We start from the raw sequence: 144,179 nt of genomic DNA, 5'->3' as shown, positions 1-144,179 counted from the left end.
AAATGGTGGTCTCCATTCCTTTGAGCTCAAGGCAAGAACAAAGACATCTGGTTTATCTATTTCCATTGTCCTTCACCCATTCAGGTTCAAAGTGTCCTTCCATATTTTGTGTGTATTCCTTCAAAATTCCAGATTACTTTATGAAAGGATAGCTATGCAAATAATTGTTGTTCATGTCAAACATTTCATTTTTCAAAAAATGTATAATTCAAAAGAAGATAGAAAACAAATACTGAAAAGAATAGAAGGAATTTAAACCACTTGTTACTGTAGAACAGGGGTGTCAAACTCATTTTAGGTCACGGGCTGGATTGAGCAAAATGCAGCTTCATGCGGGCCGGATCAGTCAGACGCGTGTGAACGCAGCTTTCGTTGTCTCCGTTTTTTCAGCCTGCTCTCATGTGTCTCAGTCTCTGCTATAACTACAAAGTGTTTCACTTTACAAATTCTGTTTCTTATGAAGAAAACTGCCGAGTAAGACTGCCGGATAAACACTAAAAACCCTGAAAACCTGGTACCTGAATAAACTCAGCATTAGCCATATCATACGCCATAGGCGCTTCGATTACTGGGGCCCGCTTTAAAAGTAATTAGATATTATCTCATGGGCCAAAGATAATTCCACCGCGGGCCTTGAGTTTGACATATATGCTGTAGAACAAAGGCTGGTTAGTACCTCGCATGAGGCCAGACTGTGGTAACATTGAACCAAGCAAGTACTCAGCAGTTTAAATAATGAGAGCATTCAAAACTAATGAGGTATTTTGTTTAGAATGACATGTGAAAAGAAGTTTTGTCTGTCATGGTGTCTGTCAAGTATCTGGGAGTACAGTTAGACGAGAAGCTAGACTGGACTGCCAACACAGATGCCTTGTGCAGGAAGGCACAGAGTCGAATGTACCTCCTAAGAAGGTTGGCGTCATTCAATGTCTGTAGTGAGATGCTGAAGATGTTCTATAGGTCAGTTGTGGAGAGCGCCCTCTTCTTTGTGGTGGCGTGTTGGGGAGGAAGCATTAAGAAGAGGGACGCCTCACGTCTTAATAAGCTGGTAAGGAAGGCGGGCTCTGTCGTGGGCAAAGTACTGGAGAGTTTAACATCGGTAGCTGAGCGAAGGGCGCTGAGTAGGCTACGGTCAATTATGGATAACTCTGAACATCCTCTACATAGCACCATCCAGAGACAGAGAAGCAGTTTCAACGACAGGTTACTATCGATGCAATGCTCCTCAGACAGGATGAAGAGGTCAATACTCCCCAATGCCATTAGGCTTTACAATTCTACCGCCAGGACTTAAGAACTTTTTTAAAGCTATTATTAATGCTTTTTGAGATGGTGATTTAGATGCATATCATATTTTTTTTTACTGAGTTAAGTAATGTATGTAATTAGTTCTGCTACAACAAGTGTATGGGACATTGGAAAAAAAGTTGAATTTCCCCATGGGGATGAATAAAGTATCTATCTATCTATCTATCTATCAGAATTTTGCTTGCAGAAGATCTCATTTCCTGCAGGTGTGCATGCTGTATACATCAATAATCTTGGCAAAACATCAGCGTGTATCTATACCAATGATACAATTCCTCATTATATTCACCCCTTTTTAAAATTGACCAAAGAATACTTGGCATACTTAGTGTGGGGTACAGTATAGCCTCTCCATCCATTACTGGGGAAACTAACTGCAACGTGCAGTCCACAACACTCAATTTGCTGAACTGAAGAATGCACGATGCAAGCCCACGAAATCTACCAGCCAGAAGGCCGAGAATAGCAAGAATGTTATCATCTACTCATTCCCCTCTTGGCTGCGTACAACCTGACTTGGTATCTGAGGAGACAATACGTCTAAAATGTTAAGACCCTGAGACACAGGAGAAAGAATAGGCCATTTGGCCCACCCCATTTGATCATGACGGATTTATTATCCTTCTCAACCCCGTTCAAAGTAAGTACGTACATCTAGGTACATTTATGTCACCATATGCTACCCTGAGATTCATTTTCTTGCGGGCATTCACAGTAAATACGGAGACACAGTAGAAGCAATGGATAACCGCACTCAAACGCAGACAAACAACCGATGTGCAAAAGATAACAAATTGTGCCAGCACAAAAATAAAAAGCAAAGTGATAATATTAAATATTAAATATTGAGAACGTGAGTTGTAGAGTCCTTTTAAGTCAGTTCATAGGTTGCAGAATCAGTTCAGATTTGAGGGTTAAATGTACACTGGTATGTTAGGAACATAGAAACATAGGAGGAGGAGGAGGAACAGGCTCATATATTTATATAGTGTGTGCGTGTGTGTACTTATAACAATATATTTATATATATGTATATACGAGGGGTGATTGATAAGTTCGTGGCCTAAGGTAGAAGGAGTCAATTTTAGAAAACCGAGCACATTTATTTTTCAACATAGTCCCCTCCTACATTTACACACTTAGTCCAGCGGTCGTGGAGCATACGGATCTTGGACCTCCAGAAAGTGTCCACAGTGGGGGGTGGGGGGGGGATTGATAAGTTCGTGGCCTAAGGTAGAAGCAGATGAGTTATACAGCTCTCGTTACATGCACATGCAGGTCAACTCTTTGAGTGATTATGCAGAAAGTTTGAAGTTAATAACTCATCTCCTTCTACCTTAGGCCATGAACTTATCAATCACCCCGATGAGTTATTAATTTTATTCCTTTCTGATTGTTGATGGCAACATCACTTGCAATGTTTTAATGCTCTCTTTCTCGAGACACTTTTTAAAAGAGCTTGAATGTTGTTCTTATGATTTATTTTTAATTTTATTGATGTAGATAGATAGATAGATAGATAGATACTTTATTCATCCCCATGGGGAAATTCAACTTTTTTCCAATGTCCCATACACTTGTTGTAGCAAAACTAATAACATACAATACTTAACTCAGTAAAAAATATGATATGCATCTAAATCACTATCTCAAAAAGCATTAATAATAGCTTTTAAAAAGTTCTTAAGTCCTGGCGGTTGAATTGTAAAGCCTAATGGCATTGGGGAGTATTGACCTCTTCATCCTGTCTGAGGAGCATTGCATCGATAGTAACCTGTCGCTGAAACTGCTTCTCTGTCTCTGGATGGTGCTATGTAGAGGATGTTCAGAGTTTTCCATAATTGACCGTAGCCTACTCAGCGCCCTTCGCTCAGCTACCGATGTTAAACTCTCCAGTACTTTGCCCACGACAGAGCCCGCCTTCCTTACCAGCTTATTAAGACGTGAGGCGTCCCTCTTCTTAATGCTTCCTCCCCAACACGCCACCACAAAGAAGAGGGCGCTCTCCACAACTGACCTATAGAACATCTTCAGCATCTCACTACAGACATTGAATGACGCCAACCTTCTAAGGAAGTACAGTCGACTCTGTGCCTTCCTGCACAAGGCATCTGTGTTGGCAGTCCAGTCTAGCTTCTCGTCTAACTGTACTCCCAGATACTTGTAGGTCTTAACCTGCTCCACACATTCTCCATTAATGATCACTGGCTCCATATGAGGCCTAGATCTCCTAAAGTCCACCACCATCTCCTTGGTCTTGGTGATATTGAGACGCAGGTAGTTTGAGTTGCACCATATCACAAAGTCCTGTATCAGTTTCCTATACTCCTCCTCCTGTCCATTCCTGACACACCCCACTATGGCCGTGTCATCAGCGAACTTCTGCACATGGCAGGACTCCGAGTTATATTGGAAGTCTGATGTGTACAGGGTGAACAGGACCGGAGAGAGTACGGTTCCTTGCGGCGCTCCTGTGCTGCTGACCACCGTGTCAGACCTACAGTCTCCCAACCACACATACTGAGGTCTATTTGTCAAGTAGTCCACTATCCAATCCACCATGTGAGAGTCTACTCCCATCTCCGTTAGTTTGTGCCTTAAGATCTTGGGCTGGATGGTGTTAAAGGCACTAGAGAAGTCAAGGAATGTAATCCTCACAGCACAACTGGCCCCATCTAGGTGAGAGAGTGATTTGTGCAGCAAATACATGATAGCATCCTCCACTCCCACCTTCTCCTTATACGCAAACTGAAGAGGATCCTGGGCGTGCCTGGTTTGTGGCCTCAGATTCTGTATTATCAGCCTATTACTATTCTGTACTATTAAACCTTCAAATACTGTTCTTTTGATGACATACCTGATATCTAAATCCTTGGTGAAATATTTGCCCTACTTCAGAAATTTCTCCTGATCAAAGGAAATGTTTGTTCACAGTTTAGATTTCCATCCCTTAATATCTTCGATCAAAGACCTGGCTACTCGACTTGCCAATTATATTGGGAGCTACTGACTGGCAGATAAGCGAAACAAACTGTGATTGACATCCAATTCAATGATGCTTTAAAAACTGAAAAGGAGACGAAGATCCCTCGTCCTATCACATGACATAAAGCCTTGGCTGAATAAAAAGCATGAAGTAGTGAAGATCATAAAAACACAAAATGCTGGCAGAACTCAGCAGGCCAGACAGCATCTATGGGAGGAGGTAGTGACGACGTTTCGGGCCCAAACCCTTCATCAGGAATACGATCAGTAGTGAAGATCGTATTGATTGGTTCATGAACTCTGCACAATCTGCGATCAGACATGGAGCATGCAGTGGCGATCAGTTGTCGCCACACCATGAGTTGCTACTGAGTGGGAAACAGCCTGGCAGGATGCTTAATTAATACACAAATTTCAAAGTAAGCAAGAGCCTTACAGCATCGTCAATCAAAAGATACAAAAGCCTGTGGAATTTAGAAACCTGCTGCTTAAAGGAAGTCTTCTGTCAAGGGGTCTGTCCTGATCTTCTTGGAGAAATTACTTCCACTTTCCTTGAATGCTGCCTCACCTACTAATTATCTCCTGCAGTTTGCTTATTAATTGATTCAATGGATTAGCATTTTATTTTCCGCCTCTCCCTCACTTTCTTTTTGTGTGCCCTACTCTGCCAGAGCCTCGGCGACCACTATTTTTGCGAGTGGTTGTCTTGGAGGAAAGATTCTGCGAGTGGTCCCCAAAGTCCTTCTCACAGCGCAGTGTTTTTTTTTTACGAGGCTGAGTTGCGAGCCCGACACTCAACCCGGCACGGATGGAAAGCGTGTCCGGGAGCGGCCCGACTGGATTCAAACTCGGGAACCTTCACTCCGGAGTCAGGCACTGATGTCACTGCGTAATATGTTCGGTAAGAACAGACATAGGAGGAGGAGATGCAGGCTATATATATGTGTGTGTGTGTGTGTATATATATATATTTAAAAAAGGGCTTGTGTGTGTGTGTCCTGAATCTGGACCAGCTATAAAAAATGGGCTGAACAATGGCGGATGGAATTTAATGCAGACAAGTGCAAGGTGTTGCACTTTGGTACGACCAACCAGGGTAGGTCTTACAGAGAACGGTACGAGTGCGGTAGACCAAAGGGATCTGGGAATACCGGTCCATCATTTATTGAAAGTGGCGTCACAGGTAGATAGGATCGTAAAGAAAGCTTTTAGCACATTGGCCTTCATAAATCAAAGTACTGGGTACAGATGGGATGTTATGTTGAAATTGTGTAAGACATTGCTGAGGCCTAAGTTGGAGTATGGTGTGCAGTTTTGGTCACCTACCGACAGGAAAGGTGTAAATAAGGTTGAAAGAGTACCAAGAGCACTTGCAAGGATGCTACCGGGACTGGAGGATCTGAGTTACAAGGAAAGATTGAATAGGTTAGGACATTATTCCTTGGAACGTAGAAGATTGAGAAGAGATTTGATGGAGGTGTGCGAAACTATGAGGGGTATAGGTAAGGTACATGCAAACAGGCTTTTTCCACTGAAGTTGGCTGGGATTACAATCAGCGGTCATGGGACAGGTGAAAAGTTTAAGGAGAACATGAGGGGAAACTTCTTCACTCAGAGGGTCATGAGTGTGTTGAACAAGCTGCCAAGCACAAGTGGGGCATGCAATTTCTATTTCAACATTAAGAGAAGTTTTAAATCAGTGGATGGTAAGGGTATGGAGGGCTATGGACTGTGTGCAGATGATGGGACTGGGCCTCTTAAATGGTTTGGCATGGACTAGATGGGCTGGAAGGCCTGCTTCCAGTGCTTTACTTTTCTATGACTCTGTGACTCTTAACTCTTGACTCCACTGGAATCTATTCTGCCCACTATTAAGGATCCAATTGGATCAAATTGGCCCACTATTGGAGAAGGAAGTCTAAATCTTGTCGAGCATTTTAAGGAAAGATTTTTCTTTGAAAAAATGAATACTACTTGAAATGTCAGTGAAATGGTTTCCTTGGGTTTAAACAGCATATGGCCTTTCTCCTGTGCCACGTGGGAACGTGAACAAACAGTACACCCAGCCTAGGCCAAATACGTTTCACATTCACTAACAATGTCAGGTTCTGCCTCAGAATGTTAGGAACAATATGACATTGTACAAACCTAATTAAAGCAGATTTCATGACCTCTTCCCAGAGCAGGAAGATTAACAACATTGCCTTGTGAACACAGTTTCACTGCCAATCTATCTTACAGTAGCCCCATTGTGTAAGCTGCAAGTTCAGATTTAATTCAGTTTCTTCTTTATTTCTGATTCTTACTGTCATTCACCCTGGTAAAACATCTTTTAACAATAAGTAAAGTATTTGATCAGTAATTGTGTTTCTCTGCCATTATTTTTTCTGAAATTCAATCTGAATATTATCTCACATTTCCTTCTGCTTTTTGGCAACATCCTGAGACAAACAAAGCTGCCTTTTGTTGGCAGCTCACACACTCACACACACACAATGCCGGAGGAACTCAGCAGGCCGGGCAGCGCCTATGGAAAAGAGTAAACAGTTGACGTTTTGAGCCGAGGCCCTTCATCGGGACTGAAAGGAAAGAGGAAAAATCGGAGTAAGAAGGTGGAGGGGGTGGAGGGGAGGAAATAAGTACAAGGTGGTAGGTGATAGGTGAAACCGGGAAAAGGGGATTAAAGAGCTGGGAAGTTGTTGAAAGAGATAAAGGGCAGGAGAAGGGGGAATTTGATAGATGAGGACAGAAGACCATGAAAGACAGGGAAGGAAGAGGAGCCACCAGGGGGAGGTGATGGGCAGGTAAGGAGGTAAGGTGAGAGAGGGAAATGGGAATGGGGAATGGTGAAGGAGAGGAGGGGGGAGGGGGGCAATTACCGGAGGTTTGAGAAATCGATGTTCATGACATCAGGTTGGAGGCTACCCGGATGGAATATAAGGTGTTGCTCCTCCTCTGTGGCCTCATCATTGCAGTAGAGGAGGCCATGGATTGACATGTCGGGATGGGAATGGGAAGTCGAATTGAAATGGGTGGGGAAGAGCTGGCAAGATTCTGCGCCTTTGGCGTCCCATGCTTTTCAATGCTAAACTAAACAGTTGTGGGGTATTTCTTTCCAACTAGATATTATCCATTTTCCTGCATTAGCTGTAAAACTTCCACTGTTCTTCTTCGCTTCTGTGCTACGGTGTAAAACTTCAGCAATTAGCAAAAAAAAAACCTGAATTGAACACCAGATTCTGTTGAAATCAGTTTCAAAGTAGCTTTCTGCGAGAACATCCCTGACTTAAGAACACATCAGACCAAGATGAGGGTGCCTGGGCAGGAGGGAGCAATGCAGTGCACAGGATCTACCCCTGATGTGTTGGAGGAGGAGCCCGGCTTGGCGTCACCCCATAGCGCCCAGATTCAGAGCGCCAGCAACTCCCACTCCAAGCAGAGTAGCAGAACACCAGTGGGTTAAGTAGTCTCCAGCAGGTCATCGAATGGAGTGGCTGCAGTTTGTGGGGGGCGTGGTCCAGATCTTTGAGGAGCCTATGGAGGTGGGGTGTAGAAGTCTTGCTGGCTGCTCGCTGTGCGAGAACCTACTCCCTGCTTGGTGTTAAGGGGGACTGCAAAGAAAAGAGCCATCGAGACGGTCACAGAAGATTACAGAAGGCTATGGCTCAAGAGTTTTGACCCAGGGACCAATGCTGCTAGGATACAAGTCAGGGCCTGGTCAACCCTGGGTGAGGGAGTCTGATGTCGAGTGACCCGGAATACCCAATGATTATTATAACACTATGTGTCCCAGCATACCCTAGTATTTCAGCATCATTCCCCTTTCTGAAGGTTCCTTTTATAATTCATTTGCAAAGTTTAGGGATTTAAACTGATTACTAGAAGGAACTGGGCCTTCAGGAGAGCTCATTATTCTGTTTTTTTTATTTTGACTGCTTTGTTTCCCCCAGGAGCTGTGTTTATTTTCTAGCTGGTCCCTTGCCTTCCTGAGCTGGGCTGTTGGGGACCCGTTAGACACAAGTCCAGCGGCCTGTGCATCTTGCTGGAAGCACTGGGTGCCTCGGGCCAGTCCGCTATCGCAATCACTTCAGTCGGCAGAGCTCACAATGCTGGCTTCGGCCCACGACGAGTGGCTTCTTTGTTGGCGGATCGTCGCGGCAACCGGTCACTGTAAACCAACTGACAGATAATAATCTGGGGGGCGGGGGTTTGGAAAAAGCACCGTTGGTTCAGTGGCCCTGCGGCCGATGACTCAGTTGGTAAATAACAAGCTGTTGGCTTCTGGTATCAAACGGAAACCTTTTTGGGGAAGGAGAACAAGCACACTGGCCTCAGCTGTGACAATGATCAGATTCTGGTTAAGTGGGAGCTAGGCGAGTACAAAACCCGGATGCTGGTGCAGAATTAAAGCTGCCATTTAAACCCAAATAGCTGATTTTCCACCTGAAGAGGCCCAAGATGGTTGCCCTGAAACTATTAGTTTGGCTTACTCATGCAGGGACGATAGAAAGCTCCCTAAACACGAGGAAATCTGCAGATGCTGGAAATTCAAGCAACACACACAAAATGCTGGTGGAACACAGCAGGCCAGGCAGCATCTATAGGAAGAAGTACAGTCGACGTTTTGGGCCGAGATCCTTCGTCAGGACTATTCTGTTGCTATCTGACTCGATCGTTGGTTTTCCTTTGTGACGAGCGTAACATGGATATAAAAACGTCCTTTTGCAATTTTAACTTTGCCACGATCAGACACCGTATTAAAATTCTTTTGAAGCAATACCCAGTCGTCCCTGGGTACTGCAAGTCTAGAACTTGACTCCCCAGTGCCATTTGCTTTGGTCACAATATTCGAAAGCAGCTGAGAACTGTCGGGTCAGTGGAAAAGGTCATCAGCTGCAGTCCGCCATCACCGCAGGACTTTTATATGTCCAGGACAGGGAAGCTGGCAGGAGAAGTGATTGCGAATGCTACCCACCATTGTTTTTTAAAAAAAGCACTTTTCTGGAATGTGCTATCGGGCTTTTAAAACAAAAACTTAACGCCATCTTGAAAAGTTCCTCCCCCCCCACCCCCCCAGCAGTAAGTCAGTTAATTAATTTATTTTGCGAAGCAGCTGGAGTGGGCCTTCGAGCCACGCCATCCCGGCGACCTCAGGGGTGCCGTGGGAACATAACGATCAGCATGACACTACCACAGTTCGGGGCGTTCCCGAGTTCAATTCCCGCGCGGTTCTGTGAGGAGTCTCTGTACATCTTCCCTATGGAAAGTGCGCGATTTTTTTTAACGAAGGTCCTCCAGTATCCTCCCACAGTCCGGAAACATGCCGGGTAGATTGTAAATTGTCCTGTGATTAGGTTAGAGTTAAATCGGGTTTGTTGGGGGTTGCCAGATGGCCCCAGTCTGCATTGAGTCGCTAAAGAGATAAATAACAACCCTGTCTCCCCCCTCCCCCCCCAAATTTATCCATAACCTACTCACGGGATAATTTACAATGACCAGTTCACCCACCCGGTACGCCCTCGGACTGTGGGAGCACGTGGGGGCAACACACACACTCCACAGGGAGAATGGGCAGACTCCTTGAAGAGCGGCACAGGAATTGAACTCTGAACTCTGGAATGACCCCCCCCCCCCCCCCCCGAAAGCTGTGATTGCGTTGCACTGACTGCTACGTTACCGTGGCGCCCAATCTGGTCAACCATTCTAGTTAGTCCCTTCACCCCCCACTCCTATTTATTGCCCCTGTCACTGTAGCCACTCTAAATGATTTTTTTATAATGCTATTTACATTGTAAATGCATGCTGATATTTATGTATTTGTGCGCATTTTATTCCATCTCCGTCCTTTAAGCTCTCATTTCATTTTTATGTAATTCTTCTATAATTGAATGTCATTCTATTTTGTTGCAAGTCATTTCCTGACCAGCACACCACAGCAAATTCCTAATCCATGGAAACATATCAGGCGAACCAATCTGATCCTCGCTCCAGTCTCGAAACCGGGACTCGTGACCCTCTTCTTTACAGGGGGGGGAGTTGTGGGGGTGGGGGGTTATTGAGTAACTGGAATAAGTACTTGAGGCAGGTACAATTATTTGAGTCTCGTTAAAAGATGAACGTTGAAGAAGGTGGATGGAAGGGAGGGGCTCGGAGGGTTACTGGCCAATCGAGGGCAACGGGGGGTAGCAGGGGAGATGCTGTGCAGTTGGGCCGAAAGGTCTGTTTCTGTGCCATATGACTCTGACTGATGCAAAATATTTCCCGTGATAACTGAGACAGTACGTTTCCTTTCAAAGTTAAAGCAACTGAATAGTTTAATCAGTGGAAACTGGGAGTGGGGCTATGGTCACCCCAACACTGTAGTAAAGTGGTTAGCGTAACGCTATAATGGTACCATCGACCCGGGTTCGATTCCCGTTAAGGAGTTACTGTGTTCTCCCTGTGACTGCGTGGGATTCTTTTGGGGGCTCCAGTTTCTTCCACGTTCCAAAGACGCATGGGTTAGTAGGTCAATTGGTCCCATGGGTGTAACTGGGCTGGTTGGGCAGGATTGGCCCTGATACCGTGAGGTACCTCCAAATAAAAGGGCGCCACAGTGGCATAGTGGTTGGCGTGATGTTACCGTGGCCCGAGGTGTCAGAGCTCAATCCCAGAATCCTCTGTGAGCAGCACAAGGAAATCTGCAGATGCCGGAAAGCCCGAGCAAAAGCGGGAGGAGTTCAGCAGGCCGGGCAGCGTCTACGGAAAAGAGTAAACAGTCGACGTTTCAGGCCAAGACCCTTCGTCGGGATCCTCTGTACATCCGGCCTATGGAATGCCTGGGTTTTCTCCGGCTCCTCCCACACGTTCCAAAGACATGCCAGTAAGTTAATTGGTCATTGTAAGTTGGCCCGTGGTTGGGTTAGGGTTAAATTGGGGCTGTCAGGTGTTGCTGGGCTGTGCATCTCGAAGCCCCAGGAGGGCCTACTCTGCGTTGTATCTCCACATAAATAAAATTTAATTAAAGCAAACAAACAAAATGCTTCATCTGTAATGTACTGGAGTGTCCCCTGTGCCGGGGAGTGCGGGTGAAATAAAAATAAATACTGATAAAAGTTTCAGCTGACGGGTAAAATAAAGCCTCTGTTTGAGAGCATTAGGAGACCTTGAATGAAATGAAGAAACTCAGAATTAGCAGGAAGTTTAGCTCGGCGCTTTACAGTGCCGGCGACCCGGGTTCAATTCCTGCCGCTGCCTGCAAGGAGTTTGAACGTTCCTCCCACAGTCCAAAGACTTACCAGTTGGTAGGTTAATTCGTCATTGGAAACTGTCCTGTGAATAGGCTTGGATTAAATCCGATGTTGCTGGGCCAGAAGGGCCTATTCCACACGGTATCTCAATAAATAAATAATTGATTTAATATTGCTGTGCGTACTGAGTGAAAGACTTGGCTTTGCAAGCCATGTATATGTATCACTTCAAATCGTAAACACTTTAGGGTCGTGACAAAGAAACAACAAAATCTAGTATGCAGTGTTACGCTTAAGGCTGATTTATACTTGTGTGTCGCATCCACACCGTAAGTATCGTGTACTTTACGCCGTACCTATGCTGCACCCTACGCCGTAGGGTGACGTGCACCTCTCTGGAAAAGTTACTCACGCGTCGCGGTGACGCAGACCGCAACAACTGTGATTGGTCCGCTTGGTGGCATTGCATTTCCCCCTACGCATTTCCGGTCGCTTCTTCTCCACCACGCCTGTACACCGTATACGAAATAGATGAACCAGATCGTCAAATCTACCTGCCGACATGCGAAAATGTTTGAATTGCATTTCCTCGCCCATGTCTCTCACGAAGAAACTCAACGCGGTGGCATAGAAACGCCACCGCCAACTAGCGTTTTGGCGCACACCAACGCATGCTCGCTACGGCGTAGAGTGACGCAGAAGTGAAAATCAGAGTTACGGCGTAGCTCGTACGCACAAGTATAAATCAGCCCTTCGAGATTAGAGTTTAGAGAGCCCTTAGTGCAGTACAGGTAGACAATAAGGTGCAAAAGCCATCACAAGTTAGATTGTACGGTCAAGACTTCAACTTTAATATTCAGATGTCTAGTATAACATTTAAGAGAAGTTTCGATAGGTACTGGATGGAAGGGTAGAGAGGGTTATGGTCCAAGTGCAGTCGATGAGACTAGGCGAGAATCACAATTCAGCAATAATAAGATGGGCCGAAGGAGCTCTTTCAGAGGTTGCAAAGTCTTACAACATCAGGTAGAAGCTGTCCTCGAGCCAAGTGGTATCTGTTTTCAGGTTTTTGTATCTTCTGCCTGATATAAGAGGGTTGGGGAGGTAGGTGAGGGGAATGTCTTGAGTGAGAGGGGTCTTTGATTTTGCCTGCGTTTCTGAGGCAGTGCCGGCCACAGACAGAGTCCATGGAAGGTGCCAATGATGGCGTATTTCCCAGACCATCGATATGTTTACACAGATGTCATTAGCCGAACTCCACCGTGTGGTAATTCCTGCATTGCTCATGCCTTTGTGATTTATTGTGCGTTTGGAATGTGCACTGAGAAATGGCTGTCGCGAGGCTGTTTGTGGTTGCTCCCAGTTTCAGATCTTAACTTCTCCGTCAAACATGACGAAGTTCCCTTGCATCATTTCCCAAATTACATCCACACGCTCGTTGTTTGGTTTTATTAAATGCTTTCATTCATTTACGGGATGTGGGCGTCACCAGCTCAGCCAGCATTTATTGCCCATCCCTAGTTGCCCTTGAGAAGGTGGTGATGAGCTGCCTTCTTGAACCGCTGCAGGCCCTGAGGTGTAGGTACCCACGGTGCTGTTAGGGAGGCAATTCCATGACTCTGACCCAGCGACAATGAAGGAACGGCGATATGTTTCCAAGTCAGGACGGTGAGTGACTTGGAGGGGGATTTCCAAGTGGTGGTGTCCCTGGGATCTGCCTTTCTCATCCTAGATGGTAGTGGTTGTGGGTCTGGAAGGCGCTGCCTTAGGAACTTTGGTGTGTTGTTGCAGTGCATCTTGTAGATAGTACACACTGGTGCAACAGTTCGTCGACGGTGGAGGGATTGGATGCTTGTGGAAGGGGTACCAGTCAAGCAGGCTGCCTTGTACTGATGGTGTCAAGCTTCCTGAGTGTTGACGAAGCTGCACTAGTGTCCAAAGAAACACGAGAGTACTAGGAAGAGCTGCACTTGTTTCAATGGTAGAGTACTATTGCTATTGTACCCCAAATACACAGTTCTCTGTCAGAACTGCTGTGGACTCTATCAGCTCTGTACTCTTTTCTTCAACAGGCCGAACTACTGAGGCATCGGCATTGGTTTATTATTGTCACATGTTCGGAAACACCGTGTATGAGTAGGACAAGACCTCTGCAGAAATTCCTAGTTTAGGAAGGTGAATATAGAAGGTGACCCATTCAGCAGAAGGACAGGCCATTCGGCCCACAATGCTGTGCTGGACCAGCTAATCAAAAACACCCAAACACTAATCCCTCCTACCTACACCGTGCCCATATCCCTCCATCCTCCTCACATCCATGTGCTCATCCAAACGTCTCTTAAAAGCCTCCGATGTATTTGCCTCTACCACCAGACCAGGCCACACATTCCAGGCATCCACCACTCTCTGACTAAAAATACTGACCCTTTGGACCTGCCCCCTCTCAGCTTCACTGCATGCCCTCTGCTGTTAGACATTTCAACCCTGCGAAACGGATACTCTATGCCTTTCATAATCTTGTAAACTCCCATTAGATCTCCCCTCAGCCTCCAGCGCTCCAAAGGAAACAACTCAAGTTTCTCCAGCCTCTCCGGATAGCACATGCCCTCGAAACCAGGCAGCGTCTTGGTAAACCTCTTCTGCACCCTCTCCAAAACCTCAACATCCTTCCTAGAGTGGGGCGACCAGAATTTGTACCTTCAGACTGGGGAATCACCATGTTGAATTTGCACCATATGTCAGCGATCTCCAAAAATACCTGCTGTGCCAAATTCTTTCAGCTGGAACAGAATTGCCAAAATCTATGCCATCAATATCGCATGTTTAGCTAGATCAGTCATGTTCGCACTGTAGTGAGAAAAGGCTGGTATTTGATGGGTGTGATGTAGAAACTGGGTAAATATTGAAAGTGCAAACACGAGGAAATCTGCAGATGCTGGAAATTCAAACATGCTGGTGGAACACAGCAGGACAGGCATCGCTTCTCCCTGTAGATGCTGCCTGGCCTGCTGAAATATTGAAAGTACTGGGTATACATTGAAAGTATGAGCCAGAGGGCAAAGGTACAGATGGAAGGACAGAGATTTAATAATAATAATGTATCGCTGAACAAGGTGAAAATGAAGAAAACAATAAACGGTTAAAGTTCTAAGCATTAAATCTGAATGTGAAAACAATCACGGTCTAATGGGTGACTAATGACATATAGATTTCAGCTAATAGCTATTAGAAATATTTGCTTGCATTATGGTCAAAGTTACATTTAAATACAATTGACTGACTTCCATGTTGCAATTTCTTCTGATATGGGAAGAAGCTGAGTGTATGGAGCCAATGATGGAGTATTTCCCAGACCATCGATATGTTTACACAGATGTCATTAGCCGAACTCCACCGTGTGGTAATTCCTGCATTGCTCATGCCTTTGTGATTTATTGTGCGTTTGGACTGTGCACTGAGAAATGGCTGTCGCGAGGCTGTTTGTGGTTGCTCCCAGTTTCAGATCTTAACTTCTCCGTCAAACATGACGAAGTTCCCTTGCATCATTTCCCAAGTTAAGTCCACACGCTCGTCGTTTGGTTTTTTTTTAATGCTTTCATTCATTTACGGGATATGGGCGTCACCAGCTCAGCCAGCATTTATTGCCCATCCCTAGTTGCCCTTGAGAAGGTGGTGATGAGCTGCCTTCTTGAACCGCTGCAGGCCCTGAGGTGTAGGTACCCATGGTGCTGTTAGGGAGGCAATTCCATGACTCTGACCCAGCGACAATGAAGGAACGGCGATATGTTTCCAAGTCAGGACGGTGAGTGACTTGGAGGGGGATTTCCAAGTGGTGGTGTCCCTGGTATCTGCCTTTCTCATCCTAGATGGTAGTGGTCGTGGGTCTGGAAGGTGCTGCCCCGGGAACTTTGGTGTGTTGTTGCAGTGCATCTTGTAGATAGTACACACTGGTGCAACGGTTCGTCGACGGTGGAGGGATTGGATGCTTGTGGAAGGGGTACCAGTCAAGCAGGCTGCCTTGTACTGATGGTGTCAAGCTTCCTGAGTGTTGACGAAGCTGCACTAGTGTCCAAAGAAACACGAGAGTACTAGGAAGAGCTGCACACGTTTCAATGGTAGAGTACTATTGCTTTTGTACCCCAAATACACAGTTCTCTGTCAGAACTGCTGTGGACTCTATCAGCTCTGTACTCTTTTCTTCAACAGGCCGAACTACTGAGGCATCGGCATTGGTTTATTATTGTCACATGTTCCGAAACACCGTGTATGAGTAGGACAAGATCTCTGCAGAAATTCCTAGTTTAGGAAGGTGAATATAGAATGTGACCCATTCAGCAGAAGGACAGGCCATTCGGCCCACAATGCTGTGCTGGACCAGCTAATCAAAAACACCCAAACACTAATCCCTCCTACCTACACCGTGCCCATATCCCTCCATCCTCCTCACATCCATGTGCTCATCCAAACGTCTCTTAAAAGCCTCCGATGTATTTGCCTCTACCACCAGACCAGGCGACACATTCCAGGCATCCACCACTCTCTGACTAAAAATACTGACCCTTTGGACCTGCCCCTCTCAGCTTCACTGCATGCCCTCTGCTGTTAGACATTTCAACCCTGGGAAATGGATACTCTCTGTCCACTCTGTCTATGCCTCTCATAATCTTGTAAACTCCCATTAGATCTCCCCTCAGCCTCCAGCGCTCCAAAGGAAACAACTCAAGTTTCTCCAGCCTCTCCGGATAGCACATGCCCTCGAAACCAGGCAGCGTCTTGGTAAACCTCTTCTGCACCCTCTCCAAAACCTCAACATCCTTCCTAGAGTGGGGCGACCAGAATTTGTACCTTCAGACTGGGGAATCACCATGTTGAATTTGCACCATATGTCAGCGATCTCCAAAAATACCTGCTGTGCCAAATTCTTTCAGCTGGAACAGAATTGCCAAAATCTATGCCATCAATATCGCATGTTAAGCTAGATCAGTCATGTTCGCACTGTAGATAGATAGATAGATAGATACTTTATTCATCCCCATGGGGAAATTCAACATTTTTTCCAATGTCCCATACACTTGTTGTAGCAAAACTAATTACATACAATGCTTAACTCAGTAAAAATATGATATGCATCTAAATCACTCTCTCAAAAAGCATTAATAATAGCTTTTAAAAAGTTCTTAAGTAGTTTACTTAAATACATTTAAATACAGTGAGAAAAGGCTGGTATTTTATGGGTGTGGTGTAGAAACTGGGTAAATATTGTAAGTGCAAACACGAGGAAATCTGCAGATGCTGGAAATTCAAACGTGCTGGTGGAACACAGCAGGACAGGCATCGCTTCTCCCTGTAGATGCTGCCTGGCCTGCTGAAATATTGAAAGTACTGAGTATACATTGAAAGTATGAGCCAGAGGGCAAAGGTACAAATGGAAGGACAGAGATTTATTAATAATAATGTATCACTGAACAAGGTCAAAATAAAGAAAACAATAAACGGTTAAAGTTCTAAGCATTAAATCTGAATGTGAAAACAATCACGGTCTAATGGGTGACTAATGACATATAGATTTCAGCTAATAGCTATTAGAAATATTTGCTTGCATTACGGTCAAAGTTACATTTAAATACAATTGACTGACTTCCATGTTGCAATTTCTTCTGATATGGGAAGAAGCTGAGTGTATGGAGCCAATGATGGAGTACTTCCCAGACCATCGATATGTTTTATTGTCATTAGCCGAACTCCACCGTGTGGTAATTCCTGCATTGCTCATGCCTTTGTGATTTATTGTGCGTTTGGACTGTGCACTGAGAAATGGCTGTCGCGAGGCTGTTTGTGGTTGCTCCCAGTTTCAGATCTTAACTTCTCCGTCAAACGTGACGAAGTTCCCTTGCATCATTTCCCAAGTTACGTCCACATGCTCGTCGTTTGGTTTTATTAAATACTTTCATTCATTTACGGGATATGGGCGTCACCAGCTCAGCCAGCATTTATTGCCCATCCCTAGTTGCCCTTGAGAAGGTAGTGATGAGCTGCCTTCTGGAACCACTGCAGACCCTAAGGTGTAGGTACCCACGGTGCTGTTAGGGAGGCAATTCCATGACTCTGACCCAGCGACAATGAAGGAACGGCGATATGTTTCCAAGTCAGGACGGTGAGTGACTTGGAGGGGGATTTCCAAGTGGTGGTGTCCCTGGTATCTGCCTTTCTCATCCTAGATGGTAGTGGTTGTGGGTCTGGAAGGCGCTGCCTTAGGAACTTTGGTGTGTTGTTGCAGTGCATCTTGTAGATAGTACACACTGGTGCAACGGTTCGTCGACGGTGGAGGGATTGGATGCTTGTGGAAGGGGTACCAGTCAAGCAGGCTGCCTTGTACTGATGGTGTCAAGCTTCCTGAGTGTTGACGAAGCTGCACTAGTGTCCAAAGAAACACGAGAGTACTAGGAAGAGCTGCACTTGTTTCAATGGTAGAGTACTATTGCTATTGTACCCCAAATACACAGTTCTCTGTCAGAACTGCTGTGGACTCTATCAGCTCTGTACTCTTTTCTTCAACAGGCCGAACTACTGAGGCATCGGCATTGGTTTATTATTGTCACATGTTCCGAAACACCGTGTATGAGTAGGACAAGATCTCTGCAGAACTTCCTAGTTTAGGAAGGTGAATATAGAAGGTGACCCATTCAGCAGAAGGACAGGCCATTCGGCCCACAATGCTGTGCTGGACCAGCTAATCAAAAACACCCAAACACTAATCCCTCCTACCTACACCGTGCCCATATCCCTCCATCCTCCTCACATCCATGTGCTCATCCAAACGTCTCTTAAAAGCCTCCGATGTATTTGCCTCTACCACCAGACCAGGCCACACATTCCAGGCATCCACCACTCTCTGACTAAAAATACTGACCCTTTGGACCTGCCCCCTCTCAGCTTCACTGCATGCCCTCTGCTGTTAGACATTTCAACCCTGCGAAACGGATACTCTATGCCTTTCATAATCTTGTAAACTCCCATTAGATCTCCCCTCAGCCTCCGGCGCTCCAAAGGAAACAACTCAAGTTTCTCCAGCCTCTCCGGATAGCACATGCCCTCAAAACCAGGCAGCGTCTTGGTAAACCTCTTCTGCACCCTCTCCAAAACCTCAACATCCTTCCTAGAGTGGGGCGACCAGAATTTGTACCTTCAGACTGGGGAATCACCATGTTGAATTTGCACCATATGTCAGCGATCTCCAAAAATACCTGCTGTGCCAAATTCTTTCAGCTGGAACAGAATTGCCAAAATCTATGCCATCAATATCGCATGTTTAGCTAGATCAGTCATGTTTGCACTGTAGATAGATAGATAGATACTTTATTCATCCCCATGGGGAAATTCAACATTTTTTCCAATGTCCCATACACTTGTTGTAGCAAAACTAATTACATACAATGCTTAACTCAGTAAAAATATGATATGCATCTAAATCACTCTCTCAAAAAGCATTAATAATAGCTTTTAAAAAGTTCTTAAGTAGTTTACTTAAATACATTTAAATACAGTGAGAAAAGGCTGGTATTTTATGGGTGTGGTGTAGAAACTGGGTAAATATTGAAAGTGCAAACACGAGGAAATCTGCAGATGCTGGAAATTCAAACATGCTGGTGGAACACAGCAGGACAGGCATCGCTTCTCCCTGTAGATGCTGCCTGGCCTGCTGAAATATTGAAAGAATGAACCAGAGGGCAAAGGTACAAATGGAAGGACAGTGATTTATTAATAATAATGTATCACTGAACAAGGTCAAAATAAAGAAAACAATAAACGGTTAAAGTTCTAAGCATTAAATCTGAATGTGAAAACAATCACAGTCTAATGGGTGACTAATGACATATAGATTTCAGCTAATAGCTATTAGAAATATTTGCTTGCATTACGGTCAAAGTTACATTTAAATACAATTGACTGACTTCCATGTTGCAATTTCTTCTGATATGGGAAGAAGCTGAGTGTACGGAGCCAATGATGGAGTATTTCCCAGACCATCGATATGTTTACACAGATGTCATTAGCCGAACTCCACCGTGTGGTAATTCCTGCATTGCTCATGCCTTTGTGATTTATTGTGCGTTTGGACTGTGCACTGAGAAATGGCTGTCGCGAGGCTGTTTGTGGTTGCTCCCAGTTTCAGATCTTAACTTCTCCGTCAAACATGACGAAGTTCCCTTGCATCATTTCCCAAGTTACGTCCACATGCTCGTCGTTTGGTTTTATTAAATGCTTTCATTCATTTACGGGATATGGGCGTCACCAGCTCAGCCAGCATTTATTGCCCATCCCTAGTTGCCCTTGAGAAGGTGGTGATGAGCTGCCTTCTTGAACCGCTGCAGGCCCTGAGGTGTAGGTACCCACGGTGCTGTTAGGGAGGCAATTCCATGACTCTGACCCAGCGACAATGAAGGAACGGCGATATGTTTCCAAGTCAGGACGGTGAGTGACTTGGAGGGGGATTTCCAAGTGGTGGTGTCCCTGGGATCTGCCTTTCTCATCCTAGATGGTAGTGGTTGTGGGTCTGGAAGGCGCTGCCTTAGGAACTTTGGTGTGTTGTTGCAGTGCATCTTGTAGATAGTACACACTGGTGCAACAGTTCGTCGACGGTGGAGGGATTGGATGCTTGTGGAAGGGGTACCAGTCAAGCAGGCTGCCTTGTACTGATGGTGTCAAGCTTCCTGAGTGTTGACGAAGCTGCACTAGTGTCCAAAGAAACACGAGAGTACTAGGAAGAGCTGCACTTGTTTCAATGGTAGAGTACTATTGCTATTGTACCCCAAATACACAGTTCTCTGTCAGAACTGCTGTGGACTCTATCAGCTCTGTACTCTTTTCTTCAACAGGCCGAACTACTGAGGCATCGGCATTGGTTTATTATTGTCACATGTTCGGAAACACCGTGTATGAGTAGGACAAGACCTCTGCAGAAATTCCTAGTTTAGGAAGGTGAATATAGAAGGTGACCCATTCAGCAGAAGGACAGGCCATTCGGCCCACAATGCTGTGCTGGACCAGCTAATCAAAAACACCCAAACACTAATCCCTCCTACCTACACCGTGCCCATATCCCTCCATCCTCCTCACATCCATGTGCTCATCCAAACGTCTCTTAAAAGCCTCCTATGGTGGCTCCACCCTTTGAACCTGCCCCCTCTCAGCTTCAATGCATGCCCTCTGCTGTTAAACATTTCAACCCTGGGAAATGGATACTCTCTGTCCACTCTGTCTATGCCTCTCATAATCTTGTAAACTCCCATTAGATCTCCCCTCAGCCTCCAACGCTCCAGAAAAAACAACTCAAGTTTCTCCAGCCTCTCCGGATAGCACATGCCCTCGAAACCAGGCAGCATCTTGGTAAACCTCTTCTGCACCCTCTCCAAAATCTCAACATCCTTCCTAGAGTGGGGCGACCAGAATTTGTACCTTCAGACTGGGGAATCACCATGTTGAATTTGCACCATATGTCAGCGATCTCCAAAAATACCTGCAGTGCCAAATTCTTTCAGCTGGAACAGAATTGCCAAAATCTATGCCATCAATATCGCAAGTTTAGCTAGATCAGTCATGTTCGCATTGTAGTGAGAAAAGGCTGGTATTTGATGGGTGTGATGTAGAAACTGGGTAAATATTGAAAGTGCAAACACGAGGAAATCTGCAGATGCTGGAAATTCAAACCTGCTGGTGGAACACAGCAGGACAGGCATCGCTTCTCCCTGTAGATGCTGCCTGGCCTGCTGAAATATTGAAAGTACTGGGTATACATTGAAAGTATGAGCCAGAGGGCAAAGGTACAGATGGAAGGACAGAGATTTAATAATAATAATGTATCGCTGAACAAGGTCAAAATAAAGAAAACAATAAATGGTTAAAGTTCTAAGCACTAAATCTGAATGTGAAAACAATCACAGTCTAATGGGTGACTAATGACACATAGATTTCAGCTAATAGTTATTAGAAATACTTGCTCAAAGTTACTTTTAAATACAATTGACTAATTTCCATGTTGCATTTTCTTCTCATATGGGAAGAGGCTGAGTGTATTCAGGGTCTCAGAGTAATCTCAGTCCCCAACTTATTGCCCTGTCAGATGGATCTATTAATAGCCCCACCAGCACAATCTTTATCAATGCAACTACAGTCGGCCCTCCTTATCTGCGGGGGATTGGTTCCGAGACCCCTGCGGATACCAAGCAACGCAGATGCTCAAGTCCCTTATTTAACCTGTCTCAGTGTGGTGGATATTAAGACCCAGTGGTGCAGCTCTGAATCCACAGTGTTTCTGTTCACGAAAATAATCATGATCACAATTGAAAATAAGGTGGAAGTAATAAAGCGATCGGAAAGAGGTGAAATGCCATCGGTCATTGGAAAAGCGTTAGGCTACAGTCGGTCAACGATCGGAACAATTTTAATGGAGCATGTGAAAGGCCCTGCCCCGATGAAAGCTACAATTATTACTAAGCAACACAATGGTTTAATTATTGAAATATGTTTGTTTCTTAAGTGTTTGATATGCATAGAAAGGTAAAATATTAACTATATACTAAATAAATGTTTGACTAACTGACACTAAATAATACCAGATGTACCTGTTCCGACTTCAAATCCGACTTAAAGATGGACTCAGGAACGGAACTCATTCATAACCCGGGGAATGCCTGTACTTTTATGTCATTTCTAGATTACTTATAATACCTAATACAATGTAAATACTATGTAAATAGTTGTTACACTGTATTGTTCAGGGAATAATGACAAGAAAAAAATAGTCTGTACATGCTCAAACAACAAGTGCTGGAGAGAGAACTTCTGGGTTTTCCCGATCCGCAGTTGGTTGAATCCGCGCATGCGGAACCCGCGGATAAGGAGGGCCGACTGTATTACTTCTACCTTCATCTATAGCAGGGGCAATTTATCAATGAAGTTTCTTTCTCCCAGCGGCCCAATTGTATCGAGCGAGGAGACCACACACAGGTCAGGACGAGATACTTAAAAAAGGAACGCTCGTGGGTTTTCTGCTTTTTCTGGTGGTCCAGTCGAATCGCGATCCATTAGTGGCAAATAGCAATAAGGTGGGGACAAGCGGAGTGGTCATTGTGTGACCAGACCAGTGTTAGAGTGGTGAGGCTTTGGCTCAACAGGCTTGGGTGAGCTAAGTTTCTGTTAGTGCACTGAGAATGGCTCCGGGGGCTGCATTGCGTCCTTTGTGTGAGATGTAGGAGTTCTTGGACCCCTCCGGCCTCCCGGATAACCATATCTCCTCGGAGAATGTGTTAAGGAACTCGAGCTGCAGCTCAATGACCTTTGGCTCCTGTGGGAAACTAATGAGGTAGTCACCCCTATGTTGCATTGCAGGAGGCAGCTGACTGTCAGGGGGAGGCCAGCCACTGCAGAGTACCCCTGCGGCTGCTCCCCTCAAATGGGTACTACTGGGAGAAGGGGATCTACCCGGGGGAGAGCGATCAGGTTTCTGGCACTGAGTCTGGTGCTGTGGCTCAGAAGGAAAGTGTGGAAGAAGAGGACTACAGTAGTGAAAGGGGAATCCATGGAGGAGTAGACTTGAGATACTGTGAACATGAGAGAGAGACACCCGGATGGTATGTAGCCTCCCAGGTGCTAGGGTCAGGGACTTCTTGAATCGGCCATAGTGGGGTGTGTCAGGAATGGACAGGAGGAGGAGTATAGGAAACTGGTACAGGACTTTGTGATATGGTGCAACTCAAACTACCTGCGTCTCAATATCACCAAGACCAAGGAGATGGTGGTGGACTTTAGGAGATCTAGGCCTCATATGGAGCCAGTGATCATTAATGGAGAATGTGTGGAGCAGGTTAAGACCTACAAGTATCTGGGAGTACAGTTAGACGAGAAGCTAGACTGGACTGCCAACACAGATGCCTTGTGCAGGAAGGCACAGAGTCGACTGTACTTCCTTAGAAGGTTGGCGTCATTCAATGTCTGTAGTGAGATGCTGAAGATGTTCTATAGGTCAGTTGTGGAGAGCGCCCTCTTCTTTGTGGTGGCGTGTTGGGGAGGAAGCATTAAGAAGAGGGACGCCTCACGTCTTAATAAGCTGGTAAGGAAGGCGGGCTCTGTCGTGGGCAAAGTACTGGAGAGTTTAACATCGGTAGCTGAGCGAAGGGCGCTGAGTAGGCTACGGTCAATTATGGATAACTCTGAACATCCTCTACATAGCACCATCCAGAGACAGAGAAGCAGTTTCAGCGACAGGTTACTATCGATGCAATGCTCCTCAGACAGGATGAAGAGGTCAATACTCCCCAATGCCATTAGGCTTTACAATTCTACCGCCAGGACTTAAGAGCTTTTTAAAAGCTATTATTAATGCTTTTTGAGATAGTGATTTAGATGCATATCATATTTTTTTACTGAGTTATGTATTGTATGTAATTAGTTTTGCTACAACAAGTGATTGGGACATTGGAAAAAAAGTTGAATTTCCCCATGGGAATGAATAAAGTATCTATCTATCTATCTATCTATCTATCTATCTATCTATCTATCTAGATACAAGGCAGAGGTGAGCAGTTGGAAACTGTGGGACATATTGGCACTAATAGCACACTGTAGGTATGAAACGCGAGGAGGGCCTGAAGAGGGAATTTAGGGAGTTAGGTAGAAAGCTGAAAAATAGGACCTCTGGGGTAGAAATCTCTGGATTGTCGCCTGTGTCACAAGCCAGTGAGGATGATTTGGCAGATGAATGCATGGCTGAGGAACTGGTGCAGGGGACAGGGCTTCAAATTTCTAGATCATTGGGATCTCTTCCGGGGAAGGTATCAGCTATACAAAAGTGTCGGGTTGCACTTGAGCCTGAGATTGACCAATATTCTTGCAAATGGGTTTGCAGGGCTGCTGGGGAGGCTCTAAACTAATGTGGCAGAGGGATGGGAACCAGAGTGATCGGGCAGAGGATGGGGAAGTTGCGATGCATAGACACAGTGTGTGGTGAGACTGTGAGGAAGAACTGGCTGATGACAGAGCAAAATTGCAGTCAGTGGAATGAGCTAAAGTGTAACATGGGGGGCAAAATAGGAAAGGGTGACAAATACAGGACCGAAGGTGTTATATTAGAATGCACACATTATACGGTAAAAGATAGATGATCTTGTAGCACAGTTAGAGATTGGCAGCTATGATGTTGTGGGCATCATTGAGCTGTGGCTGAAAGGAGATTATAGTTTGGAGCCTGACATCCAAGGATACACAATGTATCAAGAAGACAGGCAGGTAGGCAGAGGGGGTGGCATAACTCTATTGGTAAAACATCAAATCAAATCCTTTAGAATGAGGCGACATAGGATTGGAAGATGTAGAAACCTTTTGGGTAGAATTAAGAAAGTGCAAGGGTATACAGACCCTGATGAGAGTTATACACAGGCCTCCAAACAGTAGCCAGGATGTGGTCTACAAATTACAACGGGAGATAGAAAACGCATGGCAAAAGGGCAATGTTATGATAGCCATGCAATGCACACAAAATGCTGGTGGAACGCAGCAGGCCAGGCAGCATCTATAGGAAGAAGCACAGTCGACGTTTCAGGCCAAGACCCTTCGTCGGTGCTTCTTCCTATAGATGATGCCTGGCCTGCTGAGTTCCACCAGCATTTTGTGTGTGTTGCTTGAATTTCCAGTACCTGCAGATTTCCTCGTGTTTGCTTATGATAGCCGTGTCAGGATTTCAATTGGTGCTGGATCCCAAGGGAGAGAATTTGTAGAATGCCTTTGATGTTTTTTAGAGCAGCTTGTGGTTGAGCCCACTAGGGAAAAGGCAATTCTGGATTGGGTGTTGGGTAATGAACCAGATATGATTAGGGAGCTTAAGGTACAGAAACCATGAGGAGGCAGTGATGGTAATATGATAGACTGCACTCTGCAATTTGAGAGAGAGAAACTGAAGTCAGATGTATTAATATTACAGTGGAGCAAAGGGAATTAGAGACATGAGGGAGAAGCTAGCCAAAGTTGATTGGAAGGGGACACTAGCAGGGATGATGGCAGAACACTAAAGGCTGGAGTTTCTGAGTGAAATTCAGAGGGCACAGGATAGATACATCCCACTAAAGAAGAAGTATTCTAAAGACAGGATGAGACAAATCTGGCTGACAAAGGAAGCCTGAAACAACACCAAAGCAAAAGAGAGGGCATACAATATAGCAAAACAGTGGAAAGTTAGAGTATTGGGAAGCTTTTAAAAACCAACAGAAGGGAACTAAAAATCCATAAGCAGGGAAAAGATGAAAATATGAAGGTAAGCTAGCCAATAATATCGAAGAGGAGACCAAAATATTTTTCAGACTTATAAAGAGTAAAAGAGAGGGAAGGGTAGCTATCAGTGCTGGAAAATGATGATGGAGAGGTAGTAATGGGAGACAAGCAAATGGCAGAGGAACTCAATAAGTATTTTGCACCCATCTTCACTGTGGATACACTAACAGGACGCTGGAAGTCCAAAACTGTAAGGGGGCAGAAGTGAGGGCAAATGCCATTACGAGGGAGATGGTGCTTGGGAAGCTGGAAAGTCTGAAGGTACATATGTCAACTGGACCAGGGTTCTGAAAGAGGTGGCTGAAGAGATTGTGGAGACATTAGTAATGATCTTTCAAGAATCTTTAGATCCTGTAATGGTTTTGGAGGACTGAAAAATTGCAAATGTCACTCCGCTCTCCAAGGAGGGCAGGAGACGATAAAGTTTTAGGACACTTGCCTGACCTCAAGCCATTGGGAAGATATTGGAGTCCATTGATATGGGTGTGGTTTCAAGGTACTTGGGGGTCAAATGATAAAATAGGGCAAAGTCAGCACGGTTTCTTGCCTGACAAATCTGTTGGAATTCTTTGAAGAAATAACAAACAGAGGAGCAAAGGAGAATCGGCGGATGTTGTGTATATTGCTTTTCAGAAGGCCTCTATCTGACAAGGAGTTGCACATGAGGCTGACAGGTACTAGCATAGATAGAGCATTGGCTGATTGGCAGGAGGCAAGGAGTGGAATAAAGGGAGCCCTTTCTGATTGGCTGCCAGTGACTAATGGTGTTCTGCAAAGGTCGGTGTTGGGACCGCTTCTTTTTACGATTATATGCCAATGACTTGGATGACGGAATTGATGGCTTTGTGGACAGAGTTGCAGACGATACGAAGATAGGTGGAGAGACATGCATGTGTTGAGGAAACTGGGAGTCTGCAGAAGGACTTGGACAGATGAGGAGAATGGGCAAAGATGTGGAAGATGGACTACAGTGTTGGGAAGTCATGCACTTTGGTCGAAGAAAAAAAAATGCAGTCTAAGTGGGCAGAAACTTCAAAAATCTGAGGTGCAAAGGGACTTGGGAATCCTCGTGCAGGATTCCTGAAAGGCTAATTTGCAGGTTGAGTCGGTGGTGAGGAAGGCAAATGCAATGTTAGCATTCATTTCAAGGGGACTAGAATATGAAGCAAGAATGTAATGCTATGGTTTTATAAGGCACTGGTGAGATTTCAATTGGAGTGTTGCCACTCAGGATAGAGGGATGTCCACTTGGAATGAAGACGAAGAGGATTTTCTTTAGACGGGGTGGTGAATCTGTAAAATTCGTTGCCACAGACAGCTGTGGATACCAGGTCATTGGTTTTATTTAAAGTGAATGTTGATTAGGTAGAGCGTGAAAGGTTATGGGGAGACGACTCGGCACGTAAAGAATGACTGAGTGTTCTGTGAGTCGGTGGAGTTTTGTGTCTCAAACCAAAGAAAACTTGGGTTCCAGGAGGAAATAGACTGTGATAAGCTGATTAGATTGCCGGTGAATAAACAACAGTGAACATTGAAAGAAATCTTAATTTTCTGTGAGGTAAAAGTCCTTTAGATAAGCAATCGCATTATAGTTAACTATAGGAATTAAGACAAACAGGAAACTTAAAATCTGGCCACTGTAAACGATAAATTGGGGACTGGAAGATTTATTTCAAAGAACAAAAAAAAACCCAGAAAATGACAATAACCAACAGGCACAAAATATAAAAACAATTTTAAGTATTTCTGCAGTTGTGGGAAAGTACCCAAGAGAATGATCCCTTAGACGCAGAGATGGTGAAAATATAATGGGCAAAAGAAAATGAATACATTTTTCCATTAAACAACATTGCGCATCTTTCTTCACTGTCAAGGACACAAATTGGTGCAGAATAATTGATGTTGTGGCAAATGAGAAACATCTAAATAACGTTAATGAACTGAAAGTACTGGAGAAAGAAGGGCGACTAAAAGTTGATAAATCTCTTGGGTCCCTAAAGTCATAAAGGGGATGGCCGTTGATATATAATGAGTGCATTTGCGACAATTTTTCACATTTCCTGAGGATTGACTGCAGTGGCTGAAGCAGGACAGGAGTAAAATTGCACCAGCAAGCCTGATTACAATTATCAAGAGACTGGCAATAGATCAGTCACGTGGAAGGTTGTGGAGCACATTTGACAGTTTTAGCACCCCAGAGCTGTTAGCATGTCCAGGACCTGAGCATTTGTCACTGATAGTGCTGAAGTCGCTAATACGCCAAACAGTTCAGAAAGGAAACCATCAGCTGAAGACAGAAGTATCTGAATTTGCTGATGATACAAAAGGTGGGGAGGTAAACTATGAAGAGCACATGGCCTCTGTCCAGGAATATCAACTTTTCAGCAAGTGGTTAAGATGGCATGTAAGGTCTTGCATTGGCCAATAAGATTTTTTTACTTTGTTGGGAAGCATAGATTTGGGCGAAGGGAGGGGTCTTCAGGGTTTTGATGTTTAGAACATAAAAATCTACAGCACTTTACAGGCCCTTCGGCCCATAACGTGTTTCTATCGTTCATTCTGTTTCTTGCTGCGTGGATGTCTGTGAAGAGTACGAATTTCAGGTTCTATGCTTTATACATTCTGAGATATTAAATGAACCTTTGATCATTTCTTTGGTACAAACCCGCTGCTGCTTATAAAGAGTTAGTATGCTCCCTGCCCCATGATCGTGTGGGTTTCCTCCATGTGCTTTGGTTTCATTCCACAGGCCAAAGGTGTACTGGCTGGTAGGTTGATCGGCATTGTTAAACTGTCCCGTGATTAGGCTAGGGTTAAATCAGGAGTTGCCAGAAGGTCCTCTTTCACGCTGTATGGCAATAAATAAAAATAAATAATAAAAAGTGTTTTATGATAAGATCTTGATTTCCTAGTTCACGAGTTGCTGCTGATTAAAATCCAGTTCAACAAGGAAGCCTTGCAGCAGAATCTTAATGACATTGCAGTATTTTGTGCAAAATAAAAGCACGAACTGCTGGATGAAAGTGGGTCAGGCAGCGTCAGTGGAGGGACGTGACATTTTGGGTCATGATCCTTCACCTGGATTGAAGTGCATCCCCACCCTACCTTTCCGATCTAGATGTATTTTGTGTACCTCTGATGTCCTTGGCAAACAATTGATTGGATCAATTCCTAAAGAGGTGATACCAAATGGACAGAATGAGTAATTCTGCATATGGGAGGGTGAGTGACAGGTAGGTGCTGAAAGAGGATACCCTCTGCTTCAGCACCCTAGAACTGCACTTTTACAGTTTAAACATGGGGAGAGAAATTTCCTTCCTTTATAGATGATAACTAGGTGGAATTCTCTACCCTAGAAGGCTATGTGTGTATGCCTAGTCATAAAGTATAGTCAAGATCAAAATCAAATAAGGGAAAATCTGCAGATGCTGGAAATCTGAGGAACACACACAAAATTTTGGAGGAGCCCAGCAGGCATTTTGACCCAAAACATTGACTGTACCCTTTTCCATAGATGCCTGGCCGGCTGAGTTCCTCCAGCGTTGTGTGTGCGTGTACGCTGCTCAAGATCAATAGATTTTTCAGTAAATTTATGTTTGGGTAACCTTCAACCTAATGGCGCGAAAGTCAATTTCTTGAACTTCCCGTAATGGCTGCCCACCCACATCTCCTTCACCATTCCCTATTCCTGTTTCTCACTCTCACAAACTTCCAGCTTATTGCGTCACAATAACAACACACAATTCTTTTTAAACCAAGCATTGAAACTGCCAAAGATCACTACTAATCGCTATACCTGCACCAGCCAATCATGTGGCAGCAGGTCAATGCACAAAAGCATGCAGACATGGTCAAGAGGTTCAGTTGTTGTTCAGACCAAACATCAGAATGGGGAAGAAGCGTGATCTAATTAACTTTGACTATGGAATGATTGGTTGTGCCAGACAGGGTGGTTTGAGTACCTCAGAAACTGCTGATCTCTTGGAATTTTCATGCACAGAGCAAGGGTTCCCGACCTTTTTGATGCCATTGACCTGTACCATTATCCATAGACACCAGCTTGGAAACCCCTGCTCTAGAGTTTACGGAAAGTGGTCTGAAAAACAAAAAGAAACTTCCAGTGAGCAGCAGTTCTTTGGACGAAAATGCCTTGTTAATGAGAGAGTTCAGAGGAGAATGGCCAGAGTGGTTCCAGCTGACAGAAAGCTGCCAATATCTCAAATAATCGTGAATTACAAGAGTAGTGTGCAGAAGAGCACACAAGACATTGAACATTGATAATGTAGGATGCCGCTGGCACGTTTCCCTTGTTCGATGGCATGACAGACGGAGGAGTAAGCTGCGTGCCTACTGCTGAAGTCCAGGAGAGGAGACGCCAGAAGTGGTGCAGTGTGGTCGGTTGAGAGCTGGCCTCTCCCATCAGTGCTGCCCTCCAGTGTTCGATTAGTGGAATGACAGGCTGGATTGCATGAGTATGCCTTACGAGCCTGTGATTGAATAGTTTGAGGATGTGACTGAACACATTGATGAAGGTAGAGCAGTAGATGTAGTCCATATGGATTTCATAGTACTAATGGTAAGACTCTTGGCAGTGTGGAAGACCAGAGGGATCTTGGGGTCTGAGTCCATAGGACTGAAAGCTGCTGTGCATGTTGACTCTGTGGTTAAGAAGGCGTACAGTGCATTGGACTTCATCAATCATGGGACTGAGTTTAAGAGCCGAGAGGTAATATTGCAGCTATATAGGGACCCTGGTCAGACCCCACTTGGAGTACTGTGCTCAGTTCTGGTCACCTCACTACAGGAAGGATGTGAAAACCATAGAAAGGGTGCAGAGGAGATTTACAAGGATGTTGTCTGGACTGGGGGGCATGTCTTATGAGAACAGGTTGAGTGAACTCGGCCTTTTTTCCTCGGAGCAACGGAGGATGAGAGGTGACCTGAGAGAGGTGTACAAGATGATGAGAGTCATTGATCGTGTGGATAGACAGAGGCTTTTTCCCAGGGCTGAAATGGCTAGCACAAGAGGGCACAGGTTTAAGGTGCTTGGAAGTAGGTACAGAGATGTCAGGGGTAAGTTTTTTACGCAAAGACTGGTGAGTGCATGGAATGGGCTGCTGGCAACGGCCGTGGAGGCGGATACGATAGGGTCTTTTAAGAGGCTTTTGGATAGGTACATGGAGCTTAGAAAAATAGAGGGCTATGGGTAACCCTCAGTAATTTCTAAGGTAGGGGCATGTTCGGCACAGCTTTGTGGGCCGAAGGGCCTGTATTGTGCTGTAGGTTTTCTATGTTTCTAACTACACCGTCAGTTTGCAGGACATGCTACTCAGGGATGTGGACTAAGTTTTTTTGCATGACTGTGTGTGTTCGCTATTTTGAATGTGCTGCGTATGCTTTGCACCTTGGGCCCAGAGGAACGCCGCCTTTGGCCGGCTGTATTCATGTCTGGGTGAATGATAATTAAACTTGAATTTGACTTGATTTTGATTTGAATTAGATGGACTACGGCAGCAGAAGACCACGAGAAAAGTGGCCACTTTATTAGTACAGGAAGTATCTAATAAAGTGGCCACAAGTTGTAGCTCTGATTTGAGCTTTTAGATGGAAAACAGTGGAAATGGGCCAAAATGCTCTTAGCTGTATTACAGAATGAGATGTAATAGATATTGTAAATCTGTTACTCCTGTTTAGTGTAAATCTTCAACATCAATGAGTAACTTCACACTAAAGTATAATTAATTCCATTCAGATGTTTAAATCAACAATGGTACGGCAGAAATGGACCCATGTATTAAACAGATTGCTAACTGAAGATATCCTCACTGATTTGCGTCTTCTGCAGTTCGCTGTCCAGGACATTCTTACTTACTGACACTCTGCCTCAATTGCAAGTCGTATATTTAAAGAAAAAATGTTTTTTTTTTCATGAACTTGCGTTAGAGGAAAGATATCAGTGCTGCTTCATGTGAAGTAAGTTTTGGGGAGAGGAATTACGAAAGGTGCAATTTAAATGCAGCTTCATGGGCGCAAATCGCTGAAAAGGCAGTTTAAATGCTGGCCCAGATCGGAGGCGAGAGAAGATTCTGCTCTCTCTCTGTGCGATGGTCGCTCCTCTCTCTGGGTGTGCCGGTCTTTCGCTGTTTTGTTGTTTGGTCAACTTAAAACACCAGCCCAGATAGACTGAAAAGTTGGGATCCGGGGCGAGAGCCAATTCTGCTCGCTCTCCATGATGGTCATCTCCATGGCAATGAGGCTATGAAGATGGGCCCGGATATTGTGCTCCGTGCCTGCCAGAATGATGAACTGATACGCGAGGTTTCGGGCCTACTCCGGGCTGCCTGGGGTTCGGACCCGAAGACTCAATTTTGGTTCAGAATGTTGTTGTTCACTTCAATTGTTTGCATGATTTGTGTTTTTCTTTCTTTTTCCTTTAATTGGGTTCTTTCAGGTTTCTTGCTTTGCGGCTATCTGCGAGCAAGCAAATCTCAAGGTTGTATAATTTATGCATTCTTTGACAGTAAGTGTACTTGAACCTTGAAAGTTCAATATGGGCAAAGGTAATCTAGGCACTTCATCAACTGCAGATAGAAGAAGCCGTGAAAAGTTTACTCTTGAGTAACTTAAGAAATTGTGAAGAGTTTGGTCTCTATACAGAATAGTTCCAGGTGATGGGCTGGATAAATCCAACTCGATTTGGTTCATCAGCGTTTAAACACCGGAGGATTCAAAAGCTGACTGCTAAATAATAGTAATTACTAGCTTGCCAGCCCAAAAATAGCCGTTTACCAAACCGGCGTGGTGAAGTGGCAGTGCAATCGCTTCATAGCACCGGTGATCACTGATCAGGGTTTAATGCCCGCAGCCATCTGTAAAGAGCTTTATTCTTTCCGTGTGGCTGCATGAGTTTCTAATGGGAACTGCAGTTTGTTCCCATTTTCCAAATATGCACTGATAGTGATAATAGGTTGTGGGCACATGGGCACATTGTCGCCGGAAGAGTGGCAACACTTCCGGGTGCCCCTGCCCCTGCCGGCACAATCCTCAGACTGTGTTGGTTGTTGACGTAAATGCCTCCTTTCACCGTACGTTTCAGTGTACGTGAGACAGATAAAGCTAATCTTTAAGCCTAGTTCTGGAGAAGGATCATCGATCTAAAGTATCAACTCTGTTCCTCTTCCCACAGATATAATCCTAAGATTGGGCCAGAATTTGGCCATTTGGCCCATCTAGTCTCCTCTGCCATCTCATCCTGGCTGACCCATTTCCCTCTCTGCCTCTTAACTCCTGCCGTCCCCCCATATCCCTTCATGCCCTGACTGATCAAGAATCTATCAACCTCTGCCCTAAATACTCAATGAATTGGCCTCCACAGCCGCCTGTGGCAATGAATTTCACAGATACACCAGAATCTGGCTAAAGAAATTCCTCCTTATCTCCATCCTAAAAGGACAGCCCTCTATTCTGTGGCTGTGTCCTCTGGTTATACTCCCCCACCCTAGAACACATCCTCTCCTCATCCACTCTATCGAGGCCTTTCAGCATTCAATAGGTTTCAGTGAGATCCCCCCTCATTCTTCTGAATTCTGATGAGCACAGGCCCCAGGGTCATCAAATGCTCCTCGCATGACAAGCCTTTCAATCCTGGAATCATTTTCATGAACCTCCTTTCAACCCACGCCAACGTCAGCACATCCTTTCTCAGATCACGGGCCCAAAACTGCTCTCAATACACCAAGTGAGGCCTCACCAGTGCCTTAAAAAGCCTCAACGTTAGATCCGTTCTAGTGGACTAGATCTAGCATTCTAGTCCACTCAAAATGAATGCTAACATCACATTTGCCTTCCTCACCACTGAGTCAACTTTGGTAGAGACGCATCTCCTCCCCGTCATTAGTGCTTCCATCCCATCATCAGTTCCCCGTTCTGCCTTCTAAGAGATCGATATTTGCTTTTGCTACTCTATTTCCTTCGCACACTTAAAAAACATTACTACTGCCTTTTGTATTTTTGGCAAGCGTACTCCCTTTACATTTTCTCCCACTTCCCAATTTGTTTGTTTTTGCTGGCTGCTCGGGATTACGGCTGTGTATTGCAGTTGTGCTTTCCAACTAGCATCATTACCACTTTGGTTATCCACAAGTGCATCATTTTCCTCATCATTTGATCGAGAATTGAATTATTGAGCATTGTTTATCATCATTCCTGCTAATCTAATTTCTCAATCTGTTTGACTCATGGAACTGTGTAGCGGTTACTTTAAAGTAAACCAAAACTGCTCAGAGACTGAGCACTGTATGACACGCTCCTCAAATAATAAAGCTCTAAGTTGAAGAAAGTACATTCGATCCTTTATTCAGAAACCAGCAACGATGAGCAATCTTGTATCAATAAAAAGTAAACCTAAAGATACAATGAAGTAAGCGGTCTGAGCGCATTCAAATGCACTGAAGCGTTAGCGATCTTCGTGTACTTAAACGTTAGTGTTAAGCGATAAGCACTCACCAATGATTCTGCGATTGAAAGGCTTGTCATATGAGGAGCGTTTGGTGCCTCTGGGCCTCTGCTCACTGGAGTTCAGAAGAACGAGGGGTGACCTCATTGAAACCTTTCGAATGTTGAAAGGCATCGACGGAGTGGAGAGGATGGTTCCTGTGGTGGGTGACTCTAAGACCAGAGGACACAGCCTCAGAATAGAGGGGCGCACTTCGAGAATGGAGATAAGGAGGGATTTCTTTAGCCACAGAGTGGTGAATCTGTGGAATTCATTGCCACAGATGGCTGCGGAGGCCAATTCATTGGATATATTTAAGGTGGTGGCGTGTTGGGGAGGAAGCATTAAGAAGAGGGACGCCTCACGTCTTAATAAGCTGGTAAGGAAGGCGGGCTCTGTCGTGGGCAAAGTACTGGAGAGTTTAACATCGGTAGCTGAGCGAAGGGCGCTGAGTAGGCTACGGTCAATTATGGATAACTCTGAACATCCTCTACATAGCACCATCCAGAGACAGAGAAGCAGTTTCAGTGACAGGTTACTATCGATGCAATGCTCCTCAGACAGGATGAAGAGGTCAATACTCCCCAATGCCATTAGGCTTTACAATTCTACCACCAGGACTTAAGAACTTTTTAAAAGCTATTATTAATGCTTTTTGAGATGGTGATTTAGATGCATATCATATTTTTTTTTACTGAGTTAAGTATTGTATGTAATTAGTTTTGCTACAACAAGTGTATGGGACATTGGAAAAAAAGTTGAATTTCCCCATGGGGATGAATAAAGTATCTATCTATCTATCTATCTATCTATCTGATAGATAGGTTCTTGATTAGTCAGGGCATGAAGTGATGTGGGGAGAAGGCAGGAGATTGGGGCTGAGCGGGAAGATGGATCAGCCATGATGAAATGGGCCAAATGGCCTAATTCTGCTCCTATCTCTCACTGTCCTAACAAAAAATATCATTCCGGCTGCCTCTGGTTCCAACCTCAACTAAAACTGACTAAAGACAAAGTGTAAATACGTTAACTATATTCTTTGCTTCTACCGTGTCCCAACCCACGTGACCAATTACCTGTAATAAACATGCAACAGAAAATACAATGTAGACAAGACAGAAAGTAGATAAAAGGCTCCCACAAAATGCTTTAATTTAATTTCCTGATGGTGGTTATGGAATGTAATTCGATGCTCACAAATAAGGCAAAATGGTCAGATTGTAATCATGCTTCCCAAACAATCCTTGAGTGAATAGTAAATACTTGTACACTGCCTTGTTTAGCCTGATTTAATGGGGATGTTACATTGTTCACACTACTGGATAGAATATCTGGGTAAGACATTCCCTGACTATCAAATGTGGTTAATAATAAACAAAAATTCAGAATGAGAATCAATCTTTTTGGACTCAAACATTTCCATTTCGACCTGCTGATCATTACAATAAGACATAGGAGCAGAATTAGTCCAACTGGCCCACTGAGTCTGCTCCGCCATTCAATCATGTCTAATCCTATTTTTCTTAATCTCCTCCTCAACTCCAGTTCCCGGCCTTCTCACCGTAACCTTTGAGATGCCATGTCCAATCAAGAACCTATCTATCTCTGTCAATGACCCGGCCTCCACAGCTGCTTGTGGCAACAAATCCCACAAATTCACCACCCTCTGGCTAAAGAAATTTCTCCACATCTCTGTTTTGAAAGGGTGCCCCTCTCTCCTGAGGCTGTGCCCTAGACTTGTCCTAGACTCTCCCACCATGGGAAACATCCTTTCCACATCTACTCTGTCTAGGCCTTTCAATATTCGAAAGGTTTCAATGAGATCCTCCCTCATCCTTCTGAATTCCAGCGAGCACAGACTCAGAGCCATCAAACGTTCCTCGAATGATAACCCTTCCATTCCCAGAATCATCCTTGTGAATCTTCTCTGGACCCTCTGCAATGCCAGCACATATTTTATAAGACAAGGGCCCCAAAACTGTTCACAATACTCAAGGTGAGGCCTCAGCAGTGCCTTATAAAGCCTCAGCATCACATCCCTGCTCTTGTAATCTAGACATCTTGAAATGAATGCTAACATGGCATTTGCCTTCTTCACCACCGACTCAACCTGCAAGTTAACCTTCAGGGTGTTCTGCACAAGGACTCCCAAGTCCCTCTGCATCTCAGATTCCTGGATTTTCTCCCCGTTTAGAGAATTCCCTTCAGATTTTTTCCCTTCTTATCTTTGCTGTAATGGTCTGGAATGATCGTACCAGCAAACACAAGTGATTTGCAGTGTGACGACCATGGATGCTAATAAAATACTTTTTTAACCCTAGTTAGGGATCCGCTCTTCCTTAAACTGTCACTGGCCAAGTCGTGTAGGTAAAGTAACTGTGGAATGTAAGAAAAAGAGTGAGCCCACATTTACAACGTCAGATGGCAGCTCGTTCCACACTCCCACCACTCTCTGAGTGAAGAAGTTCCCCCTAAACCTTTCCCCTTTCACCCTAAAGCCATGTCCTCTCGTATTTATCTTTCCTAATCTAAGTGGAAAGAGCCTACTCGCATCTGCTCTGTCTATACCCCTCATAATTGTGTGAACCTCTATCAAATCGCCCCTCATTTTCCCCTATTAGGTTCAAGAATGGTTTAAAGCTTTGATTACTTTACGATAAATAGGAAGCTATAATTTTGTGTTTGTAAGACATTTCATTCACTGGAAACTGTATACTTAAGCAGACGTTTTATTGCTGAACTTGTCGTATGTAAAGTGAATCTGCTTTTTACCGTTAGATTCAGATTTTATTAATGAAGAATTGATCCTTCAACCAGGATCAATTTTTCTATAATTGTAAGTTTTTTTACACAGAGGGTTGTGAGTGCCTAGAATGACTTGCCAGGGATGGTGGTGGAGGCTAAAACGTTAGCGGTATTTAAGAGCCTCTTGGACAGGCACATGGATGAAAGAAAAATGGAGGGTTATCGGGTAGTGTGGGTTTAGTACTTTTTTTTTAAGGATTATATGGGTCAGCACAACATGGAGGGCTGAAGGGCCTGTACTGTGCTGTAGTGTTCTATGGTTCTATGTTCGTTGTGTAACTAAGGGAAGGTTGGTACTTTACGCGGCCTTGAATAAAAATATGGCAGCTGCTAAGTGGAGGAGCTGACCTCCAGAACAAAGAATAACCTGAAAACTTGTATAAAAATAAACATTGTAAGCTGTAGAACAGAAACCGCCTGCCAACTATTTGAGGAGTGGAGATAGTCTTCTCCTTGCAAGTACTTATGAACAGATCCACTCTTTTTGTTTTTTTGTTATAACATCTAGCGAAAGGTACATAACTGCCTCTTATCATCTTGATGTTGTGGTTGTTGTTGGCATTCGTCTGTCTCAAAGGACAATGGGTGATGATGATCACCATCACAAAACTGGGCGGAAGGTATGGAGATCCTGTCGGCAGTCATCAAAATCCCCCTCTCCACCTCACCGGTGTAGTCCAAAGGAAATCTTATGAAGCAATACGTCTGGCACCAGCTTGGCTGCAGGAGCTGCTGGAAGGATGTTCAATGACGTCCAGCCGCCTTAGGGGCTCCACTCCGGATCTGCTGTTTGGCTTTACTCCTGTAATCTTCATTTCTCCCGAGGCTGCCGACAAAGCAGTGGGGTTACTTACCCATAGCCGGGGATCTGGTTCATGAGTACCAGGGCGTGTCCACACACTGTGTCCGGGGGCCAGACCTCCTCCCCGTCCTCTGTAATTCGGCCCGAGTCCGAAAGGAGTTCAGTTTCCGTGTGTCATCAGTGAGGAGGCGATACCTGAGACTCGCTGTTGGAGAGGCTGTGTACTGGCAAGGAGGGACTTAGACATTCTGCTCTCCTTCTTGGAAGACTGCTAGCCAGCAGTGGAAGCTGAAAGTGAGAACGACAAGCACTACCCACTACACTACCACATCACAACCACTTGATACCTATCATCTTGTACACCGCTATTAATTCACCTCTCCTATTCATCCTCTCCAAAGAGAAAAGCACTAACTAGCTCAACCTTTCCTCATGAGACAAGTCAGCATGAGTGCAGGTAAATCTCATCTGCACTCTCTCAAAAGATTCCATATCCTTCCTACAATGAGGGAACAAGAACTGAACTGAACTGAAGTGTGGTCTAACCATGATTTTATAGAGCTGCAACAGAGCCTTATGATTGTTGAATATAAAAGGATTATCGTACACTGTGTTGCTAATGAGTAGGTTGAGGCCTTCATGTTTGAGCCAGTCCTTTTTCTGTGATGAAATGCATTGAGAGATTGGTTATGACTAGACTGAACTCCTGCCTCAGCACGGACCTGGACCCATTGCAATTTGCCTATCACCACAATGGGTCAATGGCAGACGCAATCTCAATGCCTCTCCACATGGCTTTAGACCACCTGGACAACACAAACCCCTACGTCGGGATGCTGTTCATCGACTATAGCTCAACATTTAATTCCCACAATCCTGATTGAGAAGTTGCAGAACCTGGGCCTCTGTACCTCCCTGTGCAATTGGATCCTTGACTTCCTAACCGGAAAACTGCAATCTATACGGATTGGTGATAACATATCCTCCTCATTGACAATCAACACTGGCGCACCTCAGGGATGTGTGCTTAGCCCACTGCTGTACTCTCTATATACACATGACTGTGTGGCTAGGCATAGCTCAAATACCAACTATAAATTTGCTGAGGAAACAACCATTGTTGGTAGAATCTCAGGTGGTGATGAAAGGGCGTACAGGAGTGAGATATGCCAACTAGTGGAGTGGTATCACAGCCAGAACCTGACACTCAATGTCAGTAAGACAAAAGAGCTGATTGTGGACTTCAGGAAGGGTAAGACGAAGGAACACATACCAATCCTCATGGAGGGATCAGAAGTGGAGAGAGCCAGCAGCTTCAAGTTCCTAGGTGTCAGGATCTCTGAGGATCTAACCTGGTCCCATCATATTGATGTGGTTATAAAGAAGACAAGACAGCGGCTATACTTTATCAGGAGTTTAAAGAGATTTGGCATGTCAACAAATACACTCAAAAACTTCTGTAGTTGTACCATGGAGAGCATTCTGACAGGCTGCATCATTGTCTGGTATGGAGGGGCTACTGCACAGGACCGAAAGAAGCTGCAGAAGGTTGTAAATCTAGTCAGCTCCATCTTGGGTACTAGCCTACAAAGTACCCAGGACATCTTCAGGAAGTGGTGTCTCAGAAAGGCAGCGTCCTTTATTAAGGACCTCCACTGCCCAGGGCATGTCCTTTTCTCACTGTTACCATCAGGTAGGGTGTACAGAAGCCTGAAGACACACACTCAGTCATTCAGGAACAAATTCTTCCCCTCTGCCATCCGATTCCTAAATGGACGTTGAATCTTTAGATACTATCTCACTTTTTATTATACAGTATTTCTGTTTTTTCACTTTTTTTAATCTATTCAATATATGTAATTGATTTACTTGTTTATTTATTGTTATTATTATTACTTTTCTCTCTCTGCTAGATTATGTATTGCATTGAACTGCTGCTGCTAAGTTAACAAATTTCACGTCACATGCCGGTGATAATAAACCTGATTCTGATTTCAATATGCACCCCCAATCCTTCTGATCCTGCTCTCTTTCTCTCTACCTCTCTAGGGCACAGCCTTCAACAATGCACACAATTTGACTTGAAACCTCTACAAATGCTGACTAACCCACTGGTTTCCCCTGTTACGTACCCATGGGTATCTTGTGACTGTGACATGACCATGATGTCATTGAGGCTCTGCTGGGCATGATGTAATGGTCTTGTGATGGTGGAGTGATGTAATTTTCCCGCCAGTGAGAGGTCATGTGATGGTTTTTTCAACAGGGTATAAAAGGAGAACTCCTCCCTGTAACGCAGGTCAGTTAGTGGCTTAATTCGTCAGTGACTCCGTTCTGCTGCGTATTTGATTTTATGACGCAGTTTCATTTTAAACTGGAGTTTTAGTTTGTACTATAAGAATCGTTGTGCCAGCAGTTCTGAAAATCGCTGCCAGGTAAAGTCCAGTCGGAGAGTGAAGAATTACCGAAATTCGAAAAACCCAAGGGATCGAGAAAAGTTGGTGTTGTCGGTGGTAAAACAGGTTCGATCTTATTTCATCTTCATACAAGGAGTTAGTAACCTGTGTCCAAGATAGCTCCTGCATTTTGAAAGCAGAAAGAGCTGGACGCAGCGTTTTGCCAAGGAAAGGTCAGCGCCTTTAAGCCGTTTTATTTCCTTCATCGTAAATCCTTCGGGCAAGGCATACTTCTGCTGGGATCAGCAGTAACGTCACATAAGAGAATTTATTACTTCAAGGTAAGTCTCTCCTAACTGACTGTGTAAATCATTTGGACTTTTGCATCTACTACTTTAAAGAACTGTGTTCGCATTTCTTGTTTAAGAACTGTTCGAGCTGCCGTATAGCAGCTGACTTCCGGTTAAGTTAGTCGTTTGTTTACTTTTGGGTTTTTTTTAGCAGTGTTTAATAAATGTTTTATTTGTTATAAAAAAACCTGTCTCAATTATATATTCATTGTTGCTGGATCATAACACCCCCAGTAACACATTATTTTGCCGCAGATCCAGCACCTGCAGTTTCATGTCTGCCTTTTACTTTGTGACTATTTTAAGACCATAAGACGTAGGAGAAGAACTGGGCCATTCAGCCCATCGTGTTTACTCTGTCATTCCATCATGGCTAATTTACTATCCCTTTAAACCCTATTCTCCTGCCTTCTTCATGCAACCTTTGACACTCTGACCAATCAAGAACCTATCAACCTCTGTTTTAAATATATCCAATGACTTAGCCATCACAGCCATCTGTGGCAATGAATTCCACAGATTCACCACCCTCTGGCTAAAATAATTGGTCCTCATCTCTGGACTTCCTCACTACAGGAAACATCCTCTTTATGCCCACTCTATCTAAGCCTTTCAATATTCGATAAGATTCAATAAGATGCCCCCTCATTCTTCTAAACTCCAATGAGTACAGACCCAGAGCCGCTCTATTTTCTCTGCAATTAACCTTCCTACTTTTGCCTCCAAGGTACTTTGTTCTGTTAAAGACTCCAAAAGTGACGGTTGTTTAAATACTAACATCGCTTTGTTATCCTTTTTCAGCTGGTGCTACAGAACCACGCTACAATGACGGAGGTGGAGCCCGTACTGGATTTTGCTACGTCGGGGCGGACAGGCCGAAGAAACGCTTTGCCTGACATCCTCGGCTCACCTGCGGGGGTCAGTCCGTCAGAACTCCCCATGAAACTGGCAGAATTATCCATAAATGCAGGTATGCCGATAATCCTGTGCTGTTTTCGGAGCACGGGAATTTAAGTCACCATGAGCACCAGCAGATAACTATTTTAAATGAACGCTCAATTGTTCAAGCAGAACAGATATCTCATCAAAACAGGGTGAGCACAGAGGAGCAGAATAAATCTTGTTCACGATAGGTTTCTCAAATTATCTCTCCATTTACTTCTGTACCATTAAGTTTATATCACAGACCATCCCGAGGTAAGAAAAATAGAGAGCTATAGGTAAGCCTAGGTAGATCAAAGGTAAGGACATGCACAGCTTTGTGGGCCGAAGGGCCTATATTGTGCTGTAGGTTTTCTATGTTTCTAAACAGGCTGCATATTTATAGATTTCTAGAAGTTGATTTTTTTTACTGTAAGTCAGAAAATGCGCAAAAGTCAGTGAATATTGTAATGACTGGCTTCAAAAGCACACAAGATTGATAAGAAATAATTAAATTACTAAAAAAACTGGAAGGAGGAAGGAATATAGAGAAAGGAAAGGATATAGGGAGAAGGGAGGGAGGGGTAACACGAGGGGGAGCTTCTTTACTCAGAGAGTGGTAGCTGTGTGGAACGAGCTTCCAGTAGAAGTGGTAGAGGCAGGTTCGATTTTGTCATTTTAAAAATAATTGGATAGGTATATGGACAGGAAAGGAATGGAGGGTTATGGGCTGAGTGCAGGTACGTGGGACTAGGTGAGAGTAAGCGTTCGGCATGGACTAGAAGGGCCAAGATGGCCTGTTTCCGTGCTGTAATCGTTATATGGTTATATGGATATACAGAGTAGGAGGGGGAGAGAGGGATAGAGAGAGAGAGAGAGAGATCATAAAGGGAGTAATATATAGAAAGAATGAGAGAATTCATTCTTCATTGAAGAAATTTTGGCACATTTGTCTGACCTTTAACCTCAATAATAATTTGGGAACTCATTGGCAAGTAGGGAGAATCCACAAATTGGGATGATCTGTATGAATTAGAGGCAAGTTATTCATATTCTTGAGTTGCAGTACACTCAAGTGGTTTAATGATGGTATTACTGCTAAAACTTCTTTTTCTCAACATTTCCCCAGGCACTGTTGCAGGGTGTAGCTTAATAGACAATAGGTGTCCGCTGATGGTCTATTCTTGTTAGATGAGCTACAAGAGGTATAGTTTCTATACTTAGCACATTCTCACCCATCACATATTAGAAGAATTGGCCTTGATTCTGCTGATTAGACCATGGTGATATAATTTCAGACAACTGCCTTTGCCTCATATTCTTCTCTACATTTGGCTAATGTCAACAGCAGGAAATTGTATATTTTTATTGTACCAATTACATACTACAATGTCTCACAGTACTTCGTAAGAACGTTGAATGTTCGATTTATGAGGAGGGGAATAATTATAAAACCAAAGTGTTGCTCTGTCAGAGCCAGTGTAAATTGTGAAGCATGTAATCGAGAGTCAGGTTTATTGCTGCTGATTTCAGTTGTGAAATTTGTTGTTTTGTGGCAGCAGTACAGTGAGGACAGAACAAATTACTACAATAAACATAAACGCACGGGAATAGCGAGGTAATGTTCATGAGCTCCTGGGCCATTCTTAGATTGAGTCGGCAGCTCCTCAGGTGTGTTGGTTGTTAAAGCAAACAACGCATTTCACTGTATGTTGTACGTGCAGGAAATAAATTAATCTGAATCTGTCAAAATATATACGGCATTGAAGGAGTAAACATAACAGACTCTGAAAATCCAAAGCAACGCAGACACACACACAGAATGCTAGAGGAACTCAATAGGTCAGGCAGCATCAACGGAGAGGAATAAAGAGTGGACTTTTTTTGTCCAGACGTTTCATCAGAAGAGGGTGTGTCCCGAATGGAGAGGATTCATCGTTAGGAACCCCCATTACCCAGGTCATGGCCTTGTTTTCTTTGCTGACCGTCAGTAAGGAGATACAGGAGTTTGAAGGCACGTTGAGGAACAGCTTCTTCCCCTCTGCCATCCGATTTTGAAATGGATATTGAACTCAATGATGCTACCTCAATACATTTTTAGTTCCTATTTTATCACTACTTATGTAGATTCTCTATTATATATATATTTACTGTAATTTACTATAATTCTGTTTTTCTTCTATTTTGTACTGCTGCTGCAAAAACAACAAGTTTCACCACATATGCTGGTGATACTAAATCTGATTCTGACGGATGCTTCCCTCTTGAGGCACCACCTTTTGAGGATGTCCTCAACGGTGGGGAGGCTTCAGGTACAAAGGTCCAGGTTTTGAAGCTCGTGGGTTAGTACTATCAAATTGTAGCTTGGGATGACTTTTTAAGTTGAGGGAGTGAAGAAGGGGGGGGCCAAGAGTTCTTTGGAAAGGCGGCACCTAATCAGTTCACACAGGCAGATAAATATTGGCTGGGCTGTTCAGTAATAGATTTAGATATTGTGTGACCACATAGAGAGGCTGGACTGTTCCTGTGCAATGACTCACCTTGAGAGATGTTTGTACTTTGATCATTGCTCATGTCAGAAAATAGCAAATGTGTGTCTGGACGGGCTACATGTTGACATTTCATTGAGTTGCAGCGCACTCAAGTGTTCAGGGATGGTATTACAGTTATCACCGCTTTTTCTTTTTCCCTCCGTTTTTATTTCTAACACTGACTTTTGCAGTGTGCTGTTTAATGGATATTAAGCGCCCACTACTCCTTGGTCCATCCTTGAGAGACGAGCTAAGACAGGGATCATACCTGGACAGTTTCTGTACTTGATAAATTCTCTTCTGTAATATGTAACAAGAATAAGCTATTTAATCCCTCAAATCTGCTTTCACATGCAGTGAGACCAGAATCAGGATCACAATGATCTGAAATAGGCCCATACCGACCAAAGTGCTATCCTGAACTAATCTGATTTGCCCCATACCCCTCTAAACCAGGGATTCCCAACCTCTTTTATGCCACGGGCGTCTACCATTAACCGACGGGTCTGTGGACCCCAGACTGGGAACCCCTGCTCGAATGTTTTCCTATTCTTATGATGAATTGAACTGCCTTAGCCAAACATAAAAGGACATGAGGCAAAACTTGCTTTTGCTGTTCTGAGGAAGGGTCTCAGCCCGAAACATCAACTGTTTGCTGAGTTCCTCCTGCATTTTATGTGTTCCTTTCTCGTGTTTATGAAAAACTTGTGTATTTATACTGTGGCAGTTACATAGTAATATATCTTCAGATGGTTCACTGGAACATCAAACATTGTTTAGTTGGGTTATTAAAAATACTAATAGATCCATAGATGTTAGACAAAGGAATCAAAGATTCAAAGCACACTTGGTATCATAAAACCATAGAACCATAGAACATTACAGCACAGAAACAGGCCTTTTGGCCCTTCTTGCCTGTGCCGAACCATTTTTCTGCCTAGTCCCACTGACCTGCACCTGGACCATATCCCTCCATACACCTCTCATCCATGTACCTGTCCAAGTTTTTCTTAAATGTTAAAAGTGAGCCCCGCATTTACCACTTCATTTGGCAGCTCATTCTACACTCCCACCACTCTCCGTGTGAAGAAGCCCCCTCCCTAATGTTCCCTTTAAACTTTTCCCCCTTCACCCTTAACCCATGTCCTCTGGTTTTTTTTCACTCAGTGGAAAAAGTCTGCTTGCATTCACTCTAACTATACCCATCATCATTTTATATACCTCTATCAAATCTCCCCTCATTCTTCTATGCTCCAGGGAATAAAGTCCTAACCTATTCAACCTTCCTCTGTAACTCAATTTCTGAAGTCCCGGCAACATGTAAACCTTTTCTGCACTCTTTCAACCTTATTAATATCCTTCCTGTAATTCGGTGACCAAAACTGCACACAGTACTCCAAATTCGGCCTCACCCATGCCTTATACAACCTCACCACAACATTCCAACTCCTATAATCAAAGTATGTGTATCATACACCTTGAAATTTGTCTGCTTACAGGAAGACACAATCTTAAGAGTTTTGAAAAGAGCAGGCATTTTAATCTGAGGAAGGAAAGAAGGCTGGCCAAGAGTGCTTTGGAAAAGTAATACTTAATAGATAAGACCATGAGACATAAGAGCAGAATTCAGCCACTCAGCCCATCGAATCTGCTCTACCATTCCATCAGGACTGATTTATTAAACCTCTCAACCCCATTGCCACCTTTGGCAATGAATTCCACAGCTTCACCACCCTCTGGCTAAAGAAATTCCTTCTCATCTCTGTTCTATAGTGTGATGTTTGGTAACTCCAGAAACTAACCGAAATAAAAACACTGGAGCTGGAATGTGATATGTCTGCTTCATATGCCCTCACATATGACGTAGTGGCATAACAACATATGCCATTCACATACTCTGTACAACCCATAATGAATTATGTAAAAAAAAATGCTTAATCAAACAGTACATTTACAATATTGTTCAGATATTACTGAAATAGCAAATACACTATACTCCTCCTGGCTTAGCAATAAACTCCAACTCTATATAGAATACATCTCAACTCACATATGTAACATATTGCTCTCTAGTCATTATATAATATAGAATATACATACAGTACAACTACTATATTGATATCATCAGCATAGTAAATTTTAAATTGTCTCAAAGATTTAGTCGCTGTGGAAGATTTCTTACTCTGATGGGATAATGTCTTTCCTAACAAGTGCATCAAGTTGTAGTTGTCACAGCCAGTCATGGCCCCACAATGTTGATCTTTCTGTTTTTACCATATTGGTTGTTGTATTTCACTGTTACAAATCTCATTCCCGCAGGAGTTATCTTTTCTCCAGTGTAAGCTCTTAGCTGGATATCAGCAGACTTCAGTTCAATATTTTTGAAACGCCATTCAAACTCATTTTGTGGAATCATTGAAACAGCCGAGCCAGTGTTCCATTCCATTTTAATTAACTTGCCATTCTACTTCTGGTGAAAGCCATTTTGCTTGTATCCTGTTTAGTTTTCACGTTTTAAATCTCAAGGTCACTCAGTCCTGTATCTCTCTCTCTCTCATCATTACCAGATTTTTCATCAACCGTACGCAGTTTAGTGTTCTTTTTGAAACTGCAATTTGACTTTTTTTTAAAAAACTTTTTCTCTTCCCTGTGCAGTTCATTTATTTTTGTCTGCTCGACATGCTCTTAGTACGTGTTCTACTTTGTTGCATTTTCTACGAGTTTCACCTTTAAATGCGTGAGCCCCTACCACAGCAGTAACCCGCCTTGTTCAGCCAGGCAGCTCACACTCACTTTCATCCCTGACTGCAACTCAGTTGGGTCTGTGGCTGCAGATTCCATCGATACAGTGATTTGAACTGCTCTTTTAAATGTGAGTTGTGCTTCAGTTAGGACCTGCTTTTGGATGCTCTCTTGTCCGATAACACAAACTAAACGATCCCTCAGTGCAACATTAAGCCCATTACTGAACTACCAGTGCTCAAACAATTTCTTCAGTTCAGCCACATAAACTGAAAAGTTACTCCCTTTTGATTCAGTTCATGAAATCTAAAGTATTCTGCAATCAACAATGGTTTCTGTTCTAAATGTTCCTGCATTACATTCACAATATCAGTACAGCTCATTTCGGCTGATTTGGTTGGAGCAGTTTATCTTCTAAGCAAACTATATGCTTTTCTACCTATTGCACTCAGCAAAACTGGCACTCATTTCTCTTTGGCTATTCTATTTGCTTTAAAATACCATTAGGTTAGAATCTCTGAGGATCTAACCTGGTCCCAACATATTGATGTAGTTACAAAGAAGGCAGGACAGCAGCTATACTTTATTGAGAGTTTGGGGGGCATTTCGCATGTCAACAAATACACTCAAAAAAAACTTCTGTAGTTGTACCGTGGAGGGCATTCTGACAGGCTGCATCACCGTCTGGTATGGAGGGGCTACTGCACGGGACCGAAAGAAGCTGCAGAAGGTTGTAAATCTAGTCAACTCCATCTTGGGCACTAGCCTACAAAGTACCCAGGACATCTTTAGGGAGGGGTGTCTCAGAAAGGCAGCGTCCATTATTAAGGACCTCCAGCACCCAGGGCATGCCCTTTTCTCACTGTTACCATCAGGTAGGAGGTACAGAAGCCTGAAGGCACACACTCTGTGATTCAGGAACAGCTTCTTTCCTTTTGCCATCCTATTCCTAAATGGACATTGAATCATTGGACACTACCTCACTTTTAAAAAAAATACAGTATTTCTGTTTTTGCACATTTTTAAAAATCTATTCAATCTACGTAGTTGATTTACTTGTTTATTATTTTATAATCTCTCCTAGATTATGTATTGCATTGAACTGTTGCTGCTAAATTAACAAATTTCACGTCACATGCTGGTGATAATAAACCTGATTCTGATTCAGCGTGTTCAGTACATGTCATCCAGTTACCTGTTGTGCAGTGGCACACATCTATCTTTTCAACACAGCCAGCCATTTCTGCCCTATCTATTTATTTGTTTGTTTGTTTATTATCACCCAGTACTCATTGTTTATGAACCCGTAGCTATTTTCTACCTGTTTTTTTTTTACCTGTTTTTTTTACTCAAGCATCTCTCTGCCCTTCCGAAGAAAAACTGTGCTGCGCTTCAGCAGGTGGGCAGTCATCTCTGGTTCATTTTAAAACCAACTCTCTGCCACTTTTAACTCCAGAAACTAATTGAAAGAAAAATGTAGGAGCCCGGACGTGTTTTGCCTGCTTCATCTATCTTTAATGATGTGCTCACATATGACATGCTGGCATAATAACAAATGCCATTCACGTACATCTAACCAATAGCCCATAATTAATTATGTAAACAAACCAAGAAACCTTAATCAAACAACACATTTACAACATTAGTCATATATTACTGAAATAAATATACTACATAAGGGACAGCCTTCTATTTTGAGGCTAGACTCCCCTACTATAGAAAACATCCTCTCTGTACCCACATCCATTCTATTGATGCCTTTCAACATCCAATTGGTTTCAATGAAATTTCCCATTGTTCTTCTAAATTCCCACGAACAATCAAACACTCAAACAGAACACCAAAAAGGCATAATTAAGGAATTTTACAGCAGGTGAATTAAAGCAGGAATGGAGTTAAGTGGAAAAGAACAACAAAAAATGCAGAAAACACTCAGCAGTCAGGCAGCATCAGTGAAGGAGGAACAGAGTGAATGTTTCAGGCTGACCATTTGCAGCATTTTCTATTTTTGTTGTAGAGCTGGGTGATTTTTGCAGAAGTAGAAAGAGCCCATTCTAGATACACCTGATTGTAATCTCAAGTATAGATCCATCCAAATGTAGCCCAAGAAGCAAATTTGACACCAAGATTGTGGATAACGTGGGCCAGGTTCTGGGAGGAAGGATTGAAAATAATCAGATAAAAATGCTGGAGAAACTCAGCAGGTCAAACAGCATCTATGGAAACGAAAAAATAGTCAACATTTTGGACCGAGACTCTTCTTCAAAGGAAGGGGGAAGACACCAGAGTAAAAAGGTGTGGGGGGGGGGGGGGGGGGGGGGGGAGAGGAAGGAGGGTAACTAGAAAGTGATAGGTGAAACCACATGGGTGGGAAAAGTAAAGGGCTGGAGAGGAAGGAATCTGATAAGAGAGGAGAGTGGACCATAGGAGAAAGGGAAAGAGGAGGAGATGGGGGACATGATAGGTAGGTGAAAAACTGTAAGAATCCAGAGGGGAATAGAAGAGGGGGGGGGGGGAGGGATTTTTTTTTGAGAAATCAATATTCATGCCATCAGATTTGAGGCTACTCAGACAGAATACAAGGTGTTGCTCCTCCACCCTGAGGATGGCCTCGTCTTGGTACAAGAGATGGCCATGGACTGACATGCCCGAAAGGGTATGGGAATTGGAAATTAAAATGTTTGGCCACCATGAAGTTTTGCTTTTGGTGGATGGTGTGGAGGTGCTTGAAGTGGTCACCCCAGTTTACGACAGGTCTCATCAATGTAGAGAACTGATACAGTAGATACCCCAGCAGATTTGCAGGCAATCTGGGGCTGTGAATAGAGGTGAGTGAGGAGTTGAATGGGCAGGTGTAACACAGGCCACTTCAAGGGATAAGTACTGGGAGGAAGATTAGTGGGGATTGAATCACAAGGGGGGGAGCAATTCCTGTGGAAAGCAGAGAGTGTGGGGGTAAAATGTGTTTGGCAGTAGGATCCCTATGGAGATGGCGGAAGTCACGGAGAATGAGGTTCCGGATGCGGAGGCTCATAGGGTGGTAGGGAAGGACATAAGTAATTCTATTTCGGATGCTGGATTTGCAACATCTGCACAATTTCCTGTGTTGAAAATAATCAAATTCGATACCTACAATTGATCTTGTATCAACTATAGTTTGCAGAAGGGTATCCAAATTCACTATAGAATTGTTTTATAACTTTACTCTGAAAAGTCCTGGTTCTACATTTTGGTTTCTGACTCCTAGCCAGCAAAAGTATTTTATGTTTGGCTCCCACAAGAATCCATAAATATTATGAAAACTTTGATTAAACCATCCTTGAACCATTCCAAATTATAAGGCGTACAACTTTAATCTTTCTTTGTAATTTAATCATTGAATTTTTCACAGCATTTTTTTTGTAAATCTCTTGCACATTTTCCAAAATTAGTATCTTTCCAGCGATTGAATGCCCAGATGAAAACATGGTATGTCACACTGAGGGCTGGAAAGGAAGGGGGGAAGATGCCAGAATAAGAGAGTGGTGGAAGAGGAAGGTGTACAAGATGTCAGGTGATAGATGAAGGCAGGTGAGGGTGAGGATAGGTGGGTGGGGGAGGGAGGGATGAAGTGAGAAGCTGAAAGGTGATTGGTGGGAAGAGATAAATGGCTGAAGAAGAAGAAATCTGATGGGAGAGGAGAGTGAACTATGGGCGAAAGGGAAGGAGTACGAGTCCTCAGTGAAGTGAAGGGGCAAGCGGGGAGCCAGAGTGGGGAATGGAAAAGAAGAGAGAGAAGGGGGAGGGGGAGAAATTACTGGAAATTAGAGAAACCATGGGTCTTTAACAATTTTGTGCTGCCTTGTCTATCTCAAGCTCATTCTGAAAATCGGCTTAGAAGATATTATAACAAAACATCTAATTTTCTTTGTTGTTTTTCTGTTGTGAATGAAGAAGGAGCAGAAGGCGCTCAGACACCTTCCACAGAGGTACCACCAGAATCAACAGAGAGTCCAGAGCTGAAAGATGCATCATAACATGCTGAAAGGAAGCCCTTACACTAAAGACAAAAAAGTGTTAATAAAAGCTTTAAATAAGTGATCTGAATACTGTCAGGATTCCTTGAAGCTACATGCCAAGTTCACCTGTGAGGACAGCACAACGATGGGTGGTGATAATGTATAGAAATGAACAAAAATAAATAATTCAATGTTACATCTTGAAAAGGAAGTGTGGAAGATGATCATGGAGGAAGATGGAGTCAGGAACTTAATCTTCAAGCTCAACTTTTAATGAACTATCACTTGGATTAAGATTTGGAGAACAATGGCATATCGTGTTTCAGTTGAATTGCAACCTGTCTCTTTGTGTTCTAGAGCAGATATTTTCCTTTTCTCCGTATAAATCCTGATATATCTGTCAAAGCAGCAATTAGATGTATACAACTGCTCCTAAATGTATGACAACCTGGTTTTAAAGTCTTCAAACCGCATTATGGTTTCCCAACCCTTCCCCCTCCCCCCGAGTGTAAAAAATGATTTAAAGATTTCAGCTGACATATCAAGAAGTCCATTTTGTATGCCTGCACTTGAGGTAGTTGAGACATTTTGAAATGTTCTTTTTTTTTGAAGTAACCATTGGGGCAAAATGTTATTTGTCTGATGTCTTCTATCTGGTGTTTCAAAGAGATAATAACTCATTGGGAAAAATCGCTGTCTAATTTTATCCTTTCATAAGTGTTTTTGCTTGTTAACCCAAATACTGCAATGTACCCGGGTGTTCCCAGGTTACAAATGATCTTACTTATGAAAATCTGAGCATTTTTAAGCAGGTAATAATAAAATATTTCATGGTGTTCATTAACAAACTGGATACAGTATATATTCCATTAATTTAATTATGGGTAATATTAAAGTGATTATTCAGTACAATTGAAGTATTACAGCAATTGTGTATACAGCAATACAACATGGGCAAATAGAGAACGCAGGGCTGTTCTGACTTGTGTTCTCAAGAACAAAAGCTCATATAACCCTGAGACTGCCTGTATTTAGCACATCCCTCTGCTATCTGCCACTTGGTTAGTACATCATATTCTTAAGCAGTTATACTTTCCTTCATCAACATGTTTGAACTATCTTTCAGCTACGTATCACTATGCAATAATTCAATTGTTGTTCCCCTCCGCACATTTGGCGGCAAACCTTGCTGTTTCTTTAGCCAAGCTGACTCTCAACCACGCACGGACGAGAAGTGTGCAAGGAGCCGGCCGGATTTGAACCGGGGACCGCTCACCCCCAAAGTCCGGTGCGGATGCCACTACACCCACCAGCCGGCTAAATAATTCACTCGGAGCTGGTAATATGAGGGAGATTTTAGAAGTGAGATTAGTAACCTATGTGGCAAATGATCACACAAGTTGTATTTCCTCCTGAGAGAAATCAAGTGAGTTGGTTTAAAATTTCTAAATCAAAATGATTGTTTGAATTGGGAGTTTGCTTTGCTCCAACAGAGTGTTTTTATTGGCAGTGAAAGGTTTACTTAAACTTCATTTGTCCTAATTTCCTTGCCTATTCCAGCTCTGAATCCGGCTAAGATTTACTTTGAGAGGGTGTGACTTCATGAGGAAACAGTGTGCTATGTCAAATTGCAGAATATTCAAATGGATTATAAAATGAGTTGGAACAGTACACAGTAAACATATCAGAACAGTGGGCCTTCCAACAGAAATTTAATAGCAAATTTATGATCAAAGTATGTTTATGTCACCATTTAGTACCTGAGATTCATTTCCTTGTTGGTAGATAGACTGGAAAGACATTGCTCGCTCTGCTGCGATGGTCACCTCCTGTTTCATGCACTGAGGTTATGAAGACTGCCCCGGCTGCTGTGCTCTGTGCCCACTAATATGACGGACTGATATTAAGGCTTTGGGCCTACTCCGGGGTTTGGATCTAAAGACTCATTTTAGTTCAGGATGTTGTTGGTTGCTTCTATTGCTTGCCTGACTTGTGTATTCCCAACCCCCCACCGGCCCTTTTCTTCACGCATCAGGTGTTGGTCATTACTTCTTTTAAAATTGGGTTCATTCAGGTTCCTTGTTTTGTGGCTACCCATAAGCAAACAAGTCTCAAGGTTGCTGTGTCATTTAAACATTATTTGATAATAAATGTACTTTGAAACTTTGAATTAATTAAAAAACTATACACAAACAAAATGGGCAATGAGCGTTCCAAAGACAACAAACTGTGCAAATACAAAAGAACAGGGATTTGACGACTGGTTCTTCGCTTGGTCCATAGAAGCGACGGTACGATTGTTGGTGACTGTAGACCCAGTTCCGGATCAGCAGGCTCTGGAACAGTAGGAACACAGGAACAGCTGGGATGTGGGTGCTTGGGTAGTAGGATCCTTCCTGTGTCTCCTCTTCACTTCAGCAGTCGCTCTTCTGGATGCCTCCAAATTCTTGGCTCCATCATAGACCAGCGGTCTCTGTCACAAGCCAGCTGCTGCCTACTCGTTGTCCTCAACATTAGCCTGAGGGAGCTGCTGCTTAGGTTGGTCTTTGTACCTCTTGTGCGGGGCACCACAGTCTCTCTTGCCCTGAGAGTTCTCCGTAGAGTACTGCTTTTGGTAACCTGGAGTTGTCCATGCGAGACACGTGGCCTGGCCAGCAGAGCTGCTTGAACAGAAAAGTGGCTTCAGTGCTTGGAACAGACACAAAATGCTAGAGGAACTCAGCAGGCCAGGCAGCATCTGTGGAAGAGTACAGTGGGCGTTTTGGGGGCAAGACCCTTCAGCAGGACAGTGTTTAGACCTTCTCCAGGACCTCGTTGTTGGAGACGATGATCCTGCCAGCTGATACCCATGATTTAACACTCTAGGATAATGGGCCTAAGAGACTACCACTCTACTTCCTCCACTGCAACATCTCTATACACTGTAAATGTAAGAGGTTGTGACTATCATAATATCTGATAGTTTACAGTAACAGTCTTTGTCAAGTACTGCCAATGCTTCTGTGATCTTTAATACCAATTGTTATAAATTGTAAAATTAACCTTAAAACAGCATTGGTGAGGCCGAATTTGGAGTATTGTGTACAGTTTTGGTCACCGAATTACAGGAAAGATATTAATAAGGTTGAAAGAGTGCAGAGAAGGTTTATAAGGATGTTACTGGGACTTGAGAAACTGAGTTACAGAGAAAGGTGAATAGGTTAGGACTTTATTCCCTGGAGTGTAGAACAATGAGGGGAGACTTGATTGAGGTATATAGAATTATGATGGGTATAGATCGAGTGAATTCAAGCAGGCTTTTTTCCACTGAGGCTAGGGGAGAAAAAAACCAGAGGACATGGGTTAAGGGTGAAGGGGAAAAGTTTAAAGGAAACATGGGGGGGGGGGCTTCTTCACACAGAGAGTGGTGGGAGTTTGGAATGAGCTGCCAGATGAAGCGGTAAATGCGGGCTCACTTTTAACATTTAAGAAAAACTTGGACAGGTACATGGATGAGAGGTGGTATGGAGGGATATGGTCCAGGTGCAGGTCAGTGGGACTAGGCAGAAAAATGGTTTGGCACAGCCAAGAAGGGCCAAAAGGCCTGTTTCTGTGCTATAATGTTCTATGTTCTAACTCATTTTACACTGGTTCTGTGACATGTTCTACAGGGTATCTTCAAATGATTTGTGAATTTGTGTGCCAAAGGCAGTGAGTGGGGGAACAGTTAAAATACTGAAGAGTGTAGCTGGAGTACATTTAAACAAAGGCATGCTGAACTAACAGATACATCCAGGAGTTAAAAACAAATTGTGGACCTTCATCAAATCTCCAATTGCATTCATTATAAATTAACTTTAACAGACCCACCAAAAAATGTGACTAATCGATAATTTTTTTTGTGTGCAGTTAGGATTGTGGATCGATGCACAATACCTCAAGTGTAAAAATGTGGTAACTGTGGTATGGGCCCCCAAATTCTTTCTACAGGGGCACAATTGAGAGCATCCTGACTGGCCTGCATCACTGCCTGGTATGGGAACTGTACCTCCCTCAATCACAGGACTCTGCAGAGAGTGGTGCGGACAGCCCAGCACATCTGTAGATGCGAACTTCCCATGATTCAGGCCATTTACAAGGACAGGTGTGTTTAAAAAAGGGCCTGTAGGATCATTGGGGCCCCAAGTCATCCCAACCACAATCTATTCCAGCTGCTACCATCCAGGAAACAGTACCGCAGCATAAAAGCCAGGACCAACAGGCTCCGGAATAGCTTCTTACACCTGATGAACTCACGCTGATTTGAGTGTACGCTATATCACATTGACTGTTCTATTTATTATAAATTATCATAAATTACTATGATTGCACATGGCACATTCAGATGGAGACATAACAAAAGATTTTACTCCTCATGTATGTGAAGGATGTAAGAAATAAAGTCAATTCAATTCTCATCTCACTGGAAAAACCCCTCGATGATGACGGACTGTAGGCAAGTGAAGATAAGAGTCTATCCATAATGTTCAAAGTAAAGTTGAATGATTAAAATACATACAATGTCACCATATACAATCCTGTGATTCATTTTCTTGTGGGAATACTCAATAAATCTATAAAATAATAATAATAATAATAAAATCAATGAAAGATCACCCAACTACGGTGTTTTACCTGAGTGCAGAAGACAACAAATTGCAAATTAAAAATAAATAATAATAATAATTAATAGACAGATAGATAGATAATAAATATTGAGAACATAAGATGAAGAGTCCTTGAAAGTGAGTGCATATGTTGTGGGAACATTTCAATGATGGGGCAAGTGGGAGTTATCCTGTTTGGTTCATTTTAAAAAAAAATTTCAATTCAAGTTTAATTGTCATTTAACCATACCTGAATATAGCCAAACGAGACAGTGTTACTATGGGGTTGAAGCGCAAAGACACATTACCAACAGTCACACACAGTAAGTACCCACAAGATCACAATCACGAAATAAGACCCACCTCACCACCCCCCCCACCCTGCATCGCTGCAGCTTGGCACATAAAAGTCAACAAACCCATATAGAATATTAGTAAAAATACAACTATGCAGAAGCCCTGATGCCGTTAGGTAACACCAGGGCTTCGAGGGCCTAGTCCTCGAATATAGAAAACACAACCAGACAAATATATATGTAAATAATCCAGACCCCGCCATCATATTAAATCTTCACTCACCACAACTGCGCTATGCCACCCCCGCTAGAGTGCAATGGCTTTTTTTAAAGACATTTTCTTTAAAGAAAGTTTATCAGTTTTAATGCCACATTTACAATGTTACACAATCATTTTAATGAATGTAGTTCAAACGCTAAAAGTGAGTCAAAATTTTGAAAAATTGTGACCCCAATACCATTTCGATGTGCTCAGTACGATTAAAAATCAATCACGATTGCAAGATTGTACTCATTATTTTACATTCTGAATGGTGCAAGTTCATCATCATCTCAAACACTCACTAACTTCTCTCTTATTCTATCTCCGTTACTACTGATGGTGAGGGCCTACATGTACCTGGGGGTACAAATGGATGACAGTCCTTGAGTGCAGCACCAACACAGAGGCTGTGTACAAGAAGGGCCAGAGTCACCTCTACCTCCTGAGGAGACTGAGGTACCTTGGAGTATGCTGGCCTCTTCTTCACATGTTCTACCAGTCTGTTGTCGTTGGTACAATCTTCTGTGCTGGGGCAATGGCATCAACACGGGTGATGCCAAGAAAGTCAATAATCTGATTAGAAAGGCTGGCTCTGTTATAGGAGTCAAACTGGACACACTGGAGGCTGTGGTAGAACAAAGGACCCTATGGAAAATCCTAGCAATTCTGGATAATGCTTCTCACCCTCTGCATTCCACCTTCGCTGAACGGAGGAGCACTTTTAGTGATAGACTAAGAACCAAAGAGCGCTATATGAGGTCATTCTTACCCTCAGCCATTAGGCTCTATAATGAGTCAACCTATAGCCGGGGAAGTGATGACCCCTTTCTGTTTGAGGTAACTTATTTTTTATTCTTTCAGCTTCTCTCTAATATTTATATCTGTGCACTTGTAATATTACTGTGACACTAATTTCCTTCGAGATCAATAAAGTATCTATAATCTTATACAGTATAATGATTCAAGATTCAAGTTTACTTATCGCGTGCACAGCAACCCGTGCAGTGAAGTCCGTCATTTGCATTAACAACCAACACATATGAGGTTTGCTGGAGGCAGCCCGCAAGTGTCACCACCACATTCCTGACATAACACGTTTGCAATGCTTGGCATAACAACACAGACACAACAAGCAACAAAACAACAACAGCAAAACAAGCCCCGTTTATTCCCCCCCCCCCCCACCCCAACGCACACATGCACAGCTTTTTAACCCCAGGATAGTTCTCTAGCCTGTCTGATTCAGTGGGGATAGGGGAAAGGAAGACAAGAAAGGAAAACATTATAAAAGCGTAAGGAAATGCAGGGCTTAGGCCTGAGAAGTAGCATATTCAAGACTAATGTCAGACTTCCTCACCTCAGACTAATTCACTTCACACACTGGAATTTATCCTTGAAACTCATCAACTTACCGATCTGTTGTCGACTGGACACTTTCTGTCGATTAGACACTAATAGTGAGGTGAATGGATATGGGAGGTACTTGGAGACCCATGAACCGAAATGATTTGTTCTTCTGAATCACATCGTAAGACATATTGGATTAATTGAAATAATGATGGTGAATCTCATCTACTTGTAGACGTAGCATTTGTTGTATTCGGTTTCAAGAAATAAAGTCGTCAAATGCTTCAAAAATCAGTGAGTATTTAACACCCTTCCCCACCACTATCTCCAGGCCATGCTCTCTTCTTGCTGCTGATGAAGAGTCTTGGCTTGAAATATCGACTGTTTATTCATTTCCACAGATACTGCATGACCTGCGGAGTTCCTCCAGCATTTTGTGTGTGTGTTGCTCTGAATTTCCAGCATCTGCAGAATCTCGACTAACACTTGCACATAAACATAAGAAACAGGAGCAGGAATCGGCCATCTGGCCCGTCAAGTCTGCTCCACCATTCAATAAGATCATGGCTGAACTGGCCATGGACTCATCTCCACCTACCTGCTCTTTCTCCATAATCCCTCAATTCCCCTACTACACAAAGATCTATTCATAGAAACATAGAAAAATAGGTGCAGGAGTAGGCCATTTGGCCCTTCGAGCCTGCACCACCATTCAGTATGATCATGGCTGATCATCCAACTCAGAACCCTGTACCTGCTTTCTCTCCATACCCACTGATCCCTTTAGCCACAAGGGCCATATCTAACTTCCTCAAATATAGCCAATGAACTGGCCTCAACTGTTTTGAGCCTTGTCTTAACCTTGTCTCAACCTTGTCTTAAATATATTTACTGAGGTAAATATAGCCTCCACTGCTTCATTGGGCAGAAAATTCCACAGATTCACCACTCTCTGGGAAAAGCAGTTCCTGCTCAACCCCCCCCCCCCCACCGAATCTTGAGGTTGTGTCCCCTTGTTCTAGTCTCACCTACCAGTAGAAACAACTTTCCTGCCTCTATCTTATCTATCCCTTTCGTAATATTATATGTTTCTCTTCTCATTCTTCTGAATTCCAGCAAGTACAGTCCCAGGCAACTCAATCTCTCCTCATATTCTAACCCCCCCCCCTCATTTCAGGGATCAACCAGGTGAACCTCCTCTGCACTGCCTCCAAAGCCAGTATATCCTTCCTCAAGTAAGAAGACAAGACCTGCACGCAGTACTCCAGGTGCGGCCTCACCAGTACCCTGACCAGTTGCAGCATAACCTCCCTGCTCTTAAATTCAGTCCCTCTGGCAAAGGCGGCCAACATTCCGTAAAATGCTGGAGGAATTCAGCAGGTCAGGCAGCATCTAGGGAAAGGAATAAAGAGTTGACTTTTCAGGCTGAGACCCTTCATTGGGACTCTAGTGTATAATAGATTCACGTCTATTTGCATAGCTAACAAAGGGTGAAGACAGCTCACGACTTCTTCATAGAAACACCATCAGTACAGAAAAGCTGATACAAATACAAGGTTAGCATTGGCAAAAAAGGATTTGGAATGGGAATTCAGCAGTATCTACGGAAAGGAGCAAACGGTCGATGGTTCGAGCTGAGAGCCTTCATCAGGACTGGAAAGGAAGTGGGAAGTCACCGTAAGAAGGTAGGGGAGAAGGAAAGGAAGTAGTACAAGGTAGGAGGTGATAGGTGAAACCGGGAGATGGGGAGGGGGTGAAGTAAAGAGCTGGGGAGTTGATTGGTGAATGAGATAAAGGCCCAGAGAAGGGGGAAGTCTGATAGGAGAGGGTCAAAGACCATGCAGGAAAGGGAAAGAGGAGCAGCACCAGTGGGAGGTAAGGAGATAAGGTAAGAGAGAGAAACATGATTGTGGAATGGTGAAGTTTTCCAGCTCTTTACTCCCCCCCCCACTCACCTATACAGTACTTCTTCCTCCCCTCCCCCTCCCCCCCCCCCCCACCTTCTTACTCTGGCCTCCTCTTTCTTTCCAGTCCTAATGAAGGATCTCAGCCTGAAATGCCAACTGTTTATTCTTTTACATTGATGCTGCCAGGCCTGCTGAGTTCCTCCAGCATTTTATGTGTGTTGCTTTGGATTTCCAGAATCTGCAGATTTTCGCATGTTTGGAATGGGAATTGCCACTTGCACTGGGTGAGAATGTTTAACGATAACTTTGCTAGGGTGATTTGGCTGGAGGAGGATGCAGAAGAAGAGAAGTACAGCAAAGATGGACTTGATGGTCAAAGTAATTAACAAACTCTGTTCCGAACATTTTGTTCTCAGGTGCCCTCACAGACTTTGTAGTCTGATTCCCACATTTTTAAATTTGGTTTTAAAAGGATGAAACTATCTTCAACTTGTAATCAGATATTCGCTTCCCTCTCCATCTCCAGTGAGGATAATTTGAAAATAATCCCTGAAACACTAAATGAATCATATTGTTATTGAAGCAAAGGGAACATGAATGGGTACAATTCACTGCCGACCTAGTCCAGTCAATGAAGAAAGGAAGATTTAAAGATTAGCTTTATTTGGCACGTGCACATCGACAAATAAATGTGCATGTGACATTTCCTGTACATACAAGAAATGTACAGGAAAACCCGTTGTTTGCAGCAACTCAAATCAGTGCTGGGGGCAGCCGATACGTGTCACCAATATAACATTCCCACAATTCACTGACACTAACCAGTACGTTTTTGGAACGTGGGAGGAAATACACATGGTCATGGGGAAAATGTATAAACTCCATACAGAAATGGTGGGAGTTGAACTCTAATCAGTGACCACTAGGTCTGTAATGTGGCTGCAGAAGTCGCTATGCTGCTGTGTCACATTATATTTCAAGTAATTACACTACATATGTTTGAAATAATCTGAAAGAACTACCAGTGTACATCCTTTGCCAGTTCTTTGTAAGTTACTTTAAGGCAGAGATAGCAGGGTGGAGAAATGTCTCTACCAAAGGAGGTGTAAGGTGCACCTTCCCTCCGCTAGCCTGCAAGTCACCCTTGGGCAAGGTGTAACACCCACTTAGCCCCCCAATCAAGGCCACGTGAAACCACGGAAGCAGGTGGTGGATGGACGTATGAAAAGCTGGTGCAGATCACAAGTCCTGGTTACGCGACCACTGACGCCAGGCAGACAATCTCTTCAGAGTATTGATAATGCCTGGGCCATCTTGCAAAGACACTACCCAGAAGAAGGCAAAGGTAAATCACTTCTGTAAAAAAATTTGCCAGGAACAACCATAGTCATGGAAAGGCAAAACACGAGGAAATCAGCAGATGCTGGAAATTCAAGCAACACACTCAAAATGCTGATCTCGGCCCGAAACGTCGACTGTACTTCTTCCTATAGATGCTGCCTGGCCTGCTGCGTTCCACCAGCATTCTGTGCGTGTTGCATGGTCATCGAAAGACCGTGATCGCCCACGTCATACGACATGGCACATAATGAAGTAACAAACAACGTCAGGGACTTCAGCTCCAGATTCATTTCCTCCTCTCCTACCTCTTCACGCCCTCCTCACCATCCTCTTTCTGCTGAACTCTCCCACATCACCAGACCTTCCAGTGAAAAAACTAAGAATTATCTAATCCTTCCTTTGCACCTATGCATACAGGTTTCTGATCTGGCTGGTAACGGAAACAGATCTATCCTATCCACTAATAGATGGGTCCATCAGTTTTATGTATCTCAATTAAATTTCCTTCAGTCTTTCCAAATAAATCACTCCAACTTCCTCCTCTAAAAGTTTTAAATATTGGCAAGGATCTCAGAAATATCCAATGCAAATATATTTTTACTGTAAAGTGATAAAAACTGTATACAGTTTGAGAACATGTCCACCCAGGACATGCCCTCTTCTCATTGCTACCATCAGGAAGGAGGTATGGAAGCCTGAAGGCACACACTCAACAATTCAGGAACAGTCACTTCCCCTCTGCCAAAAGATTTCTAAATGGACATTGAACACATAAATATTACCTCACGTGAACGATGTCACCGGAGATAAGTACTGGTAAGTATGAAATTGTCTATTTATTCAACAAAATAAGACACAGTAGGCATTCTATGGAGATCCTTTGAGAGGAGGGTAGTCTGCTTGACCCAACACCACATGACATTTCATGTGTTAAATGCATCCACAATGCTTTCTTTGAACTACACACAAACTTCACACCTCCCACTTCGCACCCACATTACAGACATCTAAGTGCATTTTAATCAGTCTTGTCTGTTCATCCTCTACATAGCACCATCCAGAGACAGAGAAGCAGTTTCAGCGACAGGTTGCTATCGATGCAATGCTCCTCAGACAGGATGAAGAGATCAATACTCCCCAATGCCATTCGGCTTTACAATTCAACCGCCAGGAGTAAGATATGTTAAAAGTGCTGGGGTTAGGACTCAATGTATTTAAGTAAACTACTTAAGAACTTTTTAAAAGCTATTATTAATGCTTTTTGAGAGGGTGTTTTTAGATGCATATCATATTTTTACTGAGTTAAGTATTGTATGTAATTAGTTTTGCTACAATAAGTGTATGGGACATTGGAAAAAATGTTGAATTTCCCCATGGGGATGAATAAAATATCTATCTATCTATCTTATATACCGGCTGGGTAGCCTCCAACCCGATGGCATGAACATTGACTTCTCTAACTTCTGTTAATACCCCTCCTCCCCTTCTTACCCCATCCCTGACATATTTAGTTGTTTTTTTCTCTCTCTCTGCCCATCACCCTGCCTGTTCTCCATCTCCCTCTGGTGCTCCCCCCTCCCCCTTTCTTTCTCCCGAGGCCTCCCGTCCCACGATCCTTTCCCTTCTCCAGCTCTGTATCACTTTCGCCAATCACCTTTCCAGCTCTTAGCTTCATCCCACCTCCTCCAGTCTTCTCCTACCATTTTGGATTTCCCCCTCCCCCCACTACTTTCAAATCTCTTACTATCTTTCCTTTCAGTTAGTCCTGACGAAGGGTCTCGGCCCGAAACGTCAACAGTGCTTCTCCCTATAGGTGCTGCCTGGCCTGCTGTGTTCCACCAGCATTTTGTGTGTGTTGTCTGCTCTTCACACTGACTTGTGATTTGCGGCTTTTAGGAACCAATTGTCCAGAGATGCACCTTAAATTTAATCTACAGTCCATATTCAGATCTGAAGATTGTTGGCTGAAGTTAGTTCCTGAAGTTATTTGCTATATGTTCTAACCCCCAAAGCACCCTAACATCGCCAAGCTTGCCTCTCAGCAACCCTGTACAAAGTACTAGTCAAGCTGATCAAAAAGAAGATCTCAAAAGAAATACCAAGTGAAGAAGTGGGTAATGAACACAAGAAATTTTGCAGACACTGGAAATCCAAAGCAACACACGTACACAAAATGCTGGAGGCCCCTCGTCCCAAAATGTCAACTATTTATTCATTTCCATAGATGCTACCTGACCTGCTGAGTTCCTCCAGCATCAGAAGTGGGTAACAACTAATCCAACTGGGTAAATTCACTGTGGTGAGAGTGAGGAGTAGTGAATAGTAGAAACATGCCTGGACAATCAGAATCAAAACACTGGCTTAAATCTCGCCCACCCACTTTGGAACAATGGATACAGAGACTGAACGAAGTGAACTGTATGGAAAATATCTCTGCAAGTTTACAACTGAAAATGGAAACTTTCAGTTGGAAAATTTGGACCTCTTGGAAAGATGGAACTCTGTTCCAGTATACCTGGCACAGTGAAAGGCCCATACAGGGGCCTGGCAAAATGTGGGACTTGAGTTGATTGACTGAGGACTGTGATTTTATCTAAAACTGATGTAAATCTACATTGAGGGGTGATGTAAAGTATGTAGATCATGTATATGTATGTAATCGTACGTATGTGCTTTTTATTTCTTCTTTCCCTTGCTCCTACTCTCTTCCACCCCTGATATTGTTAATTTAGGTACAGTGAATTGTGGACCGATAGTTGATGCTTGTTTGCAGCTATGTGTTTGTTTAATAAGGTTAAAAAAAAAGTTTTTTAAAAAACCCGCCTGGAGCCACAGTACATGATTAAATGGAAGCACAACTCAACGTCAGACAAGGAAGAAATCACAACAGCTGTTGAAGCTAGGTTATGCAGCCGCCCAGTGGAGTAGTGGCATCAGCACCGGACTTTGAGGCCAGTGGTCCCAGGTTTGAATCCAGCCGGCTCCTTGCACACTTTCCATCTGTGTTGGAATCATTTCAACTCAGCTAGCAACTCAGCCGGCTAATAAAAACAGACAAAACAAGAAAGGAATGGTAAGGTTGCCACCCGATGTGCCACAAGGCGCAGAGGGGAATAACAAATCAGGACAAAGGTTAGTGCAGAAGTAGAATCTTAGATACTTACCATAAACACTAGCATTTTATATTCTTGATCTACATTTTCAGGATTTGTGAGATGTGTTTTGAATAAGTACCGGTAATTATGAGCTGCATATAAAAACTGCAGTTAAAAAAATTATATATTTTATTTATTGATCGATTGATTGAGATACAGCGTGGAATAGGTCCTTCCAGCCCTTCAAACCATGCCACCCATTAATCCCCTGATTTACTCCGAGCCTAACGACGGGACAATTTACAATGACCATCCGGTACGGCTTTGAACCGGGGGAAACCCACGCAGCCATGGGGAGAATGTACAAACTCCTTATAGGCAGCAGTGGGATTTGAACCCGGGTCACTGCCACTGGAAAGCGTTGTGCCACCAGAGGCCCGTGTATTTTTCAAACACTGTTAACATGTTGACAACGGCTGCTGAGAGTACTACAGCACAGAAACAGGCCCTTCGGCCCGTCTAGTCCATGTTGAGCTGTTATTCTGCCTAGCCCCGGCGACCTGCACTGGACCATAATCCTCCATATCCTCCTACCCATCTACTTATCCAAACTTGCCTTAAATGTTGCAAGTGAACTAACATATTACTCCAAGAGATTCAAACTTACATGTCCTAGTAATGGGAGATAAAGCTGACTGGTTACCATTCAGTTTCGCAAGTCATGAGGTCTAAAGTATAGGTGCCTGGCTCATATGCAGTGTATTGAGAATAAACTGGAAAGCCCGTAAGATAGACTCAGGTTGTTATCTACCCAATAACAATATTCATCCAAGTTCGAATCACTGTCAATTATTAATTTTATATATAAAAACCCATGCACTGTAGACAGACAATATATTTTTTCCACAAGGTTGGATTCTCTAATACCAGAGGGCACGCATTCGAGGTGAGAGGGGATGAATCCAAAGGAGATTTGAGGGGAGGGGTAAGATTTACATAGAGAGCGATACTTACTTCACATTGAAGAAAGGGCTATTACTTGAAAAATACGCAAACGTGTTGAAAATTCTGAGGATCTGTATGCAAAGGTACTCTTTTATAGTATTGAGCACTGAATCTGCCATCGACTTGTAAGGACTTGCATTCAATCTTCAGCACGCGGTTGCCTGCCGGAATGCCTGGGGAGGGGCAGTACATGAAGTACTCGTCCCATAAAGCGACTGGTGCATGAACATAGCATTTAATGTTTTCATTTCCCATATCCCTTCTTCAAGCGTACTACATATACATACTTTGATAATACATGAATGTATTTTGAATGCACTGCCCGAGGTGGTGGTGGAGGCAGATACATTAAGGACTTTTAAGAGCCATTTAGATAGGCACATGAATGGGAGGGATATGGACATTGCATAAGCAGAAGCAATTAGTTTAGTTAGCCATTTGATTACTAACTTAATTGGTTCTGCACAACATTTTAGGCCAAAGGGCCTATTCGTGTGCTGTACTGTGTTTCGTGTTCTACTCTGACAATCCGGGAGGCAAAAATTAAGAGTCTTTGGTTTCCCAATCGAGAGAAAATAAAACTTGTTACATCTGCACCTCTGGACTCTAAATGGCGGCTGACCCACAAGGGAAATTAAAATAATCCAGTGAAAATTTTCAAATTATTAACATAAGTTGAATCAAGTAAATTAATTCTGCCAATGCACAGAAGAGAATATATTAAAAACCAGAATCCAATCCTAAATTATACATAATACAATGTACTAAAATTGTTCCAAGATATGATAGTCATTCCATAAATGTACAATTTTCTTCTTCTGTTGTATTATATTACCGAAAAATAAATCAAACTAACCATCTGTAATCAAGTGAAATAAGATTATTTTCCCCCCAATATCTGGCTTGTTATCATTCACTTTATTCAACTAACAGAAAATGGAATGAGGACAATAGATCAATAGATAATTAATTTTATGACTGAGAAACAGCTTATTTCAATTTTGAGCTCCCTGAGCTGGTTGTGAATACCTGATAATTGTGTGCACCTTAAAGGAACAGGGTTGTAAGAAAGGAAAAGCCAAACTTTTGGTGTTGATTTGCCTACTGCAGCTTTTCCATAAGACCATTCATTCCTGACTGATTTACTATCCCATTCTCCTGCCTTCTCCCCATAACCTTTGATACCTTTACTAGCCAGGAACCTATAAACCTCTGCTTTAAATACACCTAACGACTTGGCCTCCACTGTTGTCTTTGGCAAGGAAGTCTACAGAATCAACACTCTCTGCCGAAAAAAATGCCTCCTCTTCTCTGTCCATCTGGCCTGAGGCTGTGCCCTCTGGTCCTAGACTCTCCCACATCCTTTCCACATCCACTTTATCCAGACCTTTGAATATACGATAGGTTTCATTGAGATCCTCTCTCATTCATTTAAACTCCAGCAAGTACAGGCCCAGTCATCAATGCTCCTCACATATTAACCTTTTCATTCCCGGGATTGATCAGTGAACCTCCTCTGGATCTTCCCTAATGCCATCACATCCTTCCTTTCTTTGATAAGAGGAAATTTCCACAGAAGAAATTTTTGCCACTGCCTTCTTCTAGGTAGTGCCTTTACAAGCCAGGTGAACCCCCAGGCATCATCAAAACTCTTTGGAGATTATGACCTTCGCCTGGTGTCAGTGGTTGCGTGATCCGCACTTGTGATCTGAACCAGCTACTCATATGACCATCCACCATCTGCTCCCGTGGCTTCACATGACCCTGATCTGGGGGTGGGGGGGGGGGAGAGGAGGGGGGAGAGACTGAGCAGGAGCTACACCTTGCCCCAAGGTGACCTGTAGGCTAGCGGAGGGAAGACGCACCTTACACCTCCTTTGGTAGGAATATACCCCATCACCCAAGCCTCTACCCAGTAATAATGAAGCAAGCAAAATTCGGCATAAATCAGAATGCAAGTCTTCTTTTAGTTATTCATTTACAGGATGTGGGTGTTGCCAGCTAAGTCAGCATTTATTGCCCATCCCAATTTTTTTTAAAGAGTCAACCTGTCACATATAGGCCAGGCCAAGTAAGGGCAGCAGGATTCTTCCCTTAAAGGACAGTAGCGAACCAGATGGGTTTTTATGACAATCGACATGGTTTCATGGTTATCAGATATTTTTATTGAATTCAAATGGTGGGATTGGAACTCCTGTCCCCGCGTATAACTGGGTCACTGGATTACTGGTCCAGTGGTAATTACCACTACGCCAAATCTCCCCATAAAGTGACAATACAATCTACTAATGAAACTCCATTGTTACCTTCCGCGCTACTCCACACATCATTTCCACATATTCTCTTTGTAGCACGAGTACGTAGCTCTCGCACCAGGGTTCGTATAAAAACCTGGCTCACTAGCTAACTCTGCTAACAGCCACATGGCTCACCAGTGAGGAGGCCACCTTTCCTCAGCAATGTACGCCTGGGGTCGGTATGATCTGGGGTTCAACGAAACAGGAAAGTTAGGATGTTCCGATTGAAGAACATTGATTGTAATGAATACTGTGTAAATACTACCCCACACAGTTATCATTCGCCAGGAAATGACGGATTGTACATCAGATAAAAGTACAAAGGAAGTATATTTCAGTATCAGAATCAGGTTTATTATCACCGGCGTCATCATGAAATTTGTTAACTTAGCAGCAGCAGTTCAATGCAATAGATAATATAGAAGAAAAAAATAATAACATAATAATAAAGAAGTAAATCAATTACAGTATACACATATTGAATAGATTAAAAATCATGCAAAAACAGAAATAATATATATTTAAAAAGTGAGGTAGTGTTCATGGGTTCAAATTCCATTTAAGAATCGAATGGCAGAGGTGAAGAAGTTGTTCCTGATTTGCTGAGTCTGTGCCTTCTGGCTTCTGTACCTCCTTCTTGATGGTAACAGTGAGAAAAGGGCATGTCCTGGGTGCTGGGGGTCCTTAATAATGGACTCTGCCTTTCTGAGACACTGCTCCTTGAAGATGTCCTGGGTACTCTGTAGGCTAGTACCTAAGATGGAGCCGACTAAATTTACAACCCTCTGCAGCTTCTTTCGGTCCTGTGCAGTAGCCCCCCCCCACATACCAGACAGTGATGCAGCCTGTCAGAATGCTCTCCATGGTACACCTAGAGGTTTTGGGTGTTCTTGTTGACATACCAAATCTCTTCAAACTCCTAATGAAGTATAGTCACTGTCTTGCCTTCTTTATAACTGCATCGATATGTTGGGATCAGGTTAGATCCTCAGAGATCTTGACACCCAGGAATTTGAAACTGTTCACTCTCTCCACTTCTGATCCCTCTATGAAAATTTGTATCTGTTCCTTTGTCTTACCCTTCCTGAAGTCCACAATCAGCTCTTTCGTCTTACTGACGCTGAGTGCCAGGTTGTTGCTGTGACACCACTCCACTAGTTGGCATATCTCGCTCCTGTACGCCTTCTCGTCTCCATCTGAGATTCTACCAACAATGGTTGTATCATCAGCAAATTTATAGATGTTATTTGAACTATACCTAGCCACACAGTCATGTGCATATAGAGAGCAGTGGGCCAAACACACACCCAAGGTGCACCAGTGTTGACTGCCAGCGAGGAGGAGATGTTATCACCAGTCCGCACAGACTGCGGTCTTTCGGTTAGGAAGTCGCAGATCAAATTACAGAGGGAGGTATAGAGGCCCAGGTTTTAGCAAGTTTTCAACTTTAACCAACAGTTGCAGAAAAATAAAAGGGGCCATTACAGTTAAACCAGTCTAACTGCGCACATAAACATTGGAGCTCATTTCTGGAGAAGTATCGTTTTACTCATGCGTTGAACCCACTGTCTGGGTGAAGGCACCCGCCACAGTCCGAATTTCCCTCAAAGGTAATATCAAATGAATTGGCTTTCTCAGGAGCCAGTCATCTGCGCAGAGCACTTCTTACAATGGGAACTCTCCATTGAAAAGCATTCTGCAGCATCTTCCCCTGTGCCCTGCTCCGCAGCTCCCGCCGAGAGATCCGCAAATCAAACTACTGTTCTTCAAAACCCTGCTCCCACTCAGCTCTCTCGGATGTTCCACTGGGCAGAAAGTTACGCCGTGTACCAAGACAACCATGATTAGCTGACCCCACATCTTAAGTTGGGACATCGTGGCTCCTTTATCTTTAGCCGAAGCCAAAACACTCTTATTAGCAGGACGCACTGCTTTTATAGAAAACTGCTAAAATAAAAACAGCTCACAGCATAGCAGTAGGAACCTTATCCAGGGCGTTACATCTAGAAGACAGGGAAAGTAGCCCAAGTATTACAAATGAGTAATACACACTGTCTACAATAATTGTAAGTGTCAATTGGTGTCTTAAGAACAATTTGCACAGTGTTACATCCTGTACCTGTAGATATTGACACGTACATTAAGAGAAGTTTGCAAATACCATTAGTAGCATTAAGGTAAATCTGTCCAATCAAAGACTGGTTATTAATGTATCTTGATGTGCTTGCTTTCATAGCAAATCAAAAGCAAGAAGCAAAACGACAATGTACCCAATATGAGATACAGATGCTCTGATTGTCTGTTGAACACTGAATTGCATGAGCAGCACTTACAGCCACTGGGGTGATGAGGTAATTTGAGATGCTGGTGGTGAAACATATCAACTCCTGTCTGAGAAGCAACTTGGATCTGCTCCAATTTGCCTACTGTCACAACAGGTCCACAGCAGGTGCCATTTCAGTGGCTCTTCACTCAACCCTGGAACATCTGGACAGCAAAGATGCATACATCAGGATGCTCTTTATCGACTACAACTCGGCATTCAATATCATCATCCCCTCAAAACTAATCAAGTCCTAAGCCGAAGGGGCTCGGCCCAAAACGTTGACTGCTCCTTTCAACGGATGCTGCCCGACCTGCTGAGTTAATCCAGCTTGTTTGTACGTGTTGATTTGACCACAGCATCTGCAGTGTACTTTGTGTTTACGAAGTCCTAAGCCTCAGTACTTCTCTGTGCAACTGGGTTCTCGATTTCCATACTCGCAGAACCCAGTCAGTTTGGATCTGTATCATCATCTCCAAATTTTCCATCAGCATAGATGCATCACAAGGCTGTGTGGGTTAGCCTCCTACTCTACTTGCTTTACACTTGTGACTGAGCACAGATCCCATGCCATATTTAAGTTTGGCCGAATCAAAGGCGGTGATGAATCAGCATATAGGAGGGAGATTGAAAGCCTGGCTGAGCAGTGCCACAACAACCTCTCACTCAATGTCAGCAAAACCAAGGAGCTGATTATTGACTTCAGGAGAAAAAGAAGAGGTCCATGAGCCAGTCTTCATCGGGGTATAAGAGGTGGAGAGGATCAGCAAATTTAAATTCCTTGATGTTAACATTTGAAAGGACCCGTGCTGGACCCAGCATGCAAGTACAATTATGAAGAAACCACGGCAGCGGTTCTACTTCCTTAGAAGATTCATCATGACGTATAAAACTTCGATAAACTTTTTTAATGTGTGGTGGAGAGTAAATTGACAGGTTGCATCACAGCCTGGTATGGAAATACCAATGCTCTTGAATGGAAAATCCGACAAAAAGTAGTGGATACAGCCCAGTCCATCACGGGTAAGGCCCTCCCCACCACTGAGCACATCCGCACAGAACGCTGTTGCAGGAAAGCAGCATCCATCATCAGGGACAACCAACACCCAGGTCATGCACTGGGTGTGAAGGAGGTGACATAGGAGCCTCAGGACCCACACCAGCAGGTTCAGGAACAGTTAAAACCCCTCAACAATCAGGCTCTTGAACCAGTGGGGCCAATTTCACTCGCCCCATCGCTGAACTGTTCCCACAACCAGTGGACTCACTTTCGAGGAATCTCCATCTCATGTTGTCGACATTTATTGTTTATTTATTATTATGTTTTCTTCTTTTCTATTTGCACAACTTGTTGTCTTTTGCACATTGGTTGTTTGTCTGTCCAGTTGGATGTGGTCTTTCATTGATTCTATTATGGTTCTTGGATTTACTGAGAATGCTCGCAAGAAAATGAATCTCAGGGTTGTGTATGGTGACATAAATGTACTTTGATAATAAATTTACTTTGAACTTTGATTCCCAATACATTACATAAAAATGCAGCAAAATATATTCTTTTCAGTCAAATGCTTGAATGTTATCTGTCAAAGATGAGTTTTAAATCTGTGCCTTTATAGTTGAATGATATAGAGAAAATGGATAATGCGTGAGATAGATAGGAATAAAAGAAAAGTGAGCATTTATATTGGAAAGTTAGAGACAGGACTTACAAAAAAATCCATTTAATACACAGTTTCTAAAGATCTTCAAATTTCTACAGATGTTCTGTTGGAGAGCATTCTAACTGGCTGCATCACCATCTGATAGGGGGTTGGGGGGGGGGCTACTGTATAAGATCGAAGCAATCTGCAGAGTTGTAAAATTAGTCAGCTCCATTGTGGGCCCTAACCTCTGTAGTATCCAGGGCATCTACAAGGAGCAGTGCCTCAGAAAGATGGTGTCCATTATTAAGGACCCTCACCTCCCAGGACATGCCTCTTCTCAGTGCTACCATCAGGGAGGAGGTACAGAAGCCTGAAGGCACAAACTCAATTCAGGAACAGCTTCTTCCCCTCTGCCATCCCATTTCTGAATGGATAATAAACCCATGAACACTTCTTCACTACTTATTTAAATTTCTATTTTTGCACTACTTATTTAATTTTTATAGATATAGAGAGACAGATAGGGAGTGGGGAGGGATAGAGAGAGAGAGAGAGGTAGATTGATTCAGTTTTTCCCCTATATTATGTATTGCATTGTACAGCTGCCGCAAAGTTAAACAAATTTTACAACATATGCCGGTGATATTAAACCCGATTCTGATTTTGATCTTCCAGGAAGACAATAAGCAAGGAGGACTGAGCATGGGGAGGAGGGTGGACAAAGTGAGGGAAAAAATTCTGTGAGATGGTGCTAGGAGCGGGAGGTTGGTTCAGACGGAGAGACCCGTAGATGTGGGTCCACGGGAGCGGGGAGAAGGGGGAGAGGTGGAGAAGAGGGGAGGTGGAGAAGAGGGGAGGTGGAGAAGAGGGGAGGTGGAGAAGAGGGGAGGTGGAGAAGAGGGGAGAGGTGCGCAGAGGGAGAAGAGGGAGAGGTGAGCAGAGGGAGCAGAGGGAGAGGTGAGCAGAGGGAGCAGAGGGAGAGGTGAGCAGAGGGAGCAGAGGGAGAGGTGAGCAGGAGAGGTGCACAGAGGGAGAAGAGGGAGAGGTGAGCAGAGGGAGAGGTGAGCAGAGGGAGAGGTGAGCAGAGGGAAAGGAGCAGAGGGAGAGGTGAGCAGAGGGAAAGGAGCAGAGGGAGAGGTGAGCAGAGGGAAAGGAGCAGAGGGAGAGGTGAGCAGAGGGAAAGGAGCAGAGGGAGAGGTGAGCAGAGGGAGAGGTGAGCAGAGGGAGAAGAGGGAGAGGTGAGCAGAGGGAGAAGAGGGAGAGGTGAGCAGAGGGAGAAGAGGGAGAGGTGAGCAGAGGGAGAAGAGGGAGAGGTGAGCAGAAGGAGAGGTGCGCAGAGGGAGAAGAGGGAGAGGTGCGGAGGGAGGTTGAGTCGGAGTGGGAGTAGGGCAAGGCTGCTGACCTCGCTCTGTGCGCTGCTGGAAGTCGGCGCGGCTGCCCGCCCCAGCGTGAGGCCACAATGGAGGCGTTCGTGGGCACCTGGCGCCTGGTGGACAGCGACAACTACGACAATTACATGAGGGAGCTGGGTGAGTGGCGCCGCGACCTCCAGCCGTCCACACACCACCGGGCAGAAACCGAATCGAGCTCGGGGAAATAACGAGCAGAAGCGCTCACCTCAACAGGTCGAGTGGCCTGTCCCGTGGCAGCGGCTCCTCTCCGGAGCCCGACCCGGCCTCCTCCCCGGTGACCCACGGCCCTTCACACCGGCAGTGGGGCGGACCATGCATCCTCTCTGGGCACCATGGCGACAACGGTACTCTCACTGAATCAGGCCAGGGCCTCGGTATTCGCGGGCAATGGAGACGCATGCTTCCCGCCCATACCACGAAGCCCGCTGACAATGATTTTAAGGATGTCATCTGACATCTTCATTCAAACAACATCTTTGTATGTTTCAGCTGGTTAAAAACTAGCTTAACGGTACAACCACTTGGGAGGAACCTTGTACAACCACACCCACCGTCCCAGCTGTGACCTCTGACAGCGGCCGGACATTAAACCCACACTCTGGACCTCCCCCTTTTCCTGACCCTAACTTCAAATCTATGTACCTGATTCCAGTGTTTCCCATCTTGATCAAGGCTGCGGCTGGTGATATTTCTCCACCTGCTAACACATCCAGGCGATCCAATGGCAAGCAGACTGGCATCATAAGAGGGCTCCGGAGAAATGCCCTCCATGTGCTAATATTCCCAATTGGTCAATAGGCCAACTATCACCAGTATACAGATCTGGTGGCAAAATGTTTGTGGATAATAAGAATTTAGTGTATGAGTGTAATAATTCTATATTGAGAGAACTTACTGCTTTGTCATTCCATTTAACTGTGTTTTTGGAGGGGGGCTTGGGGCTTTGGAGTGTTTTTAAACCTAAATAATTAACACATTTTATTTATCTTACTTTATTTATTTATTTATCGAGATAGCGTGCAGAGTAGGCCCTTCTGGCCATTCGCCCAAGCCACCCCCACAACCCCGATTACCGCTAACCTAATCATGGGACCATTTACAATGACCAATTAACTTACTCGATTCCTGTTTGTACTCTGGGAGCAAACCAGAGTGGCTGGGGAAAACCCACGCATTCCACAGGGAGGACGAACAAAGACTCATAGAACGGCGCCAGAAATGAACTCTGAACTCCGGAACTGTAATAATGTCGCGCTAACCATTAAACAACCTTGGCTTATATAAAATATTTTATTTGATATAATATAAATAAGTGCTCAGTTATAATTCTAATAGAATTACCTACCTAGTGCTTATTAATTTAGAGGAAGCCCTCTTGTGTTTATTATTGAGGTCTTCAGTATTGTACAATGCTGCAGTTCCGGTTTGCACAAGGTAGATCTCTGAAGTTTTTCTGCTTCCCAACTCAGGAATGGACTTTACTGCACGACAGTTGGGCAACGTCAATAAGCCCACCTTGGTCATCAAAATGGATCAGGATAAGATTACTCTGCAAAACCTTAGCACCTTCAGAAGCACAGAAATTACTTTTGTTCTTGGCAAGCCATTCGACGAGCATACTTCTGATAACAGGAAATGCAAAGTAAGGTATTAGGAGGGTGTACTACCAATTCCCTAGTCACCATATGACGTTTAAAAAGTCAGCAATATATAGCACTGTGCCAAAGTCTTAGTCACATATATGTAGCTAGGGTGCCTAAGACTTTTGCATAGTACTGTATTTGTCAACGTGAAGCGGAGAGTGATTTTGTTAATCTGCCAGGAGTAAAGGATGCTGGGAATGGTGAGGGTGGAGCACCGCGGGTGGGGTGTGAGACAGCTGGCAGAGACGGTGTGTCAGGTTGGGAGAAGTAGGGGGCAGGTGGAGTGGGTGTAGACACACCCAGCCCTGAGACACCAGGCAAGGGCAATTGATTCCAAACAAATGGTTTATTGATCATCACAGAATGTCTCTCTGGTGCTTCCTGTTCCCTCCCCACTCCCTTCCCCCTTTTCCCAACCACAAATCCCCTCTCCCTGCCCCCTTCAAACTCCCAGTCCACAATATAGACCCAGGTTTATCATCATTCACATATGTCATGAAATTTGGTTTTTTTTTGTGATACATACACACCTAAAACTTTTGCACAGTACTGCATATTTATGATCACTATTCACGGGCTGCAAAAATTCTCCCTGAGTCTTTATTTTATGGTGCAAGCAGGAGCAGTTTGTTTGAAGCAAATATAATTTGGTCCCATAACAGGGAACATAAGTGTATACGAGCAATTTTGAGATTTAAAAGACACTGCCTAAAGGTTTGTAGAGGAGTCATCAGGAGTAAACAACATAGAATATATTAGAGTACAGCACAGGAACAGGCCATTCAGCCCACAAGGTTGTGCCAGACCAGCTAAAAAGCAAATGAAAAACACCCAAACACTAATTCCTCCTACCTACTCTATGTCCATATCCCTCCATCTTCTTTATATCCATGTGCCTATCCAAACATCTCTTAAAAGCCTCTAACATATTTGCTTCTACCACCAGACCAGGCAGCGCATTCCAGGCATCCACCACTCTCTGAGTAAAAAACTTAACCCCACATCCCCTTTGAACCTACCCCCTCATCCCTCTTGAACTTACCCCCTCTCACCTTCAATGCATGCCCTCTAGTATTAGACATTTCTATCCTGGGAAACCGATACTCCCCGTCTACTCCATCTATGCCTCTCATAATCTTATAAACCCCTATCAGATCTCCCCCCAGTGCCAGGTATGTTTATATATTAAAAAAATTCCAACCAAGTCAGGATGAAAGACAAGATTGCATGCATCGCTAAGCACAACTTTGCCAGAGCCAAGCACACAAAAAGCCAACAAATGATATCAAAAGCTTGAGGTTCTACCACTCACATTTCTGAATGTTGGTTGACAATTAAAAGAACAAACACAGAAAAGAGCCTTTGGCCCACAATGTTCTGCCAATCTTAAAACCTACTATAAGATTGATCTAACCCTTCCCTCCTACACATGTCTTCATTTTTCTGTCATCAATGTGCCAACCTAAGAATTTTTTAAATGACCCAAATGTAAAGCATCACACACAAAATGCTGGAGGAACTCAGCAGGCCAGGCAGCATCTATGAAAATGAATTAAAAAGCAGACATCTCGGGCCGCGACCCTTCATCAGGACTGGAAAGGAAGGGGGAAGATGCCAGAATAAAACGGTGGGGTGGGGGGGGGGGGAGGAGAAGGAGGGATAGCTAGAAGGAGATAGGTGAAGTCAGGTGGGTAGGGAAGATAAAGGGCTGGAGAGGGAGGAATCTGATGGGAGGGGAGAGTGGACCACCGGGGAAGGGGGTGGAGGGCAGGTGATAGGCAGGTGAGAAGAGGTAAGAGGCCTGAGTGGTGAGTAAAAGAAGAGGGGAGGAAAATATTTTTTTTCTGGAAGCAGAAATCAATACTCATACCATGTATCTGCCTGCACCACCATCCCTGTCAGGGCGTTCTATGCACCCACCAGTCTGTGTTTAAAAAAAACTTAACTCCGACATCCCTCCTGTACCCCCCACCCCCCCCACCCAATCACCTTAAAATGATGCCCCCATGTTTTAGCCATCTTGGTTGTAGGAAAAATGTCTCTGGCTGTTGACTTGATCGATACCTCTTATCACCTTGTACATCTCTATCAAGTCACCCCTCATCCTCCTTCATTCCAAATAGAAAAGCCCCAGCTCACTCAACCTATCTTCATAAGGTGGAGGTTCCATGAATATCTCCAACTTTGATGGTGGAACCCAAAGTATTACTATAAAAAAATGAAGCCGAAATGTTTTCTGTTCTTTAGTTTGATGTGTTGGCTGCGTAACCCTTCCCTGCCTCTGAAGATCCTAACCTTCACAGACTTCAGCCAATTTAATTCACTCCATACAATAATAAGAAACACCAAGAGTACTGGGTCAGGAATGCCCACGGGACACGGGACAGTACTGCCAAGGGCTTGTGCTCCAGAATCGACTGTGTTCTCGCCATGTTGTTCTCGGACAGCTGTAATACTGGGAACCACTTTACAATTATGTCCAACCAACACAGTAGTAAAACCTTAATGCAACTAATTATTCCCTTGTCAGTCCTCTCTCAATCATTAGAATTTTACTGGAAGCATACACTAAAAATGTTATCAGCTGTGAATAATCAGAATCAGGTTCAATATATGTTGAGACATTTGTTAACTTTGTGACAGCAGTGCAATGCAGTATATGCTAAATATAGAAAATAAAAATCTGAATTACAGTAAGTACATATATATTAAATAGATAAATTAATGAAGTAGTGGAAAAACAGAAGTTAAAAAGTAGTGAGGCAGTATTCATGGGTTCAATATCCGTTTAGAAATCAGATGACAGAGGGGAAGAAGCTGTTCCTGAATCGTTGAGTGTGTGCCTTCAGGCTCCTGTACCTCCTCCCTGATGGTAACAATGAGAAGAGTACACGTCCTGGGTGATGGGGGTCCGTAATGATGGATGCCACCTTTCTGAGGCATCACTTCTTGAAGATGTCCTGCAGTGCTACGGAGGCTAGTGCCCGTGATGGAGCTAAGTTTGCAACTCTTTGTAGCTTATTTCAATCCTGTGCAGTAGTTTCCCCGTACCAGACAGTGATGCAGCCTGTTAGAACGGTCTTCGTGGTACATATATTCGTGGTAGAAATATTCGAGTGCTTTAGATGACAAACCAAATCTCCTCAGACTCCTAATGAAATAAAGCTGCTGTGTGATAAATTCACACTTTGACTCTACTTGACCATTTTCCTGTAAGTTTGCATAATATTTTTCATGTTTATGTTACAGAATATTTACTTTTAATTCAGTAATTACTTTGTTCAGAAGTTAATTTGGCTAGAAACTCTTGTCATTGAGATTGAATCCCATTGTTCTTCTAACAAAGACTGGGACTTCCTGTTTGCCGGGAACTGAGAGCTCATCTGTTTTAACTGTCCTAAGAAGATTAAAAATAATTTATTTGGCTGAGCAGGTTATTTTTAGCCGCCATTCTCTGCACATCCAACAGTTACAACTGTATGTTTAGGTTTTTAGAGATGCAGCATAGGTGGTGTCCTTGAAAACTGAAAACTTGTGGTCCAAAGGCTTGACCTTACAACCTTTAATGGTGCATGGTCTCATTTACATTTGTCTCCTGCTTTTTCAAGTTGGATACATGTGACCCAAAGCAGCACAGCAGAGTCTAAACGGTTGATTGAAACCCGATGGTCGTTCTGTTGTCGATATTGAGTAAAACCGGGGAAAATGTGCGTATTATTTTGCAAATCATGTATCTTTGGGTATTCAATGCAAATCACACTGAACTTGCTGCTGTTTAATTTTAATAACCTGCTTACAAGTATTTAAAGCCCTCGCAAAACAAAAACACTACATTTTTCAAACCTGCGCTGGCTCAGCACCATTCTTGACTTTTAAAATGGGCACTAAAATGTTTACTCTGATCATTGTAGTTGTTGTTTCTCTCCGCGCCCTGTAGCGCGTCAGGTGGCAAACTTGCCATTTCTTTAGCGTTTTGTCTGTTTTTTTACGAGGCCAAGTTGCTAGCTCGACACTCAACCCAGCACAGATGGGAAGTGTGCAAGGAGCCGGCTGGAATCGAACCCAGGACCCTTCGCCTCTAAGTCTGGTGCAGATGCCATTACACCACCAGCTGGCAACTCTGATCATAAAGCAGCCAAAATCTACTGTACAGCTCAGTTTTAGCAATGTGCCCACACACACATTCTTACACGTTGTTCTAATATAAATGGTTGTTATGAAATGGTAATATAAAGCACAGATCCTCAAAATCATAATATCTTGACGTATAGTACTGTGCAAAAGTCTTAGGCACATATATTTAGGGTGCCTAAGACTTTTGCACAGTGCTGTCGTAATTTTATGTATTGCACTGTACCGCTGCTGCTGCAAAAAAAAAACAAATTTCATGACATACGTGATATACCTGATTCTGATATGGGTCTCTATTGTGGACTGAGAGTGGGAAGGGGGCAGGGAGAGGGGGATCATGGTTGGGAAAAGGGGAAGGGAGCAGGTTGTACCAGAGGGACATTCTGTGTTGATCAATAGATAGATAGATAGATAGATAGATAGATAGATAGATACTTTATTCATCCCCATGGGGAAATTCAACATTTTTTTCCAATGTCCCATACACTTGTTGTAGCAAAAACTCATTACATACAATACTTAACTCAGTAATAATATGATATGCATCTAAATCACTAACTCAAAAAGCATTAATAATAGCTTTAAAAAAAAAAGTTCTTAAGTCCTGGCAGTTGAATTGTAAAGCCTAATGGCATTGGGGAGTATTGACCTCTTCATCCTGTCTGAGGAGCATTGCATCGACAGTAACCTGTCGCTGAAACTGCTTCTCTGTCTCTGGATGGTGCTATGTAGAGGATGTTCAGGGTTTTCCATAATTGACCGTAGCCTACTCAGCGCCCTTCGCTCAGCTACCGATGTTAAACTCTCCAGTACTTTGCCCACGACAGAGCCCGCCTTCCTTACCAGCTTATTAAGACGTGAGGCGTCCTTCTTCTTAATGCTTCCTCCCCAACACGCCACCACAAAGAAGAGGGCGCTCTCAACAACTGACCTATAGAACATCTTCAGCATCTCACTGCAGACATTGAATGACGCCAACCTTCTAAGGAAGTACAGTCGACTCTGTGCCTTCCTGCACAAGGCATCTGTGTTGGCAGATTGTTTGTTTGTTTGATTGTTTGTGTTGGCAAACCAATTGTTTGCAATCAAATGACCTTCCCTGGTGTTTAAGGGCTGGGTGTGGCTGCACCCGCTCCAACCCCCTGCCCCTGGCACTCCTTCTCTGCCACCTGTTCCGCGGCACTGCACCCTCACCATTCCCAACATCCTTTCTTCCTTCCAGATTTACAAACTCGCTCTGCACCCCACGTTGACAAATACAGTCTAGGCACCCTAGCGATATATATGTGCCTAAGACTTTGCATGGTGCTGTGCAGTAATTTCTGATGAGAATAGTGCTTTTATGTTTAATTCAGTTCACAGTCAACGTTTTAAAAAAGCTGCAGAAATCTGAAACAAATGAGAGTCGACTGAAAAAGCAACTTGAAAAATGGTCAAAAGTCAGAATTTAACACAACAATGTGTCTCCATATGAAATATGGACGAGGTCTGGGCAAAGCTCATATCATTTATATTGGGCAACATGTATGGGAACCCTTGTGTGTGGAATATTTATCCGATTTATGATCTGCTGTGGAGTAATATGCTGGCTGTTGTACTTCCAGACAGTAGTAACATTTGACGGTAGAAAACTGACTCAGACTCAGAAATGGGACGGAAAGCAAACAACACTTGTCCGAGAAGTCAAAGATGGAAAACTCATTTTGGTATGTTGAGGAGATCAAGACTCACTTTTGTTTTGAAAGCTCTTTTAAGATAGATACATTGCTCAGAGGTTACGTTATTGCGTATATTCAGAGGTAATAAAGCTGGGTGCAGATTTTGGGAATGATTCACGGTATCAAACTGAAGCTTTTCCAATCTTGTCCCAGTAATACGTTTTAGCTCAGCATCAGAGTAAATTTGATTACTTCTCTGCTCAGTGGAGCAAAGAAGAAGTGAGATCAATATGGACCACTGGGAGGGTCAACTTGTTAGCTCATCTATTCTAAGAACTGTGTCGGTCACTTTATATACACAAGAAAGTCTGTAGAACATAGAACAGAACAGCACAGGAATAGGCCATTTGGCCCACAATGTTGTGCTGTACCAGCTAAAAAGCAAATCAGAAACACCCAAACACTGATCCCTCCTACCTACAATGTCCACATCCCTCCATCTACCTCACAATTCATGTGCCTATCTAAACTTCTCTTAAAAGCCTCTAATGAATTTCCCTCTACCAGCATGCCAGGCAGTGCATTCCAGGTATCTACCACTCTCTAAATAAAAAAACTCACTTCCCCTTTGAACCTACCCCCTCTCACAGTCAATGCATGCTCTCTGGCATTAGACATTTCAACCCTGGGAAACAGATTTTCCCTGTCTGCTCTATCGATGCCTCTCATAATCTTATAAACCTTAACACATCTTCCCCTAGCCTCTGCCGCTCCAGAGAAAACAACCTAAGCTTAACCAGGCTCTCGTGATAGCATATGCCCTCTAAACCAGGCTGCATCCTGGTAAACCTCTTCTGCACCCTCTCCAAAGCCTCAACATCCTTCCTTTAGTGGGGCGACCAGAACTGTGTGCAGTACTCCAGATGTGGCCTAACCAGAGTTTTATAAAGTTGCAACACAACCTCCTGACTTGTGAACTCAATGCCTCGACTAATAAAAACAGGAAATGCAGAGCAACACATACAAAATGCTGGAGGAACTCAGCAGGTCATGCAGCATCTATGGAGAGGAATATAGAGTCAATGTTTCGAGTAGAGAACCTTCATCAGGGCTGGAAAGGAAGAGGGTAGAAGCCAGAATAAGACTGTGGGAGGAGGAAAAGAGTACAAGCTGGAAGGTGGTAGGTGAAGAGGAAGGAGGGATGAAGTGAGATGCTGGGAGATTTTTTAATGTACTCCTGTAACTAGCAGTATACTGTATAAAGGAGCTTTTCATTCTCCAATAAAGGAGCTAATTAAAATGTACCTTGTGCTTGGAATTAGATTTAAACTGTGAAAGGTTTTTCTATCCGTTAATTTTAATAGGTCATTTGATACTTTTTCCTCTAGACTCTTACCTTTAACGATGTTGTAAGTGTTCGAACGTACGAAAGAGAAGCATGAAGATACAATTTTTAAGTTATTTGCAGCAGTTTGTGTTATTTGTTTCGCAGAGAGAAACATAAGGTGTTATTGTACTTTTCATCTGTAATTCTTTTGAAAGACCTGAAAACATTGCAGCTGCATTACAATATTTAAGAACAATTGTCAGCTTCTGAATATTCTACCCTCATTTGTAGTCCTTATCCTTCAACCAAATAATAAAGAATATGTTTTCAAAATTGAAGGCTTCTTTCTGGTTCATTCAATTTAGTAAATATCCCACGTTAAAAACATGTTCCACTGAAGAACTTGTTTGGATTATAGTTCAAGTATTTTTATTTATGTTGCAGCTCAATAAGTAATTGGGACAGTGGTTTTATATAATTTATGAAATCAAATTATTTTATTGTATTGCTATATGCTGCATGTGGCGCGTGGCCAGGTGGTTAAGGTTTAGCGATCTGAAGGTCGTGAGTTCGAGCCCTAGCCGAGGCAGCATGTTGTGTCCTTGAGCAAGACACTTAACCACACATTGCTCCAGCTGAAAATGGATACCGGCAAAATGTTGAGGGTTAACTTTGCGATAGACTGGTGTCCTATCCGGGGGGAGAGTCTTGTACTCTCAGTCGCTTGACGCTTCACGCCACGGAAACCTGTGCATAAGCACAGGCCTAATGAGCCTATAAGGCTCAGGACAGACTTTAACTTTAATTTTATATGCTGCATGGCAGTTGACAAAAAATTGTACCCATTAACCATTACAAATAGTATATGGAGACACAAAAGACTGCAGATACTGGCATCTGCAGCAAAAATCAAATTGCTGGAATTGACTCACTGAGTCGAGAAGCATCTGTGGAGGGAAAGGTATGTTCAACATTTCAGGTTGAGATCTTGCATCAGTTCTGATTACATCTGGATAGTCTTCAACCTGATGACATGAAATCGATTTTTTTCTTCTGGTAAAATTAAAATTCCCTTCCCCCCTGCCCTCTTGTTCTATGCTCCACTCTGACCTCTTAACCTCTTCTCACCTGCCTATCATAATCCTCTGGACAATCTCCATTCTCTTATGCTCCACTCTCCTCTCCTATCATGTTGCTTCCTCTCCAGCCCTTTACCTTTCCTACCCACTTGGGTTCACCTATCACCATCCATTTTGTCCTCCTTCCTTTCCCCACACCTTTTTATTCTGGTGTCCTCCCCCTGCCTTTCCAGTCCTGAAGAAGGGTTTCAACCCAAAAAGTCAACTGTCTGTTCCTCCCCATAGATGCTGTCTGACTTGCTGACTTTTTGTGTGTGTTACTGGAGAGAAGATAGGCAAGTATAAGCAGGTGAGACAGGTTGGTAGATGGAAACAAAAGCAAAAATCAGAAGCTGGGCAGCTGGAGACAGGCGGGGAAGGTAGAGGCAGTGACATCTGTAATGTTATTTGGAACCAGATAATGGAGGCATTATGGAACCAGTTGGAAGAAGGGACAATAAAGGCTGAAGGAGAGGAAATGTGGGGCAGATGGAACCAGGTGAGGGAGATTAACAACTGGAAAGGAGGAGAAATGGAAAAGTTGAAGGAAGGAAGAGAAAACCTATATGGATTGGTAGGGAGGGAAAGGAACACAGGAGATGTGAGTTACCTGAAATTGTAAAGTTCAGTGCTTGGGGTGTACGCTGCCCAAGTGAAATGTGTTGTTGTTCTTCCATTTTGTGTTTGGCTTCACCATGGCACTGGGGACGGGCCAAGGTCAGTCAGGTCAACATGGAAATGGGAAGGAGAGTTGAAGTGACGTGGAACTGGATGCTCTAAATGACCACTCCGGGCATAGTGTAGGTGCTCTGCAAAATCATCACCTAGTTTGAATTTGCCGATTTAGAGGAGGTCACATTACATGCACCAAATGCCACAGACAAAGCTGGAGGAGGTGTACGTGATTCCCTGCCTCACCTGGAAGGGCTGTTTAGGTTTCTGGGTGGTGGTGTAGGGATTAGTGTTGTGTTTTTTTACAGTTAACTTGCAGACAGGGAAAGTTGGAGAGAGATGAGCGGACCAGTCACAAAATGGTCCCTGCAGAAAGCAGATACAGGCAGAGAGGGGAGATGGGATCCCATTGCAGCATTAGATTGAGGTCATTTCAACCCCTCGGCCTCTAGTCATTCGCTTTACCAGATAAATCGCAACTGCCAGCGATAGCAGGGTATGGATAATGAGTTGGATGCCAAGGCTAGTAAGATCAAAGGCCAGGACTGAAGGAACTTTTATCTCTGCTGTGTACGAGGGCTGGGGGAGGGGAGTGTTGGTACGGTGAGAGCAGACATCCAGGAAATAGAGGAAATGTCGGTGCGGGCTTCACTGAGAGGGGGAAGTCACATTTCCTGAAAAGAAGCCTTTCAGAAGACCTGGAACGAAAAGCCACATTTTGAGAACAGATGTGGCAAAGACAGAGAAACTGAAAGTCGTATAAATGCTTAAAGAAAGTATAAGCTGGAAAGCTTATAAAAGAATGTATGTGATTAAACTTTATAATTTTATACTCCAACCTACAGCATGTCTCCAGGTTATCTCTTGGTTCTTGTCTTTCATGTACATTATCAGAAGTTCTTAATTTTATGAGCAATGGCATAAAATTTAACTCTCTTATCTTCCAGTCTGCCAACAACTCATATTACGTTGGATTACATATACCATCCCCCACCGCCGTTTCCTGCCAATGTGCTTTATTCCCTTAACACTAGAGCATTAACACTGAACATAGTTAATGTAACATTTTGTGATCTGTAATTATATACTGGGTCAAAGTTGAGTGCAATGAAGAACGACAGTGAATTTGAAGGTGATCAAACAAATGCTGAAGTACTGGTGTGGAAGTCACGAAGTCAATATATGTTTAAATGTAGGCGGCGGTGCAGCCTCTCTGGGTCCAACCCAGGGTGCCACTGTTCATCCTTTACATCGTTCTCATGATGGCAAGACACTACTGGATATTAAGAAAGCAGGTACTGAAGGTCTACCCCACTAGCAAGTTGCTGGATAGCAGTGGAACTGCATTTAGAACATAAGAAATAGGAGGAGGAGTTCGCCATCTGGCCCGTCCAGCCTGCTCCGCCATTCAATAAGATCATGGCTGATCTGGCCATGAACTCATCTCCACCCTCCTGCCCTTTCCCCATAACCCTTAATTCCCCTACTAAGCAAAAATCTATTCAACCTCGTTTTAAATATATTTACTGAGGTTTGCACCACTGCTTCATTGGGTAGAGAATTCCACAGACTCACCACTCTGGGAAAAGCAGTTCCTCATCTCCGTCCTAAATCCACTCCCCTGAATTTTGAGGCTATGTCCCCTAGTTCTAGTTTCTTACACAACGTGTTGCGGCCTACTTCAACATCACTGGCGTTGTGCGATCCAACAGATGGTGAGGGACTTATTAGTTGTGAATGCAAGACCCTGTGGACATTAATAATGTAAAATATTACGAGTTCCATTGCAATGGGTTTATTGGCGAGATTGACAGCGGGGGAGCTGCATGCCTTCGACTGTGGCACAGACCAGGCCCTCATTCATGCCTCGGGGTTGGGCACCTGTTGTGGCCGCCGAGGAAGGTCATGCCGGAGACCGGCCGCTCCTGTTGGTGCTACCCGCCAGTGTTCTGTTCGCTCAGTGGAAGACTGAGAGGAGGTTTGATAGAGGTACACAAAACTATGAGGGGTACAGACAGGGTAAATGCAAGCAGGCCTTTTCCACTGAGGTTGGATGGGATGACAAACAGGTCGTGGGTTAAGGGTGAAAGGTGAAAAGTTTAAGGGGAACTACTTAAGAGGCGTGAGAGCGTGGTGCATGCAAGCTCGCTTTCAACATTTAGAAGTTTGGATAGGTACATGGATGGGAAGGGTCTAGAGGGCTATGGGAGTACGCAGTTTACGTGGTTTCCGCATGGACTAGATGAGCCAAAGAGCCTGGTTCTGTGCTGTACTACTGTGGCTTGTTCTTGCAGAAACATGGCTCTCAGACAACATCCATACACCATCAATCTGCAGGCCACGACACTCAGGGACTTGGGCAATGTTATTACTTTCGTAATATTATTTTTTGTAGCTATGTTTTTCTGTTATAATTATATGTGCTATGTGTGTCTTGTGCTACTGTTGGTTCTGTGCTTTGCACCTTGGTCCCAGAGGGACTCTTGTTTTGTTTGGCTGTAACCATGTGTATTGCTGAATGATAATTAAACTCCAACTTCTGTATTTTTAATGAAGATAGTAACTCATTTAAAATAAATTGTTTCAATTCAATCAAATTAATGAACAAAGGACTTTCAATAGGATATGGATTTCTATTCACATCACTATAGGACAGTTGTAAATCCAATATTAAAGATGGAATATTTGGCCATCCAAGAAATATAAATTGTAGGAACTGAAATGGGAATATTTTGGCAGAAAATTAAGACATATCATTCTACAAAAACAGTAAAATATTGCAACTGTTATTTTACAACAAAATTGTGTATTCAAATGTATCTTGCAACCAAATACTGTACAGTGCATTACATCCTTAACAAGGTGGGAGAGAGTCGCCAGTTTAACTTCCTTGAGCGTTATCAATACCTCCAATCACAAAATTCAGCTTTCAGGGTTTCTACAGTTCCGGCCTATTCCTTCTTTTTGGATTCTTTATGTTTCTTGTGCTTTTTGTGCTTCTTCTTGTGTGACTTCCGAGTCTTTTTTGAATGCCTGTGCATTTTCACATCTGCACGGCCCTGCTCACTGTCTGTGTCCGATGTCTCTGAAGAATGGGATTTGGAAGAAGCTGCCTTTCCCTTGTCCTTCTTCAGTTCCTTTTCTTTCTCCTGCAGGAGATCATACACTTATTTATGACAACACTGGTAAAATAGCAGCTATTTCCTTTCACAAATCTGGTTCAAAAGTAGCTACATTCTACACTTGTCATTTTTATTGTTATCCTCGATGTCTTAAGTTCTTCCAGACAAAAATAAGATCATAAGATATTGGAGCAGAATTAGGCCTGCTCCGCCATCTCATCATGGCTGATCCAATTTTCCTCTCAGTCCCAATCTGTCCCTGTGTCCCATCATGCCCTGAGCAATCAAGAATTTTTCAACTCCTGTCTTAAATAAACATAAAGACTTGGCCTCTACAGCTGTCTGTAGCAAAGAATTCCACAGATTCATCACTCTCTGGCTAAAGAAATTCCTCTTCATTTCTTTCCTAAAAGGACGCCCCTCTATTCTGAGGCTGTGTCCTCTGGTCTTAGACTCGCCACCATAGGAAACATCCTCTCCACATCTACTCTATCAAGGACTTTCACCATTCAATAGGTTTCAATGAGGTTACCCGTCATCCTTCTGAATTCTAGTGAATACAGGCCCAGAGACATCAAACATTCTTCATATGACAAGCCATTCAATCCTGGAATCATTTTCATGAGCAAACACGAGGAAATCTGCAGATGCTGGAAATTCAAACAACAACACAGAATGCCGGTGGAACACAGCAGGCCAGGCAGCATCTATAGGAGAAGCACTGTCGACGTTTCGGGCCGAGACCCTTCATCAGGACTAACCAAAAGGAAAGATAGTAAGAGGTTTGAAAGTAGTGGGGGAGGGGGAAATGCGAAATGATAGGAGAAGACCAGAGGGGGTGGGATGAAGCTAAGAGCTGGAAAGGTGATTGGTGAAAGTGATACAGAGCTGGAGAAGGGAAAGGATCATGGGACGGGAGGCCTCGAGAGAAAGAAAGGGGGGGAAGCACCAGAGGGAGATGGAGAACAGGCAAACAACTAAGAATGTCAGGGATGGGGTAAGAAGGGGAGGAAGGGCATTAACGGAAGTTAGAGAAGTCAATGTTCATGCCATCAGGTTGGAGGCTACCCAGCCGGTATATAAGGTATTGTTCCTCCAACCTGAGCTTGGATTCATTTTGACAATAGAGGAGGCCATGGATAGACATATCAGAATGGGAATGGGACGTGGAATTAAAATGTGTGGCCACTGGGAGATCCTACCTTTTCTGGCGGACCAAGCGTGGGTGTTCAGCGAAACGGTCTCCCAGTTTGTGTCGGGTCTCACCAATATATAAAAGGCCACACCGGGAGCACCAGACGCAATATACCACACCAGCCGACTCACAGGTGAAGTGTCGCCTGGAAGGACTGTCTGGGCCCTGAATGGTGGTGAGGGAGGAAGTGTAAAGGCAGGTGTAGCACTTGTTCTGCTTACAAGGATAAGTGCCAGGAGGGAGATCGGTGGGAAGGGATGGGGGGGATGAGTGAACAAGGGAGTCACTTAGGGAGCGATCCCTGCGGAAAGCAAAAAGAGGGGGGGAAGGAAAGATGTGCTTGGGATCCCATTGGAGGTGGCGGAAGTTACGGAGAATTATACGTTGGACCTGGAGGTTGGTGGGGTGGTAGGTGAGGACAAGAGGAACCCTATCCCGAGTGGGGTGGTGGGCGGATGGGGTGAGGGCAGATGTGCGGGAAATGGGAGAGATGCGTTTGACAGCAGAGTTGATGGTGGAAGAAGGGAAGCCCTTTTGTTTAAAAAAGGAAGACATCTCCTTCGTCCTGGAATGAAAAGCCTCATCCTGAGAGCAGATGCGACGGAGACGGAGGAATTGTGAGAAGGGGATAGCGTTTTTACAAGAGACAGGGTGGGAAGAGGAATAGTCCGGGTAGCTGTGAGAGTCCGTAGGCTTATAGTAGATATCAGTAGATAAGCCGTCTCCAGAGATGGAGACAGAAAGATCAAGAAAGGGGAGGGATGTGTCGGAAATGGACCAGGTAAATTTGAGGGCAGGGTGGAAGTTGGAGGCAAAGTTAATGAAGTCAACGAGCTCAGCATGCGTGCAGGAGGCAGCGCCAATGCAGTCGTCGATGTAGCGAAGGAAAAGAGGGGGATGGATACCCATATAGACTTGGAACATGGACTGTTCCACAAAGCCAACAAAAAGGCAGGCATAACTGGGACCCATACGGGTGCCCATGGCTACACCCTTGGTTTGGAGGAAGTGGGAGGAGCCAAAGGAGAAATTATTGAGAGTAAGAACTAATTCCGCTAGACGGAGGAACCTCCTTTGAACCCTCTTCAGTTTCTAAGATAACAGGCCCAAACCTGCTCACAATACTCCAGTGCTTTGTAAAGTCTCAAGATTACATCCTTGGTTTTATATTCTAGTCCTCTTTGAATGAACTCTAACATTGCATTTGCTTTCCTCACCACAGACTCAACCTGCAATTAACCTTTAGGGAATCCTGCACGTCTCAAATCCCTTTGTTCCTCAGATTTTTGTACTTTCTCTTCATTTAGAAAATAGTTAACTCTTTCATTTCTTCTACCAAAGTGCACAATCATACATTTCCAGACACTATATTCTATCTGCCACATCTTTACCCATTCTGCTAATCTGCCTGTCCTTCTGTAGCCTCCCTATTTCCTCAAATCTACCTGCCCCTCCACGTATCGTCATATCAAACTGGAAGAACATGGCAGCGCGATGGCAGCGCACGCGGCCACTCCGGGAATGAATATCTGTTATCTGTAAGTAGGGATTGTGCACAATCCTGATTTGATGGGGATGGACGTGAGAAGCACGGAGGAACATCTGGTGAAACTTCTGACATGCCTGTTTCACTGCCACTGCTACTGTGCAGTCAAGAAATCTCCGGAGAGGAAGGCCCCGAATCCTCGGCTTTGCCTGTTGCTTGGCGGCCGGGGCCGGGATCGAAGCGCTCAGCAGAGATGGTGCTCGGTGTCGGAGGGCTGGTCGGAGGCTCGAAGTTTGTCGGACGGACTCAGAGTCGGCTGTGGTCGGATGCTTCCAGAGGCTGCATCGGGAAGCTTTGCGGCGCTGGAGGTTCATGGCAGGAAGAGTTTTTCTTCCTTCTACCGTCTACGTGAGATGATGGGCTATCGAGGACTTTGAGACTTCCTTTTACTGTGTCCATGGTCTGCCCTTATCAAATTACAGCATTGCTTTGCACTGTTGTAACTATATGTTATAATTATGTGGGTTTTGTAATTTAGTCTTGGTCTGTCTTGTGTTTTTGTGATATCATACTGGAGGAACATTGTATCATTTCTCAATGCATGCATTACTAAATGACAATAATCGAGGACTTAATGTCCTCACAATCTAATCATCTGAAACGCTGCAACAAAGCCATCAATTCCATCATCCAAATAATTTACATATAACATAAAAAGGAACAATCCCAACACAGGCCTCTGTGGAACATCACTAGTCACTGGCAGCCAACCAGTGAAGGCTCCTTTTATTTCCACTCTTTGCCTCCTGCCAATCAGCCTCTGCATTAACCATGCTAGAAACGATCATGTACATGGACTCATAGCTTGTTAAGCAACCTCATGTGTGACACCTTGTCGAAGGCCTTCTGAAAATCCAAGCTACCAAGAAAATCATCAACCATTCCCCTTTGTCTATCCTGCTTGTTATTTCTTCAAAGAATTCCAACAGATTTGTCAGGTAAGAGTGTCCTTTGAGAAAACTATGCTGGCTACGGCCTCCAAGTACCCTGGATCCTTATCCTTATCCTTAATAATCAACTCCAACATCTTCCCAACAACCAAGGCCTATACGAGGAAATCTGCAGATGCTGGAAATTCAAACAACACACACAAAATGCTGGTGGAACACAGCAGGCCAGGCAGCATCTATAGGGAGAAGCACTGTCGACGTTTCGGGCTGAGACCCTTCATCAGGACGAAGGGTCCTGACGAAGTGTCTCGGCCCGAAACGTCGACAGTGCCTCTCCTTATAGATGCTGCCTGGCCTGCTGTGTTCCACCAGCATTTTGCGTGTGTTGACCAAGGCCTATAGTTTCCTTTCTTTTGTCTCTCTCCCTCCCTGAAGAGTGGAGTGACATTTGCAATTTTACAGTCTTCTGGAACCGTTCCAGAATCTAGTGATTCTTGAAGGATCATTACTAATGCCTCCACAATCTCTTCAGCCACCTCTTTCAGAACTCTGGGGTGTACACCATCTGGTTCAGGTGACTTATCTACCTTCAGACCTTAGTTTCCCAAGCATCTTGTCTTTTTATGGTAACTTCACACACTTCATGCCCCCGATACCTGGAACTTCCAGCATACTGCTAGTGTCTTCTACAGTGAAGACTGATGAAAAATACTGAATCAGTTCATCTGCCATTTCATTGTCCCCCATTACTACCTCTGCAGCATTGCTTTCCAGCGGTCCAATATCCACTCTCACCTCTTTTACACTTTATGTATCAAAAGAAACTTTTGGTTTCCTCTTTAATATTATAGACTAGCTTACTTTCATATTCCACCTTACCTTCTTAATTACTTTTTTAGTTGCCTTCGGTTGGTTTTTAAAAGCTTCCCAATCCTCTAACTTCCCACTAATTTTTGGTCTATTAACCTCTTCTTGCTCAATTCAAGAAATCAAGAATTGTGCACAATATTGCAAGTATCACAAACAGGAGAAATTCTGCAGATGCTGGGAATCCAAAGCCACACACTCAAAATATTGGAGGAACTCAGCAGGTCAGGCAGCATCTATGGAAGTGAATAAACAGTCAATGTTTCGGGCCAAGACCCTTCAATGGGACTGGAAAAGAAGGGGATAGATGACATAATAAAAAGGTGCATCAAGGGTCAGGAAGACAGCTACAAAGTGATAAGTGAAGCCTGGTGTGTAGGAAAGGTAAGGAGCCCTATGAGAAAGGAATCTGAAAGGAGAGGAGAGCGGACCATAGGTGAAAGGATAGGAGGCAGGGACCCATTGGGAGGTGATAAACAGTTAAGGTTAGTTCAGGGGCCAGAGTGCAGAATAGAAGAAGAGGGGATGGGGAGAATTATTTTTTTTTAAACCAAAAGGAGTAATTGATATTCATGCCACCCGGTTGCAGGCTACCCAGACAGAACATAAGGTGTTTTGTTCCATCCTGAGGGTGGCCTCATCATTGACACAGGACAACTTATTGGAATGGAAATGGGAATTGGAATTAAAATGTTCGGCCACCAGGAAGTTCTGCTTTCCTCTATCATGTCCTGTTTAAGTTTAGAGAAAGTAAGAAGTCGGACATTTGATACATCCTTTAAATTTGAAGAAATCTGGCGACCTTTCATTCAATATTTTCATATGATTTGATTTATTGATTTTTGTACTGACTCTCTTCCAGTTATTTATTCGAACTTTTGGATTTGATCAGAAAGTCTTTCTTTACTTGGTTTTACTCTCAGGATGGACTTTTTATCTTTTTCTTTTCCTTTTTGTTTTTGTTTGTAGAGAATAGTGGGGGAGTTTTCATATAAAAATTCAGAAAGTCTTTTTTTCTTTTTATGAATTGATAAGAGAATTATATTTTCCCTTATCATACATATCAGATTAATACTATGTATGATTTTGATAATGTTTATTTCACCTTCTGTATGTATTGTTATTGATAAATATATTTGAGATAATTCTCCTCTTGCTTGTATATACGCTCTTTTTAAATCAATAAAAAGACTGATAAAGAAAGGGAAGTTATGCTTTTGGTGGATGGAGTGGAGGTGTTCAACGAAGCGGTCTCCCAATTTACAATGGGTCTGGCCAACGCAGAGGAGGTCGCATCAGAAGCACCGGACACAATAGGTGACCCCAGCAGGTTTGCAGGTGAAGTGTTGCCTCAAATGGAAGGACTGTCTGGGGCCCTGAATGGAGGTGAGGGAGGAGGTGAATGGGCAGATGCACCACTTTGGTTGCTTACAGGGATAAGTGACAGGATTAGTGTACAGGGACGAATGGACAAGGGAATGACAGAGGGAGCGATCCCTGAAGAAAGCAGAGAGATGGGGGAAGGTAAAGATGTGTTTGGTGGCAGGATCCCTTTGGAGATGGTGTAAGTTATGGATAATGATGTGTTGGATGTGGAGTCTCATACGGCAGTAGGTGAGGACAAGAGGAACTGTATTACTGTTAAGGTAGTGGGAAGACTGGATGAGCACAGACGGTTCGGAAACTGAGGAGATGCGTGGAGGAAGGGAAACCCTGTTCTTTGAAGGAGGAGGACATCTGTGATGTCCTGAAAAGAAAATCCGCATCCTGGGAACAGATGTGGCAGAGACAGAGAAACTGGGAATAGGGATTAGCATTTTTACAGGAGATTGGATGGGATGTAGTATAGCCAAGATAACCATAGGAATCGGTAGGTTTATAATAGTTTGTCTCCAGAGATGGAGACAGAGAGATTGAGAAAGGGAAGGGAGGTGTTGGAAATGGACCAAGTGAATTTAAGGGCAGGGTAGAAGTTGGAGGCAAAGTTAATGAAATTGACGAGCTCATAGTGGGTGCATCAAGACAGTTGTCAATATAGCAGAAGAACATTCAGATCAATATTGAATTGTCTCTTTTTTACTAAACTATCTATTTATAACCTGGAATTACAGGGTGAGCTTCCAACTCTTAAGTAAGTAATTACCTTCTTTTTCTTCTTTGGAGGTGGACATTCAGATTGGCTGGAACAGTTGGCTAATTCCACTTCATCATCAGGAACCAGGCTATATTTAACGCCTCCTGGCTGCATGAAGCAATCTTTTGCAAAATGCCCTGGAAGGCAAAGGAAGATTGCTTACATTCTGCCTGAAACGGTGACTCATCCCTATTAATTGCCAATGACACAACCGGAGCACGATCATGTAGCGTGCGGTACTTGGGTGAAAGTAGATTTCCAGCGGCTCCAGTTCCCTCCCACATCCCAAAATTCTGCAGGTTAATTAATCACTGTAAACTGCCCTCTAGTGTTGGCAAAAAGTAGTGAATACACCCTACCCCAGAGGAAAAGCCTTACCCGCCATTGAGCACATCAGAAAACAGCATCCGTCAAGAACACCCACCATCCGGTCCATGCTCACTTCCCACTGCTGCCATTGGGAAGGAAGGACAGGAGTCTTAGGCCCCACACCATCAGGTTAGGAACAGTTATCACCCTTCAACCATCAGGCTCTTGAACCAAAGGAGATAACTTCACTTGCCCCATCAATGAAATTTTCCATGGATTCACTTTCAAGGACTCTTCATCTCATTCTCTATATAGTTACTGCTTATATATTATTATTTCACAGATTTATTGAGCATGCCCAGAACCCAATGAATCTCAGGGTTGTATATGGTAACATATATGTACTTTAATAATAAAATTTACTTTGAACTTTGCTGAGACAGGGGTTGATTCCAGCAATAATCAACCTCTCAAAGGACTTCATTACATTAGACGTGAGTGCCATTGGGCAATCGTCATTGAGGTACCTGACCCTCCTCTTCTTGGGCACTGGTGTGATCGTCACCCTTCTGAAGCAGGTGGGAAACTCTGACTGCAGCCATGAGAGAGGGAAGATGTCCTTGAACACGCCCGCCAGTTGGGTGGCACAGGTTTTCTGAGCCCCACCAGGTGCACCATCAGGGCCTGATACCTTGTGAGGATTCACCCTCTTGAAATACGTTCTGAAGTCAGCCTCCGAGACGGAGACCTCAGGGTCACTAGATTCTGTGCAGAATGCCTTTATAAGTATGCATAAGAAGTGTCAAGCTCAGCTGGTGGTGAAGCATCACAGCCATTCCTGATGTTAGGCTTCCCTTTCTAGGATGTAATGGCCTGCAAGCACTGTCAGACGTGACGCGCATCCAATTCCATCTTGAACCGCAATCGGAATGGTTTTAAAATAGCTTTCCATAGGTTGTACCTGGACTTCTTGTACAGCTCTGGATCATTGGTCTTTAATGCCACACACTCAACCACACAGGTCTTGATGAAGTTGGTGACAGCTGTGGCGTATTCATTCAGACTCGAAGATGAATCCCTGAATCCACCGACTCAAAGCAGGCAAACCAATTTCCAAATGAATCAAAGTGAGGTTAACTCCACCTGCATGTTCCACTCGTGTTCAGTCAGTGGACTCAAGCCGCCTTTTGTTTTGTACAAAATCAAGATGTGCTCACACTCATAGATGGTTAAGTCTCATAGAACTAAAATGTATGCCTGCTGGAAGACTGGTGACGCTTGCAGACTGCCACCGACGCATCTTCGCACTGTGTTGGTCAATGACGCAAATGAGGCATTGCACTACGTTTTGGTATCTGTATGACAAATAATATATTTATCTTTAAAATCTTTAAATTCATTTATCACTCTGGGGTTTTATATTTCAAAGTAATTTGCTTTTGGAAACACTGCCGGGGGTGGTGGTAGAGCTATTAGTGACTTTTAAGAGACTTAGATAGGCACATAGACCAACAAAAAATGGAAGGCTATGTGGGAGGGAAGTGTTACATCGATCTTAGAGAAGATTAAAGGATCAGCACAACACCATAGGCAATAGGGCCTGTTCTCTGCCACTATGTTCTACTGCAGGGGGTCACCAAACTTTTTTGCACCGCGGACTGGTATAATATTGACAATATTCTTGCGGACCGGCCAACCGGGGGGGGGGGGGGGGGGGGGGGGGGGTAGTTAAACATGACCGGAATACAGCGATACTCGAAGGAGGTTCCTTATGTCCAGTCTATTCCGCAATTTAGTTTACTTGGCTATCAGCACTTGCTTCTGTCCTGCTTGCTCACGTTTTCTCTGCTCAAAAAACTCAATGGATTTGTCTTTAAGTTCAGGGTGTTTGGACTCAGGGTACCGAAGCAGTTTTGAAGGTTTCATTGCCTCATTAGACAGCCTCCGGGCGGGAACTCCAGCTTACCGCCCGCCGGCTCACCAGACGCCTCGGCTAGGTGCGGCTGGTCGTGGGTGGGGTGAGAGGACAAAGTAAGGGCTGGAGGTCACAGTCTGGAGAGAGCAACCGATTGAGCGAGGAAGAGAGTGACAAGGCGCGCCCTGCCCCCCCCCCCCCCCCCCCCCCCCCGTAGGTAGGTAGGATCTATCAGCCGATAAAAGTTTGGCTCGAGGGATGACTTTCAGCAGATCACAGCGAGGTAGCTACTCTGCTACTTACGAATCCCTGAGCCCAAATTAGGTCGTCTGCGAATATTTTAGCATCAGGTTCCCCACGAACATTCAGAGTGCTAAACAGGTTTAGAGTCAGCACCCATCTGTCCATGCTCCAGGCCAGTAGCAATGTCACTTCCGCTGGCCACGTGAGGCTCCCAGTTACCCAAGGCCAACCAGTGATCCCTGGCGCTAGGGTATCATTGCGTTTCAGCAACTGATGACCTCGCAAGGTGTAGCTGACTCATATCGTTTCATATCACCAAATCATATCGTTTCCTCGCAGCCCAGTGGTTGGGGACCACTGTTCTACTGATCCCAAACTGAATTCTGCTAAAACTAACCAGAGTTATAATTTACCTGAATTCCTGACTTTTTTTCAAACAAACTCTTAATTGCAAATAAGATCAATGATGCAAGTACCTTTACATCCACATTTTTTGCAAACCGTGTTTAGGACCGCTTCAAGTGTTATCTTCTGTGTGGTAAAATCTTTGAACTTGCGTTTTCTCCTCTCGTCCTGGCTGTAAATAGTCAGAGTGGTGTTAAACTTAGCCACTTTCTGCCTTTCATCTAGAAATATTACAGGCAGTCCCCGGGTTACGAACGAGGTCTGTTCCTGAGTCCGTCTTTAAGTCAGATTTGTACGTAAGTCAGAACAAGTACATCCAGTATTTAGCATCAGTTAGTCAAACATTTGTCTTAGTATATATGTTACCTTTCTATGCATATAAAACACATAAGAAACGTATAATTCCAATAATTAAACCATTGCGTTGCTTAGTAATAATTGTAGCCTTCATTGGGGCAGGGCCTTTCACATTTTCCATTATTCTCATTTTATCCTTTATCCTTTAAAATTGTTCCGATCGTTGACCGACTGCAGCCTAACACTTTTCCAATGTCCGATGGCATTTCAGCTCTTTCCAAACGCTTTATTATTTCTACTTTATTTTCAATCGTGATCGCTTCCTGTTAACGGAACAGAAACACTGCAGGTCCGGAGTTCCGCCGGGTCCTAAGGACCACCGCACTGAATTCCCCGGGTCCTAAAGTCCACTGCACTGAGACAGGTCAAATGGGACAACTGGGGTCTGTGCTGGGTTTGGGTATTTGATCCTCCACAATATTCCATGTGGAAATTTAAACTGGAGTTGGCAGTGTTTTTTTTTTACGAGGTTGAGTTGTGAGCTTGACATCGACCCGGCGCTGCTTGGGAGGGGTCTGTCACTGAATCGAACTCGGGAACCTCCGTTCTCGAGCCCAGCACTGATCTCACTGTGCCACCAGCTGACCGGTAAAAGGGGTGGGGGGGTCAGGGTGAATCTTGCTAAAATATTTAAGCCAAATACAAAGTTACACACTCAACGCAGTGTCAACGGCAACAACTTAAAATGGCGGACAGCGTCACGATCCGACTTAAAATGGCGGACGGCATCGCGATCCAACGTAAAATGGTGGACGGCGTTCTCCTTCCTCGGTTCATAAGTACGAGTTGTTCGTTAAGTTGGACATTCATAACTCGGGGACTACCTGGTGCTACAATGTAGCATGGTATTTAGTTTCTTTTTGAATAAAACTAATTTCTTGTTTGGATTACAGAAAGCTGCAAAGCATTGTGTGGGAGAAGCACAACCGTAATTGCTATAATACTCAAAAAATATCCTGATCTCAACTTTGTGTTAAAATTGTTCTAATTTTCAAAGCATATTTAATAAACCAACAGAAACACGTACTCAAGAGCCACGTTATTGGGATCGAGGTCCTTCCCAGTTCCTTGATTGACAGACTTCATTGACAGAGAAAGCTTGACTTTGCCGTCCTTCTCCTAAAAATACAAGTTTTACAGTCATACAACAATAGAAATTTGATGTTGATTACTGGCAGCAAATGCATAATTTAGTAACAGATCGACAGCAATGGTGTGCATTTAGTGAAAGCAATCAATAACAACTCTCCATACTAAGGTTGATTAAAAAATGTTCACTGCAACATTATGAGAATACCTTGCAGAGTTGAATCTCAAAATTCATGTTCACATAAATCTTAAAGGTGATGGTATACTTTGTCAACCACCATAGATGATGCCATGAATCTCAGAGCACGAAAGTGCATATACACCCATCTACATCAATCCCTTCTTCCAGCACTTGGCCCATAGCCTATTTTGCTTTGGTGATTCAGTGCTTATCTGAATTATTCTGAAATGCAGTCAGCGGCTCTGCCAGCACCACTCTCTCAGATTGTGCGTTCCAAATACTCACCTCTTTGGATGGAAGAAGATTCTTCTCAGGTTCCCTTTAAATCTCTGACCCATGCCCTTAGCCTGCCCACTAGCTTTACGCACCTCGGATATGGGGAAATGTTTCTTGCAGTTTACCCCTCATAATTCAGTACCTCAAACATGTTCACCACAGACTAGATGGGCCGAAGGGCCCATTTTTGTGATACAGTTTCCTATGACTTTCTGTCCCCTCTTAAAACTTCCTCCAGGGTAAACAGACCTGGCCTCTTCCATCTCTCCTCATAAGTAAACTGCTCCATCTCAGGAAACGTCCCGATGAATCTCCTCTGCCTGCTCTTCAGTGTAATCCTGGTTGCCTCATTATAGGAAAGGTGTAGAAGCTTTAGAGAAGATGCAAAGGAGGTTTACTAGGTTGTTGCATGGATTAGAGAGCACGTTTTATTAGGATGAGCAAGTTAGGGCTTTTCTCTTTGGAGCAAAGAAGGATGAGAGGTGACTATATAGAGGTGTATAAGATGCCAGAAGGCATAGGTGGAGTGGACAGCCAGGGCAGAAATGCCAGATACACTGCAGCATAATTTTAAGGCGACACACACAAAATGTTGGAGGAACTCAGAAGAAGAGTCGACATTTCAGGCCGAGACCCTTCTTCAGGACTCAGTCTGAAATGGTCTCGGGCCGAAACATCAACTGTTCATTAGTTCCACCAGCGTTTCATGCGTGGCGCTTTGGAATTCCAGCATCTGCAGAAATTCTTGTGTTTAAAATTTAAGGTGATTGGTTGGAAGTATAGGGGTGGATGTCAGAGATAGTCTTTTTTATTTTACAAAGAGTGTGGTGAGTGTGTGGAATGAGCTGCCAGGGGTGGTGATAGAGGCTGACACATTAGGGACATCTAAGAGACCATTAGATAGGCAAAATCGATTTTTTTAAAAAGGAGTTCTATGTGGGATGGAAGGATTTGATTGATCTTAGAGTATGTCAGGTCATGGATGCTGATGTGGTGAGGACCTACTAGTACCTGGGGGTGCATCTAGATGACAGACGTGAGTGGAGCACCGACACAGAGGCTGTGTACAAGGAGGGCCAGAGTCGCCTCTACTTCCTGAGGAGATTGAGGTCCTTTGGAGTATGCAGGCCTCTCCTTCACATGTTCTACCATAGTCTGTTGTCACCAGAACAATCTTCTATGCAGTGGTGTGCCGGGGCAATGGCATCAACACGGGTGATGCCAACAGGCTCAATAAACCGATTACAAAGTCTGGCTCTGTTATAAGAGTCAGACTGGACACACCGGAGGCTGCGATAAAACAAAGGACCCTATGGAAAATCCTGTCAATTCTGGACAATGTTTCTCACCCTCTGCATGCCACCTTGGCTGAACAGAGGAGCACTTTCAGTGATAGACTAAGATAACCACACTGCTCCAAAGAGCGCTGTATGAGACCATTCTTACCCTTGGCCATTAGGCTCTATAATGAGTCAACCTGTAGTTGGGAAAGTTAATACCCCTCCTGTTAAAACAACACACACAAAATGCTGGTGGAACACAGCAGGCCAGGCAGCATGTATAAGGAGAAGTCCTTATAGATGCTGCCTGGCCTGCTGTGTTCCACCAGCAGTTTGTGTGTGTTGTTTGAATTTCCAGCATCTGCAGATTTCCTCGTGTATACCCCTCCTGTTAGCCTGTTTGAGGTAACTTATTTTTTAATCTTTCTTACTTTTCTTCTAATACTTGTATATCTATGCCCTTGTAATGCTACTGTGACACTGTAATTTTCATTTGGGATCAATAATCTATCTATCGGTCTATTTGTAATTGAAGGTGATTGACTTGAATGTTAACTTTGCTCTTCTCACCATAGATGCTACATGATTTGCTGAGAGTTTACAATATTTTTATTTTGTTAACAATAATATTGCTGATGCTGAAGATCTGAAATAAATATGAAAAATTATATGTTCAGCTGTAATTGAAGGTTATTAACTTGCATTTCTCTCCATAGATGCTGCATAATTTGCTGAGAGTGAGAAATCAGAATATTTTATTTTGGTAACTAATTGTTGTGTACAAGGCACATAGGGAAAATCTACCCCTTATAATGAAGGCTCATTGACCTGTGTATGTTAACTCATAATTCTCTGCCCGCAGATGCTGCCCAAGCTGTAGAACGTCCTGCACAGGTTATCAGGATAAAGGAGTTGGGGGCGGAGTAGGAAAGATGAAGCAAGACGTTCCTGTACCTCCTTCCCAATTACTTTAACCCAGACTTTCTCTCCAACATCAACAATCTCTGATGGGTTATCCACCCGACTTGCTGACATCTGCGACTTGTGGACGAGACCTGCGAAAACAAAGCAAGCTTTGAGTACATTGTAACACACACACACAAAAGGCCGGAAGAACTCAGCAGGCCAGGAAAGGGATAAAGCGTCAACGTTTCGGATCGAGACCCTTCATCACGAGTGTGGCGCATGGCCAAGTGGTTAAGGTGTTGGACTAGCGACCTGAAGGTCGTGAGTTCGAGCCCCAGCCGAGGCAGCGTGTTGTGTCCTTGAACAAGGCACTTAACCACATGTTGCTCCAGTCCACCAGGCTGAAAATGGGTACCGGCAAAATGCTGGGGGTTAATCTCGCAATAGACTGGTGTCCTAACCAGGGGGAGTCTCGTACTCTCAGTCACTTCATGCCACGGAAACCGTCATAAGCACCAGGACAGGCTTCAACTTTAACCTTCATCAGAACTGGAAACCAAAAGGGAAACAGCCAGAATAAGAAGGCAGGGGCAGAGGAAGGAGCACAAGCTAAAAAGCCAGGTGAGGGGAAAGGTGGGGGGGGGATGTAATGGATGTGATAGGCGGTAAATGGCCGAAGGTGAAGGGATCTGATAGGAGAGGGGAGTGGACCACAGGATAAAAGAGGAGGGACATCAGAGGGAGGTGGTAAGTAGGTGCGGAGAAAAGAAGGGGCAAGAGTGAAGCCAGATGGGGAATAGAAAAAGAGGGAATGGGTGAGATGGGGAGAGAGAAATTACCAGAAGTTAGAGAAATTGATGTTCATGCTCTATTTGTGATTCCCACAATCAGTGCCGATTATCCAATGCAGAAACCCATGACGTCCTGTTTTGATCCAACACTTCCAAAGGAGGGTCTCATTCCGAAACGTCGACATTTATGCATTTCCATAGATGCTGCATGATCTGCTGAGCTCCTCCAGCATTTTGTGTGTGATTTCCTTTCTTATTTGAGTTACATTTTTGCGTCCATCTTAAATTTGAAAAATATTTAACTGATAGAATATTACATTAGTAGGATTACTTAATTTGACAATCGTCACAGCACAGGATTATATTCATTCAGTGAGAGGAAATGGTTGCGTGTCATAACAAGTGTGCAGTTTGTTAAGGATGTGATTTCAAGGTACATGGAGACACATGATAGTCATGGGGGATTTCAATATGTAGGTAGATTGGGAAAATCAGGTTGGTGCTGGATTCCAAGAGGGGGAGTTTCCAGAATGCCTACGAGATGGCTTTTTAAGGCAGCTCATGTTCAGCCCACTAGGGGATCAGCTATTTTGGATTGGGTGTTGTGCAATGAACCAGAAATGATCACAGAACTTAAGGTAAAGGAACACTCAGGGAGAAGTGATCATAATATGATCAAATTCACCCTGAAATTTGAGGAGAAGCTGAAGTCAGATGGATCAGAATTACAATGGAGTAAAGGGAATTACAGAGGCATGAGGGAGGAGCTGGCCAGTATTGTTTGGAAAAGAACACTGCCAGGGATGACGACAGAGCAGCAATGACTGGAATTTCTGGGAGCAATTCCAGAGGCACAGGATACATACATCCCAAAGAGGAAGAAGTATTCCAAAGGTAAGATGATACAACCACGGCTAACAAGAAAAGTCAAAGCCAACATTAAAGCCAAAGAGAGAGCACATAATAAAGCAAAAATTAGTGGGAATTAAGAGGCTTGGGAAGCTTTTAAACACCTACAGAAGGCAACTAAAAAGTCATTAAGGTAAAGATGGAATACAAAAGTAAGCTAGCCAATAACATTAAAGAGGATACCAAAAGTTTTTTCAGATACATAAAGTACAAAGAAGAAGCGAGAATAGATACTGACAGCTGGAAAACAATGCTGGGGAGGTAGTAATGGGGGACAAACAAATGGTGAACAAACCATATAAGTATTTTGCATCAGTCTTCACTGTGGAAGACACAAGCAGTATGGTAGAAGTTCCAGGTGTCGGGGCTCATGAAGTGTGTGAAGTTACCAGAACTAGAGAGAAGGTTCTTGGGAAACTGAAAGGTCTGAAGGTAGATAAGTCACCTGGACCTGATGGTGGACGCCCCAGAGTCCTGAATGAGGTGGCTGAAGAGATTGTGGAGACATTAGTAACGATCATTCAAGAATCAGGTTGATGTTGTGTGCTTGGATTTTCAGAAGGCCTCTGACAAGTTGCCACACATTAAACTGCTTAACAAGGTGCAAGCCCACAGTACTACAGGAAAAATTCTAGCGTGGATAAATCAGTGGCTGATTGGCAGGAGACAAAGAGTGGGAATAAAGGGAGCTTTTTCCTGGTTGGCTGCCAGCGACTAGTGGTGTTCCACAAGGGTCTGTGTTGGGACCGATTATTTTTATGTTATACGTCAATGATTTGGATGATGGAATTGATGGCCTTGTTGCAAAGTTTGCGGATGGTATGAAGATAGGTGGCGGGGCAGGTAGTTTTGAGAAAGTAGAGGGGCTACAAGAAGAGTTAGACAAATTAGGAAATGGGCAAAGAACTGGCAATGGAATACAATGTCAGGAACTGTATGGTCATGCACTTTGTTAGAAGAAATGAAAGGGTTGACTATTTTCTAAATGGAGAAAAAGTACAAAAATCTGAGGTGCAAACAGATTGTGCAGTATTCTCTAAAGATTAATCTGCAGGTTGAGCCTGTGGTGAGGAAGGCAAATGTGATGTTTGCATTCATTTCAAGAGGACCAGAATACAAAAACAAGGATGTAATGTTGAGTCTTTATAGAGCACTGGTGAGGCCTCACTTGGAGTATTGAGAGGAATTTTGGCCCCTTATCTTAGAAATGATATACTGAAACTGGAAAGGATTCAAAGCAGGTTCACAACAATGATTACAGGATTAAATGACTTGTCATATGAAAATCGTTTGATGGCTCTGGGCCTGTATTCACTGGAGTTTAGAAGAATGAAGGGTGACCTAACTGAAACCTATTGAATGGTGAAAGGCCTTGATAGATTGGATGGGGAGAGGATGTTTCCTATGGCGGGAGGATCTACGACCGAATAGAAGGGTGTCATTTTAGAATGAAAATGAGGAGGAATTTCTTTAGCCAGAGAGTGCTGAATCTGTGGAATTTATTGCCACAGGCAGCTGTGGAGGCCAAGTCACGTACGCTTAAGGCAGAGGTTGATCGATTCTTGATTTGGTCAGGGCATGAAGGAATACGGGGTGGGGGGGGGAGGGAGGCAGGAGATTGGGGCAGAGAGGAAAATTGAATCAGCTCTGATGAAATGGTAGAGCAGACTCGATGGGCCAAATGGTCTAATTCTGCTCCTATATCTTATGGTCTAATGATACACAAAACAGTAACAGGATGATATACCTTGCCGTTTGCAACCAGGAATTTTAATAAATGCTCCATATTCTGTTACAGATGCAACCTAAAAAGAAATGCATTTTTATTTTATGTTATTTTATTCTGTACTTTATTATTAGCTAATATTGTTATTAATTATTATTTTTAAATGTTGCTGCTGTAACAAAATAATTTCCCACTCGGGATCAATAAAGTACTTATTATTATTATATAGTGATTAACAATTGAAGGAAATCTGTGTGCATTTAAACCAATAACAGACGTACCTCGCCCTGGGAGACTGAGTACATCTCAGGCATGTCCTCCATCTTTTTGCAGTAGGAAGAAAGTGGAAGTTCCTACAGGATTCAGCTATGAAATACACATTTGCCAGGAATACTTTGTTTTTCGCATTTTCCCCCCCCAAGAGGCTCTAGATGCAGAAAATCAAATGCAATTAATAAAAAAAAAAATTGTGCTCTGAATATGACAGAATGCTGCAAAGTTACACCAACCCATTTATGAGGAGATAGGTTTTCACTCATTCTCAACGGAAATCAAATACTCCCTAAACTAATACTTAAAATTTGTGTCCCAGGGCACGTGTTTCAACTTCAAACTCAATTATGAAGTATTCTTCATAAATTAGTCAGACATTTCTGAATGTAAGTAAAATCTATGGGATTCAAAATTTTAAGCACATTCTGAGCTGTACATCAGAGTGAAAATTGAATTTAGACTTTCATTATTGGCACAGAATCACTGGAGGTTTTGCAAAAGCCACAGCAATTAAATATGTGCAGAACAAATAAACCTACAATCTGAATGTATCACAATTACTTTTGTTTTCATAGAAAACATAAACGTGGTGCAGTAGGATACTCGGCCCGTCAAATCTATTGCATATCTCAGAGCAAAATCACATTTTCCCATCCATTCATTTCCCTGTAACCTATTCTATCTCATCTGCCCAGAACTCCACCTGTTTCACATCTAATTCACTAAGGATGGTGTCTGGTAACTTACGGTAACCACTTAATTCCTAGTCAGTGACTCATAGAGCATAGAACAGTACAGCACTGGAACAGGCCCTTTAGCCCACAAAGTTGTGTCAAACTTAAATTAGTAATTGCATGGCAAACTAAACTAATCCCTTCTGCCTACACAACGTCCACATATCTCCATCTCCCTCATATTCAGAATCACAATCAGGTTTGAGATCACCGGCTGATGTTGTGAAATTTGTCGTCTTTGTGGCAGCAGTTCAGTACAATGGGGGAAAAAAACGTGAATTATTGGAGGGAGGGGAGGGGGATTAAACAGTTAAATAAGTAGTGCAAATTTTTTTTTAAAAACATAGAAAGTAATGAGGTAGTGTTCACAGGTTCAATGTCCAGTAAGGAATCTGATGGCAGAGGGGAAGAAGCTGTTCCTGAATGGTTGAGTGTGAGCCTCCTCCCCAGTGGTAACAATGAGAACAAGGCATGTCCTGGGTGATGAGGGTCCTCAATGACGAACACTGCCTTTTTGAGACATCGCTCCTTGAAGATGTCCTGGATACTACAGAGGTCAATGCCCATGATGGACCTAAGTTCACAACTTTCCAGACAGTGATGCAGCCAGTTGGAAAGCTCTCTGCGGTACATTGTGGAAATTTTCGAGTGTCTTTTGTGACATACCAAATCTCTTCAAACTCCACATGAAATATAGCCACTGTTGTGCCTTCTTTGTAGCTGCATCGATATGTTTGACCCTGGATGGATCCTCAGAAATAGTGACACCCAGGAACTTGAAATTGCTCACTCTTTCCACTTCTGATCCTTTTCACGTGCCCATCCAAACATCTCTTTAAAGGCTCCAATTTATATTCTATCACCTGCCCATCTAGCACATTCTGGGCACCCACCTCTCTCTATGTAAAAGAAAACTTGGCCCCACATCTCGTTTCAACTTAACCCCTCTCACCTTAAATGTAGACCCTCTGAATTGTTGTTATTCTTAATAAATCAAATGGGTCAGCCATTTTATATCTTTTAAATATCAATATTTTGAAGAATAAAAGAACTGCATATGATGGAAGCTTGCGTGCCTCAATGACCTGGAGAGCTATGTTGGCTGGAGTCAGGGCTTCATGCTTTGGCTCTTGGTAAGGTCACCCATGCCAAACTGATCTAAGGGTAGAGGACAGACTAAGAGTGGTCCACCGGTCCTGCAGGTTCCAGGGTTCAGCTCAGGTCTAACAACCCTGACTGTTAAAACAAAATTGTTATGGAAACAACAATGAAGAATCCTTCTACATCTGAGTGTGATAGTATTCCTGAATCTCCACCTAGGACTTACATGATTGACTGCAGTGAAAACCGAAAGGAAGCTACTGAATGATGAAGGAAGCCGTGAACATTGCCAGAGATGGAGGACCTTCATTGCTACCCTAAATGCCAGCGGGGTAATAGGGCAGTAAAAAAAAACTCAACAGGTTAAGCCAAGTTTCGTGAAATAAGAAACAAAGATAATGTTCCCAGTCAATGGCCTTCTATCAGTAATGAAGTAGTAGAGAATAGTAATGTGACAATAACTGGATATTTTAGAAATACTGACCCAGACTTTCAGATTACCTTCCCTACTCTTCATTCTTTTACATTTCTTCAGGGTACAGGCAGCTATGAGTTTAAGCGAGTCATTCAGCTGAGAGTCCTGCACTTTGGAACATGCCAGGACTTCACAATATGGTCTTGTCCAAAAAAAAAGGCCTCCAACAGTGCAGAACACCCCCAGTGTTCAAAGGTTCATTTTAATATCACAGAATGTATACAGCATGCAACCTGTAATTCTTACTCTTCACAGACATCCATGAAACAAGCAACCCCACAGAATGAATGACAGGAACATCAAAGCCCCGATGACCCCCCCCCCCCACCCTTCTCACAGAACCTAAATTGTTTCAGAATTTAAGTTTGAAACCTCCTGATTCAGAGATGAGAGTGCTGGCCATTAAGCTACAACTCATGATACTCTTTACATTTAAGCTCATACTTCTTAGTTGCCTTGTTCTCACTTTTCATGTTGATTTTTCTATATTTTTGACAATACAGTTACATCACCACTTGTCATTTTGATAACCCAGTAATATTGCATTTGTCTCATATCGTAAGATAAGTGTTGGGAATCTTCTTCTGGAGGCCATCTAACTGCCTAACAATGCTGGGCAAGTTATTCTGCTATTTAATCCCCCCTCCCCAACAGCAAAGTGTATACACTTCAATTACAGAATTTGCTATTGGAACAAGAATAAATAAAATTTGCTGATGGCAGTACTATTCTTGGTAGAATCTCAGACTGCACCAAGGAGGGGTACAGGAATGAAATAGAGCTGTCGGCTGAGCTCTATTTCAATAACAACTTCACACTCAATGTCAGCAAGACCAAGAAATTTATGACGCGCTTCAGGACGGGGAACTTGGGAGAACACACAACAGTCTTCACCGAGGGGTCAGTGGTGGGAAGAGTGAGCTGTTTCACGTTCCTGAGCGTTATCATCTCGGAGGGTCCCCCCAGGCCCGACGCATTGTGCAATCACGAAGAACGCATGCCAGCAGCTCTACTTCATTAGGAGTCTGTAGAGTTTTGGTATGTCACCAAAGACTCTTGTGAAATTTTACAGGTGGACAGTGGAGAACATTCTGGCTGGTGGCATCACAGCTTGTTATACAACCAGCGGGCTGAGGAGGGTTGACTTGGCCAGTTCCATCGCAGGCAGTCCTCACACCATCAAGGACACTTTCAGAAGGTGCCGCGTCAAGAAGGCGGCATTCATCATCAAAGACCCTCACCATGCACTCTTCTCTTTGGAAGAGAGGTAAAGGAGTACGAAGACCCACATTCAATGTTTTAGAAACAGTTTCTTCCCCTCTGCCCTCAGATGCCCCTGCAAGGAGCATGAATCTATTAACACTACCCCATTATTTGTCTTCTGTACTAGTTTATTTAAATGTATAATTTATAATACTTTTATGTCTTGCACTGTACTGCTGCCGCAAAACAAATCTCATAACAAATGTCAGCTCTGAACCCGGAAACAAGCTGGAAACACAGCCTAAAGTACAACAACCACCCTTTACTGATAATAGCCATTACAATATAAAACCGAACTTAAAATAACACAGACAATTAATTAACAACGAACAAAAGTCACCATTCATCCAGTCACCACCATCTTGCAACCTCTGCCATCAGAACCAATAGTAAAGACTCTTACTCAATCCGGACACATCGGATAGAAGATTGGCAGCGAGATTAGACCAATCAACGCACAAGTCCAACTGTAAACCCGCCTACTATCTATGATTGACATTGAAGATAGCCTGTGGAGATAGAGATAGGGGAGGCTAACCCGTCACCCCGCGTTGAGGCAGGTGTTGGTCAATGAGGAGGGACGTTGTTAGGACGTGAGAGATCGGCCTTGGCGACGGGTTGTGGGACCGGCGCCCGCGGACAAGATGATCGACCAGAAGCGCAAGGCGCAGGAGATGGCGCTGGTGCAGGTTAAGCGACCCCGTAATGATCTGGTGCCCTCGGTGCAGGGAGGTCCGCAGCAGGCCGTGCTACAGGCGGTAAGTTCGGCGATAGGGCATCGGTGGCCACGTTACCGAGCTCGTAGTCAGAGGCCTAAACTAACTTAGAGGCAGGAGTTTCTTCCCTCTGTCTGTGTTGGTTCACCCGCGGGCTGGAGAAACTAACACTTACTGCAGGCAAGAAGTGTCAGCGGGTCAGGCAAGCATATGTTGAGGGACGTGGGCGGCCAGTATTTCAAGTTGAGACTTCACCTAGACTGAAAGACAGACGGGTGAGAGTCAATCTAAAGGGGTGTAGCAGGAGCTGGCAGATGACAGATGGACCCCGAGTCCTATCCTCTGTCACCCTCCGGCTGCTGTTCCACCCCTTGCCTCCACTTTTTAAATCTGTTTACCCCCTCTCTCCGTCTTTCAGGCCGATGTAGCTTCTTGTCATGAAATGTTGTCTCCCCATTTTAGCAAATAAGTGTCCCGTCAGTGCTTTCTGTGTTCCAGCATCTGCAGTCTTGTGTCTCCACTTCTTGCCAGCTCAAAAATTTTCCCCTGAACCGTCAAGATGGTTAAGACAAAAAAAAAACACTTGGGAGCAGAAGTAGGCCATTCAGCCCATCGAGTCAGCTCTGCTTATCCCTCTCAACCCCATTCTTGTGACTGCTGCCCATGACTTTTGATGCTTGACTAATCCCTACCAACCCCTGCTTCAAATATATTCAATTACGACCTCCTGTCCGTGGTAATGAATTCCACAGATTAGCCACCCTCTGGTTAAAGAAATTCCTCCTCATCTCCATCCTAAATCGGTGTCCCCTGTTCTGAGCCTATACCTTTTGGTCCTGGACTGCCCCCACTATAGGACACATCCTCTCCACATTTGTACACTCTGAATCATTGATCTAAATTCAGATTCTTCTTTGAGAATTTAAAATGAAATTACTGTCAATAATGATGACTGAGAAACTGTTAAAAGTCCTCCCAAGTGTTGCCTGTATCCATCTCCAGGCCCTGATGTCTTTGACCCTTAACATGCCTTAAAATTGTTGGTAAAAATAATTCTGTTCAGAGATGGACAATAACAGTTTAGATGTGAACGTGAGAAATTTGATAAATAAATTTGCAGGTGACAAGGACGTTGGTGTTTGTGGGGAGGGGAATCTCAGGCTCTAGAACGATGTTGAAGGCATCTTCAAAAGTCGATGCCTCAAAAAGGTAGCTCAACTTTCAGAAAATATGTAGCTGGGGCGGTTGATGTTTGGGTTGAGTTATCCTCCATTCTTAGCAATTTACCTGCAAAATATTTTGTCACCACGTGAGGAGACATCGTCAGTGTGCTGTTAATTCGGATAATCAACAACGTACTGACGAAGTCTCCTCGCATGGTGACAAAACATTTGCGAGGAGGGCACAGAGTGACCACTCCCCGCTGAACATCAGCTCCTCGATAGAGATCGTTAAGAGCACCAAATTATTTGGTGTTCACCTGGCGGAGAATCTCACCTGATCCCTCAACACCAGCTCCATAGCAAAGAAAGCCCAGAAAGTCCATCTCCCACCCCCCCACCCCCCCCCCCCCATCCTCATCACATTCTACAGGAGTTGTATTGAGAGCACGTTGAGCAGCTGCATCACTGCCTGGTTTGGAAATTGCACCATCTCAGATCGCTAGACCCTGCAGCGGATAGTGAGGTCAGCTGAGAAGATCATCGGGGTCTCTCTTCCCGCCATTACGGACATTTACACTACACGCTGTATCCGCAAAGCAAACAGCATTATGAAGGACCCCACGCACCCCTCATACAAACTCTTCTCCCTCCTGCCATCTGGGAAAACGCACCAAAGCATTCGGGCCCTCACGACCAGACTATGTAACAGTTTCTTCCTCCAAGCTATCAGACTCCTCAATACTCAGAGTCTAGACTGACACCTTACTGCCCTATTGTCTTGTTTATTATTTATTGTAATGCCTGCACAGTTTTGTGCACTTTATGCAGTCCTGGGTAGGTCTGTAGTCTAGTGTAGTTTTTTTCTGTGTTTTTTACATTGGTCTGTCTAGTTTTTGTACTGTGTCATGTAACACCATAGTCCTGAAAAAACATTGTCTCATTTTTACTAACACACACAAAATGCTGGAGGGTCCTGACGAAGGGTCTCGTCCCGAAACGTCGACAGTGCTTCTCCTTATAGATGCTGCCTGGCCTGCTGTGTTCCACCAGCATTTTGTGTGTGTTACTTGAATTTCCAGCATCTGCAGATTTCCTCGTGTTTGCTCATTTTTACTATGTACAGTAGCAGCTGTTATGGTCGAAATGACAATAAAAGTGCCATGATCGGAGAACAACTCAACCCAACCGGGTAGGTCATCATTAAGGGCCCCCTTTACCCAGGACATGCCCTCTTCTCATTACTACCATCAAGGAGGCTGTACAGGGGTCTGCAGGCACAAACTGAAAGTTTTAAGAAGAGCTTCTTCCCAGATATCTGAACAGTCCATGAACACTACCTCACTATTTTGCTCTCTTTTTGCACCACTTATTAATTATATTTACTTATTTTATATTTATTTTAACTTGTATGGATGGCTACTGCAAAACAGTATGCCAATGATAATAAACCTGATTCTGCTTCTGAAAGGCATAGTAAAAGATAGGATATACCTCAGGTTATTGAGAGGGACAAGTCAAGAGATTGCTGGGTCCTCGACCAATATCTTTATGTCTTCTCCAGTCACAGGCAAGGTCCCGGAGGACTGTCAAGTAGCTAAAGTTGTTCCATTGTTCAAGAAGGGAACCAGGGATAATTCTGGAAACTATAGACCGGTGAGTCTCACGTCAGTGATAAGTCACTAGAGAGAATTCTTAAGGATAGGATTTATGAGCATTTGGAAAACCCTGGCACAATTTGAGAGACAGCACGGCTGTATGGGCAAGTCATGTCTTACTGACTTGATTGAGTTTTTTGATGAGGTGATGGGAGTGATTAATGAAGGTAGAGCTATCAGAATCAGGTTTATTAACATTGGCTTGTGACGTGAAATTTGTTGTGTACATGGATTTTAGTAAGGTGTTTGTCAAGATCCCTCTTGGGAGGATCATCCAGAAGATTAAGATGCATGGAGTCCATGATGAATTACACGTTTGGATTTAGTACTAGCTTAGACATAGAAGACAGAGGGTAGTGGTCAAAGGGACATATTCCAGCCAGAGGTCTGATTAGTAGTGTTCCATAGGTTTCTGTACTGGGACCTCTGCTGTTTGTGATGTGTATAAATGATGAAAAGGTCGATGGGTACGTTAGTGAGTTTGCAGATGATGCAAAGATTGGTGGTGCTGTGGATATTGTAGAAAACTGGCAAAAATACAGTGGAATATAGATCAGTTGCAGATATGGGTGGAGAAATCACAGGTGGAGATTAAGCTGGCCAAATGTGAGGTGTTACAACTTGGTCAAATGTAAAGAGACAGCAAGGCCATTAACAGTGTACACGAGCAGAGGGATCTTAGGGTCATAGCTACCTGAAAATGGCTACACAAGTCGATAAGAAGGCTTATGGGAGACTTGCCTTTATTAGTTGAGGCATTGAATTCAAAAGTCAGGAAGTTATGCTGCAACTTTATGAAACTCTAGTTAGATAGATACTTTATTGATCCCAAAAGAAATTACGGTGTCACAGTAACGTTACAAATACACAGATATATAAATATACAGATGTAAGAAAGAATTAAAAAATAAGTTACCTCAAACAGTCTAACGGGAGGGGGTCATCACTTCCCCCGCCATAGGTTGACTCATTGTAGTGCCTAATGGCTGAGAGTAAGAATGACCTCATATAACACTCTTTGGAGCAACACAGTTGTCTTAGGCTACGTCCACACTAGACCGGATAAATCCGTAACTGAAGCTTCTCTTCGTTTTGACCCTCTGTCCACACTGAACGGTGTTTTCCTACCCCGAAAACGGAGCTTTTCTAAAATGCCCTCCAGAGTGTGTAAATTTGAAAATGCAGAGTAGTGTGGATGGGGTAACCGGAGATTTTTAAAAATGCTGTCATGACGTGCCAGGACAGATGGTGGCGGCAGCGTGGCATTTCATTGATTTCTTGAACGCAACCCCCCACACAACCTAACAATTTCAGAACAGATGGCAATGAGACTGAAGCCAGAAGAGTTAGAAATGTACTCACCAAATACTTTGACCCATAACTTACTGAATAAATAAGTATCCTCACTTTGCCCTGTTTTCTGTCCTTGCTTGTATGAAGGTGGTTTACCTATTTATGCAAGTACTTCTCTGACAATAGATGTGTAACAGTCTAATGTAACATTGTATGGAAATACAAGATAACACTGATGCAGACATGTTTTATATATTTAACAAGGTGCTTTATTAATGCAACAGAGTTTTTCAATGTTCGTTGTCAGTTGGGTTATACTATCCGTGAACTCCCTGTTGGTTGCCTCCGTACACTCCAGTATTTGTTTTTTTTTTAGTTTTAAGTCCTGTGTGAGAGCCAACAGCTGTCCATCGTTTGGCAATTTCCTTTTAATTTTTTTCTAGTCTGTAACTGCACAAACGCGCACTTTCACAGCGAGATTCAACACTAAACATGTCGCTTGTTTTCTGTAGATGTGTCCTGTGCATGTCCAGTAGGAGGAGATTGGCCCAAATACCCATTTTAATGTGGACAGAGGTATTTTCAAAAACGCTTAGTGTGGACGCCTATCATTTCTACGCGAAACCGGCGTTTGCCAAAATTATCTGGACTAGTGTGGATGTAGCCTTAGTCTATCACTAAAAGTGCTCCTCTGTTCAGCCAAGGTGGCATGCAGAGAGTGAGAAACATTGTCCAGAATTGCCAGGATTTTCCGTAGGGTCCTTCGTTGTACCACAGCCTCCAGTGTGTCCATTTTGACTCCTATAACAGAGCCAGACTCTCTAATCAGATTATTGAGCCTATTGGCATCACCTGTGTTAATGCTATTGCCCCGGTACACCACCGCATAGTTAGACCACATATAGATTATTGCATACAGTTCAGGGCTCCCTATTACAGGGTGGATATTGACGCTCTGGAGAGGGTGCAGATGTGGTTTAAAGTTGCTTGGTTTAGAGGGCATGAGCTATCATGACAGGTTTGACAAACTTGGTTTGTTTTCTCTGGAGCAGCAGAGGCTGAGGGGAGATCTGATAGAGGTTTATAAGATTATGAAAGACATAGATCGAGTAGATAGATGATATCTGTTTCCCAGCGTTGTAATGTCTAATACCAGAGGGCATGAATTTAAGGTGAGAGGGGGTAATTGTAAAGGAGATGTGAGGGGCAAATTTTTTTACAGATGGTGGGTGCCTGGATTGTGCTGCCTTGGGTAGTGGTAGAGACAGATACGTTAGGGACTTTTAAGAGACGCTTAGATAGGTTCATGACTGAAGAAAATGGAGGGATATGGACATTGTGTGGACAGAAAAGATTAGCTTGGTCAGCCATTTGATTACTAATTTAATTGGTGCTGCACAACATTGTAGGCTGAAGGGCCTGTTCGTGTGTTGTACGGTTCTATGTCAAATTCTGTTTAAAATGATGGAGGGTTCAGAAGTTCATGAGAATGATTCCAGGCAATGAAAGTGTTATCATATGAGCAGCGATTGAAGGCTCTGGGCCTGTACTCTGGAATTTAGAAGAATGAGGGGGTATCTCATTGAAACATATCGAATGTTGAAAGGCCTCAATAGAGTGGATGTGAAGAGAATGTTTACTCTGGTGGGGGAGTCTAAGACAAAAGGACACAGCCTCAAAATAGAGGGACGTCCATTTAGAACGGAGATGAGGAGGAATTTCTTTAGCCAGAGTGTAGTGACTAGAATTTGCTGCCACAGGTGGCTGTGGAGGCCAGTTCATTGGGTCTATTTAAGGTAGTGGTTGATAGATTCTTGATTAGTCAGGGCATGAAAGGATATGGAGAGAGGACAGGAGATTGGGGCTGAGGGGGAAATGGATCAGCCATGAGAAGTGGCGGAGCAGACTCGAAGGGCTGAATGGCCCAATTCTGCTCCTATATCTTGTGGTCTTATGGAATTCAGAAGAAAGCTGGTAAATAGGGTTAGTATGAATGGGTGCCAGACGGTCAGCATGAAGCTGATGAACTGAAGGATCTGTGTCTGTGCTGTCTGACTCTGAAAGGAAAATACTGACCTTACCAGTGAGACCCATATCCTGTAAGTTCAAGCATAATACTGTGGTTCTGGAAATGCATACAAGTTCAGCAAAGACTTCCATCCGTAATCTCAGTAAAGATATAGAGCTTCGATTGTGTTGCACTCTTCAGTTTCTGGAAATCACAAAATGACCTAAAATTAACAAAATCATATTGCGTTCTAAAGTAATGTTGTATTCACAGGGTACCACTAAACAAACGTGGTAAAGCTTGATAAGGTTGTCAGATAAATACTGGAGGAGGAAGACTTTGGAATTCCCTTAATCTTTGATTGATCTGCCTGTGAATACGGAAAGGGCATCATTTGTTTCTTGAGAAGTAACAACACTAACAGTACAGAACTCACCCTGTATTAAAAATAAAGCTGCTCCAAGCTAGAATTCAAATTTGTTTACATCCAGGATACTGGATACAAGTTCAACTTGTAAACACGAGAGATTCTGCGGATGGTGGAAATACAGAGCAACAACACGAAGGAACTCGGCAGGCCAGGCAGCATCTACGGAAATGAATTAACAGTTGACGGTTTGCGCTGAGACGCTTCTTCAGGACTGGAAAGGAAGGGGGAAGATGCCACAATAAGGTGGTGGAAGGAGGGGAAGAAGTACAAGCTGGAACTGGTGATGGGTGAAGCCGGGTGGGTGGGGAGGAAGTATGAAGCAAAGGGGTGATAGGTGAGCAAGGTAATGGGCTGGAGAAGAACGAATCTGATAGGAGAGGAGAGTGGACCATGGGGGAAAGGGATGGAAGAAGGACACTAGGGGGAGGTGAGAGGGAACTAGAGTGGGGGGTTGAAAGAAGGGAGAGTGGGGAAAATTACCAGAAGTTTGAGAAATCGATGTTCATGCCACCACATTGGAGGCTACCTAGAGGAATATGAGGTGTTGCTCCTTCAGCCTGAGAGTGGTTTCATCGTGGCAGCAGAGGAGACCATGGACCAACATGTTGAAGTAGGAATGGACTGGGAAATCCTGTTTTTTGCCGATGGAGGAAAGGTGCTTGGCAAAGCTTTCCCAATCAATGTTGTGTCTCATCTATGCACAGGAGGCAGTAGATTCACAGCTGAAGTGTTGCCTTGCTTCAAAGGACTGTTTGAGGCACTAAATGGAGGTGAGGGAGGAGGTGAATGGGCGAGTGTGGTACTTCTGCTTTCAGGGCTAAGTGCCAGGAAGGAGATCAGTGGAGAGGGACAAATGGACAAGGGAATCATGGAGGAAGCAATCCCTGTGGCAAAATGGAGAATGAGGGGGAGGTAAAGGTGTGTTTGGTGGTAGGTTCCCATTGAAGATGGTGGAAGTTGCAGAGAATGATGCACTGGATGCAGAGGCTTGTGGGATGGCAGGTGAAAGTTCAACTTTATTCACTCAAACTGTTTTCTTATTTGTGAAGAATAGTAATGCTGAACATTAACAAAAAATGCATTTAAGGTGAATTATAAACCAAAATCCTTACTTTAAACAAATTTTGTATTAAAAAAGTACCTGGGCTTAATGAATTTTCTCATTTCACTTTTGACAAAAACAGAGAAACAGAATAGTTGTTTTGGTTTAGTGTTCAGAACTGATAAAGTGAACAAACACGGGTTTTTTTAAGTTGCAGTAAGGGGAAATGGAGAGGCGATAATTTCAGTAATAGGGTCCAGTCAAAATTGTCAACAGTTACATTTTAATAAAGAAAAATTCACAGTTGGGACAAAATGATAGAGATAAATTGAACGAAGGGTACAGCCACGTCTTCCCGAGAAGGGGAAATAAAGGGTGTTATCTAAAATTGTTTACCTGAATATTAAGCTCCAAGGATTGTAATAGGCTTACTTGGTTGATGAGATGCTGTTCTTCAAACTTGAGGTTGGCTTTCTTGGAGCAATGTGGGAGGCTGAAGACAAAAGCCATATGAGTAGGATGGAGAATTAAGGTGAAAATAACTGAGAGCTTAGGGTGGCACAGTGCTTTACATTACAGGTAATCTGGGTTAAATTCTCGCCGCTGCCTGTACGTTCTCCTCTTGACTGCATGGGGTTCCTCCAGGTGCTCCGGTTTCCTCCCACAGTCCAAAGACGTACTGGTTAGCAGGTTAATTGGTCATTGTAAGTTGTCCCATGATTAGGATATGATTAAATTGGGTGGGTGGCGCAGCTCAAAGGGCTGGAAGGGCCTATTCTACACTGATGTCAGTAAATAATTTTTTTTTAAGAAGATATCCTTTGCAGACTGGAGCAAGGTATTCTGCAAAGAGGCCACCCAGTCTGTGTTGGGGCCCTTTGCCAGATAATTTTATTTGGAAATTTGTTGAGATTGTTTCAATTTCCCTTGGCCTGTGCAGTCCATACAAGATCTTTGGAGTGATGGTAGTCATTAGTTCAAAGTAAAATTTATTATTGGAGTACATGCATGTCACCACATACAACTCGGAAATTCTTTTTCTGTGGCCATACTTAGCAAGTCTGTAGAACAGTAACTGTAAACGGGAGCTGTAAACAAACTGCAAAATGCAGATAATAAATAAATAACATTAAATAACAAGCATGAAATAAGATGAGAGTCCTTCAATGAGTGTCGTTATCCCCTTTTTGTTCAAGAGCCTGATGGTTGAGGGGTAGTAACTGTTCTTGATCCTGGTGGTGTGAGTCCTGAGGCTCTTGTACCTTCTACCTGATGGCAGCAACAAGAAAAGAGCATGGCCTGGGTGGTGAGGATCTCTGCTCTTCTACAGCAACATTTCATGTCAACGTGCTGAATGGTTGGGAGGGTCTCGCCCTTGATGTTCTGAGCCAAATCCACTACCTTTTGTGGGATTTTCTGCTCAAAGACGTTGGTGCTCCCATACCATGCACACTTTCCAGCACACATCTTTTTTTTTTAATTTTTAATTTTCAAAACATTTTACAAATTAAAAACCCCAAATCCCAATGAGGAGCATTAATACAGTGCAAAATTAAGCATACAATAACAATATGCTACAAAGGAAGAGAATTTAACAAAAAAGCACCTAAATTAAAGACCAGTAAGCTTAGTGTCCTCCCCAAGCCCTTTCCAGCACACATCTATAGAAGTTTGCCAAGGTTTTTGATGACAAGCTGAATCTCCACAGACTCCTGAGGAAGTAGAGGCACTGTTGTGCTTTCTCCACAATTAGTAAGATATGGATAAAAATACTATTTTCTTTATGATTTTATGCCAATCTTAGGGTCCTCCGAGAACATCGAGTCTTCAAGCTCCTATAATGCTTTTAACGGGTCACGAGGGAGAAGTTTATTGTTGTAAATTTCACCCAAATGGATCAACACTGGCATCTGCAGGATTTGACAGACTCATCTGTAAGTAAAATAGATCAATTATTTTTTCATTTTGAACTTTTTACTGTTATTATAAGCGACTGTATTTGGTAGATATAGTTGAAATTAATATTCTGGAACTGCTTGTACAGGGCTAAGTATTTCACTAATGGCAAGGTAGTTGTCCCATTATACCAATAGTCACCAAAACTTAAGAATCATTCTTTGGTGTTATTACAGTGAATTTGATGATTCAAGTATCAGCCATAGAACTTTGAATTCAAGGCAAATCATTGTACCTTTTATAATGAGTGCATGAACAGAAACTGCAGTTGTGCTGTAACTGTGGTAGTGATGTGAGCTTTAGTGTATGAAAATTGTTAAAGTTTGGTAGAGAAAAAAATAGACAAAGGTAAAAGGAATGTTGGCTATTCCCAAAAACAAACAAAAAAAAAAAACTGGAATTCAGCAGGAATAAAATAACACTAGAAAATCTTCCATCAGAATTCACCCGGAACAGACCCATCTAATTGCCACGATGGATCATCATGTGCTGTGCTGTGTTGTATGACGTGGGTGATCAGGGTCTTCTGACCATGATTGTTCTTGGCAAATTCTTCTACAGAAGTGCTTTGCCATTGCCACCTTCTGGGCAGTGTCTTAACAAGATGGGTGATTCCAGCCATTATCAATACACTAAAGAGATTGTCTGCCTGGTGTCAATGGTCGTATAACCAGGACTTGTGATCTGCACCAGCTGCTCATGTGGCCATCCACGATGGCACCTATATTTAATGTCACAGTTTTAGCAAGTGTTTTTAAGCAGATAAGGGGCTAGATAAATTCCTATTCATGTGAGTTATGATAAAATTGCTCTAATTAAGATGCTCTGAATGATAACTGATTTGATAGATGTAGTCTCTCAAAAAGATATATCAAAGTGAATCAGGAGTGCAGTTTTAAAATTGTTTATTCCGTATCAATTAAAGAGCCAAAGCACTTTTGCGCAGAAGATTAACATAAATCCATAAGATATAGGAGCAGAATAAGCCATTTGGCCCATGGAGTTTGCTCCGCCATTTTATCATGGCTGATCCATTTCTCTCAGCCCCAATCTCCTGCCTTTTTCCCATATCCCTTCATGACCTGATCGATCAACCTCTGCCTTAAATATACCCAATGGCTTGGCCGCCACAGCCACCTGCAGCAATGATTTCCACAGATTCACCACTCTGTGGCTATTCCAGAGCAACTTTTCCCCAAAGAGGTGGATGGAGTGCACATCACATCCATCCATATCTTTGTGGACTAGAATCCAAGAATCAAAGGAGTTGTCAAATGTAGGAAAATCAAAGTTATCAGCCATGGGTTGATTGGTTGGCATTATATTCCTGAGAGGGGAAGTTGTTTATCTTCCCACCTAAGTGTTTAAAATACCCAAAAGAACAAACACAGAGCTTTGCCTATTTTGTCTTGTCCCTGGTGATACTGAGCTGTGGAGCACTTGTGAAGGATTATTGTTGGTTGTATAAAGACTAGTTTCAGCTGATAAATTGTGACTCTTATAAAAGCTCCTTTCCAAATACCCTGAGCATATTTGAAACAAAACAGTAAATGTCCCCCGATGGCAATATTCTAAATATTCTCTTTGAAACACAAGACAGAATTGAAGCTTTTAAAATTGTTTTCTGTCAGAAATGTCAGAGATGAAAATTCACCTCTGCATCCTTTTTAAGTGTCTAGCATCAGAAAAGCTAGCCTTTGATAATTGGCTCTTTTCTTACAAAATCAAGAAGCAACTGAGCATGCTGCAACAAAAGCTGTGCCTGTGACAACATCCTGGCTGAGCTGCTGCAAACATACCTCTGAACCTGCTCTGAAACTTGCCAGAACACTGCCATCCACTCTACAATGTGGAAAACTGTGTGATCCTAAACCCAAAGGACAAGTGAAAAACACAAATCTTGCAGAGGCTGGAAATCCAAGGCAACACAGATACAAAGGTGGAGGAACTCAGCACGTCAGGCAGCATCTGTGGAAATGAATAGACAGTCGATGTTACATGTTGCAGCCCTTCTTTGAGACCGGAAAGGAAGGGGTGGGGTGGGGGAATACACCAAAATAAAGAGGGGGGGAAGAAGGCTAGCTGGATGGTGATAGATGAAGCCAGGTGGGTGTGTTAAGTAAAAGGCTGGAGAGGAAGGGAGAGGAGAGTGGACCATAGGAGAAAGAGGAGGAGGGAAGGGCACTTGGGGGAAGTGATAGCCAGGTGAGAAGAGGTAAGGAGCCAGAATGGGAAATAGAACAGGGGAGGGGAAAAATTGATATTCATGCCAACAGGTTGAAGCTACCCAGATGTTGCTCCTCCACCCTGGCGTGGCCTCTTCTGGCACGAGAGGAGGCCATGGACCGGCATGTCAGAATGGGAATCTGAATTTAAATGCTTGGCCACCAGGAAGTTCCACTTTAGACAGAGCGGAGGTGCTTGACGAAGTTTATGATGGATCATACCAGTGTAGAGGAAGTTGCACCATGAGTACCGGATACAATAGTCGACCCAAGCAGATTCTCAGGTGAAGTGTTGCCTCACCTGGAAGGACTTGGGGCCCTGAATGGAGGTGAGGTAGGAGGTGTATGGGCAGGTGTAGCACTTTGGCCGCTTGTGAAGATAAGTGCTGGGAGGGACAAATGGACAAGGTAATCATGGAGGGAGCAATCCCCATGGAAAGTGGAGAGTGGTGGGAGGGTGAAGGTGTGTTGGTGATAGGATCCCTTTGGAGATTGTGGAAGTTGAGGAGAATGATGTGTTGGATGTGGAGGCTCATGGGGTGGTAGGCAAGGACAAGATGAACTCTGTCACTGAAGGTGGCGGCAAGATAGGGTGAGTGTAGATGTTTGGGAAATGGAGGAGATGCGGGTGAGGGTAGCATCGATGGTGGAAGAATGGAAAACCAGTTCTCTGAAGGAGGACATCTCCGATCTCCTTGGAAAGGAAAGCCATATCCCAGGAACAGATGCAGTGGAGATAAAGGAACTGAGAAAAGGGAATAGCACTTTTACAGGAGACAGGGTAGGAAGAGATATAGTCAAGTTAGCAGTGGGAATCAATAGGTTTATAAAACATCCTGGTCGGCAGTTTGTCTTCAGAGATCGAGATAGGGGAGGGAGGTGTCAGAAATTGACCGAGTGAACTTTAGAGACGTTAATTGAGTGATTTGATGTCATTGAAGACAAACTCAGTTAGTGGGTTAGACGCCTTTACATCTGCTTGAGGGTGTTGATTTTGTGTCTCACTACTGAAAGATAGCACTTGTGACAGTTCAGTGCTGCATCAATACTGCACTGGGGGTCGGCCTTGCTAATCTGTCGTGGGACTTGAACATTGGATTGTCTGACTTGGAGGGCAAAGTCCAACCTGCATTTTATCGAGCCTTGTTTCACAGTGCCCTGGTAAAACTGAAATAAATAGACATTGATGGAAAAGCACTCTGAAGGATAGTTCCAAGCACTAAAGTAAGGAAGTTATAATTGTTGGGTGCTAGTCATCTCAGAATCATTGTAGCGCTCTTTCAGACAATCGCCTTTCCTCCATGATGCTCAATGTGCAGTGTTCAAATGTTATTTGTAGTACTTCGGGTGATGCAGTAGTCTGTGTCCATGTGCAGCAAGACCCAAGTAACCTTCCCTCTTTGGCTGCTAAGTAACATCCACACTAGGTATATAAACATCAAGGGGAGATGATAAATTATAACGTTATCAAAATTCTAACACCTTCTGCCCCCAGTGTTCAGCTGAATCACTACGTTTGTGTCTCCTGCTTGCACATTTATTTTCTGGAGGCCACCATTGAACCAAAAGTAACTGGGCTATCAAATATTGTGGCAATGCAAGGTGACCAAATGGGGCTATTCTGTGAACATTGACTACAGAGTTTGCCTCCACAACCTGTGCTCTGTGGCTGTACAGTGTGTACTGTGCAGTATCTTCAAATATAAATTTGTATATTCCTTATGTTTTCAGAAAGAACCCAAAATTGAGATGCCCAAGAAGATTTGTTGCTCCACAGTAACTTGTAAACATATTCTTTCATTGAAATCTTAGAACTCTCTGCACAAGTTACTTAGAAATGGTGAACTGATTCCGTTGATCTTGAGGAAATTAGAATGGGCGTGAAATCCGAATCTTGCCATGAATGCTGCTATCTTCGAGAAGGATTTAGAAATAAAACTGTGTAGGTTACATTGGTTCCAGGTGACATGATTGATTTAAATGTGTACAAATGTCAGCTCAAACCAAACCAAGGTGGCAAAAACATGAATGTGCCATTGATGGAAATTAGACCTAATCAGAACGATTGGAGAGTAATGGGAGAGGAGAAGCCACGGAAAGAACACTCAATTCGCTGCTGCAGCTGCACAGAATTTTGGCCTATAGGATTCATGCAGTTTTTTGGCAGCATGTGAACATCCAGGTAGTTTTTTTTTCACCTGGGAACATTACATGATTTAAAGCTTTTCTGGTACTTGGAGCTTCTGTTAAAGTTGTGTTGTTTTTGCATGAATGAAATCACCAGAGAAAGTTACTGGTAGATACAAAGCAGCTTCTTTATTCGACAAAACAAGGTACAGTAGGCATCATATGGAGAAGCTTTTGGCGGGAAGGTCTGCTGGTTCAACATGGGGCTCGATGTTTTATGTGCTAAACACAAAGGACAATTCCATATTTACAAAGTATAGACAATGCTTTCTTTAGAAACTACATACAAACTTCACACCTCCTGATTCGCATGCATACCACAGATGCCAGCATTGTCTGGACTGGGATTCACAGCTTTTAGGAATCCATTGTTCAGATCTGCACTCCAAATAAAATCCATAATACATATTCAAAGGCAGGACTGGTAGCCAAAGCCATCTGCAAAATGTAAATGACCTAAACCTAAAAATCACTCTACATGTGTTAAATTTGTTTAATTTTATTACTTTGGATTTAGTCTACCTGCAGGCTGCTGATGTTCGGAAAGTCCCAAAAGGCCACGTGGTATGATGTATGGTCTCTTGTTCTTTTGTTTCAGTGTTTTGGAATGTTTATGGAGACTGTGATAATTTTGCTACATTGAAAGGCCATAGTGGAGCAGTTATGGAATTGCATTATAACACAGATGGCAGGTACTGTAACATTATACTTCGTTCTCACAATGAAGAGGCCTGATTTCTTTATTAATAGAAATAGTTTTGCATCAACATGTAGTGTGCGTTTTTTTTCCCTCTTAAAATTCAGGATGAACTTGGATTGAAGTCTAAAGTTCTAGTCTGATTAGGTTGTACTTTCCTTTAACACTGCAGCAATTTTTAGTTTTAAGAAAATACCAGTTGCCTTGAACTAATTCATATAACAGAACAAATGTACTATGTAGTATGCTTCACTTTTAACTTTCCTTACTATGTTGATTTCACCAACTGGGGGATCTCAAGATTATGCAAGAATAGTCTAAAATTTGGCGTCAAACTACTTTAGCTTATTATCATGTCATTTAGTCCATAAGACACTGCAGAATGGGGCTATTTGGTCCACTGAGTCTGCTCTCCCATTCTATCATGGCTGATTTATTATCCCTTTCAACCCCACATTCTCATGCCTTCTCCCTTTGACACACTGACTAATCAAAAGCCTATCTACCTCCGCCTTGAGTATACCCAATGACTTGGCCCCCGCAGCCTGTCTGCGGCAACGAGTTCCTTTTCATCTCCGTTCCTTGTATTCTGAGGCTGTGCCCTCTGGTCCTAATCTCCCTCCACTATAGCAAACATCCTCTCTAATAACTTGGCTTCCACAGCTGTCTGTGGCAGTGAATTCCACAGATTAACTACAAATTCTTCTTCATCTCTGTGCCTTGTGTTCTGAGGCTGGTGCTGGACTCCCACACTAGGAAACTAGCCGTCAAGCAGCCATTTACACTCGTCCTTTGTTGGTCTCATCTGGCACTTCAGCTCTCTTCTTCCCCCCCCCCCCCCCCCCCCACCATCCCGCATTTCCTCTTCAGTCCCGCCAAGTTCCATTATTCCCCTTCAAACTCAGCACAATTTACCAACTTGCCTGACTAAGATATGGGAAGAAACCTATAAATCGGGAGAATATGCAAAACTCCAAGCAGTCAGTGCCAGAGCTCATGATTGAAATGAGGTCTACAAGTTGTATCCCTTTGTATTAAATAATATCAAAAGCTGTTAATACTCGTGTTAAGCAGTATATACGGGGGAAAACACAGTTACCGTTACTGATCAATGACCTTTCGTCAAATTTGCTTTTCCATTACACTATTTTGCTTCGGGAGTTTTGAATACAGACTGAATCATATTCCATTTTATTTATTGAGATACAGCTTGGAAAACTTCCAGCCCTTTGAGCCACGCTGCCCAGCAACCCCCCCCCCCCCCCCCCCCGATTTAATCTGAACCTAATCACAGGACAATTTACAATGGCCAATTAACCTACCAGTCTTTGGTCGTGGGAGGAAACTGGAGCACCAGGGAGAACGTACAAACTCCTTACAGGCAGCAGCAGGAGTTGAACCCGGGTTGCTGATACTGTAAAGTGTTGTGCCAACCTCTATGCTACTGTGCCACCTATTCACATGTTCACATCTCTGCCAGTCTGGTATAGACACTTCGAGCTTTGGGCTGAACGGTATTGCAGTGAGCAGTAAGCAAAATCCTAAAAAGAGACGGCTGAAGTAGCGAAGTTTCATCAGCATAGTGCACTTAATAAAAATATCCACTTCCCCCTTAGACTTACTGCCGTTTAATTCCTAGCCTAATTGTGCATGAACTTACGGTAATTTGTTTTATCCCCCAGCATGCTCTTTTCAGCGTCAACAGACAAAACTGTAGCGGTGTGGGACAGTGAAACGGGTGAAAGAATCAAGAGGCTAAAAGGCCACACATCCTTTGTGAACTCATGTTATCCAGCCAGACGGGGACCACAGTTAGTCTGTACAGGAAGCGATGATGGAACAGTGAAGGTGATCACAATTTAACATTTGAGGCACACTGAGTTTTTTTTCCCGGTCTAATCACTTACAGAAACCTTGCAAAGCTAAAAATTCAAAGGTTTTGTTCATAAATTCAAAAGGACTGAAAACATAAGAGCACAAAAGAAATACCCTCAACTATGTCTGAATAGTTGAGCCCTGCTGATGGAGTTTGTCAATGAATATCTAAGTTGCACAGACTAGACTTGTTCCAGATTCTGCTTTGGGTCTCTTGTTGAATTTGGAAATGTGAAACTACAGTTCTGTTCAAATTACAATTGGCTGAGGTACAAAAATTAAGAAGCAACGGATAGTTGTAACTTTAATTTCCACTAGTTGATTTATATTGCGTACGATGAGATCTGTATGGCTGTGGCAGGTAATCCTAAAGATGCCCACTATTTGGCTTTGTACATCAGGAAATGCCATTTGAACAAGTACCAGAAATCTTAGATGACTGTAGAGCCATAACATTAAAAAGGTTAATGCTGCCAAGAAAGGAGGAAATGTGAAAGATATATTGGTTATAAAATAGTATTCATAAAAGGTGATATGTAAAAAAGATTGTGCTTTAATAGCAAATTATAAAGAATTCCAAAGGAGTGTGTCTCTTTTGTCCTTTATTGTTGTTCCTCTTGACTTTGCAACTTTTGTTACTTTGAATGTATGTCACAACTAAATTGCATTTATTTTCCTGAACCTAGCTATGGGACATTAGGAAGAAGGCTGCAATCCATACGTTTCAAAACACTTATCAAGTACTAGCAACAACATTTAACGACACAAGTGATCAGATTATCTCTGGTGGCATTGATAATGACATTAAGGTAAGATGTATTTTGGAGTAAATATCTGCACAAGAATGTAAAATTGAACTAATTAACAGGGTTAATAAAAATACAAATGTTGAGTTTTTGAATTATTTGGTTGTTACTCTTGGTAAAATATCCCTATATTTCTCAAATTTTCTTGGTTCAGTCTTTGTTGAACATCAGCATTCTCTTTGAGATTAGGTTCATCAGTAGGTTTCTTTAGGAAAAGACCACCTGGGGTTTGGCGCGCCTAAGAAATATTTTGTGTAGGTTCACATAATGGCTGCTACAGATCATTCTTCAATAAATACCATTTCAGTTCCATTTCTAGCTAGCTGAATAATCTCCCAGTGCTCTCATGTTATAATGTCAATTAGTAAAACCTGTTCTGCAGCTATGATGTCTGGTAGGACAAGCCATGGGCGTTTCTCAAAAGCTGGTGAATTGCTTCTGGGGCGTTGATCCTCAAAGAAAATTTCTAATAGCTAGCTGAGGTGTCCATGACATTTTAATAGAATACTGTGCTGTTGGGGTGCTAGCCATATTTTTAGTCATCTTGTTGGGCAATTACTAAGCAAGGACACATCCAAAAAGGGTTAACAGGAGGGTGCTAGCATGGGAATACTGACCAATTTTATTTTGAGGAGGTAGTGTTTTAGCCAGTGCCTTGGACCTCTGTATTTCATCTGGATTTCGACGCAGCAACTCTGATCCAGGACTTAGACCCAGTTACTCTGAAAGAATGGTGATGTATTTACACGTTTGTAAATTGGAGGGGAACCTGCTGATGGTGTTGCTACCATATGCCTGAAACCATTGTTCTTGGTAGTAGTGGCAAATTTGCAAGGTGGTGTTGGAGCAGCCAAGACAAGCAACTGCATTGCATTTTATAGATGGCACACTAGGGTGACTGTGTTCAGATGGAGGAGGGAGTGAATCAGCATAATGTTTGATGAGTATCAAGTAGCCTGCTTCATCCTGGATAGTTTTGAGCTTCAGAAGTGTAACTGGAGCTGCACGCCTCCGTCACATGTTTGACTTGTGCCTCGTAAATGGGCTGAAAGGTTCCTTAGGTATCAGGAGCCAAGTTATATGCTGCAGGATGCCCAGCCTCTGATCTGCTGCTGTGGCTACAATATTTAGCTTGCTGCTGCAGTCCAGTAATTCAGTTTCTGGTATGTGGTGTGCCTGCTCATCCATGTACATTGCTCCCCCCCCCCCCCCCCCACCCACCCAGGATGTTGGCATGGGGCACTTGGTAATGCCATTGAATGCCCAGGGTAAGTAGTGAACCCTCTTGTTGGAGTTGTCAGTGCCTGGCATGACTAATGGTGTGAAAATCATTTGGCAGTTAACTACTCCATATTGTAAAACAACATCCTCTGTCAAAAGTGTGCAGTTATTATGGATGAATAAGATTAAACTCATCCATAATACATAGGAGCAGAATCAAGTCATTCAGGCCATCAAGTCTGCTTCACCATTTCATCATGGCTAATCCATTTTCCCCCCTCAACCCCATTCTCTTGCCTTCACCCTGTAACCTTTCAAGGACTAATCAAGAACCTATCAAACACTGTCTCACATACACCCAATGACTATCACCACAGCCGCCTGTGGCAACGAATTCCACAGGTTCACCCTCTGGCTAAAGAAGTTCCTTGTCACCTCGGTTCTAAATGGACATCCCTCTATTCTGAGGCTGTGCCCTCAGGTGTTTGACTGCCTCACCAAAGAAACCATCCCTTTTACATCCACCCTATCGAGGCCTTTCAACATTTGGTAGATTTCAATGAGATCCCCTCTCATTCTTCGAAATTCCAGCATGTACAAGCCCAGAGCCATCAAACACTCCGTACGATCAGCCTTTCATTCCTGGAATCATTCTCATAAATCTCCTCTGAACCCTCTCCAGTGTCGGCGCTTCCTTCCTTAGATAAGGAACCTAAAACTGCTCTCATTACTCCAGGTGGGGCCTCACCAGAGCCTTAAAGCCTTAGCACAACATTCTTGCTTTTATATTCTAGCCCTCTAGAAATGAATGCCAGCATTGCATTTGCCTTCCTCACCGCCAATTCAACCTGCAAGTTAACCTGTAGGGTATCTTGCATGAGGACTCCCAAGTCCCTATGCACCCTGGGTTTTTGAATTTTCTGCCCATTAAGAAAATATCTATACATTTGTTCCTTCTACCAAAGTGCATGACCATACACTTCCTGACGCTATTCCATCTGCCACTGCTTTGCACACTCTCCAAATCTGTTTTAAGGCCTTCTGCACTGCAGCCTCCCTAGTTCCACAAAACTACCTCCCTCTCCACTTATCTTTGTATCATCCACAAACTTCAGATTCAGTTTATTGTCATTTAAAAACCACAAATGCAATGCAGTTAAAAAATGAGACAACGTTCCTCCAAAATGATATCAACAAAGCACTTGACAAAATAGACTACACCAGAAAATCCACATAACATTTGGCAATCCCCAATCCCCAGTCCAGAGTCCGGAGAGGCTGCTGCGTATTAATATCGCGCTACCATCTTAGCGCATTCCCCGGAAAGGAGCTCCAAACCCAACAGACAAAACAAGACTACCCAGACACACCAAGTCAGGAGACCAACTCTACCAGCCAACAAACCAAAAACTAAAGCTACAAGACCTACACAAAACCACACAGTTACAACAGTGCAGACAATACCATCATTGATTTAGAAAAAAACACCATGGGCACGGTAAAAATAGTCCAAAGATGTTAAAAGACTATAAGTTCGAAGGAAACCACCACACAGTTTCCACAAGTCCTCAGGGTCCCGATAGACTTGTCATCCCACGCCGGCGACAGAAGGGAATACCACAAAGTCATTAATTCTGTCATCCAAATCATTGACGTAAAACTTTTTTTTTAAAAAAAGCAGCCTCAACACCAATCCCTGCAGAACACCACTAGTCAATGGCAACCAATCAGAAAATGCTCCCTTCATTTCCTCTCTTTGCTTCCTGCCAATCAGCCAATGCTCTGTTCTTGCTAGTGTCTTTCCTGTAGTACCATGGTCTCTGATCTTACTAAGCAGCCTCATGCGTGGCACTTTGTCAAAGGCCTGAAATTCCCAACTTCACAACATCAAATGATTCTCCTTTGCCTATCCTGCTTGTTATTTACTCAAATAAATCCAGCAGACTTGTCAGACAAGATTTTCCCTTAAGGAAACCTTGCTGACTTTGGCCTATTTTATCATGTGCTTCCAAATATCCTGATGCCTCATCTTTAACAATCGACCTCAACATCTTCCAAACCACTGAGGCTAACTGGCCTATAATTTCCTTTCTTCTGCCTCTCTCCCTTCTTGAAGAGTGGAGTGACATTTGCAATCATTACTAATGCCTCCATAATCTCTTCAGTTACCTGTTTCAGAACTCTGGGGTGTAGCCCTTCTGGTTCAGGTGACTTATCTAATTTCAGACCTTTCAGTTTCTGAAGCAGCTTCTACCTCGTAATAGTAATTACGCTCACTTCTGCCCCCCTGATGGTCTCAAACTTGCAGCATACAGGTAGATACTTAACTAGTTATTACTAAATACTTATTTTGTTCTTTCGCCATTTCCTTGTCCCGCGTTACTACCTCTCCAGTGTCAATTTCCAGCAATCTGATATCTACTCTTGCCTCTCTTTTACGCTTATATCTGAAAAATGTTCTCTTTGATATTATTGACTAGCTCATCGTCATATTTCATCTTTTTCCTCCTTATCGCTTCATTAGTTACTTTTTGTTGTTTTTTAAAAGCTTCCTAATCCTCTTAACTTCCCACTAATTTTTGCTGTATTATATGCCCTCTCTTTGGGATGTATCTATCCTGAGCCTTCTGAATTGCTCCCAGAACCTCCAGCCACTGCTGTCTGTCATCATCCTTATTAGTGTCCCCTTCCAGTCAACATGCAGCGTGAAGTCTATCATAATATGATCACTGTCTCCTGAGGATTCTTTAACCTTAAGCTCCCTAATTAAATCTGGCTCATCACACAGCATCCAATCCAGAATTATCTCTCCCCTGGTGGGCTTAACCACAAGCTGCTCTAAAAAGCCATCTCATAGGCGTTCTATAAATTCTCTCTTAGGATCCAACACCAACCTGATTTTCCCAAAATATGTGCCTATTGAGATAGCCCATGACTATCGTAGCGTTGCCTGTTGAAATTTGTAGCCCACATCCTGACTACTTTTCAGAGGCCCATCAGGGTCTTTTTACCCCTGCAGTTTCTTAACTCTACCCATAAGGATTCTACACATTCCGATCCCATGTCACTTTCAAACAATTTGATTTCACTTTTTACCAACAGAGCTATGCCATCCCCTGCCTACCTGCCTGTCCTTTTGATACAATGTGTATTGGATGTTAAGCTCTCTAACTATGATATCCTTTCAGCCATAACTCAGGATACCCACAGTGTCACACCTACCAAACTGCGCTACAAGAACGTTTACCTTATTCCTGCGTGCATTCAAATATAACATCGTCAGTCCATTATTTGTCACCCTTTCCAATTTTGTCCCCATATTACACTGCTGCTCATTCCACTGGCTGCAATTTTGCCTTATCATCTGCAGTCTCACTACACACTGCTTCAAGTTGTATACCAACTGCCCCATCCTCAGCCCTATCACTTCAGTTTCCATCCCCCTGCTAAATTAATTTAAACCCTCCCCAACAGGTCATATCTTCCCCGGAAGAGATCCTAATGACCTAGAAATCTGAAACCCTGCCCACTGAACCATTTGCTCGGCCATGCATTTATCTGCCAAATCTTCCTATTCTTAACCTCTCTAAAGCATGGCACAGGCAGCAGTCCAGAGATTACTACCCTGGAGGTCCTGCTATTTAGCTTTCTGCATAACTCCTTATATTCTCTCTTCAGGGTGTCCTCCCTTTTCCTACCTATGTTATTGGTAGCAATATGTGCCAAGACTAATGGCTGCTCACCCTCTCTCTCCCTTTAGAATTCCGTAGACCCTATCCAAGGGCATCCCTGATCCCATCACCTGCATACCATCTGGAGGTCTCTTTCACGTCCACGGAATCTCGTGTCTACTCCTCTAACTGGGGAATCCACTATCATTACTGCGGTCCTCTTCTCCCCTCTTCCCTTCTGAACCACAGCACCAGACTCAGTGCCAGAGACCCTGTTGTGTGTGTCCCCCCAAAAAAAAAACATATCCAAAGTGGTATATTATTATTGAGAGGAACAGCCACAGGGGTACTCTGCACTGGCTACCCATTTCCCTTCTCATTTCTCACTCTTTGTCCCTTCATTCTCAAAAAACTTGAGATTTGCCATTTGTGTGTGCTACAACAAATATCTGCAACCCACAGGATTTCCTGATAGCAGTCCATTGATGTTAGAGTGGGAAGAGAATGGTACAATGGTGAGGAAAAAATATTACCATCATGGTGAATACATTTCTCAACATAATTACGTTTTGGGATTTTGTGCATTTGGAATGGAAGGGCAAATACAAATGTCTGTCAATTTGTTTTTCATTTTCTCTACCTGTCACTGATGTTTTAAAAGGGAAATGGGTGAATAAGTGTGAAGGCATCTCAGAGGACTCCTGGTTATGAACATCTTAAAATAATCACAATCTAGGCCATTTTGTTTACAGTGCTGTTCTGAATAATTAATGAACTCTTCAAAAATAAGTCAGAACTCCTGCCAAAAATGAGAAACTTGTGCATGAATTGTTGTTTGGATGCACATTGATCAGGGTAACTTTATATGTTGTAAAAGTTGGTTCTTTTTTTTTAAAAAAAACAGCAGGGCTGTACTATAGATTTGTTACTTGTCAGGAAGGTTTCCACATTCCAACTACATGATGCAAAATCCGAAGCTTTTACTGCAAAATAAGTGATTTTAAAATGCTTATTCACTTTGCAGTTAACATAAAATACAACAAAAATAGCAATGGTAGATTTTTTAAATATTGCTGTGTTAGATTACCTACTGATAGCTACTCCAGAACAAATAGAGTGAGGAACAGCTTCTACCCCAGAGCTGTGGCCTCCATCACACCACTCCCACAGAGCAATGATTGAAACTGTGAGCACACACAAGGACTCAAATACTTGCACTAATGGCACTTAGTGCATTACAGATGATATTCTGGTGCTGCTGTAACTTATTTTCTGCTACTTATCTATTTAATACTGTTTTTCTATTACTGTCTTGTTTTTATCTACTGCTTTATTTAATTGCCTGAGAGGAGGCTAAACAGAGTTTCATTGTACCTATGTATAATGACAATAAAGATCATTCAATTTAAACGTGTTCTATGCTGTTTCTTTGTGTTGTGGCTATCTGTAAGAAGACAAATCTCAAGGTTGTATATTATGTATACAGTGGACTTTGATAATAAATGATACTTTGACAGATGCTTTGAACTTTGATCTGAACTTTTCTATTTAGGTTTGGGACCTCCGACAGAACAAGCTAATCTATACCATGCGTGGTCATACAGACTCGGTGACTGGTTTGGCTCTCAGTGGAGATGGCTCTTACCTTCTTTCTAATTCTATGGACAATACAGGTAATAAAAATGTATTCGAACAGGAAGAATGAGTGACTATGGAGTATAAAATCAGTAACATGAATGATTCTGTGACTATTTTGGAAATCTTGTGTGGAAAAAGTTCTTGTCATTCAGTAGTTTACCACATCCTGTTCATCTCTCATCAGATCTCCTTCATATCTATTCAATTGCCTCACTTTTTAAGAAGGCAGTTTTTAGACAGAAAATGTGCTCTCAGATTCCCACAAGTAGAATGTCATTGAGTGTTGAGTGAAGGTGTCTTTACCCAATATGTCTGTGCCAATTCCTTGTTGGAAATATTTGCTTTGACTGTTCTTTTTCTGAAGTTTCAGCTTTATTCAGCTTTGAATTTTAACTGATGAATCTACTTTTGCTGTACTTTAAGACAGAGTATTCCCAATTATAAATCTTATGATTCAGATAGAATCTTCCCTAGTCACGACAGTACTTTCAGAAAGTATTGTACTGGTGTATTGCCTAGATTAGAAACTGACATCCTAGAATAGCTCCAGAATCTAGAATCACTTCAGTCCCTAAAAAGAACGACAGCAAGTTCATGGAGTCAAATGCTTTCTGAGTGTTTGTCAGTTCTCATTCATGTGCCCAACTGCTGCCAACCACTTGCAAATCTGTGTAGACTAGAAATCATACTTGCGTATTTAAAGGACTTGATGACTTGCAGGAACCCATTACAAGTTACTGTCATTTTCTGCATTCTGCTTATGGTGCAGCTAATTCCCTACCCATTGCCAGTGTCTCCACTTTGATGTGCAGGTCCATGGGTATCAATTGTACGGAGCATTTTTTTTACAGTTGGCAATTTGGCACTTGAGAAAGTTTGAAGAAAAAGAAAAAATGCCATATATAGTTGATTCAACTGCACTTTCTCCGAGGTGCAGGTGTAGCTGTGGGAATTTGTGTGGCTCAAGCTAGAACAGCCTCTACAGATATGGGGTAATAACCCGTTAGGGATCCTTCCAGTTTTACTCAGGCCTCCATTTTTGATTCTTACATGATATTAATAACTGTATTACTGCTTCCTTTGCTAGTATTTCATTTAAATGTAATTATCTTTGCTATCAGTTTTCACATTTCCCTCATTTTCATATAGTCCATATCTGACTCTTCCATTTTCTTCCTTGACGTCTCTATCTCTTTAGAACATAGAACAGAACAGCGCAGGGACAGACCATTTGACCCACAATGTTGTGCTGTACCAGCTAAAAAGCAAATCAAAAGCACCCAAGCACTAACCCCTCCTACCTTCAGTGCATGCTGTCTGGTATTAGACATTTCAACCCTGGGGAAAAATGCACCCTACCTACTTTATCTATGCCTCTCATAATCTTATAAACCTCTGTCAGATCTCCCCTCTGCCTCTGGCGCTCCAGAGAAAGCAACCCATGTTTGTCCAGCCTCACATGCCCTCTAAACCAGGCAGGATCCTGGTAAACCTCTTCTGCGCCTTCTCCAAAGCCTCAATATCCTTCCTACAGTGTGGCGACCAGAACTATATGCAATACTTTACATATGGCTTAACCAGAGTTTTGTAAAGTTGCAATGTAGCCTTAATTGGGAAAAGTTAATGCAGCTCTCTCCACAGCACCTTCCACCTTGCTTCCTGGAATTCACCAGCTGTCATTGTCGCTATTTTATTCACTAACTTCCTCTGTCTTTTCTGAGGTATTAAGATGTCTGGCTTTTCCCTTAACCGTAGCTTTTACTCCTTACCATAGACTGCTGGGTTCACAACTTCAGTTCCTCTATTTTGTAAATTTCTGCTCTTGGCCTCTTCTCCCAGACAGAACACAGTTGGGGTCCTCATTGCCTTCACCAAGCCACCAACTAAACTTTACATTCAACAAATCTTTCTCCATAATTTGTCACCTCCATCAGGATTCCACCATATGATGCACTTGCCCCTTTCCAGTTTCTTTCTTGTCTGGCTTTACTTTTCCAAATCCTTCAACCACTGTCCTTCCCATCCATTGACGGGCATGTAATACTTGTCCTTTAACTATTCTTTTTCAGGTCAAGCAGCAATTCATTGACTTTATCAGCAGTGATTCAGGCTGCTAATATTGGATTTGGCTCTCAAAGTGGTCACCTATAAATTGGAGAAACTGCAATAGATTTGACGATTACTTTGCAGAATAACTCTGTTCAGTCCAGGGAGATTGCAAGCTTCCTGTCATTTCAGTTCTCTCACTCTGACCTGTCCTTCAGTTTGTGGGACAGTTCTTCATTTTCTTCCTGAGCATATTGCAACTTGTACTTAATACTGAATAGAACAATCTTCACACTGTACTTTTATGTTTCAAATTTGTTTTAGACCGTAAGATATAGGAGCAGAATTAGGCCATTTGGCCCATTGAATCTGTTCCACTTTTCTTTTCAGCCCCTGCCTGCCTTCTCCCCATATCCCTTCGTGCCCTGACCAATCAAGAATCTAACAACTTCATGAAGACTTGGTCTCCACAGCCACCTTTGGCAACAAATTCCACAGATTCACCAATCTGGCTAAAGAAATGCCTCCACATCTCCGTTTTAAAAGGACAACCTTCTATCCTGAGTCTGTCGTCTGGTGTTAGACTCCCCCACCACAGGAAGCATCCTTCCCCCTATCGACTGTAGAGTATCAAGGCTTTTTTTAAAAATTATCTCTTTGTCTCAAACTGCTGCTTTTGAAGTGATTATTACCTTCACAATTTTCGTCTGCATTCTATCACTGGAAGTTCCCTCCATCTTTGCTCCTCTCTGCAACTCAACATGCTAGTTTTCTCACTGCTCCAATTCTGATGAAAAATAATTGACGAGGAACATCGATTGGGATGATTCCCCCATGGATGCCGCACGAGTTCTTCTTCACTACTTCCAGCACTTTGGTTTTGTTTAGGATTTCCATCATTGGCATGTGGTTATCCTTGTCTGGATATCTATGTAGACTAGCTAGAATAAGTGGATCAAAATATGAAATGGGAACTGTTGTGTTTTTCCTTCCTACTGCAGAGCCATCAAGGCCAAATGTAGCTTCCATTCCGGTGGTTCTATTGTGATTGACAAGCTCAACACAGTTAGACCAGCTAACTTCCAAACCTTGTGCTGAACCAAGGGCACAGGGTGAGGGGAGCGATGTTTCCTTGCATCTTGTTTTCACCTGTGTGTGCTATGTAAATTGGTACAGGTGTTGGATTAGGTTGCTGGAGTCTTCAGTATTTGTGCTATATTTTTATCGAAAAGTATTTCTGTATTGGAAGAAAAGTCAATTGTGGTCTGATTTGATTTGCAGTGAGAGTTTGGGATGTGCGACCATTCGCTCCGAAAGAGAGATGTGTAAAAATATTCCAGGGTAACGTGCACAACTTTGAAAAGGTAGGTGCCTTTATCTTAAAACAGTGTGAGCTTGGGAAATCAAAAATAACTTAATGACACAAATGTACTTTGAAAATAGTAAGCAGGAATTTAGTCTGTGGTTTTGGAAGTTTCTCATTCTGTAGTTACCCTTTTCTCCAGAAGAGGGAAAACAAATGAAACAACACTTGGGTTATTTATTCTTGTTTTGATTATCATAGCTGATTACAGACAATACTTAATATTTCCTATCGTGGATGAGACTAGGAGCAGAGGGCAGAGCCTCATCCTCAGAATATAGGGACCACCATTTAGAACAGATGAGGGATTTCTTTAGCTAGAGTGTGGTGAATCTGTGGAATTCATTGCTGCAGGTGGCTGTGGAGGCCCGGTCATTGGGTGTATTTAAGGCGGAGGTTGATAGGTTCTTGACAAGTCAGGGCGTGAAAGGTTACGGGGAGAAAGCAGGAAAAAAGGGGTTGAGGGAAGTAGATTGGCCATGACCAAGTGATTGAGCAGACTGGGTGGGCTGAATGCCCTAATTCTGCTCCAATACCTTATATTCTGAATGATTTCTGAGTTGATAACGTGCAAGTGGTGTCGATCACGGAGTAATTTATTCTGTATCTCTAATATTTGGAATAAGTTGCTCTGAATTATTAGTTAATAATTAGTCAATAAACTTTTAGTTGCAAGGTGGAGTCTGTCTACAATACAGTTATGCCCAAATGATGCCATGCACTTTCTTGTAGAACCTCTTGAGATGTTCCTGGTCAACTGATGGAAGCAAAATAGCAGCTGGATCTGCAGACAGGTGAGCACATTGATTTTATTGTATACATTTATTATTATTCACTTCCATATTGTTAAGTGAGAACTTCTAATCAGTCCTTGGACATGATTATGTTTGGTTGTACTGTTTTGCTGTTGACTTGACAGAATTGTATTTAGACTTTGAAAGTCAGGAATACTGGGCGAAGGAAATTAAATTTCATTTGCAAAGTGGTGAAAGTCTGCAAGTTCTGAAGCTTTGATCTTAGTTGAGGAATATATGTAGATTAGGGTAAAGTATGAAAAAGTAGACTTGATATCAGTCGTTTTTATTGGCAAAGCATGTATGTCTGTTTCATTAATTTACTGTGTCAAAATTTTCCTGTTTTCAAATCTGTCTTGATTTCACCCTCCTACTCTATGTAATCTTCAACCTCAACTCTGTGATACTTCGCTCTTCCAGTACTGTTCCCGTGAGCGTCACCTACTGGAGCTGAAGCTGCCAAAATCCCTCTCCTTTTGTCACTGTACTCATTTTGAGGATCATCCTTAAAAAGCTACATTTCCCCAAGCCTTCTGGCATCTGCCAAAAATTGCTGTGATTTTTAAACATGGCTCTTTTTGTCTGGTTAGACTTTGAAGACCCTGAGTCATTTTCACTATATTAAATCTGTATAAATGAATGCTATTGAAAATTTGAATCCACAGTGAATGTTGGCATTATTTCTTCCAGATTTGTCTATGTCTGGGATACAACATCACGAAGAATTCTATACAAGTTACCAGGGCATGCGGGCTCAGTGAATGAGGTGGCATTTCACCCTGAAGAACCAATCAGTAAGTTGATTTATTGGGATGCTTTTAGACAAGTTCAGCTAAGGTTCTGAGATACTGAAATGGGGCAGGTGTCTGTTTCCTGCCTTCTAATGCAGATGACTTCTCGACTGTGTCCCACCTTACTTGAATTGATTGGCCATGAAGCACTTTAAAAGACCTCAATATGAAATGTGTTAGATAAATGACACCTTTGTGAATTTGCAGAAGTTTCTTAATGTCATTCATGCTGCTGGGATCTCTGAACCACAAGCTGAGTTTGTTTAGAGAACTTTGAAATCCTAGATTAAACTTTGACTGCTCTTAGATGTGATTAATACAGTATTTGACTCATCTGCATGGTAGCGTAGAGCAACGCTTTACAGTACAAGGGACCCAGGTTCAATTCCCACCACTGTCTGTAAAGAGATTGTACATTTGCCTCACGACCACGTGGGTTTCCTCTAGGTGTTCCGATTTCCTCCCACAATCCAAAGACGTTCCGGTTGGTAGGTTAATTGGTCATTGTAAATTGTCCCATGATTAGGCTAGAATTAAATCGGGATTACTGGGCAGTGTGGATGGAAGTGCCTATTCTGCGCTGTATCTCATTAAATAAATAAAGAAGTTTATGAAGATGCTGTTGAATAGCTTAAGGAATTAGGGATATATGATTTAAAATTTATGTTTTGAATTTTTTTTCACCAGAAGCAAAAACGCTTTAGTAAATCTTGTACTGGAATTGTGTGGAATTATATTGTAGCTCTCGTGATGTAGAACTTATTTTGCTATTCAGTGAAGCTTTTGTGTAATCCAACTAGTGCCAGATAAACTCATTATAGTTTACAAACTGTATATAACTATGTGGTTGTAGCAGTGATAGATCAACTTTCTGTTTTATTCCATCAGTTCTGTCAGCCTCCAGTGATAAAAGGCTCTACCTTGGAGAGATACAATAAAGAGGAACAGCTTGTGCAGAGGAACTCCACCTGACTTTTATCTGGATGGTGCCTAGAAACTGTTTGAATCCCAAGAAAGCAAGTAATGCCAGGTTTAAAGGAAGAAAATGTGTAGACACTCAACTGAGTTTCTGGTAGTTTGTGCATCAGCCACGTGAATGAAGAGTCATTGTTACAGAATCTGAATCCACCCGGTTTCTGTACTTGTAAAGTCTGACCCATGTTCACTTTTATATAATAACTGTATAGATCTTTTTATATTCCAAAAAAATAAATCGTTTCTTTTGCTTAAAACTGACTGGAAGTTGCTGTGGACAGTGTATATCTTATGAAAAGATCCTTCATATCTAGATGATTAAATAAGAATAATCATCATTAGTATAAGTAAATCATCTAAAAGTTTTATTTTTTTGAACTCTTAACTAATTACTAGTTAATATTAATGGTAGAATATAATCATTTCCTCTTGAAGGAATTTCGTTTCTACAGTTGGTTAATTCTAATTTAAGATCTGGCACGAAAGCAGAAAATGGCTAGAAACATTCAGCAGGTCAGATATCATCCATTGAATGAGAACCACAGTTAACGTTTCAAGTTGAAGACCCTGTAACAGAATTCTTCCCAGAAATGCCTCCTGACCTAAATATTTCTAGCATTTTCTATATATTTTTTGATATCTACATGCCTAGTTTTTCTTTTGATTTTCATTTATAATTTGGCCACGCGAATTAAAATTCTGCCGCGCCAGCTGGGGATTTTGAATTCTGTCGAAAAGATTGCTTCTGCAATGATCCTCTTTTTTAAAGAAAGACTTACAGTTATTACCTTGGTATCATTGTTCCTTAAAACTCAGAAGGTACATCAATGTGTTTAATATGATAAAGTATCTCGGCCCAAAACGTCGACTGTCTATTCTCATCCATAGATGCTGCCTGATCTACTGAGCTTCTCCAGCACATTGTATGTATTGCTCTATATTTCCAGTATCTACAGTATCTCTTGCCTACGTTTAATTCTTCACTGGCCATTGCAAAGGCTAGCAGGCCACTCCAATTGAAATCAAGAATAAAACTGGCACAGTCTGACTGTATAACGTGACAAAGATGCACACTTGTCAATTCTACAAAGCCTTTCACACTGATACGTACAAGTCTCTCAGGTAATTCTTGGGAGCAATCTCAGAATTGAGAAGCGAATGTATGGAGTTGTATGTCTTTGACCTTTTGCTCAAACCCTTTGGACATGGTTCTGTTCTGGCATGTCACAGTAATGAATGAATACACTGGACAACAAAGATTTTGCTCCTGAATACCCTTGGGTGTATCTTATGGATTTTGATCTGCATAGTAATGATAATCACCATGAAGTTTTCCTACCACACACCATTTTTTTTTGTGAAATTGCCTATATTTATTATTTCAATTCATAATTGAAGTTGGGATAACTGATGCCAAGTAAAGAGGTCATTTCTGATGGTCCACACATCAACCGCCGGTTTAAGATGGCGCTACCGAAGACGTGATGCCGTGAGCGGTTTCTTCGGCAGCAAAGTCCAGGTCAGAAACAAATTGCTGGGCAGTGTGTTCTAGGGCCAAAGCATTTTGCTGCGGCAGGGTACAAGGTACAATACACAGTTTGGATAATCTAAACACAACTCCAAATAGACTGTAAGGCAGGGTGTCAAGAGTCAGGTGAGGTTGGATTGTTCTAGGTGCCGAGCTGATCTAGGGAGGTCGAGAGGGACTTCTCTGGCAGCAAAATCTAGGCCCAGAATGGATCGTCAGGGCAGAGCCCCGGTCCTAGTGCGAGGTTCAGACAATTTAAATGCTGGCCCAGATGGTCTGGGGACTCCTTTCCATGACACTAAGGCTGTGAGTCTGCCCCTGGCTGCTGTGCTTTGTGTCTGTGAACTTTGTGGTGATGTGCCCTGCTAATCTGATGAACGGAATCCTGAGGCTTTGGGCCTATTCCAGGCTGCTCCAGAGGTTTTATATCTAAGGATTCAATTTGGTTCGGAATACTGCTGTTGCCAGCTTCTATTGTTTGCATGATTTTTAAACAAAATTTTGTGGGCACTGGGTGGGGGGGGGGGGGGTTGGTCTTTTTTTTAAATTGGGTTCTTTCAGTTTCCTTGCTTTGTGGCTGCCTGTAAGCAGACCAATCTCAAGGTTGTGTAATTTATACATTCTTTGATAATAAATGTGCTTTGAATTGAACTTTGAAATTGAATACCAGGCTTTTCGAAGAACGTCTGATGGGACTGGAGAAAATCCCATGGAAGGCATTCAAGGATGTTGTTGAAAATTTTCTTGGCAGCTTCAGAGCACCAAACTACATGCAGCTGGTTGACAACATGCTTCAAGCATACAAAAGCATGAAGTGCAACATGTCATTAAAGATTAATTTTCTGCATTCCCATTTAGACCTTCCCTGCAAGTCTTGGCATTGTCGGTGATGAACACAGTGAAAGGTTTCACCAGGACATTGTGGTCATGGAGAAACGGAATCAGGGCAGCTGGGATCTATCGACGCTGGATGATTATTGTAGGACACTCAAAAAGCCTAAGACGCTGAGTACAAACAAAAATCAAAACATTTTTAGCTTGCGAAGCACTCTGGATTCCTCGGTTGCCCCAAAACCTCCCGTTTATATGGATGCTGTGTAATTTGTCACCCTGTTACAAATGAATGCCACGAAATAACAGACAGTACACTGCATACAATTAAACGGTCTAAAGGGATAGTAAAGAAAGAGCCTATTTTAATAAAACAGTCTGACGTGCACAAGTTGGAGCTCACGGTTTCCCCATCGCAGATCCTCCATTGATCACCCTGGGCTTCGTCAAATCACAGCCTTGCTCCAGGTCTGATCCTCTGACCTCTCGTATCAAAAGCCCCAAGCCCAACCTTTGTTTCTCTCACCAGACAAACTTCCCCTTAATCCTACCATCCTAATTACATGGCACGCAGTTCTCCTATTTCTTATCTACAACAGAAAACCAAACAGAAGCTGCAAAACAAGCAACTGCACAGAACAGCACAAAATGAAATACAGAACAGCATAACAGAAAAAAAATATGAACCAGAGCATTACACCTAGTTGAAATATTGCAAAATGTCAATTAAATATTCAATAAAAATTAATTTCTTGTCCTCCAAATTCCTATGCTATTCAAGTAGTCTGAAATTGTATTTGTGTCCAGCTTCAAAAATTCAAAATACTTGTTGTCCAGAGATGTTCTCCTAATCGATCAGTCGGCATCATTTCTCATCATATCAGATCAATTACCAGCAGTGAAATCCCACTGCCAGCTACTGCACTCTACTGATGAATAGTTATTTCCCTCAAGTTGAACACTAACCATAGCACAGCCATCCAAGTAATATACTTTAATGTAAGTCACCAAGAGTGTCTTGTACTGCTGCTATTGCATGCTGAGCTCATAATTACATAGCTCTGACTGAAAATGGCAGTAAATGCTGAGAGGACCAAAATGGGTGGGGAGAATGCTGCTGACTTCATTCTTACAGATTCACACATCTGTTTGTGCCTACTGTAAGAAATGACAATCGTCTAGTTCTACAATATGACTTAAGCTCTGAGGATTCACAATAATTTCCAACAATGTCATGCTAAATAGGATAGAATCTAAATCAATGTAGCACCTCAGCTGTGATTTACAATGTATTATAGTCCCACCAGGAGTTGAATTGTAATCTTCGCAATCTATAAGTTCCTGGTCATTGGGTTGCACATTATTAGCAAAAGATAACTAGTAATGCATACTAAATGGCAGACACAGCATGCTGCTGATAGTGCAGTCTCATCCAGCTGGAAATGTATTAGCAATGCAGTTCGGTGAGTTCAATCTTGGCCTCCACTGTTGCCGTTGGAGTTAACAAGTCCTCCCGTAGGCTGTGCTTCATTTCCTTCTGGGTGTTCTGGTGTCCTCTCACTTTACAAAGTTGTGCAAAGTTAGGCCATTCAACCCATAGAGTCTGCTCTGCCATTCCATCATGGCTGATCCTGGATCCCACTCAACCCCATGCACCTGCCTTCTCACGATATCATTTGATGTCCTGACCGATCAGGAAACTTTTAACTTCCGCCTTCAGTATATGCACTGACTTGGCCTCCACTGTAGTCTGTGGCAGAGCATTCCACAGATTTACGACTCTCTGACTAGAAGATTTCCTCCTTACCTCTGTTCTAAAGGGTCACCTTTCAATTTTGAGGCCTCTCGTTCTGGATATACAAGTGCATAAGAAACATCCTCTCCACATCGAGTCCTTCCAACATTTGGTAGATTTCAATGAGGTCCCCATGCATTCTTCTAAATTCCAGTGAGAATAGGCCCAAAGCTGCCAAACACTCCTCATATGTTAACCCCTTCATTCCCAGAATTATCCTCATGAACCTCCTCTGGACTCTCCAATGAGAACATATCCTTTTCTGAGATATGGAGCCCAAAACTGTTGACAATACTCTGTGCAGCCTGACTCATGTCTTATAAAGGCTCAGCATCATCTCTGCTTTTATATTCTATTCCCCTTGAAATAAATGCCAACATTGCATTTGCCTTCTTTACACAGACTCAACCTGTAAATTAAAAAGAGAAATGAGAGTGGATATAGGACTGCTAGAAAACGAGGCAGGAGAAATAGGTCCCGAGTCAGACCCCACTTGGAGTATTGTGCTCAATTCTGGTTGCCTCACTACAGGAAGGATGTGGAAATCATAGAAAGGGTGCACAGGAGATTTACAAGGATGTTGCCTGGATTGGGGAGCATGCCTTATGAGACTAGGTTGAGTGAACTCGGCCTTTCCTCCTTAGAGCAACGGAGGATGAGAGGTGACTTGATAGAGGTGTATAAGGTGATAAGGAGCATTGATCGTGTGGATAGTCAGAGGCTTTTCCCCGGGACTGAAATGGCTAGCATGAGGGGGCATAGTTTTAAGGTGCTTGGAAATAGGTACAGAGGAGATGCCGGGTAAGTTTTTACGCAGAGAGTGGTGAGTGTGTGGAATGGGCTGCCAGCATCAGTAGTGGAGGCAGAAATGATAGGGTCTTTTAAGAGACTCCTGGATGGCTACATGCAGCTTAGAAAAATAGAGGGTTATGGATAAAGCCTAGGTAGTTTTAAGGTAGGAACATGTTCAACACAGCTTTGTGAGCCGAAGGGCCTGTACTGTTCTGTATGTTCTCTATGTTTCTAAATAATAACGGGGGACAAGGAGATGGCAGATGAACTAAATGAGTATTTTGCATCAGTCTTCACTGTGGAGGACTCTAGCAGTATGCCTGATGTAGTGTGTGAAGGAAGAGGAGTGGGTGCAGTTACTTTTACAAGAGAGCTCAAAAAGCTGAAAGATCTAAAGATACATAAGTCACCCGGACCAAATGAACTGCATCCTAGTGTTCTGAAAGAGGTAGCGTTAGAGATTGTGGTGACATTAGCAATGATCTTTCAAAAATCATCGGACTCTGGCATGGTGTCAGATGACTGAAAAATTGCAAATGTCACTCCACTCTTTAAGAAAGGAGGAAGGCAGCAGAAAGGAAACTATCGACCAGTTAGCCTGTGGTTGGGAAGATGTTGGACTCAATTGTTAAGGATGAGGTGATGGGAGTTCTTGGTGACACAGGACAAGATAGTACAAAGTCAGCATGGTTTCCTTAAGGGGAAATCTTGCCTGACGAACCTGTTGGAATTGTTTGAGGTGATTTACAAGTAGGATAGATAAAGGGGATGCAGTGGATGTTGTATATTTCGACTTTCAAGAGGCCTTTAACAAGATGCCGCACATGAGGTTGCTTACCAAGTTAAGAGCTCATGGTATTACAGGAAAGTTACTAAAGTGGTTAGAGAATTAGCTGATTGGCAGGAGGCAGTGAGTGGGAATAAAAGGATCCTTTTCTGGTTGGCTGCCAGTGACTGGTGGTGGTCCACAGCGGTCGGTGTTGGAACCACTTCTTTTTATGCTGTATATGTAACACCCTGGGAAATGTTTCACTGCTAACATAATGGTCTTTCTGTAGAAGCAGTGTTTGGGTTATGGTTAGAGATAACGGGTACAACACGCTGGAGGAACTCAGCAGGTCGGGCAGCATCCGTGGAGACGAGCAGTCAACGTTTCGGGCTGAGACCCTTCATCAGGACCAACGGGTGCTTTGGAATGTGAGCTGTCCAATGAAGGGAGTGTGTCTTTCGTGTTGTGACATGAGTCTTTTGTTGGGTGGGAGATGAAGGGAGAAGACGCTGGAGAGAAGAAGTCGTAGGACTCAACCTGGATTGGGGCCATGATTCGGCGAAGCCCGGGGAGATCGAAGGAGGATCGATGAAGGGGAAGCCATGGGCTCCAACTTGTGCACATTAGACTGTTTGTTTAAAGTAGGCCTTTTCTTTTTGCTTTTTCTTTACTAACCCTTCAGTAAAATTAAGAATTATAAAACTAAATTGTTTAATTGTATGCAGTGTACGGTCCATTATTTTGTGGTGCTTATTTATAACGGTAATAAATCACGCAGCATCCACGCAAACGGGGTTCTGATGGGCTTGCGCTTCGATCTCCCACGTTCGGCGGAGCCGCAGATTCTCTTCCCAACTTGCGCATCCAACAGAACTGGAACGTTTCATATATCAATGATTTAGATGATGGAATAGATGGCTTTGTTGCCAGGTTTGCAGAT

At 43.2% G+C, this 144,179-nt stretch overlaps 4 protein-coding genes across 8 annotated transcripts in view; 3 read left to right on the top strand and 1 right to left on the bottom strand.

Moving 5' to 3' along the window:
* The window catches only part of pkib (protein kinase (cAMP-dependent, catalytic) inhibitor beta), a 175,071-nt gene extending 123,340 nt beyond the window's left edge, over positions 1-51,731 (top strand). For both annotated transcript variants that reach the window (XM_073028516.1, XM_073028517.1), the window contains exons 3-4: positions 41,493-41,661; positions 50,819-51,731. In XM_073028516.1, coding sequence (XP_072884617.1) covers positions 41,517-41,661; positions 50,819-50,901 — 228 coding nt within the window. In that variant the 5' untranslated portion in view covers positions 41,493-41,516 and the 3' untranslated portion in view covers positions 50,902-51,731. The remainder of the gene's footprint in view (positions 1-41,492; positions 41,662-50,818) is intronic.
* A 20,277-nt stretch (positions 51,732-72,008) lies between these two features.
* LOC140715938 (fatty acid-binding protein, brain-like) lies at positions 72,009-81,581 on the top strand. Of its 2 annotated transcripts, XM_073028515.1 has the most exons (5): positions 72,009-72,031; positions 72,338-72,553; positions 73,906-74,078; positions 79,815-79,916; positions 81,257-81,581. In XM_073028515.1, the coding sequence occupies exons 2-5, from the start codon at positions 72,484-72,486 to the stop codon at positions 81,308-81,310; spliced, it is 399 nt and encodes a 132-aa protein (XP_072884616.1). In that variant the 5' UTR covers positions 72,009-72,031; positions 72,338-72,483; the 3' UTR covers positions 81,311-81,581. The 2 variants fall into 2 exon arrangements, with proteins under 2 accessions (XP_072884616.1, XP_072884614.1); XM_073028513.1 differs by lacking the exon at positions 72,009-72,031 and having other exon boundaries at positions 72,326-72,553.
* Positions 81,582-85,552: 3,971 nt separating this feature from the next.
* zcchc17 (zinc finger, CCHC domain containing 17) lies at positions 85,553-107,381 on the bottom strand. 3 transcript variants are annotated; one of them, XM_073028510.1, is made up of 8 exons: positions 107,313-107,381; positions 103,408-103,553; positions 103,148-103,205; positions 99,749-99,849; positions 96,996-97,087; positions 95,683-95,783; positions 92,749-92,876; positions 85,553-86,134 (listed from the first exon to the last, which is right to left on the bottom strand). In XM_073028510.1, the coding sequence occupies exons 2-8, from the start codon at positions 103,447-103,449 to the stop codon at positions 85,937-85,939; spliced, it is 720 nt and encodes a 239-aa protein (XP_072884611.1). In that variant the 5' UTR covers positions 103,450-103,553; positions 107,313-107,381; the 3' UTR covers positions 85,553-85,936. The 3 variants fall into 3 exon arrangements, with proteins under 3 accessions (XP_072884611.1, XP_072884612.1, XP_072884613.1); XM_073028511.1 differs by lacking the exon at positions 103,408-103,553 and having other exon boundaries at positions 107,313-107,357; XM_073028512.1 differs by lacking the exons at positions 103,148-103,205; positions 107,313-107,381.
* Positions 107,382-107,540: 159 nt separating this feature from the next.
* snrnp40 (small nuclear ribonucleoprotein 40 (U5)) lies at positions 107,541-137,785 on the top strand. The gene is made up of 10 exons (XM_073028509.1): positions 107,541-107,730; positions 117,084-117,213; positions 122,246-122,339; positions 124,027-124,192; positions 124,906-125,028; positions 131,470-131,590; positions 134,883-134,965; positions 135,697-135,758; positions 136,449-136,552; positions 137,438-137,785. The coding sequence occupies exons 1-10, from the start codon at positions 107,617-107,619 to the stop codon at positions 137,485-137,487; spliced, it is 1,047 nt and encodes a 348-aa protein (XP_072884610.1). The 5' UTR covers positions 107,541-107,616; the 3' UTR covers positions 137,488-137,785.
* Positions 137,786-144,179: the final 6,394 nt, after the last annotated feature.

This window comes from Hemitrygon akajei, chromosome 24 (assembly GCF_048418815.1).
Source record: "Hemitrygon akajei chromosome 24, sHemAka1.3, whole genome shotgun sequence".
Taxonomy (NCBI): Eukaryota; Metazoa; Chordata; class Chondrichthyes; order Myliobatiformes; family Dasyatidae; genus Hemitrygon; species Hemitrygon akajei.
Note: the sequence above shows the minus strand (reverse complement) of the source record. Positions and strands in the feature narration are given on the sequence as shown.

What these genes read in the sequence shown, in the direction of transcription:
- LOC140715938 (XM_073028515.1), top strand. Translation starts at nt 72,484, where the DNA reads ATGGAGGCGTTCGTGGGCACCTGGCGCCTGGTGGACAGCGACAACTAC. An exon ending in CAATTACATGAGGGAGCTGG is followed by an intron (nt 72,554 to 73,905) that starts GTGAGTGGCGCC and finishes TTCCCAACTCAG; the next exon opens with GAATGGACTTTACTGCACGA. An exon ending in CTGATAACAGGAAATGCAAA is followed by an intron (nt 74,079 to 79,814) that starts GTAAGGTATTAG and finishes TTGTACTTCCAG; the next exon opens with ACAGTAGTAACATTTGACGG.
- zcchc17 (XM_073028510.1), bottom strand. Translation starts at nt 103,449, where the DNA reads ATGGAGGACATGCCTGAGATGTACTCAGTCTCCCAGGGCGAG. An exon ending in ACTCAGTCTCCCAGGGCGAG is followed by an intron (nt 103,206 to 103,407) that starts GTACGTCTGTTA and finishes ATTTCTTTTTAG; the next exon opens with GTTGCATCTGTAACAGAATA. An exon ending in CCCAATAACGTGGCTCTTGA is followed by an intron (nt 95,784 to 96,995) that starts GTACGTGTTTCT and finishes GACTATTTACAG; the next exon opens with CCAGGACGAGAGGAGAAAAC.
- snrnp40 (XM_073028509.1), top strand. Translation starts at nt 107,617, where the DNA reads ATGATCGACCAGAAGCGCAAGGCGCAGGAGATGGCGCTGGTGCAGGTT. An exon ending in GCATTGATAATGACATTAAG is followed by an intron (nt 125,029 to 131,469) that starts GTAAGATGTATT and finishes TTTTCTATTTAG; the next exon opens with GTTTGGGACCTCCGACAGAA. An exon ending in TAATTCTATGGACAATACAG is followed by an intron (nt 131,591 to 134,882) that starts GTAATAAAAATG and finishes TTTGATTTGCAG; the next exon opens with TGAGAGTTTGGGATGTGCGA.